This window comes from Platalea leucorodia (genome assembly GCF_965183815.1).
Source record: "Platalea leucorodia genome assembly, chromosome: 3".
NCBI lineage: Eukaryota > Metazoa > Chordata > Aves > Pelecaniformes > Threskiornithidae > Platalea > Platalea leucorodia.
Window position 1 is genome coordinate 79,388,287 of NC_138825.1, and position 128,968 is coordinate 79,517,254.

Below are 128,968 nucleotides of genomic sequence, written 5' to 3' on the forward strand. Positions count from 1 at the left end.
AAAAAAAATATATTTATAGATATGTACACATACACACACGCGCGTGCACACTCATACACACACATACAGAAGGTAAAATGTAATGCACCCTGCTCAAATGTATTTTGCTTGGAGTGATTTGTCTATTAAAGAAAAAAAATTCACAGTTCCTCAACAGTAGTTAAAATTCCAGGTCAGCTACTGATAATGAAATTATTTCCCCTGTATTTGCATGAGGTAGACATCCCAAGAGGATAAAGAAAATGGAAAGTTATGACAAACACGTTAAGTTTTTTTCCTTTTCTGAACAGAAGGCCCCTTTCTGCTTGGTTCTTCGGGCGACGCAGACAACTTACTCGACGAAGCCTCCTGCGGTGACCTGCCCGAGCGCTCCGAGATCTCCAACCTGCCCTCCTGAGAGTACGATGGAGACGAGTAGCCGTGCGTCCCTCCCCCTTCTCTCGGGAAAGCAGAAGTGGAAGGCTGCGGCTCAGCTTCGTGTCTTCCCTGAGAACTAGTGGGCTGCTGCGAGACAGTTTTATGGGGGCAGTTAGCCACCATGTGCATGATGCTCTGACAGTAATGGCACTTCTTTGGCTGCGGAGGTAGACTACATTCTTTAGCGTGGTGGTCGAGGCCACCACAGTTGTAGCATCTAAAAACAAAGAGAGACAGCTAGTTACAAAGCGCAGCGCCAAACGGTAAGATTTTCTCCGTCAGGTAAGCTCGGCGTGAGCGTGCACAAGGTCTGCTGGCGAAACCGCGGGGGCTTCTGCACCGATACCCCACCGCCGCGGGCTGAAGTGCATTTCAGTTTTGCTTTTTAAGTCACTTGGAAGGCGCCCCTTTGTCGCGCCGGTGCCAAAAGACACCTTGCGCTTGGGACCGGGGACGCCAGCCCGCCGGCTCAGCTCTGCCCAGCGGGCCGCCCCCGGGGCGCGGCCGCCGCCTCCCGGGCAGGGCCCCGGCCCCGGCCCCACTAGAGGGCACCAGAGATTCGAGCATCCGCCGCCGCCGCCGCTTACCCAGGTACCGAGAGCACGGAACGGCTGCGAGCACCCGCGCTTCGCCGGTGACGGGCCCAGCGCCGCGAAGCGGGGCGGCGGGAGGAGGGAGGCGGGGCGCCACCGGCACCGGCCTCCGCACCCTGCGGCGGCTTCGCCCTCAGGCGGCTTCACTCTGCCTGCGCCCCTCGCCGGGTCGGGGCCATAAAGAAACGTGCAGAGAGGAGATGTTCGGCCTCGGACGCACCCACCTCCTTCTGGACATGCCGCTTTCAGCCAGGGAAACCCAAATGTGGAGGAGGGACGCGGTGCCCTGTCGCTAGCCAGGCTCTCGCCCGGGGCCCGCACCTTGCCTCCTCCGGCTCAGCCACAGCACGGGGAGCGGGGTGGGGGCCAAGCTCTTACAACGCTTACGTTGTAATAGTTCGTAATAGCATTTACGGTTTCGATTCAAAAGAAAATAAATAAAGACCGGGCAAGAGTCACCAAACAGGGTTGGTTTGCTTTCTCTCGAAATTCCCAAGCCATGTGCAAGTGGTGGAGACCCGGGGTGCCGTCTCCCACAGGAGCCGATGGGCGCAGAGTGCCTCCTCCATGCGGCACAAGGCCTCCCCCCCAGTTCTCAAAAATGGCTAAAATCCACTAAATATTCTTCTATTGACCCTGTTAGGCAGGGGAGTCCTGAAGAAATCTCCAGCAATTCCTTACTAAATCCTCTCGCTTTGTAACACGCACCAGGAACGCCAGTCCTTGGATTACGTTATTCTAACACGATACGAAGAAGTAATTACACACCTTTGACATGGTGACCCTATGCTGGTCATGTTCACCACTGAGCTTTCTATTGTGGCTATTTTTCTATGGTTTCTGTTTCTTTGTTTTACAAAACTTGCACTGAATACATAGAAATTTAATTTATTACAATCTAACACGCTGCTGGAGACAACTAAACCAATAATGATGATTTCTTTTTTTTGCCTTCCCTTAACAACTGATTTAAAAAACAACTGCACAAATACTTAGGCCTGGTGCAGTCAAGTGAAGGATTAAAAAAGACTGTAACTATAACTAACTACATGTACAAAATAGTGCAACATGTTCTGACTCGAGCCCACATAAAAATATTCTAAATTTTCAGATTCCTGGAAAGTAACACAGCACTGTTTTGGCTAGCATTTAGTGGTCACTACTAGTCTATACAAAACCAAGAAGTTCAGTCCATGCAAAGCTGTATGTACAGCTGGAGTCTCACCTACAGGATATACTTCACCTTCCAAGGAAATGCTATTGATAAAACCTGAGTAATTTTTAAAAGGATTGCAAAATGGCTGTTAACATTTGCAAATCCACTTCAAGAACAAGCCCCAAGCATCTCCCTCTTCATCTCTCCTCTTCACTACTAGCAAGATACGAACCGTATCTTTATTTTAACAGACAAATGAAAAAATAGCCTAAGTTGCCCATGGCATGCTGTCATGTCCTACAAAACTGACCTATAATTTAGAGAAGTTAAATGAACAGAACTTCATTATCCTTTCAGAAAACATTGTAATTAAACTGTCCTATCTTTCCTAAAAATTAATAAGAAACAAGAAACAAAACCCATTATACTGAGCTCTGCACTTCTATGACAACTGCAATAACATATTTTAGATGAACTGGTTCCATTTTTACGTCACCACTGCACAAAAGTTTTATGTGATGTTTTCAGTGGAATTTGAAGACTATGCTTACACTAGTCTGCCTGCATATACTACAAAACAATCTATGAAGAGACACAGAATATAAAGCTTCCCTTGAATCAAGCAGAAAATTAACATGTACAAGCCCTATTGTTATTTAGTATTGATTTCCCTAGCAAAGACATACTAAATATGTTGTAAAATACAAACATCCTGATCTAAGACCAAAACATAAAGCTTTTTTCCCCTGTAATTTAAAAAAAAAAAAGTTTTAAGTTATTAAACAATATCCATCTGACTACTTTTTCCCAAATCATTGCAGATATTTTCAGATTAATGACCCCCACTTAACAGTAGCATTCAGTCTTCTTAACTGGTATCGAGCTATGTTTTCCTGACAAGCCTTCTAAATACCTTCTGGATAAAATAGTACAGAAGTAAAATTTGCAATTAGAAAAAAAAAAGAACAGCAACAACAGAAACCCTTAAGTATTTTACTTTCTCCCCCTCCAAGAAATACATCTAAGAATTCACAAATGTGGTATTTATTATAATTTAGGTTATATTCAAGAATGATGTTTATTATTATCTTCTTCATCGGTTTCTAGCAGTGTACTTGTTCCTGGGCTAAGTATAGTGTAGCACACCATAACATGGGAGCGTGCAGACATTCTGAAAATCGTACATTTTATCTTAATTCAGAATACAGAATTTTATAGATGTGAATGCATTTGCACTTGCTTCCTTCCCTTAATAGCACATGTATTTAGAGTGGTTTAAAAAAGAAAAAAGTTTGAAAATAGGTTAAAGGGCCTCAGTAGCAGGGTAGGCGGTAGCCACGGACAAATCAATTTAATCAGTCACTATGGTATGCACTGCGTTATCCAATTCACTGAACCATTTCACCTCACCAATTGACCAAGAACCTGCTGTCAGAGCCCCTGCTTCCACTCAAGAGGCCTCCGTCACCTTTTGCATATATATTTATCAATACATCCTACTTGCAAAATATTGTAATTCCCTACATTTATTCAAATTTCTGTTAAGATGTCACCATAAAAGAAAACTCTATCAGAAGCAGCTGTGATTAAACTATGATTTGGCTTTTCAGGAATGTTTTTTGTTACCAGCCAACTCAAGCATCTGTCTAAAGTGTCGCATTAGAATATGTATGCAGCAGCCAGGTGTGCTGGTTTTGGCTGGGATAGAATTAATTTTCTTCATAGTAGCTAGTACGGGGCTGTGTTTTTGATTTGTGCTGAAAAGAGCGTTGATAACACAGGGATGTTTTCATTACTGCTGAGCAGTGCTTACACAGGGTCAAGGCCTTTTCTGCTCCTCACCCCACCCCACCAGTGAGGGGGCTGGGGGTGCACAAGAAGCTGGGAGAGGACACAGCCGGGACAGCTGACGCCAACTGACCAAAGGGATATTCCACACTATATGATGTCATGCTCAACATGTAAAGCTGGGGGAAGAATTAGAAAAGGGGAGACATTCGGTGTGATGGCGTTTGTCTTCCCAAGTAACCGTTACATGTGATGAAGCCCTGCTTTCCTGGAGATGGCCTGCTGATGGGAAGTGGCGAATGAACTCCTTGTTTTGCTTTGCTTGTGTGCGTGGCTTTTGCTTTTCCTATAAAACTGTCTTTATGTCAACCCACGAGTTTTCTTACTTTTACTCTTGCGATTCAATCCCCCATCCCACTGCGGGGGAGCGAGCGAGCGGCTGTGTGGTGCTCAGTTGCTGGCTGGGGTTAAACCACGACATCGGGGTGTGCCTGGACTTAAACAGGAGGGTGGTATTTATTCAGCGCTTTTAACTATTTAGTCATTCCTTGTCAATCACTCTTACCAGGAGAACAGATCACACCCTGCTCTGAAATGCCTTCCCTCTCAAGGGATTTACACCGAAATGGAAATGGTCAGCCACCTCAGAGCTCACAAATGATACCACACGGCATCATCCATGCGCATTAAGGTATGGTATTAGCCCTTTTGTCCAAAATGCTTCAACTCTTCACGTTACAACATGATGAAACCTGATAGCATATGATATGTGTACACAAGCTTATACATCCACATCTCCATATACATAAATATATAGAACAATATACAAGCTGGCTCCTGCTAAGAAAATTAGCAAATTCTCATTTGAGTACGTTCTCAGAAACTCTACATTAGTACAACCATAACAAATATTTCTTCACTTCAGAAGCACCATGGAAAGAACCTATGTTAGCTTGAACACAACATAAAAGTTTATATGTAATTTACATCCCCGAATGAATAAACCACAAAAAGCCCTTTGAAGTGCAATTATAGTAGAAGTAACCCTTACAAAAAAGCAACAGCAAGAAGGATTTGTTAAAATAGGACTGTCTTTCTCACAGTAGGCTCCCATGATTTATTAGGTAGCTTCAGGCTTAAAAAAATAACGCAACAGAGTAAATAAAGAGATGGCAATTATCGTAACGGGGAATCCTTTCTTCACTACAGCACTGACAGGAAGGTGAATCAGGGTGATTTTTTGATATAAAAAAGATGAACATTTTAATAAAGAAACACCTTGAGGAACTTGTCTGGCATTGTATTTCAATATTCTCAAGAAAACAGTAACATTAATACCTACTAATGAAGAAAGAAGAGAGCATATAGCAAGGTTAAAAAACACTTCTAAATTCTCCTTCCCTATGGATTTGTGATTGCACAGAACTATACATATTAAAGGAAACATGAACAAGCAAAAAGCATACAGATTCCAACATAAACTATGTTGTATTAATTGCAATAAACTGATGATGGAAATTCATTAGAAGTACTCAATTTCACAAGCAAATGCAAAACAAAATACTCTCTACTCTTCAGCTTTTTTCCTTGTCCCAGCAGTCAGCTCCTACTTAGGAAGCACACCCTAGCCCTATCCCTTTTAAAATGACAATACCCCTGCCTTGCAAATACGTTTGCCACAATAACAGCTCAGCTGAGCTAAGCAGTAAGGAGGGTAAGAACCACTGCTTGCTTCTTCATGCTGCTTTATAATATGATTTAGATGATAATCCAATATATATGACAAGTAGAGAATCATTTGTGTGGCTCCATACTATTATCTGTTGAGAGAAAAAGCTTTAAAATTACCCTGATGACTGACTTTTTCTTGGTGGGGGAAGGGAGGGGGTTAACATCTAACAGGGATAGCAAAGGGAAGAAAGGGGCAACAGTCAGAGGAAGACTAAAATAATTCACCAGGATATTCCCTACACCAACTTCTCTTTTGTTTTTCCTTTTTGAATGCTATCAGACAACAAAAAACTACATCTTGGTTAACAATGCTCCATCTAGCAATGTTAATGCTTTCAAAAATGGCATGGTATTCTAACAGCATGTGCAAGTGAGATGTTTCTACAATACACTGAATGCTAACTAAGCAGTTAAAGCATAAAGGAAACGTTTAAAAGTATACTTAAATGTGCTGTCTTTTTTAGTAATTACTTTCACAGCATACCTAAGGAAAGGACAGTTCTTGCAGACAGAACACACAGCAGATCGCTTGAACTATGCTATTTTGCTGTAAAGGGAGGTTAAACTATCCACGATCTAACAGAGATACGGACCTTAGACAAAACCAAGATGTTTTACTCTTCAAGGGCTTCAGTGACTTGTCTTGAAAATCGGGCCGTGGGGCAGTGCAAGGGGACACTTCTCACTAGTGGATGGGGACACTTAGAAAAGCTCGGGGAGGAGTGTGCTTGCTCAGGCACCACCTGGGATGAGTGAGAAACACCTCCAACACCTCGCAGAACTGAGAGAGTCTCCTGGACTGCCGAGGATCTGCTAATTTCAAATTGTCTTTGAGATAAATACAAGCATATTTTAATGGATTACTTAGATATTCCAGTGACCAAATCCTGGATATCAAATCTGTCACAGCAGCAGTCCAAAGACTGACAGGATCACAGGTGATTGCTGCTAAACAGGCACCTCTGTATTATAAAAGGACTAATCACTTTTACTTAATACAGGTATAATATGAAAATCCTTCTTGCTGAGAAGCCTACACTTAAAAGTGAAAAAACACTTTGAGTATTTTTGAAACAGGGCATTACCTTTATGCCTTAAAACAGACAGCATGTGCAGACCTCATCCTTGTACAGCAAGAAATGCTGAAACTAAATATGAGGCTGCAGTCGCTGCAACTTAAAAACATGCGGCAACTGTCCCTGGAAAATAAAAAAGTGTGGTCAGCTGCCGGGGCAACAAGCTGCCGGAGCAGCAGGAGCAGGAGGCGGTGGGGACCCCAGTGCACCCCGAGCAGTGGCCAGCGCCTGCCGGCAGCCCCGCACTGGGCACCAGCTCCTCTGGCATTTCACTCCTTCCTCTGCTGCTTTTACCAGGGGATTCCCTTGCAGGCATTGTTTCGGGAGATTTCTGCCCCTCCACCCCCTCCCCGAACCTTTTAAGCAGTATTAAATCCCAGGAGAAATAAAGCCGGCCTGTGCTTTTTAAAAAATCATGGGGCGCAGGAGGGAGCCTTTCCGCGGTGCATGGCTGCGCTCCCTTGCTGCTGACCGTGCCCCGCAGCTGCCCCGCTCCCCGCACCCAGCGGGAAATTCACCCGCAGAAACATGGCCCGGCTTTTTGTTTTTAAAGGATGAAAACCCACCAGTGAGTCAACAAGACATACACAAGATGCACTGAACCTCCATGCTCTGCCTGCGCCCTCTGAGAGGGAAATTGCTGGAATGTTTCTGCTCACATGCACATTGCTGGTTTTATGCCATTTTGTTTATCAACCTTTCACTCTTAAGCTGTAGCTGAATGCAGGAGAGAATACAGGTAACTTTGAAAACACTCTAGTAAGGTATTAGTATTCAACATACTGAATAGCGAAATAATACTGAAAAAATCATTTAAGGTCATGTGAAATTAGCTTGTTAAATAAACTAGAGAATGAAGCATTTACCATCTTCATCAGAGCATTTATGGTGTGTCCAGCAAGCAGGGTCACACTAAGGCAGAAAACTTTACTAGCACACTCATTTATCAATCCATTTAAAAAAATCAGTTTAATTTTAAAATCGTGATTATTTTTAGATATTTGTAATATTTTTTAATATTATTTATTTTATGTTGGAAAACGGCGTCTTATCAATTCAGAAAGCGGCACATCAGGGCCACATTTAGATTTGTGCTGATCCTGTGAGTATTTGCTACCCTGAACCCCTTGTTCATGCAAACCACTGTGCAGAGGCGACATGCTGGGAAAGTTAATTGCAGGCTGTTGTTCTTCAATAAAATTCAGTTTGAAAATTTCTTGTTCTTTACTAGCTTTTTGAGATTAACAGAACTATCATTTTCTAAAAAACAAAACACAACACCTCCTTAAGAAATAAAGATGACATAAAATAAAAATGCTCATTTATCGATTTCTCCTCCAAATCCTACAACACGTGATAACGTATCAGAAACTGGAGACTTTCAATTTCTTGAGAAAAACAAGGTCCCTCCATTTTTTTAAGCTTGCCTTCTTTCATCTTACAGATAGCCCCAGCACGCTGACACAAACCCACTGTCTGCAAGGCTTCCAATAACACAGGGTCGAATATTGACGATGTTTACTCTTGTTACAAATAAATAAATAAAAATGCTCCATTGTAAACTCATCAGATTGACTAGTTTTCTGTGGTTAGTTCTAAATCAATCTATTTCCCCCGGTGTATCGCAGAAGTAATATCAATAGGTTACGGTCTTTTGTTGCTTGGGTTTCCCCTCCCCCTCCCCCCCCAACAAAGAAGCTGACAAACAACGTGGGGCATTTGCCTGATAAATCAGGCCTGTCGGGATACAATTTAGCTTAAGTCCGTGAGGAAACGAATTTGTTTAAGATCTGCTAATACGATTTTACTGGAAGGTGGATTTTTTTTTTTTTTTTGAGAACCAAGAACAACAATGAAACAGAAAGGTGGTTCAAAGTGCACAACATGCAGTCTTTTTCTCCACAAAAACAGAAAGGACTACACAGACAGCAGCTCTTAAAAAATAACCTCAACGATGTTGTTTCCACTCTTTCTTCCTTTCCATGAAACCTTATCTCTGCTATCCACTCAGACCTCTTTACAGGCATAGAAGAAAATTATTTTTTCACATGATCACATAAAAATCCTTATGAAATGCATCCTCACAGAGGAATGCTTTGGACGTACTTTTATTTGTTACAACAAAAGGGTTTTCTTTATATTGAGAGTTAAGAACGCCTGAAATAACAATTTACAAAGCGAGGTCTTTTTCTAAATAACATGAAAGATGGTTTTGCTCCAATACTATCAATATAGCATGGAAAGAATGTGTATATTTTAATGGCTTTAACCCATCCAGATAAAGCAGATACAAGATCAGTGACGGTTTAAGTAAGTTATGTTTTAAACAGTCGTATATCACGCATATCACACATGAAATGTTATACCATGATTTCAAATAAGTCTACTACTGTTAATCTTTTTGCTTTATGAAACCACACACATAAATATTCTCAACCACAAATTTCCCTTGTAAGCCTTAATTTCTGTGGGAACAATAAAAAAAGGGATTTTGAATTAAAACAGTTCTGTATGCAGTACTTTCAAAAACAGTAAGTATTTTCTCCTGTTGGTGGAAAGGCTGCCATACAGGTTTGCTCCGGGTATCGCTGCGGTGCGTACCCACGTTTGCAGCCTGTGGCCAAAGCCAGCTGGGGTGCAGCACTGGGCAGGCGTGGGGGTGGCCAGGACTAAGCAGACCTTGGCTGGCTGGGTTTGAAACCACCTCGGCCACAGGGTGTGCCTGTTGACAGAGACAGAGTCCAGTAACACCAGAAGTCTTCACAGAGGTGGCTCGAGCCTCCTGGCCATGTGGATAAGGATGCATGCTGCATAAAACCAGCTCAACTCTTTCTGGGTCAGTGAGGTGCTGTTCATGAGCTAAGGGGCACGCCTGACCTTATCTGCCTCTCCGCAGAGCCGGTTCCAGGGTTTCTACATCCACTGATCAGCTAATCCACAGACGAGATAAGAGGGTAGTAAGTAACTGGGAATTAGTTGTTAAAAATTGCCATTTCCCTTTTGTTCCTCATTTTATCACTGATGTTAGCAGCAAATACGAGTAATACCAACTCCTCACAACAGCAGGAAACAGCAAATAGCATTCTGGCAGAAGGCTGGAGCACTGAAGTAAGCAGTGGTAGAGGAAGAGGAGGAGGAAGGCTGCTCTGGAAGTTCATAACCTATTCTTCTTCCCCAATTACCAGTTTAGAGTCATATGACTTTAGGTATCCTTTACAAATCGGTATCATGCACAAAGTTTCAGAAATACCTGGCGACAGGAATACGGACTGACTTAGATCCTTGCCTTCAAATGGATTCTGCTATTACATTCACTGAATTCGATGACTTGCATGATTTGACCAGCAACTCACATCCTCATTTCATTCTTCAGAAAGGAAGGGGCGGTTACTGACACACCCACCGCGAGGAGGCCATGCCAGCTACCTCTATAGGGGCTCCTTACAGAGCTCACGGAACCGACAGAGTTAAGCCGTGTCACATGAAATACATGCAGGGCTTCCTTTCCCAACTGTGTAACAAAAGGACATCAAACACGGTGGTTGGTTTTGCTTGAAATAGCACCTGTAAGTTCACGTGTTCGATACCTGCAAGAAGAATTAAGCCATTTGGATGTTCTGTAGCCATATTTTACTGGTAAGGGAAATATATATCACTCTGAAGCACTGAGAAAGCAAGCAGTCAGTTCCTAATTCACTTTTCCAAACTTGCATCTTAAGATGTCTAAAATGGACTAGCTCCATATATTGACATTATTACTAAACGGTTGTGTTCAGCATTTTCTGTAATGCATTTTTAAGAGGCTTTCAACATCATAAAGAAAAAATTAATTTTGAAACTTTTCACATCAAAATGCAGAAGCAACAGTAAAGCATGAAAAGAGGATTTCAGCTGCAACTGGATTAAGCCTCATATATTAAAGCTTTTAATTCCCACCTGAGGCAGGTATTTCTGTGGTCCCACACTGCCTGATCCTTCAGAATTAAAAGTGAAATAATGCCATTTTTTACTATTCCACCCCATCTCACCACCAGATTTATCTTCATTGCTAATTCATCTATAATTGTGTACATAAAAATAAAAAACACATTTGTGCACATAAAAACAACATTGTTAATTCAAAATTTGGTGTTTCCTTTTTCTTAGTTTGGCAAATCTCATGCATGGGTTTGAGTTTAATACTTCTTTCTCTGACTTCTGTTAATTCTGTATACAGTTAAAAATAACGAAACATTACTGAAACCATTTCATTATATGTGGCAAACTAGATCACTTTATCCCCCTTGGTTGTGATTAAGTAGATTAAATGAAATCACTCCAGTAAAATGATAACAATGAGGTTAATAAAACTTTTTTAAAGATTGCATCTTCCAAGAAACAGAGCAACTTAATGGTCTTAATTCTGCTCTCAGTCACATGTGTGTAAATCCAGAGCAATTTTGATGACTCCACTGAGCTTATTCTCTGTTAACTTTAATAGTGTAACTGAGAAAAGAATTTCCCACTGTGTATGAATACTGAAAAGTCACATTGCAGTAGCCAGGGCTGGTTGCAGAGATCAGGCTGATACAAGCTGCGAGGCAACGCAGCAATGCAGGCTGAAGACCCTCAGTTCCACCAAATCTGTGTTTGCTGGTTGATGTAACGCTTGAAAGCATAACGCAGCATAAATCACAAAGTTGAAAAAAGAAAACCAAAGAATTATAGCCAAGGTAGAGGAGCGATGTGTTTGATTCTTCCGCCCATTTATGTGCAGCCTTTCAGGTTAAGAAAGAATGAATGAACAACGTCAAAAGTAAGGATGTTTATAGGCCAAGGATCAATTTTCCTGGCATGACCGATGAACTCTGCATCAGGAGATTTAGATAAAACAGGAACCCTAGACTTAAAATAAGATGTTTGAAAGCAAAGACTGATTCAGATAAGGGCACCCCAGTTGTGATCAATGCAAGAGGACAGCAGATTGCAAGTCGGACACTGAGTGCACTGGCCAAAGAAGAACACAATGGACACGATCACCGAGCACAGCACAACCAGCTATCTGTAGTTTTGATCAGAAATTCATACCAAAGCCACAACTTCAATTATGGAAGCCCTGAATTTACAATTTTGAAAGCAGTCACAAACCAGCAGAGTGATTAATGCCAGGATCATGTCTGTGCCTTAACAATTCATCTACACCCTAAACCAAATAACCTTCCAGTTATCCAGTAGCATTCACTGTGCAAGGCAGGAAAACTGTACGTTAAGACTGGAAGTGCACGGAGGCAGAAAGGGCAACACATTTTTAATGGAAGCCCTGAAGTTGCTAGTGATGAATCAGACCTCTGCTTGGGGTGGAAGAAGGCACATATGTCTCTGCAGCCACTTATGCAAAGTGCGCGCAGGCCAGCAAGGTACTGAATTTCTGTAGAGGGAACGATGACGAGCTCTTCCGTTTTGGAGGGCAAATCCCAACTTCTGGCAAAATAAAGGATCACTCAGTTATGCTGGTAGCCTGTCTGCTCTTCTCCAATCCCAGGCTCTGAGGGCAGGTTAGTAGACATGGAAAGGTAACTGGGACATACTGCAGTGGTTAGTGCAACATATAACACGCCAAATCCATAGGAATCCATAGGATTTCATTAGCCCTGACTGAAACCCAGTTTCTTCCTGTTTTAGTGATTATTGGCAATACTGCTATGAGGTTATAGAGACAACTCTTACTATTCATTGAGCAGTTACATTATTCCAGTGATAGATCTTCCACAGGAAAAATTGAGGGTATCCTTCTCCCCCAAGATCTTAAAATACCGCAGCTGAACTGAGTGGATTTGAACTCACAGCTAGACAGAGAACTGGACCTATTTTTTTCCCATTCTGGATAAATGCCCATGGCTTGGTAGATGGAGCAGGGAGTTTGCTGGCAGGCAGCGCGTGGGAGCCTGGCTGCTCAGCACCAGGCTGGAGCAGGACCCCTGCCCCCAGTCAGCCCCCCCTCACAGCTACTCCTGAGGGGTGGCATACGGGTGCCGCAACCCTCAATCCATGCAATAACAAATTGAATCGGGTGTCAGCGTTAGGTATCTGTATTACTGCACCATGGTAAAAACCGCAACACCAGTCTTAGGAGCTGCCATAGGCTTGGTAGCTGAACTCTTCACCCTGTACTGCCCAGAGCCTCCATCGCTGCCTGCCCTCTTCAGGCACAGTCGCCCCCCACGCCTCGAGGTGCTGCTTCCACCACTGGTGTAATCCTCCTGGAAATGGTCAGTGACCCCTGTTCCCTAGAGAGTGAAGGTGAGAAAGCCCTGTCTCTTACCTACAATCTACTAATCTGTCTTCAAAAGGCTGAACAACGACCATCTGGAGATCACAGCAACCTCCTGATGGAGGGAAGACTTGTATCCAAACATGTCTTTCACACCGAGTGAGGCCTGTGGTGAACCCTGGGGACCTTTTGTGTAAGACTGAAGCGTGCTCTCTGGATTGGGCCATACAGGTGAAGGGGAGGGCTCAGGAGCCAATTTGATAATTTTGTGGGGCTCAGCTGTAAGCTAGAGCTCTGAGTCCAGTAGAAACCCCAATTAAGACAAGACACAGACAGCAAGTAAATTCGGGTTTTGAGGCTCTTGGCAGCACCCAAACATTAAATCTAGGAACCCAACGTTTATTAACCAGCCTCACTCTTGAAAACCTGGAAGGCCAGAAAGCCTTACTCTTAAATTAAGATCCCTTTGGCCCTCTTCCTTACAAACTTTCTAATTCTAAATATCGAAAACACCTGGAAATACCCAATTCCAATTAACCACAGAGTGGAAGGAGACTGTGTCCCCCACCCAGGACTCTGTACCTCAAGCACAGCCCACAGATTTCCTTCATGAAAAGTCTCCTCCTTCCCAGGCTCAGAAGCTGGTGAAGGAGAGTGTGGCATCACCTTCTTTCTCTGTCACAGGCAGCTGTCTGACCCTGTCATGTATAATCAAACGTTTACAGGTATTTAAATGCCTAAGTCCCACTGACTTCAGAGGCAAGCAAGATCCTCATAGCTTTGAGGATCTGAGTCTGTGCCCCTCGGGATTATATCTGGTAAAGCAAGGGGAAAAAAAAGTTATGGTACAACAGAGTACAACCATACGGTGATTAGGCCACAAATTAATTGGCATTCACAGAACTAGAGCAGGAATCAAGCACATCCTGGACAATGCATAAAATACCCGATTTTGAAATTGCCATCTTTGTTATGGCTATTTCACTACTGTCCAACTGTTGGGATGAAAAGTCATAGACAAGTTATGAAAAGTAATTTCATTTAAGTCTGCAACCCAAACATTACATGGAAAATGAGGGCTATTAAGAGCTTAATTGGGCTTTGCACAAATGCAGAAAAACCCTCCACACGTCTTTTTCATTCCCTGTTGGCAGGAAGCACAAAAATGAGAATCAGATGCGGAAGACACACACTTTCTACACGGTGAAAAAGCCCGAACCAGAACGTCTTCAACAAACTACTGTGCTTAGCTTTCATCCCAGCTTCCCGCAAAGCTTTGCACAGCAAGTGCCACCGCTGCTTGCTGTCTTGGCAGCATCAGCAACAGCTCCTGGGGTGCCCTTCTGTTTTCACACTCTGTACTGTAAGACAAGCCAGCAACAGTACGCTGTGCCAGGCAAGACGCAGGGAACTGCCAGGGATCCTGCTCAAGTGCTGCAACCCATCCAGAACTGTAAGCAGTGATGAGGACTCCAGCTCAACTACTTTGCATTTCATTCATAGCTTTTCTTTGGTAACGTGAAAATAAATGGAAGATGATAATCATCCAGTAAACAGCCCCCTTTCCAAGAAGAATATTTCCAAAGGCACATAATCTGCTTTCAGAAACTCCTGGGGATGATCCATGCAGTAACTAAAGCTGCTAGCCAATTCTCAACAGCAAAACTTTTCAGTTAATTCATCTACTTTTTTCAGTTTGTAGTGTTTATTTAGCTTGGTTCACATCACACCTCCAGTGTCGAAGCAAAATCATAAACCATTGCATTGGCACAACTGTGGGTGTGATAAAAACTGGCAGGAGGTGGGAGGATGTAGATTAAGCAGTGAGATTCCCATCGTCCTCAAACACTCCTGCCAGAGGAACTGCAATGTGGAACCGCACCCTGTGTCTGGGACTTACCCCTGGTCACAGCACACGCACGGCCTTTACACAAATCTATACTGGATTTCTACCTGGGTTCATGATTATGTCAATCATAATACTGCATTTATCTAATCTGCACCAGTAGGAATGTGTATGTGAAAGATGGATGAAAGAATCATGCATTGGAAGCCCAGGCACATGATGCAGATGTTGAGCTTAGTTTTGTAAACAGGGTGGCTGTGGCTAATTCCCTTTCAGTTAGACACAATGAGCTGGAAAAGAACTTAATTGACAAAAATGTAGCCGAGTTGGCTGCAAAGTGTGCTTTGAGTTAAATACATGCTAAATACAGCACACAGAGATGCATATTTTCCCTCCTTTAAGTAAATATGGTTTTATACCATTCTTTTACATGTTCCCCATAAAATCAACCATCCCTATTTCAGGTTAACTAATCCTTTTTTTTTTTTTTTTTGTGAACTCTCCCTCTACTCACACCTAGCATAGCTGGGGCATTTCCCATCTTACGCACATGCGAGTGCTACTTGCAGCTGGACAGTTTCCCTTCTACCTCCTTCAGGAGTTCTGCCTTGCTGCATTATTCTTTCTTCACTTCCCTTCCACTGCAATGCTTGGTGTGGAAGCACTGCACCTGTCAGGACTCAGCAAGAATAGCTCTCCGACTATTTTCTTTCGGATGCTATTGTGAAGACAGGGCTTAGTCAAAAGCTGCTGCTCACGGACAGAGAGCAGTCTGGTAGCTAAAAAGGGAGAAGAGAAGGGATCATCAATGGTTTATGACCAATTAGTCATGAGATGACTTCTCAGCTCCATTTACTTTGCCTGTAGTTACCTCAAATGCAGCGGGCAGGAAGCCTTTCAGAGGAGCCTGGCAACTTTGACATGCCTGTCAAATGGCGTCTTACAATAATCATGGGCTATGATTACAGGACTGCTGCATACAGTCAGAAACTAAAGTGTAATGTTTAAGAATATTCCTGTCTTTGTACGAGATATGAAAGGGCAGCACAGAGGGGCCATGAGGGTGGGTCAGAGAGTTGGGCAACAGAGGAGGGAGAGGGATAAACAAGCACAGGGCCATCCACACCAACCCCTCTATTAATGGCACGTAAGGGAGGCCTCCATCAGTGACACTGGCTCACCTACTGCAAAGCCTGGAAGGCGCAAAGCAACTGCAGGGCTGTTCAACGCTGGCGAGGCCAAAGCCAACCTTTCGGCAGCACGCTGGAGAGGAAGCGTGCCCAGTCACAGCTCACCAAGGAGAAAGCACAGTGTAGCAGGCTGCTTGCTCGGGGCCTTCCTACACAAGACTACTGACATCGCTAGGAAAACTGTTAGTCAACAGCATCTGCTGGTTTTATGGTACACAAGTTTAATTGTTTAACTTCAGGAGGAGTATGAAGTTCTGCTCTGTTACTGAACTCATGATTTGGGGTCAAAGGCAGATGAGATGGCTAGGTTTCTTGTATTTGTTGTGCAGTGCAACACTCGCTCTGCTCTGTGGTTGCCTTGAGCACCTCTGCAGCAACAACAGATGTATTCTGTCTCTGGAAATTACCTTAGATCTTTACCACAGAGTTAACTGCTCATGTGCTTGTCTTACAGATCATAAAACAGCTTCACAATTGAATTATCAACTTTGATATTCATTCAATAACAACTGAATTTTTATTCAAGAATGGGACAGCCTGTAGGACAGTCAGGTTCCCTTGAAGCATCTCAAAGCTGAGCATGATTTCTGCAAAATGCTGTGATACTTCAATGCTTTATGACACTCAATGGCATAGAAATTAGCAGGCCAACATACCTGTTGATGTACCACTAGCTCTCTACAACTAAAATTTTTTAAAGGTCAGTATTTGCCGTGGTTAACTGTGCAAAGTATTTTGGTGGCTCTGAAAGCAGAATGCTTTACAACAGAATACATTTCCGTATGTCAATATCCCTTTTAGCTTAAAAGTGGATTGGAGTTTTCAGGTTACCATACCAGAAATGCTGGTGGTAACATTTCTCAGGCCTCCAACAATTTCTGCTGTTAGCTGAATCCAGCCACTTTAACGTCCTTAAAATATTTTGAGTAAACAGTATTTGACTAATTCTGATTTGTTGACCGTATTTTTTTTTTTTTGTAAATGGTTTAGCCAAAAAGTCTGCACTTTCCAAATAGTATTTACAAATTATCTAAATGCTACTACTCTGTATCTTTCAAAGAGCATCAATACCAAATGTGTTTACTGCACATGTTAGGAGACCCTTGCCACGTGCGTTTAGAGCAGTGCTCCCTCCGGTCTGGCTCCAAAGTTAAAGCATCTGAAGTGTAAATTGTGTGTGACACAGCCAAGGAAACCCACTTTACTTTAACCTTGTTAATGGCGAGCCAGATGGAACTGCTGAGGCCACCCATTGTTCGGGTTTGCATTTTTGTGTAATACCATGGTGTAGGTCCATAGGGCCTCATGAATTCCCCTCCTCTGAATATATACTGTGCTGCTAAAGGCACTGAAAGGATCAAGCTCTGCTCTGAGAGCAGCTGGCTTTGTATTTTTTTAATGGTTGTTAGCAGCAGCAGCAGGTCCATTCTACTCGCCCATTCTCCCCCTGCCCTTCTTAAAATCCTGATCTGTTGGTTCTTGAGTGAAGCCAAACCCTAACTCTGTCCTATACAGCACATCATACATTACCTCAGGTTCATTCCCCCAAATATTCATCAAAAAGTCTGATTCTCCCTCCCTTGCAGCCTCAGACCCTGCCCCAGTGGTTCTTAATCACACGAATAATCATCATCAACTTCATCAATAGTCAGGTCCTAATTTCCTTTGTACCAAACCCAGGTAACCTGTGCCTGCATAATTTTTGTTACTGATCGTCACCTTCTGAAAATTTGGTCAAATTTCCCTGCCTTGACCTCTTCTGTGCCTTAAAATGAAAATGGAAGCAAGAAGAGTTTTGAGTAAAGATAGCCCACAGCAGACTCCTCAGTCTGAGAAATAAGGGGAAACTTGTGAACTGTTACACGCCAAGACCCATCTGTACAGTGCCTGTGATGTAGAAGATAACATCTCGCAATGCCTGTGCCATGATCCAGCAATGTCAGACATTTGCTGATGAAAAGCTGCAACACAAGAGGTAACAGAGGTAGTGAAAAACACACAAGACTAAGGCTGGCTGCCTAGCAGGTTTCCAGCTGTGGTGCACAGCTTAGATATCCTAAGGTTGGGAGAGGGGTGCCTTCCGTACTGTTGGTACAGGTGCAGGTACTCTTCTCCCTGTTTACTCCAGCTGTGGTGCACGCTGTTCTGAACGGGATGAGAAAAGCACGAAGCCATCCCTCCAGCCTTTCCTCCCCAAAGGGCCTGCCATCAGAAAAGCAAACTGCACCTCACGAAAAGGAGGCTGCAGCCAGAAATGACTGAACTGCAACACCGAGCACCAAATAACGTGTCTGCCTCTTTGCAAGAGGACTTTGACATACTGGCTCCTGAAGACAATACAGCCCGCATAACCTGTGAATGATATTAGAGGGATGCTGCAAAACAATTATCTGTTGTTACAGAAACCACACAGAGGCTTTTGCAACGCTAGGCCTGATGAGGTTCTTAAAAGGGCTGAGAAACCATAATCAGTACTTTAGAGCAAATTCCCTGACCTGTTCCAAGTGACTTGCTTTCGCACTACACTGGCAGAGTAAGGAAGGAAATCCCCCTAACCAGATCCTCAGGTCAGTACCTCACCTGATGTAGGAGACACACTACTCGAAATCTATTCCTGCCCTCCCAGCTGGCCTATGTACCTTTGGGAGAGGAGCCAGGAAGCACCTGAAGCTCAGCAGCGCTGAGCCTGCTGCAGCGTGCACCAGAGTAGGGAATCAAGGACCTGATCGTTTCTCTTCTTTTCTTTCCCCAAGCTGCTCTAGACACTGTCAGGAAGAGCAGCTTCCCCTCTCCTATATGATCCCCAAAAGCAGAAAAATGGCAGCCAAACTCCCTCTTGGGGTTCCTATAACCTGGCATAAAAGCTTTGGGGCAGCCATGGCTGGCTGCCAAAGGGGAAGACCAATGAACTGGGGAACCGCAGGAAAGACGCACTGGCAAGAAAGGCAGGACATGGTAACCTCTACTTTCTCCCCACAGCAAGAAGGTCAGTTTAAATCCCGTCCCTCACCTCTTTATCTTTTACATAAATAGCAGGGTGCAGCTTAGGAAAGTTATTTTTAACTTGAATGTTTCTTTAATATGGTTGTCCTTAAAGGCTGCCTAGATGCTACAAGGTGGCTCACTGGGATACACTGCACAAGGCGCAGCAGTTTTATACTCACTGTGTTGTTTAAAACATTTCTAATTCCAAATCATAAATCACAGGGGAGCACAGGAGATTCAAAGACAAGTGAAGCTCTTAGGCTCAGTAAACTATTTTTTTATCCATTTCAGGGTTCATGTGGTAAACCTGGTTTTAACTGATAATTTTCCCTTGCACACTGTAATAGATCCTTTTTGAATACCAGATTACCTTTAGTACATTTCCATTGTCTAAGAAAATAATCTAGTTAACAAAATACAGATGCTAGGTAAAGTACAATAATAAAGGTAAGGCATGATTTGCAACTGATAAACTAACACTGCACTTCACCCACTTTTTCTAATTTTTCCAGATCTTCTCTATTAGTAGGATGCAAGGCTGTCATACATATTTTGAGATCCGACTGGCTTGATTGCCGTTGCTTGCAGTTCTTAAGTCTTTCTTTCATGAGCACGCTTTAGCCCTAAGTCCATATCCCAAAGCAAAAGCTGTTAATAACCCTGGACTGATGTGACGCTTGGTAGTTTAGCACCCTAGGATGGAGATTATATGCCCCCCTTGATTTCAGCATGCTAAGCTTCCTTGAAGCTTTGTTTCTTTCAGAAGCAGCTGTCTGCATTTCCATACCTTACCCTGCCTCTCGCCACCAGAGTTAAAATCACATGCCTATCAGTTAGAAAAAACAGCCGCAAAATTATTTTTCCTATGAAGTCTTGTAGAATGAATTAGTTCAGCTGGTAACTTTCCTCTGATGATGATAACAACAAGAAAACCTTAAGCTGTCTTATAGAAAGGGGAGTCATTGATAAGTCAGGACTTTAGTTGCCAATATCACACACTCTGTACAAAAGGAACTCTGAATAACATTACTATCACTGTAGAGCTTTATCATAAATTATTTTTTAAAAATGAACTGGTTGGAGTTTTTTGTTGTTGGTTTTTTTTGTTTGTTTGTTTGTTTTAAAGGTACTTGTTTCACTTTCCTGGTAACTGAGGGTAATTGAAAGATTTGCAATAGAACTAGTTTGCTATCTCAACATAGTAGATTAGCATTTTATAATATACTTTTATACTTGATCGCTATTTATGAATGCCTTGAAAACCTCACTGATTCCTAGCAAAGACTAGGAAAATATGCATGTCTGGAAATATCAGGGAATATACGCTTTCCTTTTTTGGAAGCCTGGAAAACACAACATTGAATGGATTACATACTGAGTTTCAAAAGGTGACTGACATGAGTACTTCTCAGCATTACAGTACTACTAGCTTTAAGTGCTGATTTTACATAATTCTTTCTTTCCATTCAGTGAGAAACTTTCCTTTGAAGAACTGTCATTAAGAAACCTGAAACATTAACTTCTTGTGTATTACACACAAACACTCCAATTGATGCATATAGTAAAATTAGATGGAAAGAATATGGCTCCTGCTACTGTGTGTGAAATTTGTTATTTTTTCCCTTGTCACGAAGAAGGCAGGTTATCATTTTAGTACATTTAAGTTCCAAAGTAAAACTCTGAAACTGTAACATACTTAAGATAATATGATCGATGTGAAATAGCAGAACACTACAATAGGAAATACTAGTTTTCTTCAATTGTCTTCACATAATTCAAACCAGTTCAAACTAATGCAACAGAAGCAGAAAAAACAGATTGCTTAGAGGAAGCTGGCAGGGAAGGAAGAGCTGTGATTACACCACACGCTGCACTCCTCCAAGCCTACTGCTCGCATTTTGCAAGTTTTGAGGAGCAGCTGCTGAAAGGCAGGAAGGGAACTGAGAAATGACCACTGCCTATGCGCTGCTCTGCCATACTAAAACGCCAGACTAGAAGGTAACAGTGAATTAAGCCTGATCACTGCAGCTTTTAAAGGTTGCTCTTCAGCCCCGCAGGGATGTTGGGCACAGAGTTGAGGAATGCTGCTCACCTTCCCAGTCAGTCGCTGACTTCCTGGTACAGTACAGTTTAATAGAAAAGTTAATGGTGTGGTGGCATCAAAGCAGCTAAAATAGGCAGGATTTGCTTTTCTCATCCTGTTTTCTTTCCCTGGCCAGGAAAACCACAAGCTGCAGCCCTGCTAAAAGCACAGACCATCATTCTTGTGGGGAACTGGCGTGCAGTGGGATCTGGTACTCCAGATCTGCGCGGCAGTCCAGCAGGGGAAGCTGAATAGAAAAGGCCTTACCTGGGATGCTCCCCAAACCCTCTGCGAGGTCTTGCTGATGCCTATTTACACCTCTGGCCTTTCGGAGGCCAAACCCAACTCCCTGCTGGGTTTTGTGCTCCTGATGCTTTCCTCCAGTGAACCCCGCCAGCTCTTAAATCACTCCTACTACAGGGACCACAAAGCCACCACCACATTGCAGGGAACATCTCTGCCACGCTGAGCAGAGAGTACAACGTATTTCACGCCCAGCTGCCCGTAGGGTTTCAGTCTCCAGATAAACCCACTAAAAGCAGGGCTGTTACCAAGAGGCATCCTCTGCTCTGCCACCACCCTATCCGTTTGCTCCTCAGTACCTTTTTTTTTTTCCCCAGGATTAGTTTCTCTCACTTATGCTGCCTGAACTGTCTCTCTGCAGGATTAGATCAGCACCAGCGACGCTGCGGGGACAGGACCGCAAAGCTGGCAGGGGGTGCAGGGGGGGCACAGCAGCCGGCCGGCCCGGGTAATGTGAAACTGCACCCTGGCAGAGACCTGGCTTACAGAGCCAGGGGCAGCATCCATTTGTTTTAAAGTCACAGTTCCCCTATAGGAAAAAATAATGAATGGGGATTCAATCTCTTAATGCTGTCGATTACCTGGGAGATTCCTGTTTCTTCAGCTTGTACAGCACAGTGCAGAAAAATCAACAACTAAAAAAAACCTCATATGCTTTATAGTTAAAACTAGTGCAGTATTGCTTTCTGAAATTTACAGTATTTTCAACTTAATAGTGCCTCTCTAACAAGGAAAAACACCCTGAAAGGCATCATTTGTCAGCCACAATAAAAAAAAAAAAAAAAAAAAAAATCAGTTGGATTGTGAAGCACAGCTGTCTGAGTCTTTGGCCGAAGAGTTTTGGGGCAATTGTTGGGGAGAGTTTTGGCAAGCCTGAACCAGACATAGTTGAACGCTAGCTGCGTGTCCCCAGGGGATGTTAGCGTGTGACAAGAAAGAGTCCCAAGACCTGGCTGTGTATTAATGGACACAGGCATGAGATACAGAACCAGCTGTTGGAAGTTTATGCTCTTGATATTCAGCATATCTGATTTACAAACACATACAAAGGAAAGAAAATCTCCAGATGTTCAGTGCCTACATTGACAATAACCTAAATGTACACGTTTACTGCACGTTTAAGAACACCATTATTGATGCAAGAAATTTTAAGTTACCCCCCAAAACTGAAGGAATCTGTCTTGAATCCTCCCTGAGAAAGGGTATGGCCTGGGGTTGGGTCAAGGCCATCTCTGTACCTTCCCCATCTTCATCTTTCTTCCAGAGAGGCTCTTTTCCTCTGTAGAAAGAGTCTGCAGTATATGCAGAATTAAGTTATTGGCATGCTCTGCCAAACAGGTCTCTAGGGCTACGGCTATTACAGCATCCTCAGGAGAACTCTCCTGGCTACGTTGCTTGACCATTTCAGCAGTCTCAGCCTGTGGGTGCGTTTGGCAGTGTCACGAGCACTGCCTGCCTAAAATCCCAAGAGAAAAATTTTACAAACATTTGTCGTTTTACAGCGAGCACCGTACAGCCCATCCTTTCCCAGGGGGCCACCCTGGGACACCTGAGCCTGCTCATCCACATCGCACATCGCAGCAGCAGAACCCCTACCTTCAGGCCACACACTTGGCCTCTTTCCCCAAACAGCCCATGCATGGGCCAGGAAAAACAACCCTCCCGCTCCCCAGGGCTACACACCAGCCACAGCACACCTCCAGGGAGCCTGGCACTCAGTGCCAAGCCATTCCCCCACCAGACTTCAGCGCCACCACAGCTGTGGCACACATCTTCATTTGTGCTGGCTTTCACAGATAACGCAGACCCCCCACACACAGAGTACCTGGGGCCCCTACAACGGGGTGAGCACCCAGCCTGCCCCAGCAGAGAGCTGCATCCCAGCTGGGCAGAGCCCTGGCCAGCCATGCACCCTGGACCACGAGTGCAAAGCACACAGCTACAACCTGTGCTGTTCTCTGTCTCCCGATCAGCTTGTGGCTGATCCATGTTTTGCACTCCGGTTCCTCTGAATCATGTGAAATATGCACGTTAAAGAAGCTTCTCTAACTATTCCCTACCTTTTGTTATTGTTGTTGGGGGGGCTGGAGGAGGGAATAGGGGCAAAAGAAAGGTGAGCACTACAGCCTGCCTGATTTGGGGCCAGAAGTATGCTGAAGACCTGTCTACAGGCACTGGAAGTCATCAGTCCACAGAAAGCATCAGGTCAGAAGCAGCCCTGCCTTTGTCCGCCGTGGAGAGGTGAGCACTGTCCATCCACCACTTCTCTTTAATCCAGTCAGCCCCAGTCCCACAAACCACCTAGTTCATATCCAGCGATCCCTTTTACCACATTTCCTCCCCATCTCCAGTTCTTCACACCCCCACCTTCACTTCCATCCCGATTCTGCTCCTAATCGTCACATTTAGCTTTTACATACTGATATGCATGAACCATTTCAGAGGTCACAGCTGGCTACTTCAAGGAAATGACGATTTTTAAACTGACCAACCCAAACTATCGTTTATATTGTTTAATAAAGCAGTGCCTTTTTTTTTTTTTTTAAAAAAAAACATATTTGTTTCAAGTCTTTACACATAAACTTGTCCCTGCGGAATCTTTTATTTTTTCTTTAACTAAATGAGAATCTGCTTTAAGAAAACAATTCCAAGTTAAATGAAAATGGATTTATATGCCACACACAAACTGTAGTCCTCTACAGTGTAAGAAAATATGCAAGCTTAAGCAAATTTACCACCTGCTACCATAGAAAGGGAACATGGTGGTATCCTGTTCCCAACACAGCATCTCATTATAGCAGCCGGATGTTTCCACTACAGTGATTAGTGTGCGTACAGTGTCACGATTGATTGCCAGTACTAATACCACCTTACAATTCACATACTTTTTCACTTACAGTCTCAACCATAATCTGTAATTCAAGAATTTTTTGCAGGTTTGTGGAAACTCTCAACTGACCTTCTTACACGGGCAAGACCACTGATGCAAAAAGTGCATGCCGTGACATAGTCGCTTCTGTTGTTACCTGGCCTAATGAGATATATAGTTATATATATAGAGAGAGAGATAGCTTCATTTTGCTTAATACCTTGTACTGCAAAAGGGGAATAATGTAAAACAACACACTCTAGGATGCATCAGCAGAGAGAACTGGGAGAAAGGAGCACACGCTGTGGCCACGCTGCCTACACAGACGCGGACTGGGGACTGTCGGCTGGTTAAAGGAAGATGTCCTACTAATGCAACACATGCAGCATCTTTTAGAAGCCAGTCACGGAGAGTCTTACCTACCAGCAACTGCAATAAACTAAACTGGGTTACAAAGCCAGGATTTGCCATGTTCCACAGCGTCACTTTATTACATGACTACCTGTACCAAGCTCACCTGGTGGAAGTTTGGAACACAAAGGGAGTATTGCTGTCCGCATAAGGAAGAAGCACTAATCAGTTCCTGTGAGCTTTACCTTGCAACTATAAAAATGATGGCTTTTTTTTTTTTTTAAATCAGTCATGTCATCCACATGTACATTTCATTCTGAACTGATCTTTTATTAAGTCACCTTCCTTTTGCTACCCACTTTCTTCAATGCAGCTGAGGCAACCTTTCATAAGTCTATTGTCTATACATTTATGCGTATACTATATATGTGTATACAACACATATGTATGTAACAGATTTAATAAATTTTCTCTTCACAATTAAAGTCAATCTTCTATAAAATGCATCTTAACATTACACTAGTATAAAGACTATTATTATTCTGCCAAATTCAAAAGCCTTCAAATTTGACACATTCATATTTTATGCAAGAATTAAGGAAGAAATGTGGGTCATTAAGAAAAATGAGATGTAACAGCTTAGATATATTATGATATACTTCTAAAGATTTTATGGATAACTAATCACCTGAAGTAACTCATAGACATCCATGTTCACCTGGCAGTTGGGAACTACAACCACTACTTACAAAGAAAACCGACATGCTGCTTTGCTGGCTTCTCATTCAAATTAGCAGCTAGATGCAGAGCAGGAACACAAAACCCAATAGTCCCTTCAAGCAAAAAGGCCACCGATAATCCAGATTTCTGAAACCCTCTGAACTCGACTGCATTACTACAAAAGGTATTTTCTGATGAGTTCTTGTTTTGAAAAGAAGGGGGGCAGTGCAGGCTAAACCCTAGAAAGCAAAGCAGAAGAAATCATCTCTCCGTGGCAGTTCGTGGTAAGGAAGTGACTCAGCTGAGGCAAATTACAGAGCCCATTTGGAGACACTGATTCCAAGAGCACCGGGGGCTGCAGTCAGAAATCTGGCACAGCTGCACTGCCAGAAATTTCAACCTTCACAAACACATAAGCCTGAAATACTATTTGCGGTAATTCTGATCAGTTTTGTCTAGCTCTGCAGCAAATTTTTGTTGTGAAAAAGAACATGTGAGGAAACTGAGGATATATTCTCTACCTATTTCTCACACAGATCAAGCAAAAACAAAGCAGGGTTTCATCATAAAAAGTCAAATATCGTTCCTAAGTCATTCAAAAATTGTATTACAACTTCTCTGAGTTTTGAATTCCCCCTTCCTCAAACTCAGCAAGCAGTCTACTCCATCCTGCAGCTACTGCACACATAATGTGGAGGCAGTTCTTAGTACATTTAGAACTAATGCAACAATAATTAAGGGATGAAAAACGAAAAACCTCCAGCACCCTAGAGCAGTTTTCAATCTGTAGATCTCGGGTATCTATAGACTACTTATAAAGGGTTGGCAAAAGGTAGTTAAGAAAAGCAGGCTTGCGGACAGGATGTTTGAATCATCAAACATCATGAAACAAGAAGATAACACGCATCCAACAAAAATCCTGGGGAGTAGGTCTTCCAGAGTAAAACACGTATGTGTGTATCACTGCTCTCTAATAATTCAAATAGCCAAGAATCACAATTACTGTTGTAATTAAAAACAGCAGTGATTTTAAGTATTGTATGGACTAAGAAGGAAACCAATTCCACCCTGAAGGGTTTACTATCTAAACAGACAGAAGAGGGAAGGTACAGAAAGGGCTTAGGCAAACAAGAAAGTTATCTTCAGTCACGTCAGGCACACTAACTTTGTAGTTGCTTAACTTTTTTCCTTTATTAATTAACAAGTCCTCTGTTCCTTCACAATGATTGACATGTTCTCACAAGTGGGTAACCAAAGCCGTTCTGTAAAACAGAATTAGCTCTCCATCCATCGATCCTACCGATTTATTTAACCACAGAGAGGGCTGACAAGCAAGAATCACAAAATGGCTGATTAGAAGCTACCCCATTTTATCCTAAGAATCCAAACGGGGAACAGATCTCCAAGATAAAACAGCCTTCAGGGTTGGACCTGGCCCTTCAAGCGCTCCCGGTTTCCCTGTGGTACCCCTGGGGACGTGGGGCACAGCTGGCTGTGGCAGTACCACCAGGGATGCCGGGCACACCCAGTCAACGGCGGCACCGCCGGGGTCGCGGGGCACACCCGGCCGCGGCAGCCCTTGCAGCTGGTAGAGCTTCTCCAGCCACCCCAGTGAAATGGCAGGAAGGAAACAAAGCGGTGGCTGCGTCCGTGGGAACGGTCCATGGGCTGCTGCAGTCCACAACAGCTCCTCCTGCTTTCCCCTCTTTTCCTTCCATGAAGGAGGAAGAAATGATGGTGATCACTTTGCTCAATTTCCCCTCAGGTGCAAGTCAGGGCTAAAAGCTGCAATAGGAAGGTTTTAGCCTTTAAAGGAAGAGTTTGGAAATTTATAAGCTTGCAAAGGGATTTAAATCTCATATCCTTCACTATCAAAGGAACAATAATAACGTGTGGAGGTTAGACTGAGGCTTACAGATGTCTGTCCGCTTGAGTTTAGCTAGATTTTATAGTACTCTAATTTAATTAGTAGCCATACATATAGGAGAAGTACCATAATACATACACTGTTAGTCAGAGCCTGAGCTGTGAGATATCCATAACTTTTTGTTTTCTTTCCTGCTAGTTGAGTTTGCATGCTGAAACACTAGTCTGGTTTTTGCATGTGATACTGAAACCACTTTTATTTGCACTCTAAACAAGCAAGACAAAAATGTGACTGCTTACACAAATCCTTGAACTTGCATAACTTTCAGATGTGGAAAGGTGTCTTTTTCTAGATAATATAATCTTTGAAATTGATTGTACAGATGAAGTCCTCATTCTTCTAAAAACACATACTAATGAATTTCGAACAATGACAGATAAGAACAAACAGACAGTGCTGTTTTCTTTTAAATCAATTTATAATCTATGAAAGAACATTCCTTGGTGACAAGTTTGCATTGGAAAGGAATTCACATTTGAACAGCTGTAACAAAAAGAGATGCTTACAAACGTTTTTAAGCATCATAGTCAAGAAATTTTAATATGGGAATAATTTGTCCCATGTACTGAGACCACCTGTATTCTCCAATGAGAGCAAGGGGTCTTCAGCAGACCACAAGCAAGATTCAGGTTCCATAACACTTACTATTGCTGTTTGTAAGAAACAGAGCTAATTAAGTGCATACAGACTGTATGATCAGATCCTGGCTCCTAAAAAGTGTTACACAAAAGCGTTTAGTATACAAAATACATGGGGCATTTATACTGAACAGGCATTATGTTTCTCCAATAAAAAAAAATTCTCCAGTGTTAATGTCCTCAAATAATATAAATTGCTTGCGTCAACAAACACAGTACAATTAGCTTGTTACCCTTAAACTGAGTTTAAAATAAGCAAATTGTTTGATGACTTTGATGTTTTCCACCCAAAATGTGCTGGCTAATTTTTCCATTCCAGTTCCCATTCCAATCTTTTAACTGCCTTAATCTCCTGCCCTCAGATGTTGACCTCCTAAGAACAGAGGTCATAGGTTAGCACAGACAGACCTCAAAAGATCTGGACTATCAATTCATGCCTGAAAGATTTCTCTTCCACAAAAGAACCACTAAAAAAGCAAATTCCAAAATCTAGCTCCACAGGCTGCATAAAATATAAACTTGTTGATATGTTACATTCATAAATATTCTAAAAAGATTGTATCTAAACAGTATGAATTAATTTCTGTAGGATACAAAAATAAATAAAACCAATACCATTGACATGGAATAGTGACTGAACTTCAAAGATAAAAAAGGAAAGCTCTAGACAGGAGAGAATTAAGAGTCAGCATCTTTAACCACAGAGATATATGTTTTAAATGTTTCTAATCTCTATATTTGAAAGCAGCATTTTTCCACACCAGGCAATTTTAAACACGATTTGCTTTCTTGTACGGGTGAAAGTATTAGCTAACTCAGAAAATGAAACAGCACCAGCTTATACAAATTTTACTGATTATTAGTGAGACTACTACCTCATTTTCTTGCCATAATCAGCCATACAACAGATTACTTGCTGCTTGTTTGCTCAATGGGTGTACAGCTCTCATTAAAAAAATGCCAGATGTTTCTTTTCTATGCCTAAATGAAATGTATAGATTGTGAAGTAGAAAGATAACTTCATGAGGCTCCAGTGAGTTAGAAATACAGGGATAAGAAGAACGAACCATTTGATAAAATTATTTCTGAGCTCCAAGTAAAACTTGTACGTTACACAATGTACATAAGGACAAAAATTCTAAAAGTGATTAATGATACTCCCACATTTAATAACAGAAAATCTCACTGAACTATTTAACAAAAAGTAAATTAAAACACTCTGGATTCTTTTTTGACTTGGAAAACTAAAGTGCTTAGCACATTTTAAGTAATTATTAAAAGGAGACGTAGGCACATATTCCTAGCAATTATTAGGTGAGCAGCTAACCATGATTCTCCAAAAATATATCAAAGTACAAAAACACAGAAAATGAGCCTGATCAACAGGAAATTAAAGATTTTTCATATACTTACTAGAAAGAAGTGATTTACAACAACTCCAGAAAAAGAATGTAAATAAAATTAAACCTTTAAAAAGGTAAATAAATAGGCTTACATCTGAGCTATGTACAATTTCTAATCCTATTGCCAATTACTGATGATTCCCTCCCATTGACGGAAGAAGTAACACTGCATAATTTTATAGAACAACTCATCTCATTATGCAGACACAGACTGACACACACACACACTCTCTATTGTTTTGTTTTACATTATTAGTTTAGCACAACAAAAAGGCAGAGGTACTAATTTTAAACACTAGCAAATCTGAAGCGGAATTTGAAACATTGAACTATTTCAGCTTTTTCTATTAGTCAAAAGATATCCATTTATCATTGAGGAAATCAAAGCATTCTGGTTAAACTTTGATGCAAAAGCTGTTGCAACATTAATTGCAGACAATGAAATAAGAGCAGTCTGTGGTTTGCTATTGTTTTCAGAGCTGTCTGAAGTAAATTAAATGCTTAGCATTTAAACTGTCCAACAGCTAAAAAAGTAAAACTCCAAGTAACTTCTAGGCTAAAGAAACCCATTCAGCACAAGACCGGTGCAATTTAAATCAATTTTTGTACTTTCAACTATTCATTGTAAAAGCTCTAGTGCCAGGAGACTCAACCCCAATAAGATTATAAATGAATGGAGATCAAAGAAAAGAAATTGTTTAGCTCACTCCCATATTTCATAGTGACCCTTCACAACTCCTTCCTCCTTAACTGTTCCATGGGTCTGTTACTGAGCAAGCCCAGCTCCCTCTACTCCATCAATAACGCCAGCCTCGGCTCACTATTCCTCCAGCTTGGCCACGACCACCTTTGCTCTCTCTTGCACACGGATGTGCAATTTCTTCTGTGAAACCAGTCCCTTCATCTTCATCCTGCAGTGTCACAGTATGGTTTAAAAAAAAACAACCAGTCCAAATCCCCAAGCCTAGCTGCTAGTCAGAGGAGCGTTCAGGCTAATTTCCACCCATTACCTACAACTTCAGCATTCAAAAAAGTAGTAAACTATTTACACTGTAGTAACAGCCTGTGAACCATATGATGACATGTAAGTTCTCCTACATTGCCTTTTCTCATTTGCTGCACAAAATATAAGGTAGTTATTGTATACTACTTCTTTAGCCTACTCAATTCAGTGCCTAGACTCACCACTAAATCCAGCTAAATCTTGAACGTGATACAGAAGTACTGACTTTGGGGCTCTCAGTGTCTTCATGCATTACAAATATCAATTACTTTGCAATGGCTGTAGGAAATTGTGTGGTTTAATTGGTCTCAAGGAAGTGCACAGGATTCTAGAGCACAAGAAAAAAGCCAAAGTTGTTTTCCAGAGGAGCCTTCTTCTAGGTGCCCAATTTGAAATATTAGAGCCCACGGAGCACTCATCATTTTATAGTACCCAATATGTTTAGGACAAAGCTCAAACTGAGCAACTGTTACAGCTGGGAGCATTTGGTGGTTCTGCAAAACAAGCTCCAGATGTGTCACGTTTGTCACCTGGTAAATGAGGAACACACAGTAAGCAGACTACTGCAAAAACTCCCATTTAAGATCAACCCTCCCACATCCGCTGGAATCACCTCAGTCTTCGCAGGGCTGCAAAGCAGGAGCTTAGCTCCCACTTACACTTCAGCTCCTTGTACATTAGCTCTTGACTTGCAGCAACCTTTCAAAATGGAGGAAATTTTGATTCAATCCCTGTTTGTGCCTGAGGGGATTCAGGATTCTCTGCACCCCCTGAAGAGTGCCTGAACTACCAGCTTTGAGGTGATCAATTGGAGACTGGGAAAACTCTGTGCTTCTCATATGGACACCATTTTCAATGGTCTGTCCTCCCCTCCCCAAGCCCTTCTCTTCCCTCTCCTTCCTGATCTTCCCCCGTGTCTTTGTTTTCATATTCCTGCTCCTTCCTAGCCTTCTTCCTATCCATTGCCCTTGGAATACCTTCCTGTCACCCTGCCTGATGGATCATGGACATCATAGGAGCATTTCTATTTGAGCTCCACTGGCTCATCTCTGAACAGCTTCCCACAACCAGAAGAAGCAACTGCAAAGTCCCACTCAGTCCTGCTACTTCTGGATGGAGGATGCCACATCGCTGTGCAGGGGTGGCTTAAACCGGTACTTTTTTTCCCAAATAAACCTACCTTTCCTGGTGTAAATATGCCCTTAAACCCATTGCTTCTTTCAGTACACAGCCTATGTCTTATTATCTGCTTGAGAAGCGCTCTAGCACACTGTAGGTAGACTTGGGGGGTGAGGGGGTGCGCACAAGGGGAATAGCAGTAGCATGCCCCCACCACCACTACAGAGATGACTACCTCTGTGACACATTCCTCTTACATAATAAGCTGCTGAGATTCTTGACAAAATAAGATATTGAAGTAAATTCACATTTTTAAATGATTCATATTTAAGTAGGTTTGATCTTTAAGTGTCAAGCACAGAAACATGAAGCCACAGCTAATAAAAGAAACAGCTGTAGCGATTTGGAAGTATATTACTGCACAGACTTTATTAATTTGAAGTTAAAGAGCTCCAGAACTTTTATTCCTTCTGAAGAGCTTCAGATTCATCAACAGCGGTAAATCAAAGGCAATATTTTGGGAATATCTGATTTAGCAGCTATGCTGTAATTCAGTTTTATCCAACTTTCAAGTTGTTGGTATCTTTTTCAACAGGCCAAGATATATGGCAAATTTTACCATCATCTGGAATCACCATTATAATCTTTCCTCAGTGTTATATATTTATTACAAGCTTTGAGTATGTTTGCTAGGTGATGCTGGAGTGCAACACATCAAGAAAAGCAAGGAAATGCAACTGTTTTCCTAAAATAAAAGGGATTTGGGGTTTAAGTATTTACACTGAACATTTTTGTAGTAAAATATAGCACATAGCGTGTGCATCTTTTTAAAAGACAATTCATTCTGCGAGCCGTTCTGTTCCCAGTTCATTGACAGCTATAGTGTGTCACACAAGCAAAAATCAGCACAGTCTGTAGTCAGGGTCAACATCAGCTTCAAAAGAAATTTCCACGATCGGGGAAATGTTTTCAAATAATGCCCTCTTCCCTACTACTTTTTAAGTATTTACTGAGTTGGGCCCTGAAAATGTATGCACTTTTTTTGTTTATTCTTGTCTACTTGAAATTAGTATATTTGTATAGTACTAAGAAATTAAACAGCGAGATAAAAATTCGAATTAAGGAAGATGCCAGTTACATTAGGAAGATTTTTAGAAACAATGTTTCTTAAATTATTTACTGAAATACTTTTAACATACACTCTACTGAAGTTATGTATAATCTCTGTTAAATCGTGCAAAGTTCGCAATTCTTTCTTGCTTCTAAATTCCTTCAGATATGGGGAATCATTACTACAGGTAAGCCTTCATATCCTTCAGATATGGGGAATCATTACTACAGGTAAGCCTCCAGTGCGATCATTAGGCCTACCAGTACACCATAGCGAAGGCCTGAATATATATTGGTTGGTACTTTACTGTAAATGAGAGCGCTCATCCCTTGATGAAAGGGGGTGAAATACTCAGAAAACACGAGGCCTGAGAAGACATCCGATTAAAGAAAAATATTCTGCATTCCAAAAACAGCGTATGTACTTAAGACACCCATCTGCTGTGCAGGGACAGCTTTACTCTACATGAGGCTGCATAAAAACAACACCTTCCTACTCACTTCATCTGTTCCTTGTACATTTGCAGAATTGTATCTACTTACTTTAGCATCAAATTTGGATTTCTTATTATAAACACTATGAAAAATTTGGGGCCTATCCCTTCTTAACTGTATACTCATACAAACAGACACCAAAGACAACTTTATTCAGACTTTACTCTGTTCTTAATACAAGTTTGCAATGAAGAAAATTAGGCTTAGATATCACTTAGTGATATCACTGCCACCACGTTCCCAGCCCTTGCTTTAGCACAGAAATTTGCATTCACTTGAAGTACGTGACCAGCCCTATCAGAAGGCACATCTGATGGAAAGGAAGCACGTATTTTTGTGTGTTTTGTTGATTTCTGCACCTAACCGCAAAGCCCAATTGCCACCCGCACCTGAGCGAGCAGGCTGAAACACTGCGTGGTCAGGCAGGTTCACCAGCAACACGGTATCTGAAATGAGCCCTTACTTTCAAGTTGCCTTGTGGTGAATCCGGTAGTTAAAAGCACGTGAAACAGGCAAATGGCCCTTCGAATGAACGAGGAAATGCCTGTATCAACACCCACCTACTACAGTGTGCCTGGGTACCCCGAAATAACAATCGTGGTCTCAGAAGCAGTGCAGCTGCTAAGGGACCAAATTAAGCTTTGTAGCCTGCACCTAACTATGGGCCCTTGGCTTTACAAATTAAACAATGTTCTCTACGTTTGAAATTTGGAATGGGATTTCCTATGTGTCTTCTGAAAAACAAAACCTTTTATTCTAATGTTACACATATTGTTATGCACAGCTGTAACCATTCCTACACCTAGCTCCAACATTCGAGTACTGATCTTTCGGCGCTGCATCCTGCCTCCTGACTGTTTGAGCTATGGAAGTAGGCAGGAAGGGAAAGCCATTATTATCGTTAGAGGAAGGCAACTCCAATGCTGTGTGCTCGGTCTGGAAGCTAGGCTAGCCATGGCTTGTTGTCTTCTGAGGGGTGAGGCTTTCCTGCTTGTGCTCTCACTCTGGGGCACTTATTCTACCATAGCTCCAAACCTGGCATTTCCAGAAGACTGAATTTTAGCGACACTCTAGGCTGGAGATGAAATCATGCCAAATAGTGTATGGTCCATAGACACTGGGCACTATACACAACAGTCAGTGGCAGTTGTTTTGCCTTTCCTCCCTTAAGCCACCTTCCTCTCATTTTTTGGTGAAAAAAATACCCTGTCTCAGAGATCTGATTCTGTTCTCATCAGGCTGGACGGACCGAGTCCTGGAAGCATGCCGTGTGTTTGGTATGCAGGAAGGCTGTGGCTGCTGAGCTCCTTTAAACACAGATGGATGATGTAGAGATTTTAACAAGGGCTGTCTAATGAATATATGCAGTAACATTTTTCAGAGGCTTCTAACTTAGACTTGGACAGGTCTGCAAAAAGACAAGGAAAGATTAACCCCCTGCCCTAGGGATCCATCTCCAAGCCAGCTTTCAAGCCTCCAATCCACAGCACCAAGTGGCAGCTATTTTTAAAAGTTACCTCTTTTTTAACCCTATTAATAAAGCCCTCTGGTTTTATCCCACTCTTAGAAAAACCTGAACCGTTGCTAAGCCTTCAAACAAAAAGTTGTCCGCCTGAAAAAAAGAGCAAGTATGGAAAACTTTGTCCCTAATCGTTGCAGTCCAGCAAAGATATAACCTTCTTGAAGTACTGGAGTAGTGCAAAGCTCTCAGGCTTTTTGGGTTTTGCCTCACGCCCCCTTTTTTTTTTTTTAAATCTAGCAGCATTCTGCTGCTCCTGTTACGAGCAGTTCATACTAGTTTAGTGGCTTATTATGGCACAGTCAGCAAATACCAACAATAAGATCATGTAAGAAAGCACATCTCAGACTGGTGTTTATCCCCCTTTCTAGCCTGTTGTCTAAGCGTGCAAATTATTAACTATATAAAACTCTGCACAAATAACCTCAGATTTTGCTTGAGGATCCAAGAGGAAGTTGCGTCCAGCAACTCAGGTACCTAACACAGCATCTAATTGTCTTTTGCAGATTATGTGTCGATATTGAAGAAATGAAGAACTAGTTGCCAGAGATGGAAAGCTATACCTCCCTATTTCTTACAACCTCTCCTTAAATACATGGTCCTGTTGGAAAGAGGGTAATAGGCCAGAAGGACCTCATTTCATATGGCAGTTTTCATGTAAGAGAACAAAAACTACGGTGGTCTTTGCAGTCTGTAAGCCTAAGAGGGGTCTCAAACATCACTGGAAAGAGGAACTAAACATCCAACAGAATCACCGTGAAGCAGGGAAAAAGCAAAGAGCCAAGAAAACGCCCTACGTTTGAAAAATGGGAAAAGCAAGAATGAAAACTGGAAAGAAGGAAATTCTTACGATCTAAAACCAGGTGAAAGAGAGTCAGGGAGGAAGAGGAGGTGTTAATTTTCAATTTCTGAAACACCACCCTTGAGTAAGGTCCTTTTGCAAGGCTGTATTTCTAAGAAATCTGTGCAAAAGCCATGCAACTTCTGCATTACTTCTGTGCCAGCTCCCTCTTTAGAAAATGGCAGAACTGTGAACACTATCTACCTCGGAGAGGAGCAGGAAAATTCAGCCCTTTGACAGTGCCATGCTGACACCATTTTGTGACAAGGGCTACAACTCCCTGAACTTTCCATCCATTTCTCTGGACAGCTGGGCACTCTGACTTCATCTGCCCGCCATTTCACCCTGGTGCTGTTCAGGACGGGCCCAAAGCTGGTCTCCAGGGCTGGCCAAGGGCAGGAGCGGACGTGCCCCCTGTGTCGTAGCTGGGCGCGGTGACTGCCAGCCTGGCCTTGCCTCCCAGCTCTCAGGTGAAGGGACTCTGATGGGCCTTCCCCACCCGCCTTGGCCTCATCTGTCTGTTAAGCACAGTTTTTATGAGCTTCTCCTATTTCGGTACTAGTTCAGGGCTCTCCTTCCCAGCCCGCACCACTCCCATTATTCACATCTCCTTCACAAAAATCTGCTCGGCTTGAGCCGTAGGAGGCTTTCTATAAAAATTAAATTATACACTTGAGCGTGATTCAGCCAGTAAAGATGAAATTGATATAATCTCAAGTTTGAAGTAACTTTGTATCACGTAACTTTGCTGTCCTAAACTAGCTCTCTTAGTCCTGTTAACTTCAATCCAAATGTCCTCTACAGCACTCCACCATGCCGTCATCTCTGCCTGCATCACACTGGTTTAGCGGCTATTAGTGCAGATCACGAACTTTTAAAGACGACTTTTAAGATTTTCTTATTATAGTCTGACTTCAGATCATCCACAGAATGTCTTCAGATGTTAAATCAGTTTTCTGTCTGAGTCAGACACAAACTAATTTTAAGTGACAGTTCATCAGGGAAGTATTATATTATTTAATTATAGCCCCCCTTACCTAAGTGGTTGTATTTCCACCCAATCAGTGTTTGTCAAAGTATGTTTTTCTTCATTTGAAAATTATGCTTTTGATTATATCCAAGAGTTACTGGCAAACACCATTTATTACATCTTAACACAAAACCACTTCTTTTCTAGTTGTCTCTCCTTCATAGATATCTACATTGCAAAAAAGGTTGTTTGAAGTGTTACAGTAATGCTGCAGTGCTCATTACTATTTAGCCAACTAAGCTAGAAATACACAGCTATTTCACTAGCCATATTCCCGGAACATAATTCAGCATCACTGGCAATGCTTCGTTAAGCTCCCTCATTTCCAGCAGCTCCCAGCTCCATCCCTCACAGTTTACTTGCAGGGCTGCGCTATAAACCAAGTCAGTGAAATGTTTCATGTCAAACCCAAAATCTCAGAACATACTGCTTACTTATTACATGTTTAAATCCAAGCCACTTACTGATACAGGTCACCCGTGCTAGAAAGCTTCCCTGCCACAAGTGTGATGTTAGCAGAGGATAACATAGGACTGAAATGTCATAAATTAGAACTGGGAGATGGAGCTATACCCTTAATTATTTCTTCCTGTCCCTTCCTTCTTGCTTTATTTTATTGCTTCGATTTTTGTGTAAATACTTCAAAACCAAAAAAAGAAAAAAAAGTTGTCATCCTTCCCATCCCCCAAAACGTTCCACTTGAAGCAAGTGCAAAGCCGAGCAGATACAGCACTACAGACACTCTGCCGAAAAAGTATCCAACTTCGAGCTCCTACTAGGAATATTTACAGATACTGGATAATACCTCTAGGTCCCAAAGATAACTCCAGCTTCTAGTCCTGTGAGCATCATGCATCTTCTTTGTTAATATTGTGCCAAAGGTCTGTGGGTCAAATTTCTTTAAGTATGCACTGCACTAAGAACATTTTCCCAGCTATATAAATTTATAAAATAATGTTAAATAAAAAATTACAACTGATAAAATGGTCCTTTACCCAGTTTCATTTTAGGTCACATACAAACACGAGGACTGTTTGTTTAAAACAACAACAACAAAAAAGCAGCACGTAATTTTTTTTCCTTCCTCCCTTTTCCCTCCTCCAAACCTTATTCTGAGATGGTGGGCTAGGTTCTGATTTCATTTATTCTACTCTAAATCAACATTTCACAGACTTGTCTACAAGTTACTGAGCAGGTGATTAAGGTGTGAATTCAGAGCACTTTATCTTTTCTGCATCAGCTCCCCGCGGTCATTCCTAGAGAGCAGCATAACATGCTTTGCGTCAGCTCAGTGTCAAAGTTGAGCAAAACACACTGTGTTCAGCACGTGTGAAGAGCTCGTACAAAGGGAGCTGCAACCTGCCGCGGTGTAACACGTTGCCAATTCATCCCCTGGCTTACTTAGGTAGAGACCAGCCCCAAGAGCTGCTACTGTGCGTCTCTGCCGTAAGACAACACTTCTAAACCCAGCACCTGTCAGATACAAATCCCAGCTGAGTCTCGTTTAGAAACCTCCCCTCTAGCCCAGAATACTCTAGACACTGTGAAAAAATATATATGTAAGACACATGGATATTACAGTAGCTTAAAGTAAGGTCTGGGAACTTAAAGCCTGCAGGCTGCTTATAGCCGCAGCTTCATTTCACATGGACCACAAAAGATTTTCCCTTCCTCGTACTGGCATGTGCTAGCACGCTGGCTGGGAGAGACGCCCAAGTGGCCGACACCACCGACAGCCATTACAAAGCCTTCTCACCCATGTTATAAAATTAATGCGGCCCACAGTTAACGCTGAAGGGGAAATATTATCATAGCAAGGTCCCCACAGCAACAACACGCTGCAAATTACACAGACTCAGAGTCTGTTGTGGAAGCACCACAAAACCTACCAAAAAGCACCAATATTTGGTAACCTCAGTGTCATGACTTTTTTTCCCCCCCTCTCTGCACATATTGTTGCTTTTGCCTTTCTTTGTCCTACCTTTGCTATCTCTAGCTCTTTCTGTCAGTCTTCCCTTCTGCTTTAAATCCTGCCTACACCATTAATAGTCATGGGATCCATTCAAATGGGATCCATTTAGAAAGACGCAGTGAGGCTGGGCCCTTACACTGTTACACTGATAGAAAAGAGATCAACATAAGAATGTGGAATTAGCTTTCCTAAATGGAGGCAGTTCTCACAGCACAACAGCAATCTTTCAAGAAATTTTCCACTACACATGTTGGAGATGCACTTTTTTAATTGGCTAGGTGTTCAATGAAAACCAATTTCCTTCAAGCAAAGACACTGCTCCTCACTGAGTGATAATGCTACTTCAGACATTTCGAATTTCGGACTTTTTTGGTGTCTTATGACTTAAGCATAAGAATTTTGAGACAGAAGCAGATAGAGGTTTTTGCCCACATTTTCATATTCAAATTAATTCAATTTAATTTTGAATTTTTCCTTCTTTAAAGGCAGGTGAACATGAAAGAGTACATTGTCTCATGGATCACACCTCTGCACTGTTTTTTAGGGCATATCTGTTCAATCTTTTCTATGCTTTAGCTATGAAAAAACATCACTGAAAGTAGGATTCATCTTGCCTAACTTTAGAGACTTGTAAGGGAAGTATCTACAGCATTGGAGCTAGACTCCTTTGTAGTCCCTGAAGAGAAACAGCCATAAGGCAAGATTCATCCCCAATATATTAGATGCTTCCTAGGGTGAGAAGAATTGCACTCTGAAAGTACTGCTTCCTCTGCATCGACTATACTGTGCACTACAGATATCAACATTTGTTGAAATCCCTGTCTCCTTCAATATGTAGTTTTTCCTGGTCTGCTTACAACCTGTCCATTTAAATTTCAAGGTTTTGAAGCAAGGACTGTCTTCCTTCATACACATGTGCAACAAACAGGACAATAGTATCATGATTGCATGACTGTGGCCTTTATGTGCTGCCATAGTATAAAACATCAATAACAATGGTAACGCTACCCTAAAGAGATTAGTAATTACAGTCCATGGAAAACCAATGGTTTGAATAAGAACTATATTGGAAGCCTAGCTCAAAAAAAAAAAAAAAAAAAAAAAAAAAAAAAAAAAAATCACAGCCATTGCATGCAACACAACTCTGAAAGGCCAGATACGGTGAGCAATCAAAAAGAAAGCTTTGTCTGGCTTACAAAGTCTCTCCTTGTTGTGGTTATGCACTCTGATCTGTTACAGCAGCAATAAATTTTGTTGATGGCCTTTAGCTTTTACAAAGAAGGTGAAAGAGGGACAACTATCATGTTGTCTCCAGTCCTTAACTTAAAAAAAAAAAAAAAAAAAAAAGGAAAGAGAGAGGGAAAAAAAAAAAAGCCTTTTAACAGAGGTGGGGACAAGTGGAGTTCATCTGTAGCCAGCAAAGCCTTCTGATCCCCTGTTTCTCAAGGCTGGGCTACACTGCCTTTCCCAGGTGACCCCCTCTTTCCCAAGCTACTCTTTGCTTCAGAATTTGTAATTGAAGAGAGCCACCTCTCAGTCATGCCATACATCCAATACTGCAAGCAAAACTTGGCTGTTTGGATGTTCTTACTAGGATCCTTCACAAACTACATATACCCCTTGATCTCAGTCATTACAGCTACTGCGCTGGACAATACCATGAGGAAAAAAGGGAGATTCACCTAAATACAAGAGCTTTTGGCCAGGAAGTCTGTCCTTGGGGAACTAGGTGCAAGTGGCTTCACAGTGAAGAGGATTACAGGACTTCTTCAAGCCAAGAGGCAGAAAGTAAAGTAAAGCAGTGCAAGTCAGACTGCTGCACTTGTGTATGAAGACGTGCAGCTCTCACAACTAACGTGGAATTTGTAAAACATTATTACAACAGTTCTTCAGACCACCAGCCATTAAACTTTTGGAAACACCTCTGTTCACTAAGTAAAAACATAATTAATCAAATTATGTCCATCTCAACCCTGACTGCACCACCTACACTTTCTTCTGTATAAAACTACTGATGCACAGTTTAAAACCCCACTGCACACAATAGTCTCTTTAGCATGGACAATTCTCACCGAAACATGGTGTTATTTCACCTATATTGAGACTGACCTCTCTTCTCAGTCTAATAGCAGTATTTTCAAAACAATATTGCATTCCTTTGCAGGCTCCCTCTAATTCAATAAAACCTTCTCAAGTAAAACCAATCAAGTGGGTGATTTATGTAGTTGTATAGATACAGCTTAATAAGTTTAATCAAGCTACTAGGCTACAGGTAAAAGCCAAATCTACATAAAAGCGTTTCCTTTCACAAATTAATAAATACTGAAAACATAATTTCAAGAAAAACTTGCAAAGAAAAAAAAAGGGGGGGGAAATAGCAAAGTAAGGTAATTACCTATCTCCCTTTGGTTTTCTTTTTTGTACTGTCTTCCCTTTGGGTCGTCTTTCACTTCCTAAACAGGGGCTCCCACCAGGGCCTGTTACCCGTATTGATTCAAGGCCTTTGGAAGATTTCTTAAAAGTAAATTCCACTGGTTCTCCTTCTTTTAGGCTTCTAAATCCTTCCATGTAAAGCTTGCTCTGTAAATAGGAAAAATACTCTCGGTTACCATTGCCTTAAAAACAGTATTTACATTCATAATCAACAGGACAAATCATCCCATGTACTATCCTAGAATACATACAGGTTGAATAACAGTTTCCTCTGTGTGAGCTATAGCAGATGATATGACAAATTATAGTCCTGGATACACTGAAAACACTATTCAACACTAAACAAGTGACAAGAACCTATTTTCAGTATCAACAAAACTGAAATAACATTTTCCTTTTCTGTGATGAATGCTATAGACCTAAGAAGCAGAGAAAATGCTATATTCTTAAAACCCCTGTCTAACAGGCATTGGGAACTGAAAAGGCTTTTTTAACAAAATGCAAAGAGAGCAAATGTTCACTTCAGAGCTAATTCGTTTATGATCAAAATTATCGTAATTCATATTCCTTGTATCTGGGACATGGCTCTGCTGCTCTGAAAATCAATCAAAGATACAATGAGCACAAGAGGCAGGAGAAAGGCACTCTGAACAAAGTCCACTGAAATAGGCAATTCAGATATCCCTAGTAAGCTGCTAAATTTCTGTTCACTACCCCAAAAATCTTATCTAGTTAGCATGATTTACATATGGATTTGTATTTTCATTCACAGAAAAGGAAATTATCATCATCAGGGCAAGTGAAATAAATACTGATAAATCTTTTGATATTACACTGAAGCAGCAAAATCTTGGACAAGCTGAAGTCAACAGGAGCTCACCATTGATTTTGATGCAATGAAAATTTTCATCTCAATTCCTAATAAATTATGTACAATAGGAAGTCTACATCCCAGGAAAAATCTGATTAATCAAACTCTTAAATAAAATGATCATCAAGTTAAGTGAGACAATTGGGGGGGGGGAGAGATACACTGATAGACACTGGTTGGACTAAACGTTTATTTTAGAAGTAACACATTACATGAATGAGATCAGTTGGACTCACAGTGAATATTACAGAATCCGTTAATTTCCAAACACTTGTAGTTTTTGCAGGAGAGTTGTGAAACATGTTTTCTTCCTTTGCTCATGAACTCTTCACAGCAAAGAGAAAAATGTATCCTGACTGATTCTTACTCTGTTCTCCAGCATTCACTTGGCCGAACCATGAAGGGAATCTTCACTGCAGGTGCCATTCCACTTTCCACTCAGTCACATGTCAAAAAGAGCCAAGCCACACTTGACTCAAAGTCACATCTACTACCCCACAAGCGCACTTAGGGAGAGTATTCAAATCAGATGGCAATCCCTGACATGGGCTCCTTGTATTCATGTTATGGGTATGGAAGGTGTGCAGCACCAACACACTATTTTAGCAGAGCACAAGAACTGCCACCTACAGACTTCACAGTTCATACACAAAAAGGGAGCTGGTCTCTTCACAAGGATGCATGGCGAGCAGGACCGGAGCCAACAGGTCTGAGTTGCTTCAGGGGAAACTCCATCCAGACACGAGGAGAAGTTGGTCACTATGAGAAGAATTCAACAGAGAAGCCCAGAGAAGCAGTACAGTTCCCTTTGCTGGAAATAGCTAAGAACTCAGCCTAACAGGGCACTGAATAACCTAATCCAAGGCCCCGCTTTCAGCAAAAGGTTGGACCAGACGATCTCAAGAGGTCCCTTCCAACCCAGACTTTTCTGTGATTCAGATAACTTAATCCGGAGCTGAATCACACCTGGTGAGACTGGAAAACAGGATTCCAGTTTCTGGTTCTGCAGCAGAGTTACATCAGGGTACCTGTGTCACTTAACTTCTCCCTGTCTTTCTAAAGAGGGACACCACTGCAGAGTCCATTTCCCACAGCACTAACAGACTAAGTTAAAAATTATAAAACAATTGGGAATATTTATTTTAATGAAACCATGTGAAAGCACATGCACCTTTCTTCCAAAAACCCCAAGTACCGGACCAGCCGAGTTCCCACAGTCTAACCAGCAGCAACCATTCATAATACAACAAGACACTACCAACGCCACCCTGACAGAAGGACTCAGTTGCTTATAATTTTTCCAACAGCAAGTAAGCAAGAACACAGCTCCACTGGTTAGGACAAAGGCTGTTTTTGCTTATCCAGTTGTGCAGCTCTACTACACGTGGCTCTTCCACCAAATGTTGTAACTGTGTGAAGCACAAGGCAGAGTTGACTTAGTAGGCGAGAGGTTGAGCACCATTTAAAAAGGGTGGAGGGGTAGTACGGGGACACACACACACACACACACAAAAGAAGAAATATATAATATCTGTTCCCTGAATCATAAGCTTGGCTGTTTTTTGAAATTAAAATATAACTTATGAAAAATACCTTACATTTTAATTAATACCTCACTAATACAACTGGAAGACAGTAATTCTACATAAACCAATGAAACAAACCACCCAAGAAGGCAGTATTGTTTAAAGCAAGCCCCCTACTTTGAAATGTCTGTATAGCAATAAGGGGATCTTTGTCACAATGAAGAAACATCCAAGTTCAGAATGTGCCCAAAGAAGACTCCACCACTCATCAACTGAAACAACAGATCCTGCCTGTGGCATGAATCCACCCCTAGGTCCATCCACACCTCTTCAGTCTTCAGCAGCCACCAGGGAAAATCTTGTTAAAAGGTAAGAACTGAACAATGTGTATTTTGTCCCAAACTAACACATATAGTTAAATGTTCCAAAACTAGACAATCGTGACAACACAGATAGGTGCTAATCACAAGGGGAACCTCAAGCAGATAAAACATAAGCCCTTGTTTCTCAGTAATACTGAGCACGGCATGGATGCTCTTGTCTTTTTAATTTCAACTTAATGAAGATATAGTTAAGTCTCAGCAAGACTTACGTGTTTTTCCTTTCTGAGTTTCACTGTTATAAAACAAACGCCAAAAGGTTGACATCTGATATGCACATAATATTATATGTCTTCTACTTTACTTCAAAAGCAAGAAGTACTTATTTAAAACACAACCTAAAACAGGGCATTATTAGTACTCTAAAATCTTTTTATTTTTTTCATTTCACTTTTAGCAACAGAACTTTTATTTCCAAACAAAGCACTACATTTGCAAGAGTGATTTTTTTTAATATATTTAAAAGCCAAAGTAATGGAACAATTATGCTTTCATAAATCACATCTTATGCAAGTGTACATTTTTTGGCATGCTTGTTTTTTCAAGCACTTTTAACAACAGAAAATGTTGAAAAAACACTCCAAATGACTTGCACAGTACTCTGCTTGAATACACCTCAGAAGCTTTTCAATGTTATAGACGGATTTGGTGCCGTCTGACTTACTGTGTAAATGTATACTAGCATGCTGTCAGCCAGCTCATGGTGAGATTCTCTGAGGCTGCAATAACAATTCAAAGCCATAGTGGAAAAATGGCATTTGGAAACCAGCGAAACACATCTAAAACCTGAACCCCTCTTGACTTGTCTGAAGAGTTGGACAAAAATGTCTGTAAAGTTGATAATTTAATGTTGAGAGACCTAGCTCAGTATTTTCTTCACATTACTTAAACAAATAAAACCCACACAATTAAAAGCAGCCAGAGTTTCAAGTCAGTGAACCATTTCTAGAGCCCTGAATGGCGTGTATGGGCACACCGCCAATGAACAAAGGGAAAACTTAGCAGCAACATGCTTTTCCTCCTTTCTCTCTCTTTCAGCTGTCAGAGACTTCGCTGTTATTTTTACCAGCACTCAATACAGTGATTTCAGACTAGAGCTTTTTTTGTTTTTCTTTTTTAACTTGACAGTGCCATTTCTATTTTTTTTTATAGGTACCCTATTATTTCTTGGTATTTTAGCCTACAATGTAAAATCTCGTACACCTCTGTCACAAGCAACGGCTTGGTCCAAAATGCTGGCAATTTCATAAAAGTATTAGCAACAACAGAAAATAAGAGTGGAAAAATTCATGATCACAAGTTCTTGGAAAGCATTTCCTACTATGAAACAAAAATCAAAACATAACAAATATGAACTGTATTAGCAAGATGGTCCCAAAGAAAAGTACCATTTCCTGGGCAGTGTCAGGGAGTGCTTACAGCTCTCACCAGGCTCTACAGAAGAGAGGAAGTTTGGAATTAAGGCTCATTACAGGGGCCCGATAGCCTCCGATATGTGTGCATTACTTTTATTAATGTGTGGGGAGGGAAGAAAGAACAGGGTCCCAGTAAGTGCCTCCTCACAACATTTTTGCCATTTCTAGTCAGGGCTATGAACAACTGCTGTTCTTCAGAGGGGGAGAAAGTTATTCAGTGGCATTCTGCTTAGATCGTTTATTTTCTGTATCTCTCATTTCTGTCCCTTTTTATCTAGTGATTGATTGATTGCTCAGTACAATGACCAGATGCCACCAGTATGCCGGGTTTCCCAAAGTAAGAAAACTGTTTTCCCTCCAAAATTATCTACAATTAAATCCAGACATGAAGGAAAGCATATCCTGAAGCCCAACCACACTGAAGATCATAAGAAATTCTCTCCACAACAACCTCCTACAGTTCCATCAAGAGCTAGCAAACTTTGGGTAAACCAAGAGTACAGAGTAAGAGGACACAGAAGTAAACCAATTTACACTGGATCTATACTAGTGCTCTTACCTGCATTAGGTCAAAACCAGAATTTAGCTGTTGTACACTGCAAATGTTAGGGGAAGCGCTGCAAAATAGTATCAGTTGCATTTTATTTTAGGAGGTTTGTGAAGGTCATTTATTTTCACAGGCAGAATGATAAAACAAACAAAAAATCCACTACACTGAACAACAGCCCCTTCGAGAGCAATGCATAGCTCTGCTGCACTAACACAGAATTTGAAGGCCAGGCACCCACAAGACACCTCACCATTGCTCCCGCTGACCTCAAGGGCTTTTTCCTGCTCCTAACAGGCTTATCTTGCACCAAAACTGGCACTTCTGGGTCCTCGACATAAGCCAATTTAACTCACTAATCTGACAGGAAACAAACTCAGTTTAAAAAGGAGGGGGAGGATAAGAGGAAGAGGAAACAGGGGTAGATTTCCCCCCACCCACCCAGTGAGCTAAATCCGTTCAGGGAGAGGCTCGACTAGCTCCAGGGCATACACAGTGGAAATGGCAACTTCTGAGATCAGAATGTGTTTCTTAGTATTTTATATAAAAAAGAAAAATCTACAGTATTACAAATATTTTTTTTAAAGTTCAACATAATATAAATTTACTTTAAAAATAAAGCTATAAACCACTCCATTGCTCAAAGAGTTGCACTTCAGCTCTTAGGCAATAAAGAGCCATGTACACTACATGTATACAATGTTCATTAGATAGGGCAAGCTATTGCAAGTAACTTCACAGCAGGGAAAGAACTGGTACGTAGGCAGTTACTGCAGTGCAGCTGGTACACTGCAATTTCACATCCTTATTTACTTGGAATTTGTTTCTGTCTTGAATTTCCACCTCGACCATAGTCACGTTCATAACCTTGTTCCCATTCATCATCCTGTTGCTGTCCCCACACTGTTACTCTTCTTACTGAGAAACATGCAAAGGTATTTATTTAGCTTTTGAACAAAATGCTCGCTCTAATTCAAAACCACCCTCCCTATACAAACAAAGAATTTCTTCTTTCTCAATTTATTTGTATGTCTAAAGAAACTTTTACTAACTGCTTTAACTCTTAAGAACTTTAAGTAAACCCTAACTCGGCTTACTTTTAGGTCTTGTTCCACTACAACTTCCAAGAAGCGACTTCCTTTGATAAGCTACTTCTCCTTCCTTTCGCATTACCTTTTCTCTACCAATATCCCTCCCAGGAGAATGTTCTCTGCTGGAAGGATAAGGCAGTTTCCCACAAATCTCCTTTTCCTTTACTTGGGATGCAAGTTGAACCTTTTCTCCATTTAAGCCCCCAGTACTTCAGCTCACCTATGTTCACTAACCAGTTCTCCTAATTTAACAAATGTTTGCCTTAAAAAAATTGTTATTGACTTTTTATCATCCCATTTAACTTAAACCAAATCAAGCCAGTTCATGTTTTGTCTTCATTTTTTAAACAATCAGGTTTTCTAAAGTCAGCAATTCCTTCCAAGTCCAAAATAACACAACTTCTATTCTGAATTACTCTTTTGGTAAGAAAACTATTGACTATCACGTACACCACATCATTATATCATCATTTGTGCTTAAATACAGATCTGGCCTACTACATAGCCCACCTATAAATGTTACTATTCCTACTAGTATTCCTCTCTCATAATATTGTTATTACATTGTCTGTGTATAAATCCTAAGCTAGAGGTCTACAACAGGTCTTTCATAATTCCTTCCCAAAGTGATTCTGACCAAACAGATTCTACTGTGTCCATGCTACTGTTTGTTTCTTTACACCGTGCCACTTCATTCATGACACCTTACTCATTTTCTGCATAATTTTCAGTATTTGTGTTCAGGCCATGAATACTCTCTGACCATATTTCCGCTGCCTCTATATCTGGTTACACATTCAGCACCAGCTGTTCTAGTTTTGTATACTAATGAAAAGAGCCTGGATAATAAACATCTAATTTGCTTTTCCTCCCTGACCTCACCCTCTTTTCTCACGGTAAGAAGTATATCTTTTTTGTTAGCATAGCACCTACACAACTAATCTTCTACTACTAGCTTTCGCTCTTCCTTTGCATAGACCATTTGCGTTACTGCATGTCCAATTCTCATTTACCCAATTTCCCTTCTTCTGTGCTTTAATACCAGGTGTGAAAATCAAGCCAGCCTCTCCTCCCATTTCTTAGTTTAAGTATTTTCTCATCAGTCATGCTAGGCACAAGGTAAGAGTTTTAGGACTCAGTTCAGTCAATTCAAAAGGACGGTTCCTCTTCCTCCACCTCAGTCTCACATTGACTCAGGAAGAAAACCGTTTACCTCTTCTTGGTAACGTCAGGTTTTCTGCTATGTTTCTGCTCCCTGAATCAGTTCTACGCAGAGTCGAAAAAACCACCAGCACACCACAAAAGAAGCCATGCGAGTGTGCAGCCATGGAAGGCAAGGCTGTCCTGTGCAGCACCTTGCCAACTTGCACTGCCTCGGTGATCTCCTGAAACCATGCCGTTAATCCCAAACAGTTTATAATACCCTCTGAAGTCCACCCATTGAGAAGCATCTTCTCTTGATGGTCTCCCAATGGTCGAACACCTCCAAGCTCCCTCCTCACAAGTGCTGCCTCGCTACCGGCTGACCACACCGCCTTCGGGAGCCCACAGATCCCCCCAGGATGGAGGCCCTTCCCTTCCTTCACTCGCCACTGAGCTATTCGACTCTCGGGCAAGCGCACACAGTCACTTCATGCAACTGAAACCACCTCGTTTTCTGTTCCAAATACTCATCTGCTCTAAGGCAGTTTTGCAGAAACCCGAAGGCTCTTTCTACAAAAATTAGGAACAAACATGACCTTTTATGCAATCAATAGTGCAGATTATCTTCTTTCTATATTCATTGGGAGAAGGCACTTTCCCCCCCCCCCCGTTTTTCCTTCTTTCATGAGACAAGGGCCTGAAGTCCAGATGAACAGGCTCTCCAAAACACCCCGATATTCAGTTCATTTTAGTGAAGCGTCAAGTGCAAAACTTCCCGATGGGGGAGAAAACTAGCACAGCTAGACTGCGGGCACAGTGTACCTCTTCCCCCGACGACATGCTGTACACTGAAAAATTCATGACAACGGCGAGCTGCGTGCTTTCATAGTGTCCACCTAGGCAGAGTATTTTTCAAGCTTCTTTCTGTTAAAAGCCCAAACCTCCAAGGCAGAGGTCAAAACAAGCCATTCTTGCAACTCGTCTTCTATTACCTGAAGAAGGGAGATGCCACACAGATTCCTACACCTTCTTTTTTTTAACCCGTCTGGGAAACCAAATCAAACCAAAAAAATCCAAACCAAAACAGAACAAAAAAACCCCACCAAACCCAAAAGACCTAAGGAAAAAAGTGTGGGCCACCAGAAAATCCATGAATGCCACCAAGTCCAATTCTCTCATTTCTTCCACAAGGGATACAAATACACTGAAACCTGCATGATGGATGTGGCTGAGCTGTCTCCCATCTAGCATCTCTCCTATGAGTTTAACAGTAAGGAGGGAACACAGTATGGGTACAAAAAAGCACACTGAATACGCTGGAACACAGTTCTCCTCTAACAGATCTAAACATCAGCCAGTTTCAGTGTAGATCGTCCCATAAACACAGGTGAAAATGCAAAAGCACAGGAAGGCACAGTGTACAACCCACGCAGTTTGCTGCATTTTTCAAGTACTGAAATTGTAGTCCGGTAGAAAGCACAGACTCAATGGTAGAGTTATTTCACCTAGAACTAAACCACAATTTCCTCCAGATTTACTACACCTTTCTGGTGTCGTTAACCACATTTTCAGAAACTGCAGCGCGTCTACTTTCCACGCCTGCCCTACGATGTCTGTAAGCTTCGTTTCTGTGCTCCTCTATACACGCCTATGCATGGGAATGACAACCCCCTATGCCAGGAGGTGTTTCAGCTATATGAAGATCTCCTATCCACCTCCCACCATCCCAAGAGACTGCATATAATTAAAAAGAAATTAGGCTCAGATTGTGCTCTGCTAATTCAGGTGTAGCAGGATCTCTCTCTGCACATGCACCTTTCCCTGCCCCTGCATAAAAGTGCCCTGAAAGAGAGTCATGTTTTCTTACTGCAGACCCTTAACATCCATCTCTGGGAAGCTGTCCTTAACCTTTAAACTGGATGCCAGTAGCAAAAAATAGTACCAGGAAAATACTAAGAAAGCGGTTCATCCGCCTTTTTGCATCCCAGCTTTACATGAGAAAATAGAGCAATTCACATCTCGCTGGTAAACAGAAATGGCTAACACTGTAAGCACCCACAGAAGCCACAGGCTGACACTGAAAAAAATGCATTTCATACAAATGATTCAGCAAGTCAGCAATAGAGAGGGAGTCCTGAACCTGTGAAGAAAGTTCAGCTCATCCTGTTCTCATGGCAGAATATATCCCGATTATACCAACCTGCCTCTTTCTTCCTGAAGCGTGGTGTTCACAGGTAGCTACCAACTCTGCAGACCAGCGGGATGAGCTGCTGGGGAGAGGGTAGCTGGGCTGTGTTGGTAGATAACAGCTAATCCATACCCAGGACAAAAAGGATCTTACTTGTGAGCAGTAAGTTGAGTTAGGACTGCGGGCTGGGAAGAGAGGATGGTGGTTGGATCATGCTGGAACTCAGCAACTTGACTTTCTCAAGGGGCAGGGTACAGGGTGGTGGAAGGGCTGGGCCATGCTGAAAGACCAGGGGTGGTAGCCTACAAGGAATGGGCGGGGGCAATGGCCTGGCTGATGATTCAAGCTAAAACTGATGTGTGGAAAAGAAGTGGCCGACAGTTACAGTGACTACAGGTTCTCAAAGCCGCAGAAGAGCCAACTCCCCTCTCTCCCCAGGCCGTGAAGGTACACGAGCAGCTAAAGTCCTGGAAACAGAAGGAGGGTTTACAGCCCAATCCTGACTTAGACTGTGCTAGCAGTCCACCCCTGCCACTACCTCTTTTTCTTTCTCCTTCTCCTCTGGTTGGTCCCAGCTACCTACAGGCTGGAGCCCGAAGAACTGTCCTCACACCACCACCACAACCTCCTCTCCCAGGCCCTGGGCTGAGAAATGGAGCCCGCCAGCCCAGCACAGTGCCACAACTGCAACCTCACGGGTCCTTGCCTCAGAAACCCGAGATCCCTGCTGTGGAGGATGCTTTCTGAAAACCACCATCAGCTGCATTAGCGCAAAGCCCCTCCATGCTTCAATGACCTCTTCTAATTCTTCAGAGAGAAAAAAGCTGTCTGCTTGAAAGCTACTGCAAGCCGGGGAGCGAGGGAGTAAGTGAGCACGGATGATATTTTAGCCAACTGGGAGCAAGTATGCCCTAAGCAATCCTAAGATAAAAATCCATTATCTTGTAAACAGGAGCCTCTCTCGAACTATTCTCAAGCTTTTGGGCAAATATTGTTTTTACTTTTATCGTACAGGTGTCCTTGGTTCCCAGCGAGGACTCACGTTGCACTGTGCAAGGTCCTGCACAAATCATAGAAGGCGGCATGGTTTATCAACAGGCAATACACCAACACTGCTAAATCATTTGGAGGTCAGAACCTACATTTACTATTTATTTTTAAATTCTATTAATTTAAAATGCGACTATATAAGTGAAACACAAAAATAGAACACTAGATAGAACATTTGTTTACTAAAATCAAAGTCACCTTGCACACAAAAATTAGACAAGAATATCTGACAAAATTGGTGGGGCTCAAATGTCATTGCTCCTAAAGCAAAGAAGTGATAAATAGGCTGAAATTTTTATTGGGGCTGCTTTATTTTTAAGTTGTAGTTACTGTCACAACATTATCTATACTGTAAAAACAAAACACTTCTTCCTTTACTATAAAAGCAAAATTAAACAGCAACATTTATACTGTATTAACAATTCCTGACTTATGATTCAAGTTCTCTTTTATTTCTACGCCTTTTTTAATGGTTAATCCTCCTTAGCTATTCTTGTACAGCAGATTATACATTTACTAAGTTTTTCATTTTTTTTAATCTAGTACTAGATAATCTAGTATCCCATCAATTCTACCAACTTAAAGTTATAGTCAGCTATATCTTAATTAGACACAATTTTATCAGAATTACAAATATTGATTAGATATTCAGATATTTGAATAAAAGAACACTTGTCTTAGAGGAAGAAGAGCACAAGGTTATTTCACACTTCAAACCTTTATCACTTTTTTTGGGAGGGAAGGGAGTGGCAGATCATCTAAATACATGACCGTTAAGGTACTAGAGAGCAGTGAAACTAGTAATAAATGTCTAACATGGTCTAAACATAACAGGAAATGAGTTGGTAACTTCAAATTAAATTATTTTAGAAATACTTAGCAGTAGAAGGAGATAGTATTGACGATTCAAAAAGTAACTTGAACTTAGCAGCACCTTTAAATTATTATTTGGGAGAGTATTTAATTTGTAACTTTACTGTGAACTAATTCTCTAAACAGCTGCATTTTAAAAGCTGACAGACATGGTTGGTTCAGAGCCACTTCTATTATCAAAGCATAAGCTACATTCTGTTACAAAGGACACATCCCGTGTTTCAATGAAACACCTTGGAATTTACAGTGATACAAATGAGAAAACAGCATTTGAGGCAAAGCCCTTCTAAAGTAAATGGAAGGTGGATTAAAATGATTTTTAGGGAAGAGAACAAAGGATTTTAACCATAGAAGATAAACTGTTTATTAGCATAGGTATTGGGGAAGTACTCAGAAATGCTTGAAAAACATTACTTTTGAAATGGTATCATTACTACAGTTATGATTATATTTATTGAGGAAGTAATTGTGAAACTGGAATATTACTGCATTAATCAAATGACAGTAATGTTGGCTTCTGCTCAGATTACACGATGCAAGACTACTTAAATATTATTTAAGACTCTAATATTGAATCTGTCATTTTTATGCCATAATTTTAGCATGCTCTGCCAAAGAATGTAAATGTTTTCCGAGGCCTCCTGAAAGAGGGTCAGACCAGCTGCAGCAGGAGGACACAAAGGGGTTCCTTAAGGACAAGTCCTTCTTACAATCTGCTGACACAGCTCCCATCAACACTCATGGGGGAGAGCAGACCCAGAAGCGTCAGGCTGTTAACTCTGAATTTGTTTGCTTTTGTGGGTTGGTTACACCTCAGACACGCCAGACACATCTCATTATGAAACGCAGGCAGGTGACTAGTTCTGATGCAGTTATAAGGCAAATACTCCACAGAAGAAATCCTTCCAAACACACATTTATGGTTTAGCTGCATCACCCAGTTAACATCCTTTCAGTATCATGATTTAAGCTGTAGACTCTCCCCCATCCTTCTTTCAATACTAAAAGCACGTTGTTTCATAGGGCACTGGTGGCATACGTGGCACGCTCAGGTTTCCACTGCCTGTCGGGGGTACAGGTCCTGGCTGATGAAGGGAGAGTGAACAACAAACAAGTATCTTCTCTTCCAAATACCCTTTCCAGGCCAAGGTATGGCAAGACCAGGGACACTGGCTTTGCAGTAGCTACGTTTTCTTAACTTCTGAGAAGTTTATTTCTATTGTACCTGTCTGTAATAACATTAAAACAGTTCTCTATGTAATGATTTGATTCCTTTCGGTTCTGGCCAAAGACTTTTCCTCCTCATAACATTATATTTTACATGGGAGAAAAAACAGAACTGTATAAAAATTGAAGTCTTTTCACTACAACATACTTATGTTTCCACTCAGTCTTTTTGCTGCATTAATGCAATACTCTGGTCTCACAGACTGCCTAACATCAGTGAAAGCTGCTAACCCTCCCCACACCAACAGCTCAGTACCCCCAAAAAACTGAAACTCACAATAAACAAAATACAGCCTGAAATCTCTACCATCTATATTACTCCTTTACAGGTGCAATAAAAGTTGCCTGCTCCCTGAGCTGTTTGCTTTTAATACTAGAAGTAAACAAATTCCAGGCTCTGTTTTTATTGGACTGTTTGAAAGAGAGAACTCCACAGGCTAAAATCACAGGTACATCACATAGCAACTAAGATGCAAGAAACACAGCTGTGGGAAACAATAAATTCTGAGTATTATTTCTTTATTTAGACTCCTTTCAGTGACATATCTTATGACCATATTCACACCAACATTTATTTTCTGGCTACTATGCAAGATGCAGCCATTTGTAGCTGAAAGCATGACACGTTATGTTGGGAGGAGAAGTAGGTGATCATAAGATCAAGTAAGTACAAATTAAAGTGAGAGAAATAAAAAGGGGTTAGACTTGCGGCTTTATGTGCAACTTCAGTTTCAGTATTTTCTGAATTTTTTCCTCCTTGACTGCACAAACTCAGTTTTCCCGTATCACAGTTTATATACGTGTATGTGCATGTGTGTGTATGTGCAAATGCACGTGTAATTTAAAGCCAACTCCATAACCTAGCTTGATCAAACAGATAACTCAAACAGAGGCCAAAGTAAACACTAGGCCACACAAGGTGCCCATTACAAAGTATAATAAAAGGTTAGCTAGAAAGCTTTTGCTGGCAGAGAACAATTACTTGCCAGTAACTTGAGTTCTGCAAATGCCTCTTGTACATATTATGCTACAGGGGAACAGGTATGTTGCAGTATTTAACCACAAAGGCCTTTTTTCATCCAGGCAGTACCTACATTGGATGGATGTGCCCAGCAGTTCTTGCACCAGCAGCTTCCACAGAGGTATCCCATTGGGAGAGGAAGTGAGCAGAATCAGAAGAGGCACAGAAGGAAGGCTACTGAGCAATTGCTCAAGCTCTGGTTAAATGAACTCTAATGATTATCATTAGACTCACCTGAGCATAGGTCAAAATCCATTTGTGCAGTCTTTGACTCTCAGTTATAGCTACAAATAGCTGTGGAGATGAAGTGCAGGAAAAACTGAAAAACTACGTGTGGGAATGACTCAGCTTTTAGTAAATGTGGTTTTGGAAGATGGTAGATGAAATTGTTATGTGAAATAAATTGAAAACCTTGAGTAGGAACATGGTGAATCCTCAGGGAAGATTTGTTACTACTGTCCTCTGCAATCCCCAAAATACCACACCACTTCCCAAAAATATAGTAGTAGCAAGCAGACTATCATCAACACAAGTGGCAGTCCCACCTGAAAGGCCATTCATGTTCCACCTTAATTAGACCCCTGAAAGTACTGTAACACAGAGTTAAGACAAGACGTAAGTACCAGCAGTGAGAACACAGAGCAGATGCTATGCTCTGTTTCCACCAGGCCTGAATAGCTGGAGAACATGCTCACTTAAAGCAGAGTCAGATTTTGCTCACTCAGTCAAAAACTATCTCCACCTTCATGTGGAGACTCAAAACTGCTACATATAAGAAAAGGTGACGAGCAGATCTACCATTTGTCAGGAGTCATCCAGGCTCCGTACAATGACAGGGAGGAAATACAGATTTGGGTTGCACATCCCCCTCCTGCCATGAGAAAGGAGGCCTGAGAGCCCTGGGGTTGTACAGGGGGTGCACAGGGATGAGCTGGGGAGCAGACCTGCCTGCTGTGGCCAGATGGGAACATGAACAGTGGAGAGTCTCGTTTTCTTTTATAAAACACATGTAGGATTAAAGGCATAAATAGATGAGCAGATAAGAATTTCACTGACCAAAGGACAAAGAAGGTATTGATACCCAAGCGAGGCTAAGACCTCCTCCGGAAAAAAAAAGTTCCAGCAATTTTGGAAAATGCAATAAATATGTCTCTAATTAGACAGGCACAGTCCAAGAAAACGTTCTGTGGTAGAGCTCTTGCATTTCTGTTCACTATGCTGGCAAAATTTAACCTCATTGTTTGGTATTCTAAAGATTCAAAAAATACACTACTAATGACTGTATCCACAAAGACATAGTGCACTAATTCCAGAAGCTGATCACCACCTTATGCATCAGGAATATGACGACAAAGCTTTTGCACCACCTTTTCAGTGTCAGAGAACACAATGATTATCCAAGTGCGGATACGACGCTGCATAAAGCACTGCGTGAAGACTTGGCAGGCTGTGCAGCAACGTACCCAGCAGGCACCACGACACGATCACAGCAGGTCAGGAGACTGGACACCATGAGCTTGAAGCGTACTCAGAGCACACTTCCACGCCCCAGGAAAAAAGTCGCACGGGACTGTTATGACAGACGAACAACCGTCTCTTCCAAGATACAGATAAGTAACGTGGTCTACAGGACCATGTAGGCTCAGTAAACATTCTGCTCAGGAGCAAAATGTGCTCACAGAGTCATAGCGGGGGGGGGGCCAACACAAAACTTAGGAGACTTTCCTACATCTGTTCAGGTGAACAGATGTAAATCATTTTGAGGCCAATCCTACATAATCTATCTCACTTTCTTAAACACATACCCCTTCAATTCAACGGTTCTTAAGGACAAATTAGTAAAACAGCTTTTTCCTTTATAGCTACACAATACTTCTGCACCTCCCAGACCACTTAGACATGACCACTATGTCATGTGAATAGTTATTTTAAGAATGCAAGGAAAGCATAAGATTATGTTCATGATTAGTCACCTGTGAAGTTTCTACAGTTCATATACCATATGGGATTTCTTATGGCTTTGTTCTGTGGGCACAGGGATATTCTTCAGAGTAATCAGGTGCATAAATGTCTGTCATGTAGACAGGCAAGATATTTTTGAGATAAGAAATTCCAAAAAAATGTTAGCAAGGAAGTAGAAAACCAAGACTACACAAAATTAAAGTCAGATTGTTTGTTTTTTTTAAAGTCAACAAAAATTAGCTTGATTAATCACCCTCGGTGTTTCCAGAGAATTAAGCCCCTGAGGCTAACAACAAGCATGAGAAGCTTAAAAGAGAGGGAGGGGACAGCTCCTGGCAGTTAAGACATTTAAAAACAGATACAGAGCTGGGAGATGCATGATTCTCCACAGACTCAAGACCTCAGGCTTCCCTCCTCTAAGGAACTAAAACTAGGAACACCGAGGACGCAAGAATTAGTCTTCTATCAGTAAAATGTTTGTATTTTCAGTTCAGCTGTTGATTTAGAAGAGAGTTAAAGAAGTATAAACCACCAAATGGATACCCCAGCACAGGTTAAGACCTCTTTTTTTCTCAAATGACATAACCTAGAGTGAATGAAAAGCCTTCTTAGAGGGCAAAAATGAGGACTGACCGCTGTCCCGTGGGTGCAGCTTTTAAAAACTAACAATCCCTCTGCCCTGTGTTCCAAAGGGTGCAGCAAGAAAATGGGCATCTAAAAACTTTTCTTTCTCATCAAAGAAAACATATACTGTGGGTGTACTCACAGACACCTAAGCCACAGGATCTCTCCTGGGAAATAACACACTTAAGCAATCCATTTTTCATTGCCTGATACGATACAGAATGAAGGCCTATCACATATAAAATCAAAACCAGTAGCAAAGTCATTTGTTGTCTGGTGAAAGGGACACAGAAACTGCTATGTATGATCAGCCAAGTAAGCACATGGCCAGGGCAGTGACAGAAAGCTCTCCAGCAGCACTCCACGTAAGAACAGCCCAGCAGAGCAGCAAGCAACCTGGACAAATGCTAGGATCAAGGATGAAGTAACATGGATATTCCACTTGGAAATTAAAAACAAATGCTGAAGAGTTAGAAAGGCCCTTCTCAATGGAAAGGGCAGAATCTAGTCAGAAACTAGAATGATGGACTGGCCCAAAGGGACTCCACAGCCATCTAGAGAAACTGGGCATTACTTAGCCCAGGAAATTACATAGCATAGCATTTCATTCACATGCTTTCTGGCTTGTGGATTTTAAGATCCTTTTGTTTCTGTTGTTTTTTGTTCTATAAAAAAATATACTTCTGTTTGAAAGTAATTTCTGGTCACCGATTACCATATCACTGCTCTTCAGGGAATAAAATGGCAGCTTATGAGCCCAGTTGCACTTGCTGGGATTGACACTGAGCAGGAGCATCGCAGGATCCTTTCACAAGAGACAGGATGACTGAGGGCCAGGAGGCAGCTGGGTCAAAGCTTCAGCCCTGGAGAGGGTGGCCCAGGCAAGGCAGCTTGCCTCAGTGCTTGTAACATGTGCTGCTTCCCTGTTTGGGGAGCAAAAATTTTGCTAGGAGGACAGGGGTTTGAGCATTGTTAAAAGAGCTTGCCTGCTGGAGGTCTGGATTGCTTGCACTGCAGATGTCACTAGTTTATTCCAACACACAGAGTCCCCCTCCTTGCACTGGTCCCTTTGGTTTTCTGCCCCCTTCCCCCCCCCCCCCCCCCCCGGTAATAAGACATAAAGGCAGAAACATTGGTTTTGTCTATACAAAGATTCAGGTAAGGCTTGGTCTCCATTACAGTTACTGATCTTTGAACAACCATAGGTGTCCAAAGCCTTGACTTCACAGGAATAGCTAATTTTTTCGCTGGTCAAAATGCCTCCTGCTTCAAACCAGGGTAAAACTCAGCTGAGCCAACAGGAGCTTCACTCAGGGCTTAACTGAAATTTCTAATAAAGAAATGGTAATATGCTTAATAACATGCTTAGATTTTTAACATATACTAATTGTGTTTGATGCTGTAACAACCCATACTCACAATTGCATGTAATACTGTGGTTTTGTCGCTGTTGTTTTCTGCTCCATTTCACTTAATCCAGGCAAGTTTTTTGGCCAAATATCACATTTTGGTTCTTAAAAATAAAACCAACCAATCAACCAAAACAAAGCATTACAAATGAGCTGTTCATAAAATAAAAACACCTGGCTCTTTAAACAGCAGCTTGAATCTACAATATCTTACTAAATTCCTAAGAATATGTGTGGACAAACACAGGGACAGGATATCTCTATGTAGATACATACAGAGCATCCTGTTTTCAGAAACCGAGTATTTCTGGAATGACAACAAAACTAAAACGCTAAAATTACTCATATAAAGTTGTTAACATCATTTTTAATTTAAATGATGGCCTTTTCAGGAAAAGGGAGCAGCTCCCTTCTGCTCTTCCCAGCTGCAGACGCAGATTCCTTCCTCCACTGGGTGTACCAGGTTTGGCATTCATCTGAGTCATCACCAGTTTAAGTAGCAATGCCAGGACAAAATCAATTCTATAAAAAAAGGGTGGGTTTTTTTTTGGGGTGGGGTGGGGTGTGTGTTTGTTTTGTTTTTAAAACAGGTTTAGCTTGCTGAACTGACTCATGCTGCAGCCTGGGCCAGCGCAGAAGGAGCAAAGCAGGTGAGACTGCTCCTTCTGATGCAGCTAACCTAATTGGGCTAAACTGTGATGTCAAATCAACCCTGAGAACATCAGTCACCTAAACCTTTAAAAGATAAATGAAGTTTAGTAAATAACAGTAATTTCAAAATATTTTTCTTCGTGAGAAGTTTTGTTAAAGTAGTCACACACTATGGTCAGAACTGAAAGGGACACAGATGAACTCTTCATGGAAAATTTGGAACTTGTGACAAAACCTTTGTATCAATAACTACAAAGCCAGTACAGACCTCTACACAAAAAAGAAAAATTTTTCAAAGTGAAAAAAACCCCACTTTACTGGGAAGTAAATCTGTTTGTATTAACATAATATACCAAATCTATACAATTCATATCTGATAAGCTCATTAGCTGATGAGCCAATCAAGATATTAGTTTTTTTCAACCCCTTTCTCATGTCATCTTCACACATCCATTGCCTCCCAAAATCATGGATTAGTAAATGCTAACATACCGAATTAGAGATGGCAACTACTGTTGGAGTAAGTCTGGGTAAACAGATGAGCTTCTTAGTAACTGGGAACTAATATAAAGCAGGAATGAAAAACATGTCTGAGAAACGATCAAGCTTGCAGAGCAGTGAACCACAGGGCTTTAAAAATTATTGACATGCGATCCCCCCAAAAAGCAATTAAGTGACAAGAAAAGATATTTCTACCTCAGTATCAGAACTCAGCCTTACAGAACAGCTAATCAAATAAAACGGTGCTGTGCACAATGTACTGATCCCTCCCACTCTGCAAAAGGTGTATTACTGATAGCTCACACAGTATTTGGAAAATACATGCAAGGAAACAAAAACTACCATCCTGGGTAAGTTCCACTTGGACTGTGGATGTGGCTAAAGTTAAGCACATTCTTCATTCACTGTATTATGAAGAAAATTTTCAGCCTCCTGAAAGAATCAGTAACCCTGACAATCAAATATGAACTCACATTTTAGACTGTAACTGTGGGCTCATCTTCACTACTGTTAAATCAATTGTACTTAACTCAATTACGATGAGGTAATTACATTAACATGAGTCAGTGCATCCACACATGGCATTTGCACGTGTGCTTAGTGAATTGCTGTTACCTCCCACATGGCACAAGTACTTCACTCAATCACGTTAAACAGTACGCAGCTCAGGACACTTTCACCTGTGGTTCAAGCCAACATGAAACCACACTGCTGCCAAATGCCTCTATTCCACTTGCACAGGGTAGATCTATTGAAAAGCTGTCCTTAATCAGGTACAAACTAACCCCTGTGTGGGTTTACCTACCCACTGTAGGGCCTCTCATCTTTTAAAATTTACTATGTCCTAATCCTTTTGGAAAGGGAACAAAAATACCCATCTTTGCAATCTGTTATTATTAAACAGAAAGGTGAGGAGAAAACGAATAATAATAAATAAAAAAATTCAACAAAACCATGTAGGCTACAAAAATTTTACCATTACCACAAACATTGTGATTCATGGGCTCCTGACTACATCTGCTGGCAGCCACATATGCACCCATTTCAAAGTCTCTCCTGCCTCTTCATCCCTCCGTGTCTCAGACTACTTACATGTCGCTAATTAAACAGCTCGGGCATCATTCCCTGGCTCTGAAGCAATGTGGCACAGCATAATTTAACATCCATCTGGCAAAATTCTTTCCTTCCCCATCTCCGCCCCATTCCCAAAAGACAGGGTAGCTGTGCTCAGACTGCTGACTGGAACGATGCCACGGGGCATGCACCCTTCTGCCAGATGTGCCAGATGCAGTAGCAGTTGCTGTAGGGAGAAAAAAATGATAGGGAACAACATGTTACCTCTCACACAGCATGGAGCATCACACTCCACTGCCTCAGTCTGCTCCTGACCCTGGTTAATTTATCACTAGGTGCAGTCTTAAAGCCCACAAGTGAGTAATACTGGTTCAGTTAATAAGGGAGATTTTCTGCTACTGATCAGGCAGGTATTTGCAGCAATTATGTTCAGCTGGCCCACGCCTTAATTTAAGCAAGAACCTGTACCCTGGTATCTGTGAGCACAGCTCAGCAGTGGTCTTCTCTCCTCTCTGGATCCTGACAGAAACCTCTGCACAACTTCTTAATATAATCAACAAGCAGTTGCCAAGAAACTGAATCCATAGTCAGACATGTAAAAAGCAGACCCACAAGTACAGAAAAATAGCAAACTAATGCAACACATATTTTCTCTTAAAAGACTGTTTAAAGTGACTGAACACAGTATTCAGGAGATTCTATAATCAGATACTGTACCTATTTCACAAAACTAGTAAATGCCTCCCCTCGTTGTACGTGGGGAATCATGACTGATAAACAGGGAAATGTAATTCCGGCTGCAGAATACGCTCCCTGGTGTTCAGGTGTGTGCCATGGTTAACAAATGGTAGTGCTAAAATCCTACCAAAGGAAAGATGAAAATCAAACTAAAGATGGATATGACTTTGGAGACATAAGGACAAGAGGAATGTAAGTTTCTTATGTTTGTCTAAAGAAGCACTTTCTAAAACACTTTTAAATAGCTTCATCATCTACTCAACTAGCCAGGTATAAGCATACTTTAACACAAAAGTGCAAGTATTTTCTGCTTATATTCTGTAAATGAATACACTGTTCTACAGCACACTGAACCCAGAACACTACAGCCAAGAAATAGGTTAAATATGTTAATATAAAGTTTTAAAATATCATTATTACAAAACACTAAGTTAAGGTCAACTTCTGAATGAAAAAGTATGTTTATGCACAGATCAGAGATGTCATTTCTTAGGAATAAATAAAAGGCATTCATTTTACAAATGAACCAATTAATATTTAAATTGTGTCACATGGTTTTCAAGGGTTTATCTTAGGGAAACTTGTTTGAAACGCAGAAAACCAGAAAGGAAATAATCATTCTATTTGGAGCTTGCTTGCCTTTTTAGACCAAGAGTGCTTTTAACTATTCTTATTTTTTCTGAATTGTGATAAATCACAATAGAAAAACAGATCTTAACGAAATGTATTTAGGGATTTTTTACAAACAGCCATCCTATCTTTCAATAATAAATGTTGAACAATCCATACAAAACCTCAAGCTCTGGCTTAAGACTACTGCATTATTTTACAGATAAGACAGTAGATGTTTACTTTCCTTTTGCTGCCTTTGCAGTCTTTTTCCTGACTTGTGCACTCACGTTTTAATCCAGCAGTGGTATTCTCTGATCTTACCAGTGTCCTGTGCAGCTACAAGCTCACACAGTGGGGTCAAAAGAGAGCACAACCAGAAAACCTGTGAAAAGGAAAACAAAATGGAGGAGGGGCACCCGTAGAAGATGAAGGAAAGCCAGCAGAAATGTCTACAGCGTACGCTGCATTTTGCTTAGCTCTACTGAAGTAGTGTTTCCTTATCACTACTTGAGAATTTAAAAAAAAAGGCGTTAAAGAAAAACTCTTCCTTGGTCAACCTCCCCAAATTTCTAGGGACGATTCTGAAATTATTTATTTACTATAGGTTATATCCTATTTGCAAAGAAATCAAGAGTTTATGGGAAAATGCTGACTCACAAATGCTACGCTGATAGGAGAGAAAATAGTTTATAAAGTTTCCTCTTTGTGAAATTAGAGATTTATATATTTTTGCTCAGAAAAGGTAGATATTGTTTCATTTGTTAAAATAAAAAAAATCCTGTGCTATGCAAATACCTTTAAATGGAAATTAAATTTACCTTTTATAGTCATAAGTTTTTCAAACATTAATTTCACAGTTAATACTCCCTTTAAAAATATTTTCTCACATGCAGCTTGTACTTTCTTACATTAAATTTTCCATTTGTTTGCAAGATACCCTCCCCCAACCACTGAAAAAAAGATAAATTGCTTGCTGTTAATGTCACCGTGGTAACTTATTATTAACTACCTGAAATTTGGAAATCAATAATGACCCAAAGAACAACCTACAAATAAAGATAAATGGTATTTTGTTCACTTAACTCAGTCTTTGCTAGAATAATGTGCCAAATAATTCAATTTGTTATAACATACTCAATATCGATATCCTTTTTATTCTTATCTGTGTGCCAGGAACAGACATACCTACTTTGGTCAGTCTTATATGAAGGCAACTGTGTACAGTCATGATCCACTTAGAGCATGTGTGTAATATAAGTGCACAAGGCGCACAAATTATTGTTTGCAAGAGAAAGTGCCAAATTACTTTAATCAACCATTAATCTACGCAATAAACGAAGGTTATTGAAAAGCGTAATGATTTCCTCACAGTTACATGTTGCAGTCAAAAAGAATTTTTTTAGTGGCATTTGGCAATTTTTCTTTCTAAAATAAATACCTAGATGGATTTACAAGAAAAGCAGCTACAAATTCAAACCATATATAATTTTATATATGAAAGACAACTTTATTGTGAGGATCCTTATCAAATTAAACCCAGAGCTTTGCTACTGGATAGGCTCCATTCATCAGTGGCAATCTATCCGTATAAGAGAAATACTTCCCAAAATTTCAGGACATTTTTTTCAATTAAAAACAGACACATGCAGCAGTTTCTCCTAAACCACACTGACCCTGCCCAGCATAGACTGTCAGCAGTGCCCTGAAGAGCTGGCAGATCTCTTACACTCCTACTCTGTCCATCCTCAGCTGCCTGAGGCTACTCACCCCTGCCAGAAATTATATATTTTATATACATATATAAAAATATAAATAAAGACTCCTTCAATTTACATGCATCTCTATTACCTCCTCACCAAACATCCCTTGGGGAGAGGTGTGCACTCTAATGTACAGTTGCAACATACTGTATCTGTAGTATAGTACACCTTAGCCAGCCACAGCACAACTTGTGTCAATAAACAATTTCAAGATAATCACTCTTGCTTTTTATTAACTACAATATCCTTCCGACTTTATGTTAAATTAGCAACAACTAAACCTCAACATTTTCAATGTATCTACTGAATCTGCCCAAGATATGTGCATGTAGCACCCAGCATAATTTAATTGACCCTGCACAGTCAGAATTCAGTCCTACCTGCTCTCGGACAAATTGAGAGCCTGTCCTGCAACTTGCTGTGCAAGGGAGTCCTGCACAGAGCTCAGTTTGGGACTTTGATCATCCTCAGCCGAGTCCAATGAATTCCAAGTGACTTCTTAACTCTGTAGGTATGGTACAGGTAACCAGTGCTTTGCAGCACTGAACAAATACCATGAATGACAAACGTGCATATGCATGTGCATGAGAAGCATTTCTTTAAAAATGCTTCTCAGTTCATTCAGGACACTTCAGTGGTTTATATCTGTGAAAATATTTTTCAAGTGTCCTTAAAAGAGAAACAAAAATTACAGCTACAGCCTGCTTCGAGGCAGAGCTTGGGCACCAGGAGAGAAGCTGTTTATGGCTTATTTGACGTCGCACTGGTTGGCCCTGAGCCTTAGTCAAAGTAGCCACTGAGTTCAGCTAATACACATTATGTAAGGTCTGCTAAGAAACTTTAAATCATGGAGACTCTTCAAGGGAGCTTAACTTGATCCTCTTGTAATATTAAGTAAAAGGTGTGCCGGGCAAAGGAGACAGCTCAATTATACCTGCTAGTTACACACCAGCAGGGAAGTCACAAATTAAATGTCCCCAATGGCAATGGTAAACTCACTCCCAAATATTTCTATTTTTTAAAAAGTTACAGAAATAGATACATCTCCTATTTGCAGGACTGGACTGTTAACATCTCTTTCTAAGGAAATTAATGCCAGGCCAAGCACAGCACTGATACAAAGTCACGGTGAGCATACGCCAACAAAGACGGAGTTTCTACGAGATGCAGTTGTGCAAAGTCTCGCTCTGCCACTTTTTCCTAGCTAGCGAGTTAAATCAATGAGACCGAAGAGAAGTTCAGGGAACAAGACGTCCCATTTTGGCTCAGTTCCTCGAAACTTACACTCTACCGTTGTCCTGACACCAAACGGAGTGGTCATATTCTGCATTTCCTCAGGCTGCACGCTTCCACTGCGTTCCTCAAGTTAGCTCCAATTTTCATGAAGCAAAACCAAGGTCATATGAGCTTGCTGATACAAATGAAATTCAAACATGCAAAATAACTAACTGGTTTTCAGCTCAAACAGCAAGGGATTGTAATTCCTTATGCAGCTACAAGGCAGCAGAATTGACACAGAAGTCTGGGTGGGAACATGTGGCCAGGGTGGAAGCAGGGGTGGGTGGTATTGCCTCGTCTAGCAAAAGTCTGCAGTTAGGTGGCTTAAGGCAATAATGAAACTGCAGGGTTATAACAAGCAAAAATTTTGTCCAGAAAAAAAAAAAAAAAAAACAACCAACCCAAAAAACAACAAACAAGAAACCTAGAGTGGTACAACATCTTCAGCAAACAATTTTTTCTTCAACATTAATAGAGATGCTTACTTAATTTAAAAACAACCATGCAGCGTAATTCTGGGGCTCACAAAAACAGCAATGAAAAGTTTGATGTGTATCAACCAAAACTGTCAGTAAAGCACTGGTGTATGGAGTGACAACACTTGGGCTCACAAAGATTTGTGATTTTTGAAAAGCACTTCTACCACTCGGGATTGCAAAAGCAACATTTAACATTAACCTCAAAAAGAGACAAAGAATTTTACATAGGAAGGTTAAAATAAGTTGCCAACCCCAACAGAAACATTATCTAAATTTTCCAATTATCTGACATGTACAGAAAAAAACCTGTACATTTTGTAAAACAATGCTAATTGAAAATCCAAAGCCAGATAGCACATCTGAATTCATCAACCTGAGATAAAGTTATCTGTATTTGAAATGTGAAATACTTCTGCTTGAGAAGCACTTTAAAAAAGCATGTGTCCCTTATTTAAAGCTAACAATTCAAGTAATGCAGACTTTAATCCCTGCATTATTTTATTTTGAAACAACCAAAGCAAGTTTAGGGTTCTGCCAGTACAAATTCCCTTCACAACATATGCATCTAAAAAAATCGTTTGGAAGTAAAAATGTTATCAGAAAAAAACAGTGAGATTCCAGTGAACTGGATGCTGATGGGGAGGAAGGGGCAACTGACACAACTGTACTGAAGTCAACGGAATTACACCAAACTCATCCCACAGGAGACTGTCCCAGAGTAGTGAATCGTTACACACCACTCACAGCCTAAAAGCACATTTTGTATTTTCAAATGTAAAAAAAAAAATATAGATTTTTCTATTATATAAGCTACAGAGAACTTGTAGAACAGTTTTATACAACTCACCCACATAGATGGAATTCAGCCATTTCCTTTACAGCAGAGCTGCTGTTGTAGTAGCATTTCTGCTTCAAGCTGCTGTTGTACAATATATGTATTTCTTATATATATTTTTTATTTTTGAAAAGAAAACAAGAAAGTAGACTACCAATCCTTTCCTCAATTAAAAAAAATATTTTAAGCAGTGAAACTATAGTTCTTACACAAGGAAAAAAAATTCCCATCGAGTCCATGTGAAACTTTGCCCAAGGCCAGGCTAAAGCGGAAGACCATTTTTAAGGGACGAATAGTTATAAAAGTAGCATATTTAAGGTCCTAATCTTGAAACCTTTATTTACGTGAATAGTTCTTACTCTAAAGAGCAAGTGTTTGCAAGATCGGAATCCTATGCTCATTAACCTTCTTGAATGACTTTTTGGCATGAAGGACTACGTTCTCCTTCAAAACAAACAAATGTAGATAATTCTGCCGAATATTTTGCAAAGCCTTTCTTTGTGTTGTCACGTTGCAGCACTCAGAAGTTAAATTAAAGAGAAATTGTAAGCCAGGAGGTAAAGTGCTGCGTAATGTTCTAGCAAGTTTAAGAAAAAATATTGGTTGTCGGTATAAATGTATTCATTTTAAAATTTCAAATATTTCTGTCAATATGACTACTTCAACACAGCAATTTAGTAGCATGTTTTGCTTGATCATTTACTAGCTCTTTACTGAGAGGTCTAAGAAAATCCCTAAACGACGGACTTTCTGTCATACCCACGCCGAATTCTCCACCCAATATTCTTTTTCCTCTAAGCATCAACGAAGCAAACAACAAACGCAACACTTAGCTCAGGTTTCATTCACGCCTTAAAAGGAGGTTGCATTTGTTTTCAAAGTGGTTTTTAACGTGAAGGGGGGGGAAGACACCACCACCCCCCACCGCCGCCAAGCTCTGCAACCCCTCCGTTGTACCGCCTGTACCGCTGCCCCCGGCGGGGCGGGCTCCCCGGCCGGGGAAGGGGCTGGGTGGGCCGCTCGCCGCCGCCCGGGCCTCCTCGGGAGCCCGGAGGTGACCGACCACCCGGAGGGAGAGGCAGCGGATCCCCCGGGCCGCAGAGGGCTAGCGCGGGGGCGGGCGGGGAGATCCTCTCCGGGCTTACAGGTCGCCAACCCCGCTGAAACGAGAGGCGCTGGCGAGGCACCGCGCTTCGAGGCAGAGCCGTTGCTGCGCGCAGGCCTCCCGGGCGACCCACGTGTGGCGGCCCCCGCCACCGGCCTGCCCGCGGCCGCCTTTTCCTCCCGCGGGGCGGAGGAAGGGGCAGGGCCCCGCGGCCGCAGAACAAAGGGTGCCATCGGCCGCCCGCCGCCCTGCCTGGGTGGGGCCTGCGGGCCGAAAAGCGGCCCTGGGCCGCGGCCAGCGGTAACGAGAGCCCGTGCCTGCGGCCGAAGGCGCCGGGGCCGCAGGCGGGGCGCGTCCGCCGGGCCGCCCGCCCCGCCGCCATCTTGGTGGGCAGCCCCGCGCCTCCCGCGGGCCTGGGGCCTGGTGCGGCGACGGCTGGTGCCGCGGGCCGGGCCCCTGCGTGGGGCGCCGAGATAAGCGCGGAGCGTTGGGCGCTCGCTTTAACCCCGGCTCAGTTTGAAAGTGTTTACGTCTTCGATAGCCCCCCGCATCCACATAAGCTACCACGGCGCTAAGCGCCGGCGTAAATAGCAGCAAACCTCCGGGAAAAAAATGGAAGCGTGCGTGAGCGCGCCGCTGTTCATTTGCCCGTTCTTCAACGTGCGTTTGCTGCAGGTGAAGTTGCTCTGCGGCCGATGGTAACTCGGTCCTCCAGCATGGGGAACGGCGATCCCCCCGCGGCGCCGCGCTCCGGCCTCCCGCCGAGGGCAGGCGGGTGTTCCGCTGCGGAGCGGGCCCGGCGGAGCGTGAGGCCCACCGACGCGTGAGGCCCACCGACGGCAGAAGCGCTGCCCCCTCGGGCGCGGCCGGCCCCCGACAGCTACCTGTGATCTGCCATTATTTCGATTCGCAACGATACCAACCAGCATTTCCAGTTCTGCACTGTGTGCCAAATCAACTTTTCTTTTTAAAAAAGCCGATTTAAACCATATTAAGAGAGTAATAAAAGGAACATCTCCGAATCTTTCGCATCAATCGCTTCCTTGGGCCACAGCTACCTACCGGGGAGGACGGGGTTGTAAATGGCCCGAGGAAGCGATAGGCAGTGAATAGCCCTGACCCCGGGGCTTCCCGGGCCGGATCGGCGGCCCTGCAACCTGAGCCGGGCGGGTGCGAATTCCTCCCGCGCCGGCCGAGGGGGGAGGCCGCCCTTAAGGAGGCTCCTGCCCGCCCCGCGGCCCCGCCGGGCCTGCCCCGCTCCCGGGTGCCTGGCCGGCGGGAAGAAAGAAACCCAAACCAGCGGCACCCCTCTCCCTCGAACACCCAACTGCCCACCTGAATGCATCTACCTAAATTCTTCAAGCTAAGCGTTAAGACCGATTATGGCTTTAGGCTGCTACATTGAAGACATAAAACCCCGCAGTCTTCCCCCGCCTGTTTTGCCGCTGGCGTGAATAAGAGCAGAATTGAATCATCCGTCTTTACATCAGCCGGTCAATTAATCTACATTTTATAAATTTGTAACGGAGGACAGGATTTCAGATGTCTTGCTCGCTGTAGTGGTAATGTTTTGCTGTTGTTTATGTTCACAGCGATGAGATTAGATAAAAATAGGCGTAAGAACAACAACAACAAAATTTTGCACTGATTCCATTCATGCGTGTTTTAAATGGAGAGAGGTGCTAACAGCATTTATCCTACAGTCCCTTCATTACCAGAGCAGGCCAAGACAACTTTTACATTAGAAGCAACCTGAGCTACTTGAATATTACCAACTGAACATGCAATAAATACGGCATCTATACAAGAAAAATCATAGCTCATTCTTTGCAAGACCAGAGGTTTTCCTCCATCCACGCCAACCGTAGCGCAGCAGAGAATTCAATAGCCGACTGGCAAATCTTCCCGGCAAGCGAAAAAATTAAGACCCATAATCTTTACTTTTGGCCCCTTCTAGATACTGATTATATGGATTTGCAATGCACTGATCCAGAAGGGGACTGACAAATATAAAAACCACGGTGATGATTAGCATTGGTCTCTGCCATTCCTTTATGCAGCAGAATCCAAACTGACCTACACTGTTAAATATATTTTCTGAAATAGGCATGAACACTGTAGAAGATCAAAACAAGGCTTGTATGCAAGTATTTAAGAGATCTTGTATTAATTCATAATGAATACTTCATTATGTTTTTTTACATAATATCTAAATTAATTTTGCTCATTTAAGTTCTTAATGCTCGAATGTAGCTTCTTAATGGTAACATTTTAATAGCAACATTGTTACCAGAAAGGTCTTTATAGAATTAGTCAAATTCATGGAAACTGGACATTTCAAAATCTGAACATCTGTTTTTGGCAAGAAAATATTTTGTCTAGTAAATGTGTCAAAATTATTTTACAGTGTAATCAAACCGATTTTTAAAGGAAGAAAGGATTACTCTCATATATATTTAACAGGTACTCGTATTTTTTGATAATTTACTTCCATAAAGATTTAATAAAAGGAAATAATTTGCTGGTTTTGTCCATCATCTTAAAATAATTGGCAATGAGATGTGAGTGTGCCCTGAAGAACAATGTGCTAGCAAGACATACAAATTCAGATTAACTTTGTTAAACCGTTGGAATTAAACAACAACAAAACCCCCCATACTAAACTTTCTACGTATTAACTTAAGTGGAGAAAGCCATAGATCGGTACATATTTTTATTCCCTTACATATTATCAGTAAATAATTATCTGCCAAGTTAGTCCTCTTTCAGACCCGAAATGCCAGGAATTTCAAACTTGTCCACAAAATGGCACAGCGATGCTTAAACTAATGAAGACCCTGGTGGAAATGAACAAAGCAAGCCAATGGAGTATTTCTGCCCCATAAGATGTAAATAAAGAGGAGTGACATTTCTCTTAAGGTACATGGTACAGCTGAATGCAGTGCAAGAAATTTAGATGAACATTCATATATGGTAAGTTCATCCAAAGAATACTGTTATATAATTAGTTTGGGGGACATTTTAAAGGTTGTGAGGAACTCACAAACATAGTAAAAACAAGTATACTGAATGATACTTTATACACACAAAACCCCCTTACATTTATTTAATCAATAAGTATCCCTTAAAATATCTAAACATCTAAGCTCCCAAATGAAACTATCAGAAAAAAAATCCTTGAGACAAATTGTGCATACCTATTGAAACTTCTTGATGACTATTTCACTGATTTCACCTGGCTCAACATTTCATCTCTTAGTAACATTTCGTCCTTGAAGTGTAGCTAAAATACATACCGTACTTTTAAAATGCACGTCAAATGGAGGGAGAAAACAGAAACTAAGCTAAGGTTTATATTCATCACCCTAAAACCAGAAATATTACAACAAAATCAGTCATTTTATGCCAATTACCTCAATACTTCTCAACAGAATACAATATACTATAATATAATATACTATAGATGCATTTTGTGACACCTATTGTGGTCAGTGCTGGTTTAGCTCCCTTGTAACGGACATACAATTAATAAATACTAAATTACATATGGATACAAGGAAAACAAATTATAACTATAAAAGTATAGTATTGCTTTATATATAATTAAAAACAATTACTGATTCCCATATGAAAAAACAATATGTAGGAGATCATAGAAAATGCTAAACATTGATTATACTATCTAATAATGAACCCTAAAAATAATTAATCTTTGACAAAAGGATAGTGCTTCAACTATAGCCATTTTAACAGTCTAATCTTGGTCCATTTGCAGGTGTCACCAGTTAAAGAAATGATTATCCAAGGAAGAAGTACTATCTGTGTAAAGACGATTAACACTAAACTCACATAAGCATGGAATGAGCTATCACTTTCCAATAAACTATCATCAGTAATTGTCAGTAAAAACCAAACTACTATATTACAAAAATAAAATAATCTGTGATTTTAAAAAATATGTAATTGCTTAATGAAAATGAATTAATGAAGATGAATGTAAAAATTCTCTGGGGAAACTGAATCCACCAATTACATTATTAAACATAAAGAGATTTTGTTGCTCCAAGCGGACTGCAGATTAATTCTGGAAAGTATTTGCTGTCTTGCAAAAATGTTATGTCGTCATTAAATGCAAAGACATTCTATAAAATAGAAAATGCATTTTTATTTTTTACAGAAGTCTTTGCTAATTTCTACTGAAGACAATGTAGGCATAGATCAAATATAAAGGAACATTCTCAACCAGAATGTTCTGAATTTAAATAATTTTAAATATTTTCAAATCTGATAGATCAGATTTTAGAATGTTTTGTAATTTTTTTTAATTCTTGAGGAAAAGAAGGCATTGCTAAGAGGAGATTCTGATAGCCTGCTTTCTTAGGGTAGATAATAGACTATAGTCCAGGAGAATGAAGCACTCCTTAGTGAAAGACGTGGTATTTGCTCCTGCATTAAGTGTTTGCAAGTGCATGAATTAACACTAACAAAATCCTATTCCAATTAGTCTAAGCAAAGATTTTACCTTCAGATATACTATATTTCTGCCTGAAAATCTTGAATATGATTTTCATCTTGGCAACGCGCCTTTAAAATCTTTTGCTCTCTTATCACCTACAGTTCAATCCCGCAGTCCTCTCCTTGGGACTGGTCCTTCAAAGTCAGTAGTGACACGCAAAGTTCTCTATAAGGAAACTCTTCATTTCTGACATTGTTTATTCATGCATCTGCTTCACACCCAGATCAATCACCTTACAAGTAATGTCTTATCTTTAACAATCATCACTAATTCCTGTAGGCAATTAAAAACACTTTTAAAATGATTTTACTTTTATCTTTGTCTCTAGGTTGCAACAGTTTCTAAACCACAATGAACACACAATGAACAGGATGCTCTGCTGAATGTCCTGTTAGTTAAAATCAGCTTGCACACTACAGCCACACAGACAAGAGACCATGCATTACTTACAGGGTTAACTTCTACCCTACATTTCCCATCTATTAAACAGTTTTTGCAAAACATGCTACATGAAAACATTAAACAAAGGTGATTTTGATTCATATAAAACAGCTATTACAAATGTAACATGCTTTCTTTAGTTAGCACACACAAACCCTTAAAACCAAACAATGAAGCAGACAAACAAAGCAGGTTTGGCACAGCCAAATGAGAATTTAATCACTGTAGTGAACAGCTATTAAGCACTGTGGCAAAACGGAAACTTTTTGACTAACTGCATTTGCAAATAACTGAGGACCATTTTATGCCTCCAAATCTGCAAACTGCCCACCTCCTCCTGTCTGGACAGAGGGTTCAGCTGCTTCCCCCTCCCCATAAGCCAGTGCCCCCCCCCTTATATCTGGGGCAGGATTTGTACATCCCTACCATAGGGGCCCGGGAGAATGGCAGATCCTGAAGGACTCTGCCAGGAGGATTCCCATCTTTCCCCTTGTGAACACAGATACGCAATACTGTAGTTACAAACTTTTTCAGAAGTTTTCCCAATACCTACCGCATCCCATTACCCCTGCCAGAAGTCAAAGGCTCTGTACAGCTGGCCCCCACTGTCCCGAGATTACTGAACAGCTTTCACTGCAAGGGTGAACTCCATTCCCCTTCAACAGAACCTGCCTCCGCACCCATGGTGAGGGGCGTTTTTCACACTGGGAGCATTTCACAAACATCTTCTACCACTCTCTGCTCTTGTGAGGGAATGATTTGGGACTGAGCAATTTCTCAACAGGAAAATGAAAAAACCCACAACATTAACAGCCCAAGAGCTTTGCATCGAAGCAGCCTAGCAGATTAGCAGTCAGGCGAACTGAGGTAAGACATTAATTATTATACATTCACAGTACAAAAAAAGTAGCATATTGTGAAAAGTATATACAAGTTACATAAATGTCAGCTTCATGCAGACACATCATGTTAAGTTGTATCATTTTAAGTTAACTTTTAATTAAGCAGCACTGCCCCAAACCCTAGTCTACTACTCTACATTTTAGGTACTGTACAGGGAACAAATCAGATCATAATACGGCCTTCAAGTTTTTGAGCACAAAACCCACACTTACACACTTACAAAAACAAAAGGACGTGAACTACGTACTTCCAGTAAGAACACTCGTATAAGGGACTTAAAATCCACTCCTAATGCTGTCCAATTTATTGAATGAGTTTCACAGGTCAGTGGGACCACTTTACATGAGAAGATTGAGCAGAACTTGGCCCATCAGGCCTGTAATATCCACAAGAAAAGAAGGGATGCCATGGTTTCATTATGTTAAGTCTTTGTTTACTGTTGAAATAATTCTCAAATTTCCATTCACTTAATGTACTATTGTTTTTAATATCTGGGGGAGATGGTGGCAAACAGGTTTGTGAATAATTCTTTGATCTTATTCCCCTTTAGTGTCAACAATGGCTAATTCTCTAAATGTGCAATCTACTTGTCTTAGGCCAGGTAATTAAACAGGTTAAGATAGCAAAATATATCTGTTAAATACAGGGAGTGGTTGAGGGTCTCATCCAAAGTCTACAAAAGTCAGCTTGGGTCTATTAGGTACATTCCAGATTAAGACTTCTATATATTTCTTGTATTTCCAATATAATGAGTCTAAGAATATTCAGAAATTACTACACATGGTCAGCAGAGGCTATTTAAAACCCCATATTTCCACTAAGATTGTATTATTACAAATAGCCCATAAAACCAACCAAGGTTTTGATTACTAGCTTGCAAAACACAGTTGTAAAATGAAATAAAACATTTTTAAAATTATAGCCCACGTGCAGTATTAAGAGATTTTAAAGATACCTGTACTTTGAGAAAATAGAAGTTCATGCTTACTCTAGTCTACCTAAAGTACATAAGGGCTATCACTTTTACTCTTGATTTCAGCCCACAGATTAATTTGGTGCATGTATTTATATGACCATAAACAAAGTAAGTTATAACACAAATGTTAAAGTAGCCTCGAGTGGCACTATAGTAAAAGCAATCTAGAAGAAAATACCCCTCAACGCTGCATACCTATAAATTACCATGACTAATTAGAAGAGGGCCTCTCTGGGAACAGATTATCTTTGATGGGAAAGCCACTATCAGCTATGTTCATGAGAGGTACTCACTTATTAATGTAATAACAACATTAGTGTTTTCTAACAGAGCATCACAAGATCTGTAGTAGTCATACAATACTACTTCGATTTTGTAGACAAATTCATACACTCCAAATATTGATTATACATGCATTCACTCAGATTTTACCTGTTAAACAATTTTAACAGGTGAAAATACTAACCTATGATGCTAACAAAACCAAAACGAACCTTTCAGCCTCCCTCCTTCCAAAAAATGTGATTCTAGCACTAGATGAGAACTTTGGAATAGAAAGTATCTGTGTGATTTTCTTGGCTCCTGCACTGACAGTAGAACAAGTATATTCTACATACTCTCAGACAAATAACTTTTCAAATGTATTGATGTATTTAATTTTCAGTTATACGTATGGAATAATTAAGGGGCTATACCTTTCAGATTATCAACTCATTTCACTTAGCTCTCACCTATCTGTTAGCAAGACATATCCAAATTACTATGAACATGCCCTGTAAATACACTTATTTTTGTTCTGTAGAAGTAAGAAAAAAGCATTATTGTCATGAATCAAAAATTCCTCCTAATTTTTTTGGTTTTGTTTTATAAATAGTGCTGTTTTAAAACTGCAATTCAATATATTTCAATGTCATAGCTTAATTGTAATCAATAAAACAAGAAAAAAGTAAAAAATAGAAACATGTAAGATTAAACTGAAGTGTGACCCAAAAAAAGATTCCTGAAACATTCTGCTTCCAAGGAGAGCTCAGATGCTTGTACCTATTCCAATATCCACAAGTGCCCTTTTCCTTGAAGTTTTTCAAGTCTGTCTTTTCGTGAAAACACTTTCCCTGTCTCTCCATCCCCAGCTGAAGGCAACACCAGTATTCTATTTTGCACCAGAGGAGACTGCAGTTTCATTCACATTTCTGCGACGGTAGCTGCCAGCTCTCTTTCCTCCTGTACCTTCACCTCACCCTGGCAGCTGCTTGTTTGCATCCTTGGCTGCCCTTCCATGGTGCCAACACTGCCCACCCGTATTTGTACGGATCATGGGGCTTCTCTGATACGAAAAATGATAAAAATCAGATACGAAAACCAAAATTTCCCCAGCTGGGTTTGCCATGCAGCTTCACAAGCACTTACGCTAGCCCAACAGGGAGAGTGCTATAAAAGCTCTTAAAGCTTACTTAAGCAGCAGCACTGCTGCCAAATGTAAAAGTAAAATCTTGGCCGCATGACTCCCACCAAGAAGGGTGACTCTACGAGTTTCAACCTCCACCTGTTCACCACACTGCTACTGCAAAGCCAACTCAGCTGCTTGCAGAGCAGCTGCTGACCTGCTGCATGTTACAGCTTTGCATGTTAGGAAAAAAAAAAAAATCAAAATCAGTGCCAGTTTTCCTTAATACAGTGGACTGTAAAACTTGCAGCAGTTTCCACAGCTGCTCTGCAAGCAGCTGAGCCATCTCTGGAGTGGGGATCTAGAATTCCCTGTAGCCATCTCCCAAGGAGTTAACCCCCCATTTTAAGTCAGGACCAGCCAGAATAATCTGAGGAATGGCCTGGACACCAATTTCTCCAACTAAATGTGCTCGAGCAATCAGAAGCACTTCCCCGCCTTCCATGACAGAGGTGTTTACAGATACTCTGCTGATGTAAAAGCAATTTAAGGATTCACTGCTTTCACCAGTGATACCCAGCAAGCAAAAGCTAGTCCAGACCTGTCCTGAGTACTGTCCCTTAGAAAGAGCTAAGTATCACATAATACCTTTCTGTCAGTCTTGATAACTTTCAGCTGATTTAACAAAAGGGGAAAAAAAGCACGCTTAAATACAGGGAATGAAAAATGTAAACAGTATGTCCTTATTTCTTTGTGTTCATTTAAGAAGCATCAAAAATGGTCTTTACCCTCCAGTTTGTAGGTTCCCAGGTTCGTACTTAAGTTATACCTTTATGGTCACTTTTATGCACCTTTGTAGAAACTGATGGACCTAATTTGGCTTCTGTTGATAATTAGTGGGGAAAAGATGACGAGCCTTTACTGAGATGTGTTACATAAGGAAGATTAATTAAACAATATTTACTTGGGAGAATAGTTTGTAAAGAGTCTAAAACAAAACTCTGGACGGGTCTAGATATACTTACTACCTCAGTAATGTAGTTGCAAACCAGCACAAGCAACAATAACAACATTTTTCCCAATTTGACAATTCATTTCCTTTTAGCTTTGGTTCACGTATCTGCTTTGATATCTTATGTTTGTGCCCCAGACAAAATATCCTCTTCCTTCCAGTATCCCAACCCCTGTGCACAACTTCCTCAGTCTTGGAGAAAAGGAGGATAGCATGCTCTGGAAAAGGGTGTACTTACTGCTCTGCCAAAGAGGGAAATCTCTCAAGGCAAAATAGTCCCATTGCAGGCCTCTGTCTCTGGGCTGCTTGTGATTTTTTCATGTCAACATGTAATGTTTAAACTTCTTCAGCAAAGTCTGACCTGATTCAACACCATTTAGGTTTAATGGGACTTGCCATTCACTTAAATACTACATACATCTATCGATAAAAATGCACTGTCATGTTTGGTTTAGATGTCAGTAGATGAAATCTGGAAGGTATTTCCACAGATGGCAGCTCCATAACTTAAATACCAAATGACAGGTTTCTTCAGACACCTATCTTAAACCATCAAGCTCTCAGGGAAGTATTTCACCATCTGCCTATGCGTCCACAGGTAGGACTTGAAATGTAGAACTGGGTCTAATTAGCAGCCAAAATAAGTCAAAAAAAAAAAATCCCAAACAAGGCTGTACCGCTCCACACCACAAATCCGTCGTCCCCGTAATTTAAAGTCAATTTTCTCTAATATGCTCCAACACAACTGGTGAGTGCCAAAGCTTGGCTCCGGATCTCCAGCAGTTACCCATTACAGATTCTACATTCACTGAGGCTGCTGAGCAGACATTGACACCCACATCTTCAGTGTAGGTCTGATCTCTGCTAGATCTCTGATACATATGCTCACTTCAGACACACGTTTACTCCCCATTCGCTTCCTTCCTCAGCTTCCCTCTCTAAATCCTGCTAGCCACTTTGTTTTGATTAGGACTGGGCTTGCCTGGTCCCCAGCAGAAGTCAAAGATGACAAGTTTGTAATAGCACACTCTGCATGGAGAATTCTGTACTTCAAAGGGGCACTGCTATGTCATATTTAGCAATAAGGAGCAATGTAATATTGATCTCACTTGCTTGCCCAGAACTTCCAGTTATTCTGAGCAATTAACTAGCTTTTTACAGGCTCCTAATAACACAGAAATGGAAAAGATGTGCTAGATGAATGAATGTATCCTTGCAAGAGCACAGGATCACATGTGTCACAACATTAGGAAGTCAGCATTCAGTGTATCGTGCCATGCCCAACTTCATCCTAGAAAAAGTAGTTCAACCGTGGCTAAAATACTAAAAGAATACTTTAAAGAACAGGCATCTGATTCATCATCAAAAAGGATGGTCCGTCAAATTAAGGTAAAAGACTTTTCAGATCCTGCTTACATGTCTAATTTTCCATGTTTACAATCATAACTGCATAGTCTCAGTAATTTTCCCTCCTTTTGTTATAGGTACTTGCAACAATAAGAGCAAAATTTATAATATACAAACGATAGCGCAGTGCAGAAGGATTCAATGAAAGAAAAAAGACTCTCTTCCACTTTTATCAAATCTTGTAATACCAGTAACTTGCAGCAACAGTAAGAAAGTTCAGATGAAAGTGAAAAATTTCAAACCACGTTCCTTTTAATGAGAAAACAAAATACACCAACTCCTGTATGCTGCTCCTCCCTTCCTTCCTCTCCCCATCTCATAAAAGAGGATCCCAAAGAAGGATCATGTTTAAGGTCCCAGTTCAGAAATCCTATTTCAATCCCTTAACACGGTAAGAATTTTGGACTATGGAGCCAGGCCCCAACAAACATCTTCTAAACTGAACAATCCATCTCATCCAGAAAGACCACATTACTCAGAAACAGAACATAAAATTATAACCTTTGATATTCACAATCATATATTTAATTGTGTCTATTTACATCCAGCACCCTACCCTTCATTATCGTCTTTAACATCTAGGCTTCATGCTAAGCAAAGGAAAATAGACGCATTCCTAACATAGTCCATATAAAATGTGTGCAAAGAAGAATCCGCAGCATCTCTGCCTTACTGCCAGCATCCAAAAAAGCTGTATGTATCTAAGTTGTGTGTATAATTTTGAACGTGCAAAAAAATTTCAACAAACATCATCCTTTTCTTTGATTTTATGAAAGCTTGAGCTCTTACCAATGAAGACCTTTTTCCATGGGCACCACAAAAGGTTTCACTCGCTTCACCTCTCAGTCTGTTTTACCCTTTGACAAATAGATCTTTTTCTAAAATTTAACAAGACCTGTTCACATAACTATGTGCAGAATTCACATCATGAAAGAGAAGCAAGCTATATTATTCATACCATGCTAACCTATTAAAAGTCCAAATGACAATACTGAGCCAAATTCAGTAAGGTGCACATTCCTTGGATTTAACAGAGTTGCACAGGACTAACGTTGCTACTATTCATTTTTTTGTAAAAGAAACACAGTGGGGTCAGTACATTGCTGCATTGGACATGGCTTGTCTTTGAAAAATTAAATACTTTTTAGGACTTGTAATTTTTATATGACACTGAGTGACTCAAAAACATGACTTAAAGTATAAGCTGTATCAGAATAAAGCTAAAAAAGGACAAGAATGTAGATGTTTGTAAGTGTACCCTATTTACATTGTACACACACACACAAAGATGCACATCCATAATGGCTGACGTGTTTCTACCTTAAATAATGCATCTAGCTCTAGGTACCTCATTACCAGAGGGGTAACAACAACCTGAAGGTACTTCAGAGAAGATCAATTGAAATGATTAGTGCTGAAGGAAGGACTTAAAAGGTAGCGTTAAAAACTCAATACTGCAGCTGTTTCATGAACAGAACTTTCATTGGGTGAAGGGGAAGAGAAGTCCAAACAAAAGCATCATCCTCTAAAAATATATCAATATATACAATTAGTGAAGCACTGACTTTAGAAAAACATGACTATAATCTGCACACAACCAAGGGGGAACTCCAAGAAGAAAGCAAAATTATTTATTTCAAGCTCAAAAGTCTAGGTATAATGAGCTTAAACTATTACAGGAATTTTGACTCGACATCCAGTAAGTTTTTGCTCATAGCAAGGTCTCATAAACTGGGCATAACCTCACCAAGAAAAGGTAAGATAAGGCAGTAAAAATATTGTTGCGGGGTTCAAGCTAGCTTTGACAGGACTTGGACTAAATAAGATAGAAGCTTCTTTCCTCTGCTTAGACTGATTCTATAAAATCACACGAGTAGCTACAAACATTGCAGAAAAAGTGAATGCACGCAATAGTATGTGCACACACTTAAATAAACGATGAAGTATTTTCAAAGCAGTTTTGAACAGCAATATTTTGTTTCAACAGATTAATAAACTAACATCTTTGCCTTGAAAAGGCCTTTTCACATGACTACATTTTTCAAATTAATGAAACTAATAGGAATAGGGTCCAATCACTGTTCAGGCAACAGACTCTCTTGTACAAGCAGCACTGTTAAATAACATTACTGCTTTAAAGACATTTTTATGCTCTGGCTGCTACTGTTACCACTGGTCAGCCAGTCAGCTAACACAAAGCATTCTATATAGCAATAGAAATTATCTAAAATGCACTCTGAAACACAATAGATCCTGCTTCTCCCCATTACATTAAACAGAAAAATTCTACTGTTGACTGATGGAAAGAAGATTCAAGTCACCATGAAGTTTATGTATATCCTAGATTTCATCAGAAAGCAAAAGGTGAGAAATGTCTTTTCTTTGTTGTAAGAGCAATCCATTGCAGAATAGTAATAAATTCACTCAGTAAGACATTTATCTAAGTAATACTCAAAATGACTGAGGTGCACAGTTTATGTGCAATGAAACATGCTACTTTTTACTGCATTTTACACTGTGATATGTCTCAGGAACCTAAAGATATCGATAAATTGTAGATTACTAAAGTGTAAACAAACATGTCTAACATTCCCTTCTTGTCCTCTCCTTTAGGGGACACAACTGAATAGCGACTTCCAAATTTACCATATACTTTTTTATTATTTTCTATGGAACAGCACACCTTGTCTAGTATTACTTAAATGTATCACATTATCATGAAGTTCAGCACTTCTCTATTTCCACAGCTCTAAGAATATCTTTGTTTCCAAATGTGGGGTTTTTTTATTAACAACACTGCTGTGCTTCAAATATTTGTCTTCTATTATTTGAGAAGCAAAAAGAATGACATTAACACAAAATTAGATGAAGAAAAAGGTTTTTTATCCATAAAGTAAATTTCTAGAACTAAAGAGCAATGTCATGACTTAAAAAGGTACAAAGAAGGGAAGAAAGGGGGAAAAACAGGAGGAAGACTGCTCCTTCTCTGGTAAGTATTTCATTCATTCAGCTCTGAAAAGAAAAAGCGGCAGCAAAGAGGGGGGCATCTCATATGCCAGTACAAAGCAGGAAGCGTAAGAATTTAATAAGTTCAATATCGGATTCTATGCTTTGCACAAAATTCCAAATGCAAACAGCTAGGATTGATGTGCAGGTCCTTAGGCGTAGGGTACACGTAGGGCAGCAAGATCAGAAATCCACTCCACCACCGCAAGGAGCAAGGCAACATGCCACAGCAGCAGCGCTCTTCCTAAGTTTCAGTCACCTTTTTATTAACCTAATGAAAGGTGTATTCTTTAAAAAAGCCTGATGAAAGTTACCACAAAATATGGCCAGGCCATCAAACGGAACATTAAAAGGGAATCACTATATAATCATGGAACACCCCCCTGCACCGTCATTGCAAACGTCATAGAAAATGGACAACCACGTAAAAAGTTAAGATGCCTTTTTGCCTTCCTAACATGGCCCTAGCCAAACCCAAAATGGTCTCTTTACCTGAGAGCGCTCTTCTGTTCTCGGATCACCGAGAAGAGGGGTGAAATTCAAAATAGCGTTGTTACAGCTGGAGACTAACAGAAGGGCCAGGGAAGGTCTACACATGCTCCTTCGCAAACCACGCTACAGACCTTGGGAAAAGTTCCCTTAACTTTATCGTTTTGTACGTATCTTGCATCTGAAAGTCCTTTGCGTGAAGGCATTCATACCAGCTTCCACGGTCAAAATATGAACACCGTTCCCGCTGCTGTGCTTAAAAATAAAACCAGCGGCCACACGCCCCTTCTCTCCTGAACAAGCAGCCTTACAGAGACGCTGCTGCTTTTGGTCTGATCCCTTAATCGTTACTTTTTTTTTTTCTAGGAAGGAATATTTAAAAATCAACCAACCAAACCACACGCACGCTCCAGTGTATCACCACAGGGACGCTCTCAGGTCTGAATTACTGCAAAATAACACTATAATTATGTCTTAATTTCAGTAACTAATCTCAGATGAGCTTTTAAAAAGCAATTCCAGGTTTACAAGAAAAGCGTTTAAAATTGTATTCAAATGTTATCTGAATGAAAACCGACATTTATTTATCCTTTTCCGAGCTTAATTTTAACCAGTTTCCAAGGAAAGACATAGCTGCGCCTGATCAGTCTGGTGGCAAATGATAAACTTTGTTAAAAAGAAAAGCGTGGCATTTGAAAATAAATAAAAAGCACGGGAGAAGTTTCTAACCAAGGAGGAAGATAGGAAGAAACAACGTTATCCCTTTGCACAAATCTCCGGCCACAGAGACTAAGCACAATCTAATGACCTTATTTATTCAAATTGTACGCTGCCAACAAAACCACTACCTAAGGCAACTTTTTAATTACAGATGCACCTAAATACCTAGGAAAATTAGGTTACTTCTCTTCACATGAAACCAGAGTCCCACTGAGCTCAACCAAATGTGGCGGGCTGAGATGGCAGACAAAAATGGGTCTTACTTGGTGTACAAAGACATCAACTGGAGACTCCAAGGGGCTTCCCTCTCGGTTGCTCATGGAGATGAACCCGAATCCCATTCTCACATTGAACCATTTGCAATGGCCGGTTCCGTGCAAAACCTGGGATTCCTCCTCTTCTTCCTGCTCCGGCAACTTCCCGGGCTCGTCTCCACCTTTACTCGCCCCTGCTGAGGAAGAGGGAAAGGCGGGGGGTGGGGTGGGAGAGAAGGGGGGAGAAAAAGAAGGAAGGGGGGGACAAGATGCAAAGCAAAGAGTTAAATTCTGGTAACATCCTTCTGCCACTGTATAAAGGAGGTACTACAGAAGCAGCAGGGGAAAAAAAAAAAAAAAAGGCGAACAAAACAAAATCAAGAAGCAAACGGCGAAAAGAGCTTATTTTTTCCTAAATGCTAAAATAAACAACCTTCTCCCCAAAATACGTAAAAAAATAAAATCACCGGAGGTTACAGAGAGGAAACACTGCGTACGGAGGCTCTCCCTCTCTCTTTGCCCAGAGCAGCCCACGTTTCTGTACATACGTGTATTTTTCCATTTAACTCCATCTTTCAGCCACATTACAGCACGGAACGCGATACTTTACTTGAATATTGCTGGTTTAAGACCGATCCCATTTCTCAACAGAAATTCTCAGCCCAATTAGTCTCTCCTCGCAAGGCGCAGGACCGGTGGGCGAGGGGGGAGGCCGGCCGAGGAGGGGTGGAGGAGAGAGAATAAGCAAAATTGGGTAGATTGCACAACTGGTTATTGCACATGCAGCGCCGAAACCACTATTTTCCAACGCGTATCCATCCCTCCTTGGAATAAACTTTCGATTAAAGTTGGGACAGGTGTACGACCGTTTTCTCATCCCACGACTGCAACTGTGCTTAATCAAACAGGAACAATTCAAACAATAGCCCCCTGAAAGCTTTTCAAGTTGTGAATCGGGGTGGGCGGTACGGAACAGTTTCTGAGCTGGGTAACAATGGGTTTGGAGAAAGCCCCCTTGCGCGAGCTGCTAAAAAAGGGTAATGCATAGTTGGGTTAAAAGGGGGGTGGGGGGAGAGGGGGGGGGAGAGAGGGAGAGAGCGAGCGAGCGAGCGAAAATCATAGTAAAACAATAGAAAAAGAAAATTAACCTTCGGCCATGTTGCCCCACGGGCCCTCTGCTCCAAACTCGTGAGATGAAAACTTTCCCTGTGGATCGAAGTGGTCTTCTGCATTAATCTAACATCCTGATTTTGAACGATCGCAAATTTAGCTCGCATGGTCTAATGTGCTTTCCCTCTTTTGATTTTTCCCCTTCGCTCTCGCTCCGTTTCTGGCCCCCTGCGCACACGTGACTTGGTCAATTACATGCTTTCTTGCTACTAATTTCACATCGGATCCTTAAGGGGTTGGCAGGAGGCAGGAGCAGCCAATCGCCATTTCAACGAGGCTGACACACCAAAATAATTTATGAATGAACAAGAAATTTCCAACACGTCTTTTTTTTTTTTTTTTTTTTTCGACAGCTAATCTGCACGCGTCTTTACGGGAAATCGAGATGACGTATTATTCTGGGGTTTCTGCACTCCCGTGCGGGCACGCACACGTAGGAAGACCCGCGTGTTTCCCGATGCAGCCCGGAGAACAACAAACGGGTGCAGAGGCGGGCGTGCGGATGAGGTTATTAGGGTACCCGCGCGCGCTCTAGGTGGGGGACGCCTACACGCGCGAGTGCAAGATGCTCGCAGGCGAGACCGACACGTGCGGGCCGGCGCCCGCGCTACCGACCGCGCGAAACGCGGGCGCACGGACAACCGGATCGCCGCGTCCACCTGAGCAAACGCCGCCCGCCCGCCCGCCCGCAGCCCCCGCAGCGCAGCGGCGCCCCGGGGCGGGGGGGTGCGTGTGCGTGGAAATCTGCCTCTCCCTACGTGTGTGCCCGCGTGTGGTGTGCGTGTGTGCGTGGGGGTGTGCGTGTGTCGCGGCTCCCGGGCGGCCGCCGCCGCTCGCGCCTTCGCTGCCCGTTACTAATTTCGCATTCAAATTAAAAGCGCGCCGGAAACGCGATATCACCTTAATATGGCCCAGAATGTGCGGAGGTTTAGCGTTTCAAAACATTTCTGGAGGGGGATGGGGCGAGGAATTGTACTTCACAGGTTTCTCCGCCATCTCTTTCCGGGGGAGGGGATGTGATTAATGACTTCCTAAATAAGAGCCCAGTTTTCGAGCCCAGTATTGGAGTGAACCTCAATCAGCAGCGATTGTTCCCCGGGAGCGCGGGGGAGAGGGCGAGGAGGAGGAGGAGGGAGAGAGGAGGAGGAGGGCAGGATTTGCTGGAGAGGAGGAAGGCGGAAAAAAAAAAAAAAAAAGCCGGAGGAAGAAGACAAAGAGGGGAGGAATAGGGCTGGCCGGGGACCGCTGGTTTCTGCCTTCGCGGCCGGCGGGGGGGATCCAGCTCGGGAAAGAAAGGCGCCGTGGGTAGCGGGCCGGGGAGCGGCCCCCGCCGGCCCCCGCAGGTACGCGGCCATCGGCGCCCCCGCCAGCCCCTGCTATTGCTGCGCTGGCGGCCAAACGCTTCTTCAAAAAACATTTTTAGAAACGTAACCCCTCCCCTAATTAGGTGAGAGTCCGTTTTGTGTTCCATCTGCCCTGCCTCCTTCAGTGAAAAGGTACGGGTGAAGGTATGAAAACAGCAGATTTTGCCTCTTCTGTCCTTACCACCTACTCACACATAACCTCGCTTTACATCCAGTATTGTATAACCTTTAAACGTTGCCTATACCTTGTTAAAACCTGGGCTCAATTACTTTCTTATTAAAGCCCCTTCCCCCCCCTTCCCCCCCCGCCGCCCGGCATCCTCTCTTCTCCCAAGGACACCCACAAACAAAAGCCAAGGCACCGCACCGCTCCGCGCAGAACCTGAATGCGAGGGGTTTGTGCATTTGCAAAGCACTTGCTCTTGTTTTGGAAGTGGCGTCGATCAGTCTGCCCAATTAAGGGGGACGCCTTTGCCCCGATGGGCCTGTTTACTCCTTTTGTTGCCTTTCAGGAAAGCGTAAATTCCCCTGCTAGCGCCTCATTTCTGTGCGAAATACCAAGGTGCGCGGTCTGATCCTTTGCTAGGAAGAAGCGAGGGTGGGCAAAAGTGGACAAATACAAGCAGCCGGGCAAGTGGAGCAGAAGCTTTAAATCCTGAAATTCCTTTGCAGTCTTCAACCGTAAATTTCCTATAGGTTATTTCAACAGTGGAGGTCGACTTCCTACACTGACCTGCCCTACGCATTCGTGCAACATACCACTTCTTTTTGCTCCTAACCCTTCCCCCTTTACAATAGCGATTATTTTACAATGTTAAATCAACAGTAATTTTATACGCTTGGATCTTATGACCGGGACGATATCTAACATATAATAAATGCACGAGATTTTAACACACGTGAAACCCCAGCTATGAACAAGAAATTAAGGTTACCGGAAGAAAAAAAATGCTTACAGCGTTTACGTGAAGTGCCCAAGACTCCACTTCTCGTAGCAGAACGGCACATTTATAAAATACGAGCTCTCCCTGTCCCTCCCTTCGAAAAGACATAACGTGTTCTGCTTAATACCGTTTTAAAGGTCTTTATTTTTTCAGATTGATTTATTCTACCGACATTTGGTACAAAAATTCCTTAGTGGCTAGAATACTGGTTAAACAGACACAAACGAGTTGATTGAGTTCATTAAATGGAAAAAAAAAAAGTCTTGTTAGCAAATTTCAGTTAAAAGAAAATTCCGTATATGTTCTTCGATGAATAAGTGAAAGACTACAAAAACACGTAAATAAATGAATGCAGAAATATTTGTTGCAAAGTCTTTCTTACATTGCAAAATAAATGCAGATTTTGTAAAACGGGGGGGGGCGGATTTGCAAAGGGTCTTTACGGAGATTTTTCAGGCCTCCAGTATTAGTGGAATTAAGGTTGGGGTCACTGGACTGGTCACTGGTGTCAGATGTTATCGACTCATTCATTTCCTGCAAGGGACATCAGCCTTTCAAGTTTTGTGGAAGGTAGAGAGCTGTTGCCAGCTGGGAACTCTCCGGGAAAAAAAAAAAGAGGGGGGGGGAAGGACCCAACCCACTGACACCCCTCCAAAATTCATTCGCAAAGAATCGGGGGGGGGGGGGGGGGAGAGGATAAAGGGGGAAAAAAGCCCTACAGAACAAGCCAGTTCGTGGAAAAATTAGTTTGATGGTAATAGTTCACATATAAAAAAGGTATTTCTACCCTTCGATTTCGCTAAATAGATGCTAATTTTGGTAAAGAGTTATAGGAAGCCGGAATCATTGTCTTTCTAAACGCACAGTAAGAGCTCACTTGAAACTATGTAACCAAAACCGGTGGTGTTGGATTTCCAATTTGCCACCTTCCTAAAACTTTTAAAGTCCAACTCCGGGGTTCTTTTTTATTCCCCAAAACAACAACAAAAAAAAGACCCCACCTCCAAAAATACAAAAGGGGGAGGGGGGGGGAAGCCAAACAAACGACCGACCCGCGTGCATTTGAAACAAAACGCGGGTTTTACACTTGAAAGCAGAGCTCGGGGGGTGCTGCCACGACTTCCCATTTCAAAGCACAGCCACCAGTTCTCGCCGACGGGCAGGCAGGAAAAGCAGGAACGGCGCCGGAGAGCCCCTACCCCCCCCCCCCCCCCCTCTTCTTCACTCTTCGGCCTCGGTTGCTTTGCTCCGCGGCCGCCCCACGCACGACAGCGCCGGCCCACGGGGGGCTCCTCCCGCTGGTGGTTTTTACCGAAGAAGACGCCCGTCGTGTTTCCTGCACGGTTTCTATCGAAACCGGCTCTTCCTAACGCGGAGGGGCTTTCCGGACGCTTCCTCAGGGCAGAGACCCTTGGCCTGGGGGTCGGTGCGGCCCCTGAGGGGCCGCACCGACCCCCAGGCCAAGGGTCTCTGCCGGTGCTAAGCTCTTCCCGCCAAAACCCTCTCACCTACAGTTTGGGCGCCAAAACCGCCTTCCCTTTCCGCCGCCGTCAAGAACCCGGGTCGAGGGCGGGGGTTGCCACCGGCCCGGCGGGCTTTCCTTTCGGCGGCGGCCGCCGCGTCGCTCTGAGGCGAGGAGAGGCGGCCCGGGGGGGGGGGGGGGGGGGCGGCCGTTTACCAACCGCTGGTCGCCCGCCAACGGCCGCGCTCTGCCGGTGCCGGCGGGTCTGTCCCCGCAACGCTCCCTTTTTCGCCTTCAGTTTAACGCTTCCAGAAAATGCGGTGTCTTTCCACGGGGGAATGTGGCGACGTGCCTTCCCGCGCATTTCGGAGAGCGGGGTCGGTCGTGCCCAGCCACCGCCCAGCTCTCCCCTTTTCCCTGCTTCGGTCTTATTATTTACAAATTACTTCGTATTATGATTTACGAATGTTTTTTAACAGAACACCTTTCGGGAGATTTTCCGAAAGCACGAGTTGAGCCAGCCCCGCTCCGCCCCAGCTGCGGGCTTCCCCCGCCTAAGGACGGTGAGGCTTTGCTCGAGGCGCGGGGTATGAAGTGAGCGGGTTGATAACGGTGCCTTCGCACCGCGCCCGTCCCGGACGACGCCTCTCTTCGGCAAACGCCGCTCCAAGGCGCGGCAGGCGCCTCTCCCCCCTCGCCCCGCCGCTCAGCAGCCGGAGGACGGTTTACGGGAGCCCCCCATCGGCTGCCCCGGCGCTCCTCAGCCCTTAACACCTGAGGCAGGCGCCGGCCGCCGTCGGCCCCGCGGGCGCGCACGGCTGCCCGCAGCCCGGCTCCGCCTGCGTTAGGGAGACGGGGCGGCCCTCGCCGCGGAGGACCGCGCCGCGGTTTGCAGGCGCCGCTATTTTAATTGACGGCCGGAGCGTGGTTTCTAACACGGGCTTTACTGACATTTTCTGTTGACGCGAAAGGCGGCGGCTGCCGGTGCCGCACAGCCCTCTGGCGCGGTCCACCCTGCCTGCCGCGGAGCGCTGCCGGCAACGCCGGCGGCTTGCCAGCGGGATTTATAAAATACTGGCAATTGCTCTGATCCCGCTCTGATCCGAGGGCAGGAGGACGCGGGAGGCACCCGCTCGGAGCGCCCTGCGGCAGGATGTGGTCTCACGTACATCAACAGTCTCTCAGCTGTGGATTTGCAACTGATAGCGACCGCTTCCCGGCGGATTTAAGGAGGCTCTAGCCAGTCGTCGCGGGAGCCCGCCTGACGGGGCTAACAGCCCGCAGGGAAGACCGGCCCTTGCAGGGGGACCGGCTGCACGCCGCTGCCCGCCCGAAGTCACGGCGGCGGCGGCCAGCGGCCCGGTCTCGCCGCGCCACCCCGCGCGGCGAAGGCGCGGGACGATGAGCCGGCGGCTCTGCGCCTCGGGCGCTCTCGCCCCAGCCCGGCTCCTCGCCCAGGACGGCCGCACCCGGGCTCGGTGTGCCTCTCCCGGCGGGGCGCTCGCCCTCCCCGCCGGGCAACCGCCCAGGCGCTCCCGCCCGCCGCGCGGCAGCCCGCGCCGGCCCGGCGCTGACACGGGCAGCTCCTCCCGCCCAGGCACGCAGGTAAAACCTGACCCCTGCCAGCGCCGGCCCCGGGCCAGCCGCCGCCGGCGACCAGCGCTTCCCGTTGTACGGGAGCCGGGGCAGGGACGGCTCACAAGTGCCCCGGGGAGGGGCGGCCGGCGCGGAGCGGGCCCGGCCTCGCCTCCCTCCGCCGGACGCGCAGCGCCTCTCCGCGGGGGAGCCCCGCGCCCCCTGCCCGCCGCCCCGCGCATGCGCCGCCGCGGGCGGGCGCTCGGGGGGGCCGCGCCCCGCTGCCGCCGCGGCGGGAGGCCGGGACGGGCGGGCGGCGGGGCTGCGCCGGGGAGAAGCGGCGTCGCGGTGAGAGGGGGCCGCTTGGCGGCAACGCCCGGCCGGCGCTGCTTCTCGACAGCGGCGGGGAAATAACTCGCGGAGTTAAAATCCCGGTCAGCGACCGAGATGTGCGTGGCCATCGGGACCGACGCCGTGACGGCAGTCCCACAGCGTTCTCACGGACTTGTGGGCTCCCACAGTTTACAACGGGTGTCTGACGGTGGGCTACTGTAAATAAACTTTCCTTACGTAACTTGTTTATTTGTCTTACAGAAGTAGAACACTCGAACTCCATCACGCAAGAGCTCTGAAGCTTGTGCACAAAATGAGTGCTTCCCCCCTCCCGAGAATGAAGTTCATCTGACTCGGTGGGACACAGGTGCTGCAGTACCTCAGTTTTACAGACACAAAGTCAGCCGTGTAAGACGCTATAGAGAAGACTGACCTGAGCCTGAGGAGACCTTCTTGAATGACCTCATCGTCTTCTGAGGAACCTAAAATCAGAGAGCTGGAGTCAGTACTGCGTACATTGTACCAGAGGACCATATTTAATTACCTCTTCTCCAGTTTAACGGCTCATTAGAAGGCCATAAAATGCCAGGGCATTGACTCTGTGAAGTGACCTGTAAACTTATTAACTGTTTGAGACTTACCTAGCTCATCAGAACCACAACGAGATAACCAAGGCATAGGATAAAAATCAGCTGCTGCTTTTTTTTTTTTTCCAAGTGTCCGTAAAGGCATTGCCCCTTTCATGGGTCTCTTATGAAAGCTACACAGTTGATGACAACAAAGGGAGAAGACACAGATTTGCAGGATATTGGAAGGTGTTTGTTTCCTTTATCAATATTTAATTGCAATAGGTAACCTAAGAACTGGTGAGTTGTCTTTACTACGCTTAAATCGTACAAATTAAACAGTCAGTCATACCTTGTATATGATTTAAAAAAACGATAAAAATAATTCTTTGGGGTTCTTTCATGGTCAAAATTGTAACTGGGTGCCAATTTATGAGTATCAATAGAAAAATCCTTTCAATTATGTCAGTTAGAAAATTGCACAGCATAATACGTAATAATACTAAATTCTAGGTCTCGATCTGAACAAAACCAATTAGTCATAAAAATACAGCTGTGTGACTTGATTGAAACTACATGAAAGGTGTACTTTTGATCTAGTTGAGCAAGGCCTGGCTAATTTTGTATAATGCCAATACAAATACCCTGCAGAAAATGAGTACCGCAGATGGTAGGAAGCGTGAAGGAAAAGACCTTGGTTTTGGAGTAAGCTCATTACTTAGGCTGCCCAGTTTGTTGAATGAATGAAAGATGAATTGATAGGAGCATGCACAAACTCACCTGCTACAAGCCTGTCCTCTTGTCACCCTCCACTGTCTTTTGAGTAATCTACTTTAACTAAAACCCACCCAAAACAAACAAGGAATTGCATTATCCTCCTGTTTCGATATAAGCCCAATTCTCTTCTCTTTTAGAGAAATCTGGGATTTGTCTTTTTCCAGTTTAAGAGCACATCCTGACAGTTATCCCGTTCCCTTACTAAAAAATGGGATATTCCACTAGGAGTGAGCAAAGCCAGAAGAATGACCAAAGACAAATGAGAATCAAATTTCTCTAACTTCTTTTCCCCTACAGTCAGTTATCCTGAGTCCTTTCCAACACCAGGAATCGGAAAAGGGGGTGGTACAGTCTTTCTGTCCAATCTTTCTTTTCAGTGCAACAACACTGGCAAGCTGATTCAGTTCCTCTTCTTTTGTAGTAACTAAGTTTTCCACTGGAATTGTGTGGACTTTTGCCTTGTATGAAACCTAGCTCTGCTTTTACACCTTCAACACTGAAGCCCAATCTCTTGTGTCTGCTTCTTTGTTCTGCTAACCTGTGGCTATGTGGCTTTTCTGTCTTTCGGATTTACTTGCATTATTTATGCAACATAATGAAATATGCAAGCATGGAGTAAAGGATCCGTTCCTGGCTTTGGCACATAGTCCGCTTCAGTTTATGAAAGGATTAAAAATAAACATTTGGGGGAGTGGTGTTGGGACTCAAAGGGGAAAAGTACAAAAATCGTAGCAGAAAACAACACAAGCTCAAGTTATTCTTATTTCCAGTATCACCATTTTGTAACACATTTGTAAGCATCTCGTATTTTAGGGTGTCACATAAACATATCAGATTATTAAGTGGAAAAAAGGAGATGAATTTTTTTTATAAAAGTTATTATAAAAAGCTTCCCAATGCGATATACAAAACTTGGCACAAGGGACATTAGAGTAGAAAAGCCTTGGCATTCCAATTCTATGAACTCATTTAAACCAGATAGTTTAAATGAGAAACTAATTGGCATGTATTTTGCTGCATCCTACGGAAAGCCATAAGAAATCAGTCCCTGACTTAAATGGAAGCAGGTCTGGGCTCTGAAATGGCTCATGGTGCACTCCCCTATGGCTCCTTATGCTGTACAAAACAGAAAAATACTTGGGCATTTTAGTTCTGAAACTATCTTGGCATTTACATGAACTTTGTAACTGCAAATAACCAAATAAATGCTGTTTGGGAATTATGTACTAGGCAGTAAGATGTTTTTAAAGAAGTTGTTACTTATTTTGAAAGCAATCCTTCTTTTAACTATGCATTCACAGCATGTGGAAGGATACTGTAACAGCAGGCACAAAAATTAATGCAACAGAACACCGTATGGAATTATTGCAGGGTAGGAAATACAATGAAAAGACTTAAAGACACACTGACAGACATCCGACAAAGGTAACACACCTTTCCTTACAGGTAGCACATTCTGTAATTCAACTTACTTAACAGCTTATATAGTTTATTTTTTGACAACTTACTGGTCAGTGGAAAATAATAGTAAGTTTATACCTATTTAAAAAGAACTCCCTTTGATAAGCATTGTTTTGAATTCATTAGCTTAAGCAAGTTTGCTGCCAAAAGATTCAGAAACATGATTTGCTTGGATGAAAGTAAAGCAGACATACATAGTTACCCCATTTAAATAAGTGACATGCTTTCCTCCAAAAATAAGTTGAAAAGAAAAATTCAGATGTTAAACCTGTTTCTTTCACAGTCAGTGGTAGCCAGGGGACTGATTTCTCCCACAGAGTAAAGCCAGCAGTATTTTTTTTGAAAGAATGCTGGATACTACACGTATGATCAGAGTGCAGAAGCACTAGAAAACAAAACACACCAATACTTTATTTTATCACAAACAAGTACGATAGTAATGCAAAGGAATAGGGGAAAACATTCCGATGTTAAAGGAGCTCTTTTAGTTAACTCATCAGGAGTGACGACTTAAATGGATGAATGCTGCAAATTGTATACAAAATTTTAAAACTCACTGTACAGAACCCAAACATAGAAAAAGCATAAAACATCAGCATTTTAAATACACACACACACACACATTGGTGAGATATATTAACTTGGAGAACGCATTTTGAAATTAACAAACTTTGCCGCCTATCTTTTGAACCAGTCAGTAAAAATTAACTAACACATCATTCTCATGTACAGTTCTCGACTGCTGGTAGAAGCACTATGCACACAGTATTTTGATTTCAAACATTACAAATGAATGTTGTCTTGCACTCTGAATTAACTTGTTTTAAGAGTATGTACATGGATTCCTTAATGTACAATTCTAAATAATGGGTTTCCTCCTGAGATGTTTTCATTGTTTTAATTCTCTTTTCGTTTCATTCAGTAAAATATAGTTAGTTTGAAATGCATAAATAAGAAAAATTAAAGTTTCCTGAAAATGTACACTCAGGTGTCAACATCCTTGTGTAATTACGGGGGGGAGGGGGATGGGACGGGACGGACTTGAAAGCTCTCACAATTTTATTCTTAGTCTAGCCAGAATTTTCTTTGATTTCTTCCATACTTTTCTTCTCACACCATTACAGTATTTTTCTAGCATGTGAAGATAAAAGCAAGCGCATGCGAGACGCTGAAACATTTAAAAAATGCTCATTCAAGAAAATGAATTGAACAACTAGCATATTCAAATTTAGTCTTTGTTTACTAATTTCACCCAATTTTGTCACTGATCTGAAGGAGGGTAATTACAGTTTGAAGTAAATAAAATAGCTTGGCAATAGTCCAGGTATGCTTTTCTGAGATATAAAAAGAAGCTAAGCATATCTTAGTTTTTAAGAAATGAAGTACACATTTTTGAAGATCAAACATCCAGTTATGCACCTTTTAACTACTTGTAAGAATGTCATTTGACTACAGAGAACAGGAACAGAGAAGGGTAAAATGTGCTTCCACCGTTGTTACAAATCTCATTCTTTTGGGCGATAAAAAGGAGTAATAAAACCCACCATATCCGAATTGGAGCCAATGAAAGCCTGCCAACTATTTAAATAGGATCAAAGTTTCTCTTCAAAATGAAATACTATTATTATATTAATACTGACAATTATTTTAGCATTAAAAACTATTTAGGATTTATTTAGGTCAAAACTTTAATAATATGTACTAAACGAACACGCTGAACAAGATTATTTTTGTTTTAAGGACTGAAATTAGGTGTACACAATTCTCATATTCAGTGTATTTGATTTAGTATAATCTGCAACTTCATATAGCCTGCAGTTGAATGTACATATATTAAGCAACTACGATAATTATTTAATAAAAAGCGCTGTAAAATAAGTATGTTTCAAACGATATTTTGTAAGATTCAAAGACAAAATTTTTTAAATACACAATTTAAAAATAAAACACATCACCCTCTACTACCACTGTTTTTCTACTTCCTTCATATTTAAAGTATTTTGTTCCCAGTTTATTGTCAGCATGTGCCTATTGAAATTGCCACACATTGATTTGCCACACAGCAAATGAAATGATGAGAAAACTACCTTATGATCTTATTACATTTGTTTTCAGACGGATTTTTCTTTGTGTTTTTTAAATTAATTAGTATCAGCACTTCGTCAGGAAAAAACCTTTAAAAGCCACAATTCTCAAATCATAGATAGATCAACATAATTTTCAGAGCTTGAACACTGATTTATTTTGCAGTTATTTATTTCTATGAGAAACTATATATATAGAGAGAGTAAGATTTTATTTCACCACTCGAAAACTATTTGCAAACAAAACAATGCCAAATGAAGCCCTGAAAAGATACATGTTAAAGGCCAAATTTAGAAAGAGCCATTATGGCAACAAGGTGAATTCAATATTTAAGTTTTTAGTTTAAAGAAAAATGCATTTTTTTCCATTCTCCCTGGTTACACTAAATTGATTGTGTATTGTTCACATTCAGTGCAGAGATGTTACATTTTTAATCCAGAATTGTACATGCTTTTTCATCAATGCAAAACTATTATTAAACCAAGACTAAATCTGTTCTATAAACAAATGGTATAACTTACAACTTTCGTTTAGGTTCTAAAAATACTCTAACCAATTAAGACTTTAACATCATCCCTTCAAAAGTGATGGCACTAGAAGAAGTTTTATTTTCAAAAATACATTCTATAGATTTTTATTTGTTTTACAACAACTTTAGTATGGTTTGTTCAGACCTCCTTTCTGAGATGTTTTACATTAACCTAATACTTGTTTTCATGGAATTTACACATCTTTCACATATCCTTTCCTTTGCACAGAATTTTTGCTTTATTTGTACATGCCATTTACCTACAAAACACAGAATCTTCCTTCTTGTTTGTTTATTCTTTTTTAAAAATCACTGAATTATTACTTGAGAGCATTAATAAAGATGGAAATTTTTTTATCATTTGTATTTTATAACATGCTCACCAAATACTGCTATGGATATTGTGGATTAAAACAATCAAACCAAAGGTTATAAAAGTAAAACAACAGATGAGTGTCAGTATTTTAAACACCAATATTCACTTTCCTAGAAGTATGGATAGTACAGGGTGTATGACATTTTTCCCATTTTAACTGGAGTGGACAGCAGTCCTGTATGTCATAACGTCTGACTGAGTCACTGTTTAAAACAACTGAACAAAGAAAGTAATGCAATGGTCATTTTTTATAAACTTTAGTGCAGATAGGTCATTAATTCAAAGCAGAAAAAAAGTACACAGGAGCATCAATGATATATAACTAAAAATTCACAATCTCTAAAATCAAAGATGAAAATCTTTAAAATCAGTGCACACATCAGTATTTGAAGTAGGTACAGGAGACACAGTGTCTGAAAGAAAATCAAAAACCTACTATGCAATACAAAAATACTAGTGAGTGTACAAATTTTAAGAGTATAATTTGTGGGCATTATCCTTAGGTGTTGCAATACTGCACATGGTCTATATATATCTCAAATGCTACCTATAGGATATTTATTAAATACCTTCAGAATATTTACGAAAACATGGTTTAGTGTAAATGTGATATTATTAACACAAACATTGAAACAATCCCTTCAAATTGTTAAGAACCCTGAATCTTAATTAGTGAAAGAATACTACACTGCATATAATAAAATTATAATCACATACACATAGTAGTTAAACTAGTTTTTAGGTCTGTGTAATTACTGCACAGTGACACAGAGAATGCTGCAGACTGGAAGCAGGATTTTGGGGGAAGAAAGTGCTTTGCCAGAAATAGTCAGTATATGCACGAATGCCACAATGCATGGACATGCAATTTAACTTCATTGAAATCAGTATGTATCATCAGGATAGACCTCTTTTTTTGCTAAGAACACTGAAAAAGCAGAAAATGGCTACACACTCTTCTCTGAGTTCTCAAGTGCAAATATTAAATACAGATTGTAGATTATTAAATGTTAAATTAAGAAATGTATTTAAATGTTTAAATTTAGGCAGACCTATTTTTACATCAGTAACAGTACCACAAAAAATTCCATATTAAAGTCACATTCAAGAAAAGAAGGAATTGCGTAAAACTACCTCTATTTCTCTGTTAAAATAGACTAGTTAAATATTACAGTCCTCGCTTTTCTGTATAATTAAGCTTTTGTTCGACGATGAAAAAACTAGAAACTGATTGCTTGAAAATGAGCTGCATGACCTTTGTCCCGGTTTGTCACCTCTGACCTTTAATTTGAAGACCCTGCATATCAATTCACTCTATTTTTAGAAGCAGAATGTTAAAAAGTCTGTATATTTTAAAAATTGTTATCCTCCTATACGAAACACATCAGGTTGTTTTTGTCTTGTTTTAGCCTCTACACATCAAACCAGAGTAGCATATTTGCTTCGTATTGTGCAACTGCATTTGAAACACCCAGTGTGCAATACAGAAAATGAACACTTGTCTCTGTGGTGAAAAAAGCTTTTTTATTTTTTTAGTGTACGAGCGATGCTGAAGCACATTAAAGTGATTTTAGAAAAAAAATCTTCCAGATTGCACGCCTTTCGAAATTTAACTGTCTTTATTCTTAAAGAGAGGAAGAAAGAAAAAAAGCTCATGTCTGTGTGTGTATTGCTGCTAATGGATACCTGTTTTTTTCTTGAACCTCCCCACACATTTCGTTCTCACTGATGACACGCTGTTTTGATACTAGCTTTCAGAATGTCCTTTCATAAACTGAACCTGTGGTTAAAAATAGCAAATAGCGAGTTCCTGTCTAGTCGTTGCCTTCAGCCGCGCTTCCATTTTATGTAGGTAACGCTGTGCTTCGCAAGTCGCCTACAAAAAATCTTTATTGCTGGAAGGGCTCCTTTTCTAAACAAGGAAGCGCTATGGTATTTCTGCCAGTGATTCACCCCCAGCGTTCAACACCAAAGCGATACAGTGTATTACGTAAAGGCTCTCGGCGAAGCATTTCCCTACCGCCACCCCTTGTGAACGATGCCAAAACGTACGGGAGAGGAACAGAAGGCGGCAGCCCAGCCCGCGGCCGGGCCGGTGCCACCGGAGCCCCCCGGGGGCGGCGGGCCGGGCGGGCGCCGGCCGGGACCAACATGGCTGGCGGCGTTCAGCACCGCGGCCAGCGGCCGGAGGAGGGGCGGCCGCCCGCCCCGCACCGCCCCGGGCAGCGCCCGGCCGCTCCCCGCGCTCCCCGGGCGGGCCCTCCCGACGCCGCAGCACGACCCGCCTGGCAGGGCAGGGCAGGGCAGGGCAGGGCGCCCGGGCTCCTCGCTGAGGGGAAAACGGTTCCTTTGGGAGCTACCCCCCGCCCCGGCGCCCCGCTCCCAGCCTCGCTTGGCGCCTGGCCCGCGGCCGCAACGATCGCGCCCCCCGTACCGCGGGGCCCCGCCGCGCATCCCACAAAACGCCACCGCGGAGTGACAAAAAAAGAAAACGAGGAGGAACAGCTACTTCAAGCGCTGGGGCTTTATAATGCATCGCTGTGCTTGGGGATGCGATCTGAAACGCTGCCTGTGACCTGCCGCTGCGTCCTAGCAGTGGCTCCGGCAGCAGCCCTTCAGGCCTAGGAGGGAGAGGGCTTGGGGCTTCCTTCGTCGTTTATTCATCGCCAGTTTTCCTCTTCTGAAATTTCTAACACGTGCCAGCTAATGCATTTTCAGATTTAACAACAAAGGAGCTTTGATAAAACTGAGATGGCGGCACATGCCCTTTAGAGAATGTGTTTTAAAAACAGAGCAGAAGACAGCTGTTTTTGTCATACACACACAGGCACAGTTTTTACTACAGCTGCATTTTTGTCGCTACTACACAGGGCAAGCATCTGCCGTAATCGCTACTTTTGCCATTACATACATGATTCGTTTCACTACAGCAAAGGAAACTTGGCTTCCTGGTGTATTAATAATTAAGGTCATAATTTAATTCAGTATTGATTCTTACTACTCTATACCAAGGGGAAAAACCCAACATCATTCTTTAAAGAACTACGGCTTAAGTTGCGTATCTTATAAATAGTTTTCCAAACAAGCTTGTCAGTGGTGTCTCCTCTGAAGTTTTAAGGGTTTTTAGTGTGTTTTAAAAAAATAAATTACTTGTAGTTTTATCAAACAAAGCATACAGGTATCAGTCTAAGAGTAAACAGGCACTATTGCATTCTAGCATAATATCATACCCAGATACCACTAAAACTATACACAACTATATTTAAATGAACTACAACCAAATTTAACTATAATTATCTTCTTAGTAACTGATGACTTGTTCGTGATAGGACATTCCTCTGTACTTGCAATTATTAATAGTGTTTCCATGCAAGATGTGAAATTCCAAACCGGGCTATTAGATGGGGAAAAAACCCCAGCCCCGTGTATGGCCTATTTAAAAACAACAGCAAGATCGGTTATGTAAGGAAAACGCATAAAGCCTGTAAACAAATTGGTAGAGTGTACTACTATTTCGTCCCATCACTGCAAGAACGTCATACATAATTTACTCACAACCACTAACAAGCTAACAACTGGTAAGAGAGCAGCAAGTAAATGAATCAAATCTCTTTAGGTAATATGTTTACCAGATTAAAATGGATAATTCCCTCGTGCTAAAGCAAAGAGAGATTTAAAATTAACCTAGAGTTGTCAGATTTATTTAGAGGTGCCAATTTCATATTTTGTATGTAGCTGGGACAAAATATTTACGTGCCTTGCTGTTGAGACGTTTGCTTGTTTTTAAATTAATTTACTAGCCGTTTACCTGTTTCACTGTACGATTTACTACGGTCTAACCACGGCAGCCCAAGGAGGCTGCCGCCGCTCAGCCACAAGCGCCCACCGAGGTCCGGCCACGGCAGCCCGGGCGCCAGCCCTTCCACCCCCGCCGCGGCGGCAGCCGCCGCCCGAGCCCGCTCCGCCGCCTCTCCCCCGGGCGTCAAACCAGACAAGGAGAAACCAGGCGCTTTCGGAGGCACTTCTGCACTTTATTTGTTCTCCCTCGCACTGCGTCCCGTCGGCACCGGCGACTGCGCCTCAGCGCCAGCCGTGAGGCGACATGCGACCGTTACCCGGAAAGCCCGCCCGCCGGCCCGCAGCCCCGCACCGCCCCGGCCCTCTCCCCGCAGCCCCGCGGGGCGGCCGCCGCCGAGGGCGGGCAGCGGCCGGCTGCGACCCCGCGCTCCCTGCGGCGCGGCAGGGAACCATTCAAAATGGCGGCCCCGCCGCCACTCACGTTTAAACCCCCCGCACCGCGCACACGGCGCTGCGCCTGACACCCGGCAGCGGCGCCCGCCCCGGCCCCTCGCCCCCGCCCGCCCCGGCGGTAGTTACCACACGGCGGCCGAACCCCGCGCCCCTCGGGGCGCGCCGCCGCCGCCCCATCCTCCGCTCCCCGGCCGCCTCACGGCGGACGCGCCGCCCGGCGGGTCCCGTGCCGCCGTCCGTCCGCCTTCCTCCCCGGCCTTCCCTTCCGCCCCGGCCGGCGGGCCGCGGGCGCTCCGCGCCGGTCCCCGCCCGCTCCCCCGGCCGCGGCGGCTCCCCGGGCGGTCACCGCCATCCGGCGGCGGTGGCGGCGGCGGGGCGCGGGCCGCCCCCTGGCGTCGGGCTGCCGCACCGTCCCCGCGGCCGCTGCCCGGCCGTTACCTCGGCCCCGGCCGCCGCCGCGGCGCTGGCGGCTGCCGGCGGGGCGCTGCGCCCCGCGCCCCGCTCGGCGGCGGGGGAAGGCTCCGTCCCTGCACCCTTCCTCTACCACGGCTGCTGTCGTCCTCCGTGTTTGACGTGCGGAGCGGCCCGGCGCCCCCTTCCCCCCGTCCCGGGGGCGGGGAGCCGCGGCTCAGGTGCTGACGGCCGAGCCGGCGGCGGCTCCGGCGCCGCTCCGAGGGCAGCGGCAGCCGGCGGCGGAGAGGGCGCAGAGCGGCGGCGAAGGAAAAAAAGGTGCGAACCCGGAAGTACACCCGCCACGCCGCCGCCCGCAGGGAAACACCCGCGCCCCGGCACAACAATGCGGAGCCGCTTCGCCTCCGCCGAGCGCAACTTTTCCTCCGGCACGGGAATAAACCCGCCTGCCGCCCCCTCCCCGCAGCCGCCCGCGGCCGGCCGGCGGCGGGAGGCGGGACCCGCGCCCGCCCCGGCAGGTGCGGCGGCCGGCGGAGGGCGAGAGCCGGCGGCGGCCCCGCCGCGAAGCAGAGGTGAAGGGGAGCTCGCTTACCTCCCGCGCGCCATGGTGGCCGGGCTAAGCGGGGCTGCGCCGGCGGCTGCCGCGGTGGGGAGGCGAGCGCAGGGGCTGGGGGCAGGCACCCACCGACGGGCACCCCCGGGGGCTTTGCCTTCCCGAGCCGCTGGGAGGACGGAACGGAGGAGAGAGGAAGCGAGCCGCAGCGGCAGGAGGGAGCCGGTGCTCACGCCGGGAAGGCGGCGGCAGCCGGCGAGGAGGGGCGCGGTGGCGGGCAGACGCGGCCCCAGCGCTGCCTCACGCCGCAGCGCCGCGCACCTGCCCCGCCGCCCTCCCCCGCGGGCGGGCGCCCGGCGGCTGCGCGCGGGGGCGCTCGAGGGGCAGCGCGAGCCGGCGGGCGGGGCGGGGCGGGGCGGGTGCCCGCCCGCGCCCCCCGGGAGCCGCCCGCCGCGCCCGCGCGCAGCCCTGTCAGCGCCGCCCCGCCCCGCCGTGCCGCCCGCCGCCCGCCCTCCGCCGGGCTCCGCTCTCCGCGCTTTGTCCTTCCGCAGGCCTCTTCCCGTCCTCGCCGACCCCTCCCGCCGTGCCGGGGGTGCGTGGGCCCGGGTCACCTCGCAGCGCCTCGGCCTCCCGCTGGCAGAGGTCGAGGGCCTCTTCCTCCGGAGCCAGCCCGAGGGCCCCGCTCACCGCATCCCACCAGCCCCCTCCTCCCCTGCCGTTCGGGGCACTTCGTGTCTCACGGCTGGGGACCGTGGAGGCCATTTGGCTCCTGTGATGGCATCTGGCTCCGCCGCCCCGAGGACCGGACTCGCCGGCTGCAGCACGTCCAGTCCGCTCGCGCTGCCGCCCACCCGCAGATCTGCCGCTGGCAGGTGGGGCTTCGCTCTTGGGTGGAGGGTCTTGCACAGCAAGGTCTTAACCCGCTGCAGCCGTGACCTGCTGCTCCTGGTGGGTCTCGCCATGTGCTGTCTGCATCCCCAAAGCAGGCAGGCTTCTAGCTGTACAACTGGCTTGTCCGGACCTTGTTGGTTCCCGGTTGTCTTGTACCACGATGGGGTTCCTTTCACGGCATGTGAGACTTTATTAATCCCAAAGTTTCATTTTTCTAGCTCTTTCTGACTTATCCACAGCATACCCCAATGGTAGTTTACATACCGTCATGAACACACTTCACCTTAGTATATATAGTATATTGTTCTCGAAATAGCAGAGTTAACAAAGCTTGGTTACCTATGGATTAAGGCTCCACATCCTTTTTCTACCCACCCCCTCTACATAGGCTCCAGCAGCCCCCACTTCCCACGTGCACTAGCAACACGGAGATGATTCCCAGCAGCGTGTGCGCTGACGGGCTCACCAGACGCTTGTGCTGAGGATTAGCCAACTGGTAAGTCAAGCAGTAGGTAACTGTTGAAGTCATGCCATCTTTCCTCTGGCTGGGACACTGATTAGCAGTCTCTTTTAGCTGACTGCTGATTTTCGTGACACTTAGTATTTTTGGGTTCTTTATGTTGAATTTGGCTGAAATTGTAAAAAGGGTTCAAAAGTTATTTGGGAGCAAAGAGATGGATGGTGAATGCAATTGCATTTTCTTAAGAGACCAAGGTAAAAATGTAGCATGTGGAAAGGATGGCTTTTTTGAAGCACTCATTTCCTACTCTGTGGTGAGCCCAGTTCACATAGGTTTCTATCATTAGGCATTGTTATGCCTGCCTTGATCCCAGCTTCCCATTCTTGGGCTTTTCTTTGTGGATTTAATTTTTGAGGCTCCAGTAAGACTGAAGAATTCATCAGCACTTTTTGAGTGTGATTAAGGGCCCAGTCAGTGCTAAAATATTTACCATACATAGCTTTTTAACTTCTTTTTCACAAAAAAAAGCTTTACACAGAGTTTTGCTATGTGATCTTAGCCTGTTTAAAGATTAAAGAAGGTATGGAGCCTCTTGAGCCTTCAAACACTGTGTCTTACTTAGCTGAGAAAGGTTTTGCATTGGACAGAGAAACATTTTCAAGGCTGAGGAGAGAGTCTTGTGCAGGGAGTCATCAGATGACACTGTTCCATTTAGACTTACATAGGCGCAGCCCTAGAAAGTTACTTCATTCATGTTTCCCAGGTGAGATTTAAGTAGCCACATTTTGCTAGTAATTCTAATATTTGACTCTATTACCTAAAATTTAGCGTGCACTCTGTGTGTGTGTGTGTGTGTGTATATATATATAAAAATCTAGCCCAATATAGAGCTATATTACCCTAACACAGCTCTAGCTATATTTTGTTAATAGTTTGAGAATGCATGATCCTTTCTGAAAAACAAACAAACAAAACCAAACCACAGTCAGAACTTGATTTCTCACTTAGTTTTTTATTTATTTCTAATAGATTAGGAAGAGTTCCTTCCTGGTCCCTGGTATTTGTGCTGAGATGTTTTTGCAGAAAAAGAAACCTACCCACCTGCTTTGTTTTTGTACCCTCAGCATATGACATAATCTAATTTTATAGCAAGTTTTTCCATTATATATGGAACATAAGAAGAATTGAGCTCTTTCAATAAATAACTGAACTGCAAACAGTTTGAAAGGCTGTGAAAACACTGCACATTCTTTTCTATTACTTTCCATTTCTCAGCTTTTTTTCACTGGACTTGTTCATAGGGTTTCCCCTGAGAACTTGGTGAAAAATTGGTTTCTTCCTATGCAGATTAAACAGTTCTAGGCATTTTCATGAGGTATGAGATTTTTTCCTAAGGTGACCTGTTAAAGTGACCTGCCATCCCTGGTGAAAAAGAAAAAGCACTGAAGATATTTTGAAAAAAAAAAAAAAGAAAATAGTGCTTGAAAAAGCACTTTTAATTTTTCATGTTATATCGTCCACCTAAAGCAAAACAAAACATTTAGTCTATTTATTTGTGTTGTGCTGCTATCAAAAATAATTTCTGGAATAGTTCATGAAAATATGTCATAAAATCATTCTATAGAATATTTTTCTAGTGAAGTCTACTAAAGCTTTTTCACTTCAGTAAAAAAAAAAAAAAAAAGAAAAACATTCAGTAAATAACACTGTTTTCCATTCTGTAATGGTGTCTCCAACTGTGGGAAATAGTCATTGAACCCTGGAAAAGAAGGAGCCGAGACATTGATCGTGGAGAGGGAATTTCTGGGGTTCCAGATAACACTTTCTCCAGCACATTCCCAGGTTTCGGAAACCAGTCCAAAGCCAGAGGTTTTAGACTGAGAGCGGTTGCTCCTATTCTACCCCCACTGCTACTCAGACCACAGAGTACATTCACTCATTTTATGCCACAGAGAGTCTTCTGCTCCCACAGCTTTGAGCTGCCGCACGTTTCCCATCCTTCCATGTTTATCCTCTTGGCGTTCTGTGTCAATCATGCTATGTTTTCTCTCCTGACGGTATCATCTCCCAATTGCCAGCCCCTTCATTAGTCTTGCTTTATGCCAGCTTAATCAGCATCTGAGTAGGCACTTCTGGAGATTGTGTATAGGTTTATCTGCAATATTTCTATGAATGGTTATTTGTTATAAGTGGGTGTGTTTGTGTCAGCTATTACTAAAATTATCTAGAAATTTCACATTATAAGACAGTTTTCCAGTTTCTTGTATCTTTGGCAAACTGTCTCTTTGGTATGAAATTTTTCATGCCTCCTGTTATAGTCTGTTTACGTTTTTTTTCCCCACTCATTTCCAAGAAGAAGATTAAAAAAATATAATTTGGTCCATGTTAAGATATTATTTTTTTCAAAACGATCAAGTGGTCCCAACATTTAGAGCAGGCACTTCAAATCTGGTGTAATGACAGGAAAATGCCTTTTGTTGTTTGTGCGGGTACTCTGTCCAGATCTGGCTGAGCTATAACCCCTTGCCAAACCACAGTTTGCACACACTGAGAGACTTTCTTAACAGGTAAAATCTACAAAGCCTTGGGTCCAACAAAAACCCAAGTCACCTCCAACACTGCACGCCCAGCAGCCTGCGTGCACCGGGTCTTCTACAGCAGATGGGTACAGTTCACTTACATACTCCCCCTCCTTGTCCCGGCTACAGAATCTCAGGGAAAACTTTCCATGGATGCTTTTAGCTGCTCCTTTTCCCAAATAGGTTCTTGTTTGGGAACTAAGAACAAGGAATTTTTCTTTCTTGTCCTTTTAGTGACCCTACTGCTAACACCCTGGAAGCATGGAGGAAGAAGCTGTCTGAGCCAAATGGAAAAAAGACAAATGCCAGGCCAGGATGAGGGAAAAAAAACAGATTAAGAGGAAGAGTCTCTTGAGATCAGGACTGTTCAAGGGGCAAAAAGCTAAGTACAGAAACTGGGGAGCAGAGGCAGGGACTCACTGCCCAAGAGCAGTTCACCTCATATCAGCGTGTTTATTTGCCAGCATAGTGTAATCCATGATATGTGAAGTATGAGTTAATGAAGACCAACAGGATTACTGTTGGCTGGAAGACCTGTCACGTGTATCTGTGGGAAATAGCAGCATCTCTCCTATTAGTTGTGAGGGGCAGGGAGTGGGAGTATGCGTGGGGGAGGCTGACTACAAAACCATGAGGGAAGCGTGGGAAGTTAGTGGGCGAATAGGATACACTGAAAGAAGGAAGAGAAAAAGGGTCTGGGAATGCAGTGGAGAAAGAAAAAAATTATTTAGGTGCTTGTCTGCAAAATGGAGAGTATGGAAATAGGTTTGATAAGGAACTGTGGTAGGCGAAGGCAGGACAGAAACTCCGACTCCCCTTCCCCTGCGGAACAGCCTCCCCTCACTGCCCCCAGCACCGCGGACTCGCTGTGCACCCTTTCCTACGGCTTCACGTTCCACCAGTGGTCTCAGGAGCAGTAATGCACAGGATTGCTCCTTCAGCTGTGGAACGTGTATACCAAGTATATACCCTAATGGTCTCAAGCCTGGTGATAAATCATATGACTACCATATACTCCATTTAACCCCCTTTTCATTTATTTTTTAAAAAACACATCCAGTGTACTGTAAAACTCAATCAAAGGAAAATTACTGCAGTGGCAAAGCTAAGTGTTCCCTGCATGCTGGCAGCAAAACTGATATAAAATGTGCTATAGAAAGACCCTGGTGAGGGTCTTGTTTTCTGTCTCCTGTTTTCTTTTCCCCGAGAACTGCTCATGAAGGTCCAAACTGTGCTCTGCCTCATGAAGGTCCAAACTGCTCTGTTTTTTAGCTGGCAATGGCTGTATGCAGTTACTGCACTTTATTTTTTGTCCTTTTAGCCATTAGTCTCCTTCTTCCCCCTTTGGGATTGTTCTAATTTTTTAATGACTCAATGAAAATGTTAGTAACAGAGAAGTTTCCTATTTTTCTGCTGTCTTCCTCCTATTTTATTTGCTTTTGCCAGTGGGGCCAAAGAAAGGAAGCAATTTTTTTTAAGTTAGTTTGGAAAAGCTGTGCCAAAATATGCTGTTCTACTTTATTTTGTGGCCTTGTGAAAATCATGCAGCATTTTATGAAGCTTTAAATTTTAATATAAGATTTTCAAGAATGTTCCATTTGCAAACCTAGACAGATACCTGAGCGCATGAACATTCAATATGGTAATTAGAGAAAAGTATTTTATCACAGATGCCTTTTTAGACATTTATATACTTGCAGCCCAGTCAACAGCATTTCAGTCAAGCCTTTATTACAGGCACACTAAGAGCACTCTGCCAGGCCTCAGCTGTTGACTTCTCCACGCCTTTTCTAAACCAATATTTAGCACCTTTACAAGACCACATTTAATTCCAAACCAGTGCTATTTTGCCTTCTTCGAGTGTGTGATCATTTCTGTCCTTGTTCAGTGGCTCAGATAGGCTAATATGAGTGAAAGCCAAGGTTATGCTCGTCCTTTAAGCTGGTGTAGAAACTGAGTTGTGTGCATCCAGAAACTTGCCGCGGCATCAACTGGTGATGGGTTGATCAGGAAGACCAAACCAAGGAGGAAGCTGTGGACCCTCTCAGTCAGTGCAGGTCCTGCTTTCTGTGTTCTAGAGCGAGGCCACATGTGCAACTCCAGAAAAAGTGTTGTTGGCTTGGGCTTTCCTGTTAACGTGAATGAGCGTGCCGTGTGTGTGTCACACAGGTATTGGTTTTACATCAAGAGAAAAGACAAATATTTTGCTCCTGCCAAAACAGAGTATATTGGACTACGGCTCTCGGATCTGTCTGTTTCCCCCATCATGTTTTGTTTCATGGATAGAGAATCCTGTGCCTGGGTCCTCACTGCCAATTTGCTCGTTCAGGGATATGAAGACTCCTTGGCCACATCTGAAGTAGCAAAATGAACAGGGCCAGGGCAAATGCCAGAGCAGTGGTTGTGCACAGTCCATGAAGTGGTTTTGTGCCAACCAGGCCTCGCTGAAACAATTGGTGCCAGGCTGTGGCTGCGGAACTAGCTTGGGCCAAAGCCAAGCCCTAATATGCAGATTGCTTTTGGCCTGGTTGCAGGGATAACGGGTTTAAACCCTTGTATGGCTGTGAGATGCGCCAGGCTAGTTGGTCACAGGGTCAGAAAATGAGCCCTGCACTGTTTTATTTACCAGTATAGACATGGCCTTTGGGTCTTGACACCACAAGGGGGTTGGCAGGAGGAGGGGAAGGGGGCGTTCTCTACTATGAGAACCCCTTTTGTAAGAGCCAGCTCCAAAAAGAGACTAGTAATTGAGTAGTTGCTGGTCTGAATTGCTTCTATATTTTACATTACACTGTCACTGAAAAACAAAAAAGATAGTAGGGAGGGAATAAGAGCTCAGGTCTCCCTGTGTCCAGTTGACTATCCAAAGTGGTAGTTTGCAGCCAAGTTTTTAAATGTTTATTCTACTTTTGATCCCAGGATGCTGACTCCTGTTTGGTCCAGTTCAAACAGAGAAGTTTGAGCATGCTCCTCTACAGAACAATTATCAGAGTGGTGGTTGTGGCACTTTTAAAAAAGGAAAAATAATATGTAGCTTTTCATCTAATGCTCATCAAAAGCAACAGCAAAGAGTCTGGTGCAGGATGAGGGATTTATGGTAAAGCTGAATTAGTGCACAAGATCTTCAGACTTAAACAATTATTTCAAAAGGACCACAGTCATGTTCAAATACTTTTTTAGGAATTCAGCAACATACACTGGTTAACCATTAACATTTTAATGCTTTTAAAATCAATATGTATAGCCTTTAAGAATAACAACCGTAAGAAAATGTTAGCTTAACATTAGGAATAAATTTTATTTTGTTATGACCGAGACTGGTCTGTGGGTTTTATTGCATTACACTGTATGCAGTTTTCATCAGCTCAAACTGTCTGGCTCCTTATAGCAGCTTGATTTAAGGAGTTTGAACTAGTTTCCTCGGGGAACTGCAGCCTCAAAAAATTGAATTGTTAGCTGGTAGGAAAAAATTACAGAACATTTTTCAAAGTATACAGGGGTGAAGAAAGGAAATGATTACTTGGAGTTGGGGGCGTAGAGTGAGAAAGTGCCTGCCTCATGCGTCTGTGGGTGGTAAGCCACAGTTGGTTTATACATTTACTTTGTTTCTTCATCTACCATGACTCCAATCACAAGAACTAATTACAGTCATTTAGGTCAGCATTTCTCTATTCTATTGAATATTGAAAAAACAGGTAGAGAAGTTAACATGATTTAGAAGGAGCTTCTCTGCATCTCCACTGGACTAGAATAATATGCAACTAGAATAATAATTTCCAAGCATTCATTTTCAGCATCACTTTTATTGTTAATCACGAATTTCAAGAGTGAAACCTTAACTGATAAGCAAGGCTTAAAGTGCTCAAAAATATTGTCTCAAAAGATTTTGTTTTACTCCTGGCTTACCTCTGCCACTTCAGTTTGAGTCAATCAGAATTCGCTCGTAGATTAATTGCAGAAGTAAACCACATTGCTAAAGGGTGAACTGACTGGAAGCTGAGCGGTTTCAGATGGAGACTGCTTTCGTACAGGAGACCCTCCCTTCATATTTCCCATACCCTTTTAAATAAATAATAAAAAAAAGACAATGGAAATAGTAGCACGGTGTTTTAATAGATACTGAGTTATTTTCTGACTTTCTTTAAAAGTCAGTATAGTTTAAGTCCCATTGTACTTGCTATCAGAACTAATTTGGAAAACAATTAGGCAGACCAAGTCCAAGTTAAAATGTGAGTGGGAAAGGAAGCATGGAATGGAGATCTTAGCAAATCCTACTTACTGAATCTTTTAGATATTCCAAAAAAAGTGACAGATAGCAGCCAGAGATAAAAAACATGGCATGAAAAGAGAAAAAGAGGTGCTCCTTGGCCAAAGTAAAAGCTGAGCTAGGAAGCGGAGGATCAGCTTGCTGTGGGAACAGAAAGATCTCGGGACTTTTTCCAACAGATTCTGGAGTATAAATAACAAAGGCATGTCTGAGGCTCAAAATAAAGCAAACAGATCAGTTAGCTACCGAATGGCGATGGAGGCAAAGATTCTCTGTGCAATCAGGGAAGAATTACTGATGATGAAGAGGAGGGCAGAGAAACCGGAGCGTCAAAAACCTGGCAATCGCTGAAGGACCGAGTAGTGTGAGTATTGGCAATATTGGGCTGGTTAATGAAGCCACTGAAGAGAAGACTCCATGCCAGAACCAGGTGGACATGAGGGAAAAAGGAAGGCAGGGCTGACACTCAGCAGCTGGAAAGCTGGGTGATGGACTGTGAACATATAAAAACCATCCAGGTGTCTGGCATTTTTCTCTCTCAGGAACAGAGCACTGGCATCATTTGATCGATACTCTGAAGTTATTAGGCTTAGTAACATAGGCTTCTAAAGTGCAGAGCTAAATCCCTTGCTAGAAAGACTCCACTGCAGGCAATGGAAGTATCAAAGAAATTATTCCAGACCACCAGTACTGCAAATTATATAGACTGATGCATGTTTAAGTAGCCAAGTGTGTAACTTCTAGCTTTAAACCCTGTCCTTTTCCCCAAGCAGTTTGTCTGTACTTCAGCAACACATCCTTCATCTAAGGAGCTGAAAGCTGCTCTTTTTGTGTGTTTCTTTAAGTACCACGCTTCAGTTTTCATGTGATAAAGTATCCCTTCCTAATCCTAGCTCTGTTTTAATTTATCAAAACACATGGACCCGAGTGTCCCATTCCTCTCTTATTACCAAGAGATGAAAATGGAGGTGACACAAATATGTGGAGCGACTTTTCCACCCGTACACATACCATTGATTATTCATACTGGGAAATTTTACCCAATAAATAAGTGTGGAAGAATCTAATTCTTTGTGAATTATTTTGATGAAAGCACATTCATAGCTCTATTCATACATAATTTTCAGGTTATTTATTAGCAGTGGCTGCTCATGACCCTAATTAAAGTAATAGTTGCAGGTGACCCCAAAGTAATGGAAGAATGATCATTTCCTGTGGCCCAGTTTCACGAACACATTATCTTCCTTTAAGCCCAGACTTGTGTATTGGGAACAATAACATACCGACACTGTCTAATGAAATCAGCCTCAATTGCCATGACCTTTGGTTTACTCAACCTTTTGCTTCCATCGTTAATTGCACGTGCATTATAGTTAGTGTAGAGGAGATGATTTGATCATTATTAAAAACCTATCAAGCTTGCTTTCTTCTGAAGAAAGGGGAAAAGCTAACAAACAAGCCTGGAAAGAAGTAAAGAGATAACGTATTCATGAGAGAGCTGAAAACTGAACTCTCTTCAGCCTGGAACAGTGAAGAGATTCAAAGCAAGTAGTGGGTAAGACGTTCTTGGAAAAAGCAGAAGATATTCGCTGATACACATACCGTTTGTACTTGCTTTGTTTTTTTCCTTGCATAATCAAGTGTAACACCAATGAAAGATTACAAACTGATAATCCTCTGAAAGATAATCTGATATACAGTAGTTGCAACATGGGAAGTAGCTGGGTTCTTGCAAGACACCAACATCTTTTGGTCCTGACCTAGAGGGTCTGTTTTCACAAAGAAGAGTATAATTTGGAAGAGAGCGTAGTCTAGATGACACAACACCTGTCTCAGAGGCTGGTCTTTGTTCTTTTTCCAGGCCTGATCTCTTCATAGGGATACCTTCTCATGCATCATAATTTGAGCCATTCACTAAGCTGGAAAGGCCACTGAAAAAAGTATTCTGCCTCAAGCTGATTCTGGCACAAATGGTGCCTTCCCTCACTGGGAACTGGCCTGGGGAATGGGCATGGCTGACGTAAATTTTTTTTCAGCTAGATACTTTTTACAGAGAGGTGATTTTTTCGGCTAGATAAATCCCATGGTCGTGGTTCACTGTGCAAGTGAGCGAGAGTGAGTTGGGTGGGAAGAGGGGGAAAACAATCCCACCTGTCACGTCTGATTTAGTCCCTGACTTGCCATGTTCATAAGGCAGGAACAGAGCTATCGAAGGCTGCTGTGGACATAGCAGGCTCTGAGCTGTGACGATGGCATGATGACACAAAGACTGGGGTTGAGAGAGTTGCAGATCTCTTACTTCATTCTGTCATGATGCAGCTGCTACTCAGTTTCCCTTTCAAGTAAGACACTGTAACTCTGTAGCTTAAAGAGAAGAGGTCTTTAGGATACTTTAAAACTGTGCTTCAGTGCTCATTCAACAGAACAGTCCCCAAACAGGATCACAGAATTGTTGAGTTTGGAAGGGACCTCTGGAAATCACCTTTGAGCTCCTCCACTCAAAGTGGGGTCACCTACAGCAGGGTGCTCAGGGCCATGTCCAGTCAGGTTTTGATATCTCCAAGGTCAGAACCTCTGCAACCTCATCAGGCAACCTGCGCCAGCGTTCAACCACCCTTGCAGTAAAAATGCTTTTTATGTTTAAATGTAATCTGCTGTATTTCAATCTGTGCTCATTGCTTCTTGTCTTGTCGCTGGATACCGCTGAGAAGAGCCTTCTCCAAGCTAAACAACCCCAGCTCTCAGCCTCTCCCTGTATGATAGGTGCTGCAATCCCTTAATCATCTTAGTGACCCTTCGCTGGACCTGCTCAACTTATTATATAGATATACAGGACTATAACATCACAGTGAATAGTCACAGCTGACAAGTACTTTTTAGAAACATATGCCTTTGCCAGGTGACAATCACCTGGTCTAAGTGCATACTTCAAATATGTGACATTGTTTAGCAGCTTGCAGTGCCCTTCTTACCCTTTCAAACGTACTGATAACCTTCACTGCTTCAGAACCTGCCATATATAGAAGTTAAGTAGGGTATTGCCTTTTCCAGCTTCTCTTCAAACACTGATATTTCCTAGGAAAACCTAAAAAACACTGCAAATATCTCTTCCAAGATCTTGGTCTCTACCAAGTTCCTTTGAACCTGCAGGGTTTTATCTAAGATCCAGTTTTACTTTTGAAAGGAGAGTTACTAAGAGACAAGACTTTATTTCCTGGCATCAGTTATCTCCTCTGTGCAATGAAAGACCCTTTAAGGCAGATTTATAGCTTGCAACAATCTTGTTTGAAGAACAGGTCATTCTAGGAGTGTATCCCAGGATTGATATGAGTTGTAAACTTGAGATGCATTCTACAAAAAGGGACAGACATAAAGAAAAAACAGCAAAAATGTCTATCCCTTTTCTCCCTAAAAGTCATGCTACCTTTATATGGGTTTTCACAGGGAGACACCGGGGTTGCTATATTTTTTCCATGAGACAATCCCCAGAAAAAGCCTGCACAAAGACTAAAAAGTGTCTTAGAGAGAAATGAGAGGCTTTGTAAAGATGAATGTCAGATACAAGAGTGTTATAAGAGCTTTTTCTTTGCTCTTAGTGCAAAACTGGGAGGAGTGGCTGATAGATCAGATATAGTTACACTGCCATTCTGAGGAACCTGGACGGGCTGGAGAAATGGGCTGAGAGGCATCCTCTAAGTTCTACAAAGAGAAGTGACAAGTCCTGCACCCGGGAAGGAACAACCCCATGCACCAGCACATGCTGGGGGCTGACGAGCTGGACAGCAGCTTGGCAGAACATGAGCTGGGGTCCTGGCGGACACTGATTTGAAAATGAGTCAGCAATGTGCCCTTGTGGCAAAGAGGGGCAACAGTATCCTGGGCTGTGTTAGGAAGAACATCTGGAGTGCTGGGTCCAGTTCTGGGCTTCCCAGTACAAGAGAGACATGCTGGAGTGAGTCCAGCAAAGGGCCACGAAGACGATTAAGGGATTGGAGCATCTGCCATATGAGGAGAGGCTGAGAGAGCTGCGACTGTTCAGCCTGCAGAAGAGAAGGCTCAAGGAGATCTGATCAATGAGTATAAATACCTGATGGGGAGAAGGAGAGAAGACAGAGCCAGGCTTTTCTCAGTGGTGCTCAGTGAAAGGACAAGAGGCACAAGCAGAAATACTGGAAATTCCACTTAAACACTCTTTGAAGATGATCAAACGCTGGCACGGGTTGGCCAGAGAGGTTGTGGAGTCTCCATCCTTAGAGATCATCACACTTTGACTGGACCCAGCCCTGAACACCCTGCTGCAGGTAACCTTGTTTTACTCCCTGCTGTAGGTGACCTTGTTTTGAGCAGAGGAGTTGGACTAGAGGATCTCCAGAGGTCCCTTCCCACCTCAGCGATTCTGTGATTCTGTAATCTGTGAAATGAGGCAAGCTGCATACAAGATATCCCAGTAGTTATGGTAAAAATGCTAACCTAAGTGAAAGACAGGATATTGAAAGAAATTCGTTTGACTCTGAAAAGATTCATGGATTAATTTAACATTAAAGAGAAAGGAAAATGTTAGCAAATGGAGGGAAAGGGGGAAATGTATCAAGGTGGAAACAACTAGCAAGGCAAGGTAGTAGAAACGAGAGTGTTCTGTAATAAACATGGGGTGTAATAAACACTAAATGAAGGGGTTCTGCAGAGGATGGACAGCAGAAGAATGTATGTTACAAACCCAGAAATACATAATCATCAATGCAAGGTAAGAGTTTAATAATAATGAAATAGTAACAAAAAATCAGATGGTGCCTGTCCTCCATATGTCTCTAGGCACTTTCACAGAAACAAAACCCAAGCATAAGCACACAGCTGGGAGGGGAGAGGCTTGATGCAGAAACAGAGCATTTTGTTAAAGGAAGCTCTGTTACAGACTGGTTTTAGTCCTGGAAATAATACATAAGCAAAAAGTGAATTGCAACCTAGAAAATGGAGCTTAGCACAAACCTAATCAGAGCCAGCATAAATGGTATAAATCACTCAACACTAAAAATGAAACATAAATATAGAATATGAAACATAAATATAAATATAAAAATGAAACATAAATATAGAATATGAAACATAAATATAAATATAAAAATAAAACATAAATATAGATGTCTGCCGCTCAGCTGGAGCTGTATCTAGCTGCATGGGCTTATCTGGGTGGAAGAGCTTGCAAGATCAGTGCTCAGGTAAGGCTGTGTCAAAATTAAGAAAAGTGAGAAAAACGAAGTTTTTCTTAACTTAGGTTAACAACTCATCTGGCCGAGTCACTTGGGTAACTCCATGCTGTCTGAGTAGAGTTTGTAATGGTGGAATGGTGGAATATAGACTTAGTGCAATTAAAGTGCATTGTGTAAATTGGAGCTGATCAAGTAAGTAAGAAATTGTCTGCTGAATTCAGACCATGGTTTTAAACCAGTCTCTCAAACATATTTTTGGGAGCAGAGGCAACCAGCGTGGCTATCTTTTTCTCTGTCTTTCAATTAAAAAAAATAAAGGAAAATGGGAAAGTCCTTTGTTTTCTGCACAGTGCAGAGCAGAGAGCTTTCAAAAAACTGATTGTCATGGAATGGGAATCTGTTTCCTCAAATCTGATCACATAAAACAGTGACATACCATATATTGTGGTCTGTAGATCTAATTTTGTCACCTGGAAATATATTCATCATTTAAGTCCTATTGGAACAGAGAAAACAGCATATCTCAGGACCAACAGGCTCCATGTCTTCTCATGGATGAAGACCCTTCTCTCCCTCTTGGCCAGTTGGCTTTGGTAGCCAAGCCAACGGTCCGTATTATTAAACTCTCTAGATTTCAAATAGTGGCCAGATACAACCTCATAATTGGCAATGGTGTCCCTCTCCTCCCTGCTAACTCCTGAGCTGTGCCCCAGAAGTGCTGAGGAAAGAGCTAATTGGTTCAGTGTTTGTGTAGATGAGTAAGTTCCTGTGTTCAGACCCATCTTCTGGCACTGTTTAGTTTACTACTCTATGTGTAGCCAGATGTTCCTCATCACAGCATCTGAATGCCTCATAGACATTAATGGATTTTATTTCTTACAACAGCCATGAAAGTAAAAGAAGTATTTTTCTAATTTTACAGATAGGAGATATAAACTAAAAAAAAAAAAGTATTTTCTTGTTGTTGCTGATGGCTATATGCCTGAGTTGGAAAGTGAACTACTATCACTTAATTTTTAGCCTAGCAGCCTATTCATTAGACTATTTTTTCTTATGAAGTAAAACCCTAAAATGTTAATCAAATTACATTTGATTATACAAATTTAGAGGTTAATTAGGTCATTAGCAAAGCTGAAACAACTGAACATCTAAAGATTTACTATAGATCACAGAGATCTGAATAAATAAAACATCGGCTTTGAATGCTGCTCTGAGAGAACATCTGAGCACATCACGTATAGAATTTTATGTTTAAGAAAGTGTTCAGTTTTCCATTAAGCCAAGGGAAGTCGCAGATCTGACCTGATAAAATAAGCACAAGTTTCTGCAGCTTTCATCACCTTTCAGTTAAAAAAAAAATGTGTACATATATTTACACATTTTGTTATAACTTCTACATCACTGATTTACTAAGTCATTATATGCCAGTTTTTTGGGTTCTCTATAGGGATACTGTAACATCGGGTTATGATCTGATTCGAGGTAAAACCCCCAACAGTATGATATAAATTTTTAAAAACTGTAAAATTTACAGTGCACTAAACACAAACATATCAAACACAAGACGCTTTAAATGAACAGGAGTGAACGCCACTGTAATTACATGAAATAAATATCCTACATCAAGAAAATTGGGGTGAATATTTGACCAGTTTCAAGAAAAATGTCATTATTAAAAAGAGAAAGTATTCCAAAGTTATAGATTAGGTGTAGCATAATAGATACACTTACTTTTACTTACTAAAAGTAAGTAAATTCACTACTCTATGTTCATCACAGTTAAGTGTGGATTTGGAGTACTTCATGAGAGTAGTTCAAGAGCCCTTGAATGACTGAAGAATTTTTTTGATGGCTTAAGAAGGTCTTTTTTATTTGTTGGTTACTGCTCTAAGATGATAATCAGATAAGATCAGTTTTCTCCTAATTGTATGTGCTATGCTACGTAGCAGTGCTACTTGTCACTTAGCATCCTTCTAGTGAGTTACTGTTGGTACTTACAAAGATATTAGCCTCGCTCTAGGGATGCAGAAATTAAGACATAAAAGAATAAATTTTACAGTATCACTCAGTGAATCACTGACAATATTAAATGTAGAACGAAATGGAATTTGGGGAATCCATTCTGCCTGTTAAAAATTCTCCCTCCCATGGGAATTGGATTCCCTCACTGTTCCCTTTATATAGCACAAGAATAAAGAAATCCCTTAATGAAAGACTTTAGAGAAAAGAATGCTTCACAAAGTTTGTTAGCCACAACTCCCACTGCCTTTCTAAAAAAATAATTGCCAATCTGAGGAAGAGTCAAGAAAGCCTAGACAACTCTTTCCCTCAGCATGCCGTTTTCTTAGTATAGGTGACAAATACTGGGATTCATATACTTCAGCTTGGCGACATGCTGTGTATGCTACTCAACAGCTAATAGTGGAACCCTCAGAGGAAAATTAAATGGAAACCAAGCCACAACGAGGAGTTTTCTGTAACTCCTTAATAGATACAGATACAGAACACTTCCTACCCTTCATTATAGCCCTGCCCAGGTCTGGATATCTAACTCCGCTTATAAATTCCTCTGCCATTCAACCATAAACTGACACTTAATAAGGGGCGACAAGTCTCATACAGCTCTGCAGAGCCATCCTATTGTGCTGTGCCAGACCTGGGAACATCTGAATAACAGATATGCTAACACAGCTGGAAGCCTGAAGAAAAAAGGATTCCTTTTTTTTTTTCTTTTCTTTTGTTTAACTAACCAGTCAGCAACTAAGATGGGGGAAACGGCAAAAATAAGGAAAGGAGGAGATAAAGGCTTTAACCCTTCATTATCTCTACGGTCAGAAAAAAAAGGGAGTCTTAAAAACAGAAGAGATTTTCAACTGAGCCTGCATCCTCCTGCACTGATTCATTCTTCAGGCTCTGTTCATGAAAGCTGAACTGTAGCCAAGCAAGTCTTCTACACCTTTCGTTTATTCAAGGGGACCTAGAGCTTAAAAAGTGAGTGGAGCCGGCAGAGAATAGGTGAATTAGATTATGGGGGGTGAATTCTTTTTCTTGTTTGTTTTTTTCCTACCTGATATCTAAGTGTCAAGTCTATTTATGTAAGGGTTCATGCAAACAGAGAAAAAAAAGACAGTATCTTCAGTAAAGAGTTTACAATTCAAAATAAGAATGAAGATTGTTAAGAAGGTATCAGGAGACAATGAGACAACAGTGATCACGGCGCACAAGTAATCTTAACTGTTGTCATATTTTCTGCAGGCATTATGAAAGCAGTGTAAGGAATCTATCTGAAACAGGATCATGAAATGGCCTTGCAGTAGAGAGCTCCTACTAAGTGTGAGGAACAGCACAGGAGGAATCACAAAGTTTTGGGTTTTTTGTTTGTTTTTTTTTTTAATTTTAACAAATAGGCAAAGTGGAGCCTGACCCGAGACAGGAACTGACATCTTTCTTACCAACAAACGACTTCATCACCACAAATTGTGTTCAGTGGGGAGCGGTATGTGGAGTGGCAGTCGGAGATGCGACAGCACTGCCCTCTCCCAGAGCCAGCGGTCCTGTCACCTGCTCTCTCCTGCATGAATGCTCCTGCTGAATCCCTGCTGACACAGAAGAAAGTAGACTGGGAGCAAATCAAACTCTTTGAAATGAAGCTGCTCTCTCATTCCCCCTGCCTCCCCCACCCCAAGGCACTCCTGACATCCTCCAAATTTTGTGTAAAGCTAATTGTCCCTTCCCTCCAGGGACTCCATCAAACAATGCTGCTATTGTCTCAGCCTTCCAGTATGCCTACCCCAGGACTCGGCAAGGCAAGTGAAGAGCCTTTCTTCGATATACTTTGAAGAAACTAAATAATCCTTTATCCCTTTCCAACTTACATTTTGTGTTAAATGAAATTGGACACTCTTTCTACTGACTTTCACCGGTACTCACTACATAATTCTGTTCTTTGAAAAACCAGCAGGCCATCATGCAAGCAATGTGCAAACTACGTAACGGTTGCTGATCAAGTCACTTTTGTCCAGAAAACTCTACCTAACCAGGAGGACTCTAGCAGGCAGACCGACTCTCCTGTCCTCTTGGAACCTCAAACAAAACCACGACAGAGCACGAAGTAAATAAAACTTGGGGCAACCATTTGCTATGTGTATGAAAGACACCAAAGTACTTAGAGGCAAACTTTCATGGAGTAAAGTACCATTGCTCTGCTGACTTCTGAACCAATTTATCTATCAAATGTGACCTACATTAACAGATTATGTCCTGACCTTTGAAGTATCACCACAGCTGTGCTCCTCTTGGACAATTCAAAGCTCTAGTTGAAGTAAGGAAGGGCTGGAGACAAAACTTTCTCTGTCAGAGAAATACAGAGATAGAGCAAACTTCTGGAGAAGAGGATGATCCGGAGTAGGAAACGCCACCACCCCTTCTCTTTTAAAGACATCTTTCCATCGTTTGTGACACTGATCGATGCTAACTTCAATTATTTTTTTCTTCAAAGGGAGTGTTAAAGAACTTTTTGTTCTGCTGTTGCCTGATACCTGTTTCACCTATCAATAAAATACTACAGGAATTAGGTTTTCCAACTACCAAATTGTTAATTTCAACACAAAAGGAATTGGTGAGCAGTAATATGTTTCATAACTGTGAAATTACTTTCTTGCCCTTTCTATAGTGTCAGATTTTTGCATACTCTTGAAGCTGGTCATCAGCTCTTCTTCATAAAAAATAAACAGAAAACACCTCCTCAAAATTTATTTGAACTTACAAGAGGAGGTTGGAGGTTTGGTGAAATTTACTGATAATTCTCCTTTTTTTCTTTTTATTTTATGTGGAAAGTCACTTTCAAATACATTAGCAAAACTCCTAAGTTTCCTACTTACATCTTCTGCAGTGTCTATGCTTGTGCAGTTAGCCAGCAAAACTTTCATTAATGGACCTGGCTGAAAGGTAAGCCCATAAAATCAGCCAGAAAAGCAAAAAATATTTCAACGTGTATTATGTCTGCACTTGACCCTGTCAATTATCTGGATTTATGTGGGAAAGTGTTGAAAAACATATAACTTAAATACCAAGTATAGGATGAGTTTTATTCCTTAGCTAAACTGTGTCTCATCTCAGTCCCCTCGAAGAAACTCATATGTCTACAAGATGCCACCTGGAAGGCTTCTTACTTTGGTCTTAGAGATACAAAAAGGATATACAATTTTTTTCACAGACAGCTCTTCCCTGACTGCATATCGGAGAAGATTCAGTTGTGCTGTTGAGCACACCACCTGCACAGACTCATGTACACGCAAGCACTTAGGGACGGCTGCTGATTTACGCACCATGGAACATGAAGGGAGGAGAAAACAGCATGTGCTCTAGGGAGATGCAAGGGAATTGAAAGCTTAATGCCTTCAGGATGTCAAGGCAATACGCTTGGAGGTCTGCACATGTTTGCAAGACACTGCTTGTCTTGCTGCCCTCTTGTAATTCTATGCTAGCTGTCCTCTCAGGCAATTCTGCCAGTTCCACTGTTTTCCCTCCATCTCTGAGTTAGCCAGCATTTCCACCTCACTGATGGTAAATTGCCCTCAGCAAATGGTAAATGATGATGGTAAATGCCCTCTGCACCTGTCGGCACATAATTTGGAACATACATATTTTTGTAATATGATTATTTAAGATACTAATATACAAATGAGCTCAAGAATGGAATAAGCTGCAGGACTCATCTCTAGGACAGCATTTCTAGGAATTCTTTTAGTACCGTATTTGGAAACCAAAATCTCACATGACTACATTTAAGATGCTCTTTTTCCCTTTAACCAGGAGATTACTTCTTCCATCAAGGTATCTTCCACTAATACACGTTATAACAACTCTATGCATGCATCCCAGGCTATTCCACTGTGGGCTGAGGATTCAGTAATTGCACAGATTTGTTTAAAAGAAAGTTGAGGCAGTAGATCCTAGCTGACTGAGAGCTGGTGCAGACCTTTTAATTAAGTCTAAGGCTGTGCTGACAGCAGTATTACTTAGAGCTTCAAAAAATTTTAACTTATATCCTACAGAGGGGAAAATACTTAAAAAGTACAGATCTGCACAAGCTCATTGGCCAAGCTCTCAGGTGGTTACAAAGTAAAAAAAAACTCTTTTGCCTTGTATAGTTTTAGATAGTGTAGTGCTTTTCTTGTCAGAGTCAGTAACATATATGCTCTGCCAGGGTTTGAAGGAAGGAAAAATATGAAAAAAGAAAAATATATGTATGATGAACAGATGGAAAGAAATAGGGCAAACTTGTTCTCACTGCTCAGCTTATAGGTCTGTCAGGATATTAAATAAATAAACTTTGTGTGACTGCCCAGAACTTGCTACGTTGATGCCCATTCTTCTGTAACTCACTCACTAAGGGTCTAACTTAGCAGAAATAGTGTCCAAAGCTACATAAAGTCAAGGTTTTTCAGTGTTGTTACTGAAGTGATTAATCAGCTTGGTTGGCCTGACTTCAGAACTATTAATTCCTGAGATGTGGTTGTGAGTAGAGACTGTTAGAATATCTTTTCTTCCTGTGAAACACTAATCTCCAAAGTCAAAACTCACGTTACACAGCCACTGAAGCTATTTTTGTATATCCAAAGTTAATCCAGCTCAGACCTACAGTAATGATGATATATCCCTTTAGCAACAGGCATGGAAGCTTTACTCTGTTCTTTTAAAACTGTCCCTAGCATGTATTCAATTGCACATCTTGGATACCTGACAGGCCAGTATCTGATGGGGTGCTATCATTCTTCCTCCAAGTTATCGAGTAGTTTAAATAAGGCAAAGATCCAAAGCAAAGATTTTTTTTGGATAAGGCCAACTTGAATTTTCATTTGTGTTTAAGCTCTAGTTAATGAACATTAATTGGCTAAGATGATTATATTATAGACTGGACACATACATTTTTGATTAACCATGTTTAAGGAGCAAATGCTTGAGTCATGGGACAAATATGTAAATAGTGTTGCACTATAATTTGTGATTGCATTAATTAACACACATTAAAACAGACTGACAGTGTATGAAACTGCCAGTGGAAAGTCATTATATATTAGGCAATGCAAATTATGGCCTGGCAGTAATTAACTCTGTAATTAGCTAAGTAACTAACTCCGCTGGGCAATAGAAAATAAGAATGATTTTACTAATTTAAATGTAAAGCCCAATATTCTAATCTCCAGCAATGAGCAGGACGATTCATTAAAGCATGTTAAAGAATATCGTGATGTTCTCCTGATCAGGATATTCTCCTGGTTTTGTCCACTGGCATTTTAGAGCCAGAGCTGTATCTAGGACTTTGTGTTTAACAGCCTTTGATGAACTTTTTTCTAGGAACTTCTCTAGCTGCTTTTTGAACTCATCTATACTTTGGGCTACCACAATGTCCTGTGGCAATTAGTTCCAGTTTCCTACATGCTGTACAAAATAATCCTTCCTTTTGTTCATAATCAGCTTGCTGCCTGGAAACTTCACTTGATGTTCCATAGTCACTTTGTGTGCACCGTTGCCGTGCTATTCCTGACTTTACAGAGCTCTATTATAACTACCTCCTCACCCCCAGCTTTGTCTTTAAGTATTTAGAAACTCATCAGATGGGAATAGTTTCATAACTTCAACCATCCTTGACATCCTTTTATATCCATTCTGAGCTGGGTGAGGGGGCAGAAGTGCCCACAGTATTCAGTGGTGCAATGACGTTTTCTATTTGTTCTTTCTTCTCTGACAATTTACCCAGGAAAATGGATCGTTCTCCCATGCAAATACCACGGGGCAGCATTGCTGCCTGCCCTTGGAAGAGATGGTGCTTGTGTGGAGATCGTGCCTTGTGGGAGGCTTGGGATTCCTTCTACCACACCTGCTGTGGGACTTTTTTTAGAAGCCATCATCAGTCTTCAAAATAGAATGAACTCACATTTCATCCATGAAGGAAGGGGCTCACTAGTCAATTAATTAAAGAACTAGTAGTTCTCCAGGGCTGACAAAAACAGGCGGTGTTGGCCCTTGTTTCTAAATGAGGGTGGCCATACGCATGCCCTGTTGAAAATGGTCCCTGGTCTTGGCCAGTTCCTGAGCTGTGACTGGAAATTGCTTGGGAGAGGCATGCCTGGGCAAAACTCTTCCAAGGACTCCTTCAACAGCTTAGTAATACAGACACTGCAGTTCCAGTGCCCAGCAGCAGTCCCAGGCACTGATTTACTCGTACAGAGAGAAGCTCAGTGGTGGGTAATATCGGCACAGCAGTGTGCACGCTGAGTGGGTGCAGGTCCTCCCAAATCTGTGACGTTGTATTTGCTCTGTATTTGGAACAGGAGAAAAATGTTCAGAAATTAGATGAATCCAGCTGTTTTCTTCTACAGTATACCTAGAAGACCTAGGAGACTTAATAGCTTAAGAGAGCAATGCTTAGGATTGAGAAAATGAAAGATACGCCCTATTTATATAGAATATATATTTAAAGAAAGAGATTATTCATGTTAATAAGCAATTAAGTATTTATAAGGTAATCCAGGAATCAAGATCAGGTGATTGCAGAGGGGAGGGGAGGATTTCCTCTCATTTAAGGATTAGATACAGACATTAAAATGTTGGAGTACACAGGTTCTGCAGAGTTAGCATATCCAGAAATCAGATTTTGCTTAATAACACATTAAAGAATTTTTAATATACATACCCATATACAAATCTGGCCTTGCATGGACATAGATATCTCCCTAATGCTCTATTGAGATATTTACGTAAGGGCATAATTTATATGTAAATAGAAAGATGTTAATTCCTTTATGGCTGGAGTCTGATTCCCTTACTCACAAAGAAGAATATTCTGCTTATTATCCGATGCCCCTGCTATTAATAGAAAACTGACAGAAAATATTATTCAACTTCTGTTCCAGTTTTATTGAGGGGATTTTTTAAGGACAGAGACAAAACATAAAATATTTCTCTTGCATATATATGGGTGCAGGTACCTTTGTAGATGAATATGTTTGGATGATAATTTTTGTTGCTTGATTAATTGTTTAGGTATGATATGAAATCAAAGTTTCAGATTAAAATAGCTATTGTCTGCTTTTATGAATAGTCAGAAACTAGGTCACTGCAAGAACTGAAAACATCCCAGTGGTCTGTCACAGGTCTGTCATATTCTATATTTTTATGTGTAGGTAACACAGTGTATTGTTAATGTGAGATCTGGCATGTCTTATTCTAGCGCAGCCTAATTTAAGTTGTGTCAGCTGTGAAACTTGCCAAGGGAAGTGGAAGCCAAGTGCAGTCTGTGGGTGCTAGGCTGCCTTAGCAATTTTTATGCGACACCTCAAGAAGGCTCTTGACCTCACGCCCTAAACCTCCTTGCTTATGCAGATGCAGGTTTCAAAACTGAAGGTTTCTGCTCTGTCCCTCAGGGTGAGCTCTGCAGAGCACGGTACTGCAGCTCCATGCAGCTTTGCAATCTAGCCAGGACGTGTGGCCTGAGCACGGGGCTGCTGGTAGGGTTTTGTTCATGGGAAACTCATTCCAGTCCCTGGAAGACAGTGGTAGGCAATAAATTAAACTCCTCTGTAGTACTTAGCTCCCTGTAGCCTTCTGCTGCTGCTTTTCCCTGTGCATTCCTGTTGTCTTGTCCCATGTGGCCACTACCACCACGGGCGTACCCTGCCTGTGCTCGTTTCTGTCAGGTGCCCTCTCTGCCACCCCATGCATATTACAGGCAGCAGCTTGCTGGGGAGTGTCACTTTTCCTTGCTTCTGTAACTCAAGTTACAAATAACCAACGTATGAGAAAACCTTGCCAAATGGTCGGTGGCTGTGTGCCACTTTTTGGCTACGGCTACATCTTCTAGCACTTTACCACAGCTGCTTTTATCATAGCTTCATTTTCCATGGGTTAATCTTTTTACACATACATTGTCTTCAGAAGAACTGACCTACAAATAGGGAGGGTTTTTCCGAAGTGTATGAAGCAGACCATTCATCTAACTGATTTCTTATAGGTGGCCCCAAAGAGCCCAAAGAGGGAAATGAGTAACAGCCTAAAATAATAGCTCAGAGTGATGTAAAACATTCTGCTTCTTGTCCTGCACACCCCTTCCTCTCTTCCCAGGATCCACACTCCCCTCTTGCTCCGAGGAAGTTACAGCTATTTTTCCCAACCATATGTATGTTTTAGATGATTAACTCTTCATTTACAAAGTTGCTTTCACTCATAAAGTTGAATTCTTTGGCAACAGACACAATCCAATGACAAACCTCTCTGAATAACAATAGATATTATAAGAAAGAAAAAATACTATAAAAAGAAATAATAATAAAGTTATCATTTATTATCATTATTACTTGTGTTCTGGTGCTCAAGGTTTGTCAGGTGTTTAGAGACTAAGAGAGAGGGAATGACCTTTCCTCTCAAGTCTAGATATGTCAAATCATCCTTTAAAACTGATGCTCACTTAACCTCCCCCTGTCTCGTGTTCCCAAGCCATGGTACCAAACAGTCAGCTACCCCCAGGATGTATCCGCAAACTAACCTGCATCTGTTTTCTGGCTCCAGGGTCCCATAGGTCCCGTGCAGCTGAAAGGCCAATGGCAAGGAGGATGAGAGAGGCCACAAGGTTGAAAAGCAACCAGCAGTACATGCTCAAAACCAGACTCCCCAGATACAGTTTTTCCCCTCAGCAGGCCCCTTGTTGTATGACCCAGTGCTTCAAGGAGGGAGCGAGCCACAGGAACTTTGCCACGTGTCCAAATTCAGGGAGAAAAAAGTGGGTGACAAAGATGTCAAGAGGTCTGAAAATTTCAAAATCCAAATATGGGTTTCATGTAGTACAGGAGAACACAAAAAAGAAATTTGGAAAACCAGCTTTTTATGTTTTTTTTTAAGCTGAAACCAGGATAACACCAAGAATCCTATCCTTCCATGGCCTTGCCATGAGCTGTTAAAAAGAAACCTTATCTTAAAGTACACATCATCCCTGTTTGTCTGGCTAGCTCTTTAGGCACACTACGAAACCACATCCTGCCCTCTGGGAAACACTCCAGTGCAAGGGGGAAAACGAAACTGCAACAGAAAACGGGTAACTGTGCATGTCTCGTTGGGCTTGGGTTGGTTTGCTTTCTGCATGTAAGTGCGTGTTCTGAAGGCCCGAAGTGATACTGGAAGCTGATGCAGAGGAGAAGGATGAGGGCAGTGGTTGTGGGTGGGCAAGTTTTTAAAATCAAAACAAAGTGGCAGAACAGGAAGATAAGGAATGTGATGGGTAAGCTTAGGAATGCAGGGCAGGAAAGGGACTGCAAATTAGCATCTTGCCATGGGGGCAAGGTGTACATCGTTTATCATCATCACTGTCAATGGCTAAAACTGATGTTCCAAGAAACATCGATCTGTAACTTTGTCTTAAAATGTTAAGACTAGAAAATCACATACTGAGAACAGGTGAACAAGTGAGTAACATTTAAGAAGCTGATTAAGCATCAGGCAAGGAAAGAAAACTCTCTTTAATGGAATACAGTAACTCTATTAGCTGTCTTCAACAAAACTTGAGCTCGGGTTGTACTGACTAATGTAAAGTTACCCATGAAACCAAGTGCTCTAGGAGCTTCTGGAGTAAAGAGCTGGGGAGCTATACTAATCAATTTTGCGACATGAACAAGCTCTTTTAAGTGGCAAATCCTAATAGACTGTGTTAAGAAATGTCAAAAAATATAAATAAAAATGACTGGTCTGAAAATTTTATTTTTGTATGTTGGAAGCATTAGACTTTCTGCAGAAACTATCTATGTCAGATATGTTTTTAGATAAGTTCTGGTATTTCATTGTCGTGCTGACATTTTGTATTTCTCCAGTGGTACTCATTACAAAATAATTGATGAGTACTAAATCAATGTATGTTAACTCCTGAGTCTATGATTCTATATCCCTTGTGACTGTGGTAGTGGTCAGTATGTCTAGCTGCTTTTCAGAGAAGAAAGTACACAGGAAGGAACGGATTTTGTACCAAAACCCAGACAGACTCCAGACAAATTACGAGATAGAAATTGAGAGAAACAGGAAACAACAGCTTTTCATCCTTTAGCTTTTTACTTTCAATATTTGCAAAGGATTACTGTAAGTAAAGGATACTGTTATAAGAAGTGATGTATCAGGAAGAAGCTTTAACACCCCAAAATATTTTCTCTCCTAAATTTTGAAACATCCTACCATACCACGCTCATTTTACAAAGCACAGAACAGATCTCAGCAGAACACGAGTCATCTTTCAGTCAGGCACACAAATAACCTACGTTTGCAGACATGCTTGTCCCAGATGGCAGGCGACTTTCAGCGACGGGATGCAGATTCAGACTTCTGGAGGCTCCACACCAGCGCACCTCCCTCCTTGCCCTGGATGAGTGCATTTTGGCTGTCCCTGCTTTGGGGGTAGTATTAGGGGTGGTGTCTCTGCTCTCTGTTGGCTTCTTACCACTGCTGAGCCCTACAGCACCTTTAATCTGCATATTAAGATGTCTGTTCTCTTCAGAAAGCAGAAGCAAATGCCCCAAGGGAGACCGGCAACCATCAAACCGTGCATTATGAAACCTGAAGACACAGCAGGTGAATTAAATTTTAAGACCAAAATAACTTTAGTAAAAGTGCTTTGACGTAGTAGCTGAATGACAAGAGTTGGTCAGCTTCAGTTAGGTGATGTATAAGGCTGGAGGTGTGAGGTGGAGGGGAGGACGACAGCCTGTGTGAGAACCCTGTGAGATGGGAGCCTAGAGCCTGCCTGCCTGCAGGCAGCTGAGAGCCAGCGAAGGACCTAAAGGCTCAGGGCTTAATTTCCTGGTAAGTGTTGTGGTGCCTCGGGGTATTTCAGCTACAAGTTGATACGTAGGGGTTTTAATTATGTTCTGGGCAACCTATCTGTCACTGCTGAGGAAGCAAATGCTGCAGCTTGTCATTGCATCTCACAACGAAGGAACCAAAAGCAAATCTGGGTCAAAGCATCTTTTGGTGTTTTGTCTGTTTTTTTCAGAGCAAGGGTAAGATCCTGCCGGGAAATCTGCCCGTTGTGGCAAGGTCTCCGTGCAGATCCTAGGAATCAGTTCAACTTTTTAAGTGCAACTGAAAGACCGTATGGACTGCAGAAAGATAGGGTTGAGCAGAGACACAGAAGCAGTCAGCAGCTTTGCTGCAGAACCAAGCAGAGCAGAGCAGCACAGCGTGAACAACCAGCAGAAACAGCGGGAGGTTGTGACTGATGGCAGTAGCTAACGGTAAGCCTGGCTACTGTGAGCGACTGGTACCAAACACAGGACCATTGCTAGTGAGAGCAGCTAGAGGCAAATAAAGCCTCCCTCAAAAAAAGCAATTGAGAGCACAACTCCTTTGTCAGCTTTCAAATGGCGAACTATAGGGGAATAGATTGCAAAGTATTCCAGGAACAATGATCAATATCTGTCACTCGGACGTCTCCAAACCTGGACTGGAAATGGAAATTGGACTTTGTCATTATCTTACAAGCATTCAGAACTGTAGGATGAGAACACGGTCAAGAATATCAGGAAAATAAAAACAGCTGTACAGGAAAAAGCCAGAAGTCCATCTAGTCTGATACCCCAGCTCTGACACCAGATGCTCAGAGAAAGAGTGTAAAAAAAGGGCAAATGGGGAGTGACAAATCCCTGCTATGTCCTTCCTGTCAGCCTCAAGCAGAAGGGTTAAATCTTCAGCTTTTTTTTCTAGTAGAAACAAATGTGCATAGGGACTATATTTGGAGCTGATCATTATTTTTCGGAATATGTTTATGACTAGGAATATTATTCTTAGATTACTTTCTCCACAAAATTTTCAACATGATAAATAGTTTTTCCTTATCTAGTTACTTATCACGAAGGAGCCAATCAGAATAATCTACTGTAGTTCATTAAGGCTGACATCTTGTGGTTGGTTTTTGTATGCTGCCTTCTGCTCGAGTTTCTTAGAAAAGACTGAATTTCTCCCTTGGCTTAAGCAGCTATTGTACATCTTCTCTGTGTCACTGATTGCATATTAGCTACACGATTCTGAAAATTATTCAGTAAGGTCAACAGGGAGCTGAGAAAAGAAGTAATGCTGGCATAAAAATTTACTTCAATTTTTTTTCCAGAGCTTTATGGTTTTGAATTGCTAATGTATGAAAGCGTTCTTACCACTGTAATCACAGCCCTCTTTAACAGGTTGCCATTTACATGCTGATATTTATCAGCTTAAATATTTTAAAAACTGTTAGTAATCCTACCCTAGAACACTAACCAAACTTAAAGGCATTGGCTAGAGTAACAAGGGAGCATACTTGAGTTTGAAAATCTCTCTGATGTTCCGTCTTTTGTGAGTTAAAAGCTACCAGCGTCCAGCTGGAGCCACAGAACGTGTGTAGTGAGGCCTGCCTTTTGCATATATTTAGTCAAGAGAGTTACTGGGAGCACTGCCGTGCTTCCCACGGTTTCAGCATGTCTTTTATTGTGGTGCAAGCGTAAAAGACACACTGCCAATGTCTCCAAAACAGGATCCATTGCAGAGCATGAAATACTATTATTGCCAGTCCACACAGTATAGCAATTGCTGCATTATTTATTAAATCTCAGGGATGGCGTAATAATATGAGTTTATATCGTCATATTCTTCTGAATTTAAGGTAGAGGTTTCTTTCTTAGATGGCAATTTGCAACCTGCAATATGTTGATACAAAGCTGGAAAGTAATTGGGACGTTTATCTGAAACTTTCTGATCTTCTGTTGGCACTTTATTAGCTTGTTCACAGGCCTCAACAACTTCTGCAGCAATACCTTACAGGAGGCTGGGGATACCAAGGGGAGTACGCCTGCATAGCATCAGCAGCAAGCAGCAGAGAAACAGCAGATCAATTATCTCCAGTTATTATTGTGTTAAGTAAGGATGGAACAACCCAGTATTTTCTGATGTGTATATAATTAATTAATTTATTTATTTGCTTGAGAAAAGAAAAGAGATTGCCTTCCTTTGAACTTTTCTGAGTGACAGAATGCTCTCTCATCTCCCAACAACTAAAATTAGCCCAGTTTTAATACACTTCCAAGACGGAAATTAGTTGATCAGGAACAAATGAACAGATTTTGCTTGTCCTTCAAAATAGAATCAATTCTAGAATAACAGCAAATATTGGCAGCCTGAATGCAATTTTTACAGAGTTAACGAGGACCTGAACTGGGGATAGATAATGAAAATCTCAGTATATCGTAAACTCTAAATTTGCAACAAATTCAACAAAATAATTAGTTCCACTGTTCATTTAATATGTCTAGCTTGTTGTTCAGGATGTAATATAGTATTTCAGCATTGCTCACCTTTCAGGTCTCCTTATTGTGATCTTTGATGA

The 128,968-nt window shown here is 42.3% G+C and overlaps 1 protein-coding gene across 3 annotated transcripts; it reads right to left on the minus strand.

Annotated features, from left to right (window-relative positions):
* Positions 1–264: 264 nt before the first annotated feature.
* On the minus strand, positions 265–89,631 carry LIN28B (lin-28 homolog B; the record flags this gene model as incomplete). Of its 3 annotated transcripts, none has more annotated exons than XM_082306588.1 (4): positions 265–634; positions 40,811–40,995; positions 82,326–82,510; positions 89,598–89,631. In XM_082306588.1, the coding sequence occupies 4 exons, from the start codon at positions 89,629–89,631 to the stop codon at positions 265–267; spliced, it is 774 nt and encodes a 257-aa protein (XP_082162714.1). The 3 variants fall into 3 exon arrangements, with proteins under 3 accessions (XP_082162714.1, XP_082162712.1, XP_082162713.1); XM_082306586.1 differs by having other exon boundaries at positions 82,326–82,513; XM_082306587.1 differs by lacking the exon at positions 89,598–89,631 and adding an exon at positions 82,927–82,957 and having other exon boundaries at positions 82,326–82,513.
* Positions 89,632–128,968: the final 39,337 nt, after the last annotated feature.